Source organism: Mytilus trossulus, chromosome 6 (assembly GCF_036588685.1).
Source record: "Mytilus trossulus isolate FHL-02 chromosome 6, PNRI_Mtr1.1.1.hap1, whole genome shotgun sequence".
NCBI classification, from domain to species: Eukaryota; Metazoa; Mollusca; class Bivalvia; order Mytilida; family Mytilidae; genus Mytilus; species Mytilus trossulus.
In genome coordinates, this window is record NC_086378.1 from 21,204,116 (window position 1) to 21,348,294 (window position 144,179).

At 33.4% G+C, this 144,179-nt stretch overlaps 6 protein-coding genes across 6 annotated transcripts; 4 read left to right on the forward strand and 2 right to left on the reverse strand.

Moving 5' to 3' along the window:
• The first annotated feature begins 30,745 nt into the window (after positions 1 to 30,745).
• On the forward strand, positions 30,746 to 31,633 carry LOC134722413 (uncharacterized). Its single transcript, XM_063586032.1, has one exon. It carries the CDS (start codon positions 30,746 to 30,748, stop codon positions 31,631 to 31,633), a length of 888 nt encoding a protein of 295 aa, XP_063442102.1.
• Positions 31,634 to 32,791, forward strand: LOC134722414 (uncharacterized). The gene has a single exon (XM_063586033.1). It carries the CDS (start codon positions 31,634 to 31,636, stop codon positions 32,789 to 32,791), a length of 1,158 nt encoding a protein of 385 aa, XP_063442103.1.
• A 16,024-nt stretch (positions 32,792 to 48,815) lies between these two features.
• Positions 48,816 to 50,477, forward strand: LOC134722415 (uncharacterized). Its single transcript, XM_063586034.1, has one exon. The coding sequence runs from the start codon at positions 48,816 to 48,818 to the stop codon at positions 50,475 to 50,477; it is 1,662 nt and encodes a 553-aa protein (XP_063442104.1).
• Positions 50,478 to 54,648: 4,171 nt separating this feature from the next.
• Positions 54,649 to 56,052, forward strand: LOC134722416 (uncharacterized). The gene has a single exon (XM_063586036.1). The coding sequence runs from the start codon at positions 54,649 to 54,651 to the stop codon at positions 56,050 to 56,052; it is 1,404 nt and encodes a 467-aa protein (XP_063442106.1).
• A 12,765-nt stretch (positions 56,053 to 68,817) lies between these two features.
• On the reverse strand, positions 68,818 to 73,677 carry LOC134722417 (uncharacterized). Its single transcript, XM_063586037.1, has 8 exons — positions 73,591 to 73,677; positions 73,016 to 73,136; positions 71,829 to 72,086; positions 71,120 to 71,224; positions 70,432 to 70,646; positions 70,023 to 70,182; positions 69,603 to 69,709; positions 68,818 to 69,222 (listed from the first exon to the last, which is right to left on the reverse strand). The coding sequence occupies exons 1-8, from the start codon at positions 73,675 to 73,677 to the stop codon at positions 69,181 to 69,183; spliced, it is 1,095 nt and encodes a 364-aa protein (XP_063442107.1). The 3' UTR covers positions 68,818 to 69,180.
• Positions 71,970 to 77,321, reverse strand: LOC134720921 (uncharacterized). Its single transcript, XM_063583493.1, has 6 exons — positions 77,225 to 77,321; positions 74,290 to 76,324; positions 73,591 to 73,677; positions 73,016 to 73,136; positions 72,404 to 72,529; positions 71,970 to 72,086 (listed from the first exon to the last, which is right to left on the reverse strand). The coding sequence occupies exon 2, from the start codon at positions 76,321 to 76,323 to the stop codon at positions 74,302 to 74,304; it is 2,022 nt and encodes a 673-aa protein (XP_063439563.1). The 5' UTR covers position 76,324; positions 77,225 to 77,321; the 3' UTR covers positions 71,970 to 72,086; positions 72,404 to 72,529; positions 73,016 to 73,136; positions 73,591 to 73,677; positions 74,290 to 74,301.
• Between the last annotated feature and the right edge of the window lie 66,858 nt (positions 77,322 to 144,179).

A 144,179-nucleotide genomic window follows, 5' to 3' on the forward strand; every position in this document is an offset into this window, starting at 1 on the left:
CTATTGCCATTACTAGAAACATCGGTCAACCTTTTCTCTGCTGCTGTTAAAGCGTAAAAAAATGTTTTAATAGCTAGCGAGGCATGTATAGCGAAATACCTCTTAAATTGAATCAATCTGATTCGCCTTGAAAGCGACGTAACATAATTAAGCAAAATTACTTTACAAATTCACCTATATAGCAAAAAAAACCTAAGACACAAAAGGGAAGGCTTACATTCTTCTGTCATTTTCTTGCTACTGGTTATCAGTTAAGAATATTCACTTGTCATAGTTTTTAAATTTTTCTAGAATGAATAAAGATTTTGTACCCGCTAAAATATCATTAGATAATATCTGGAAAACAAAACAAACATATATATGTTATTTAGTTGCTCTTTTCGATTTCGCAGTCAATGCCCAGTGGCGAAACCAGAATTTTGTAAAAGGATGGAGCTACAATAGTTGGTTTTATAAACAGTTTGATTAGGAGGAGCTCCGGACTTTATTTTGCCAAAAATCCCTGTTAATTCAAAAAAGGTAGAAGATAAGAGGTGGGGGGAAAACATCTTCTTCCACGGACAATATGATCAAAATTGGTCAAAATCTAACGTATTGACCTCGCCAAAAGTCTTTAACAAATAAATGCCATTCGCCGCCTTCCAAAACCATATGTAAGAAATTTGTATGCAAGATATGGTGACTTAAAAAATGACCCGGTGGATTGAGATGCAAGAGAACACCAATTTATTTTCCGTTCACATTCTCCGAATAGAATTGCGTTGTCATTTCATTTTTAACGTGAAGCTTTTGTTTTTGTTTCGAATAACTACATAGCTATTAGTTTCAGTCGATATATAAGCCATCTTAAAACAATTAATTGTCACACATAAATTCTGATTGCTTGCTCAATGATATGGCTGATATACAGCAAAAACTATTGGCTTAAATGAGAGAAAAAAATACAGACTTTTCTCTTCTGAGAATAACCAATCGATTGCCTGAAAAATTAAATATGTTTATTTTATTTCCAATCAATTGTTATTAATCCATTACCGTTTTGTTATGCATTTATTACACATCGAAGATGAAAATTGAAATATTTTACAGTTTCACTAGAAAAATCGTATGGCCGAGAAATTAATGTACCATAAACATCTTTCATAACCAGTGAAGCTTGGTTTTCATTTTCAAGAATTCGTGATCTTATGCTGAAGTTATAAAATGGAAGAGGCATACGAAGTTTTCTACGGTAAAAATCATATTGGGTGACCAAAAGTAAAGATGCAAAGTTTTGTTCATCCTGTAAGTATGGTAACGGTGGTGGTGTTTGCATTTTCAAATGCATAAACAACATTATGATCACATAAAATAACCTCCTTTGTCGCAAATTCTAATATGGAACAAACCGGTGCAACTGGCCAGTAGTGTAAGCAGATGTAAAAAAAAGGAACAAAATGCTCCAAAAGGCTGCACAAACCTTAAACAAAGAAGGGGCATTCCACAAACAAAAAAGAAGGATGTCCGATCAAGTTAAAACAAAATGACAGACGAAGGGGTGTGTGGAGGAAATGAGGAGCTGGTTGACCGATTAGAGGAAATAAAGACCAATAACACCAGATATTCACAAACGCATCAACCTGCCGTGAAAAAAAAAACCAATTACCCAAGAAGTTTGGGAAATTAGCAGTTCGATCGAAAGGAATTTAATATAAATATCAATAAAGCTCCGTTTATAACGAAATTGTTAAATCTAGTTCATATTTTATTACTAGACCGTAACACGTTTGCACTGTAAATCAAACACACAGTTATATTTTTGATAACTTGCTCATACAGATTATTGATGTCCAAAGTGAAAATGTTTTAAACTTTCATATCTATGTATTTATCCAGTAAATTTAACTCTTTCCAATATAAACCTTAGCATCTCAACTCCTTTAAATTAATTTCAGATACACTTGAAAGTTGGTGGATGAGTAGATCCTCGTTTACACACCTACATGGAGGAATTATATTGCAGTCCATCAGTTTTCCAAAAGTAACTGGGCTGAGTTCGATACCGTAGCTGCTATCTATGTAATAACTAGTATATAGCTACACGTTCAATAGGTAAAATCTACGTGTCACTTCGTAGCTGCTACGATATTAAACTAAACCCAGGTCTTCACTTTGGAGTTTCAGCGAGAAAACAATGTATTTCGATTCTTCCCAATAATAGCCTTTCAAGTCCATAAGTCATTATTTTGACGCTTGAAATGTGGAATGATTTTGTTTAGTTATATACTCATTGATTTAGTGAGAAAAATAAGTACAAAATAACTTAATTTCCGGCAATTAAATGTTAACTATAATAAAAAAAAAGAACTTTGTCCTAAATTTTCGTTTTTCACATGAAGCCATAACAGTTGGGCAAATGTCACAAAATGTATTTGTCTCAAGAATATTCAAACCAACACTTTCAATATGATGTTTTGTATATTGTCTGATTTGATTTATGCCATCATGTGATACTCAGTAAGTTTAAAAGAACTTTTAATCACTCTGTATGTGTGGTTTGGATTCTCTGGTCCATTTTTTTCTAGGATTATATCCCTTAGTACTCAAAGATTGGACCCTCATCAGTATGAACCTCCTATGAGGTGGTATATTGGATAATAGAAGTCTGTAAACTCATTTATATTCGTATAAATTTCCAATTATAATGGAAAGCATTCTTCTTTCCAATTAATGGATAAAAGACTATATTTTCACAATTTTGTAAAACTGCTCAATTTTAGGGCCTTACTAAACCTACTCCTTTTGGAAAAGACAACCAAATTTAAAATCAAAAATGAATTATATCAATATGGTAAACTTTGATATCGATGCTTTCCCCAAATTTATACCCCTCCAAAACACTTGCAGGACCTCAAATTTTAAAACAGAGTTTTGAATATCGAGTGCACCTTTTTCTTATGTAGCAAAAATTAAATTATTAATGCTTGGAGTATGCTAATAAACAAGTAATATTAATTAAAACTACATGCAGTATCATGCAATTTCTTTCACTTCGACGATTTTATGTTGGGTTAATTCATTAATTTGTATAAACTACCACTCCCGCTTCGTACGATTCGTCAAGTGACGCTTTCGTACGTTCGTTAGTCAATATCCTGGTCATCTCTAATGTAATAGGTATTTGCAAATAACGTAATAGATGTTTGCACATAATGAAACAAGTGTTATACATAACGTAACAGGTGTTTGCACATAACGGTATATACATTGGCACATAACGTTCTAGGTGTTTGCACATAACGTTATATGCATTGTCACATAAAATTCTAGGTGTTTGCACATAACGTAAACGATGTTTGCACAAAATGTATAAGTTGTTTTCCCATAACGTTATAAGTGTTTGCACATAATGTATTGAGTGTTTGAACATAATGTAAAAGGCATTTGCATCTGACGTAATGAATGCTAACATAGAGTATCAATTGTTCGGCAAAAACTATACCATGATGTATTATGTTTTTTACTGAAGATACTATGTTTATACACAACATAAAGCCGTTTGAGTATAAAATCATGAGGTTCCCATAGAACAAAGATGCAACAAAACAAAACATTAAGATTATTCGGCATAACAATCACATTTGTGACAGGACGTAAAAATCAACTGACTAACTTAAAGGGAAATCACACTATTTAAACTACTAATAATAATTCATTGAAAGTTTGCATGCAGACAGATCATACTTTTAACAATATTTTAGGCGAAAAAGAATTTGGGGTCACCGATGTTATTTTCGAGATATGACGTCATCGAAAGGTAAAGAATCGCGTTATTCCGAAATATAGAAATAGCGCTCTAAATTGCTAATTGAAGGCAACATTATTGAAAAATGATGTTGTACTGGTAAAACTATAACAGTCAATTATAACTTTTACCTTGTACACATTTATTTTTCGCAGTTTCCTTATTTTTCAAGGCCTTTGAACATTTCCCGCCGTTTTTAATTTCGATTCATTTATAAGACATTTCCGGCGATTCCTAATAAACGTTTGTATAAACTTATACCACTACTGGACGCAAAAACGTCTGTCCATATTAGTGACAGTCGTTCTAAGACTGATAAAGTTTGTGAAAGTTGTAACAGTTGTTAAATTTCACTGCTGCAGTTATACGCCTACAGGGTTGTCACAGTCGTAATAAAACTGATGCAACCATTTGAAAGTTGTAACAGTTATTTAGCAACTGTCCCAATACGGAAAACGTCGAAACAGTCATAAATAAACTGTATAAACGCAGAAAAAGTTGTAACAGTTAAAATATGATAGCTAGAACCATTCTATAGGCATAGCTAATTTATAAGCGTAGCAACTTCCAAACATTGATCTTTATGTACACTTTAAAGTCACGGATACAAAATGTCTGACAGTCAGAGATATAGGTAAAATTACTTGTAAAAGAATTTCACCGTGTGAAATATAAGGTTGTGACAAAGAGAAACAACTATCACTCCCATGTAATACATTAATTTTAGATAGATATTGATTTAAAAATTAGTATTTTGAAATATTTGCCGCTGAACACATTTTTGTATTCCTCGATTATTTAGTGAATGTGCTGAATTCATATATTTTTTAACACTTTCTCGCCCTTATCTCTTCGAAAAAATAAAATCGGAACCAGCACTAGATACATGCAATTTCACTAGATAAAAGATAACTACATTGTACTAACAGAAAAATCGAAAAACGTTACCCAATATATTTGTAACCAAATGTATCTTTCGGCGTTTTACGTTTCCGCAAATTGGCATTACTTTTCCGGAAAAAAAAGATGACGTTTCCGGAAAAAAAAGTTTACATTTCCGCAAATAAATGTCTTACGTTTCCGGAAAAAAAGTAACTATTCCGGAAAAAATAAATTATTGCTTTTCCGCAAATAATTGAGGAATACCTGTTGATCGAAAGCAAAGCCATGATAAAAAAAACAAATATTAAGTAAGTCAAAGGTCATCATAACAGACAAGTAAATTCATCATTTAAATCTATGAAAACGTATGTCAGTTCTGGCAGTATATTTGTAGCCAACACGCCGTACAAAGTCCACAGTAGTACATTCACCGTTTACAAGTTTGTACAAGACTTGAAGGATTTCGCATTTCTAAACGGGTGCTTTTACAGTTAGAGTTCTCATCTTTATTTAAGATTTTGTTTGCAGTTTCAATAACACATCGATAAAAACAAAAATGTAAGGATAGCTAGCGAAAACCTAACTCGGGCTGAACAATTATTTTTCGGGTAGTGCACACATCAATAAGCCGATCCAACAGTTTCGTGAAACATTCCTCGGATTTAAGTGGAATCAACGCAAATACAAAACAAATGTAGTTACCATTTTTACATCCATGTATCGAATAAACTGAGTTGGTAGAAGAATTTCGGACAGGATTTAAATGTGCCATCTATGAAAAAATCAGTCATTTCATTACATACACATACAAGTTGGTGAAACATGAAAATATAACGATTCCCGAATCAAAATCATTGACTAATTAAAAGTGAAAATAAGTTTCAGTTTTGTTGGTGTTCAAATCTATTTGTCTTAATTTCTCGTGAATTTCTGATCTACATTTACGTAATTTTGGAAACTACTTTCGCCTGTCTCTGTATAAGGATATAGCAATATTTTTCAAGTCAATATATATTCAAATATTTATAATTTACCAGGTAAATTTCCGGAAAAGTAGTATACAAATTGCGGAAACGTATACTTTAAATTTGCAGAAACGTAGCATTGGGACTTTGAAAAAAATAGCGGAAATGCAATACGCCCGTATCTTTATAACTGAATTAACAGTTGACAATTTTTAATATTATCTAAATAACAAATTTAATTACTTTTTATTAAATTAGTTAGGTGTGAAATCATTCATGCATATACGATTGTTTTCAATACCCGTAGTTTTACGAATGATCACATTACTTCATCATAACGCTCAAAATACTTGATATGCTCTAAACCTAGCGGGGAACTCCTAATACACACACTTGTCAAACTTATCCCCATATAAAACTGCTTTATATTTTCTTGAGAACTTAATTCACACACTTATTTCGAGCTTTTATTTGGGGCTACACTTTTTTCTGGTAAAATTATAAATATTGCCGTATTAACCATTTTGATTTATTTACATGTAAAAAAAAATTAATCAAAGCTATCATAGACATTTAACACATCTTTAGCAGCTCTATCAGACATTGTACATGTAATGTTTTTTAGTATATTAAATGATGTAGATGTTTGTAAGTTCTGGTCGACTAGACAATTTATCCTGGTTTCTATGTCATTAAGAATACTTTTTAAAGAATCTAATTGTGTCTGGGCAGCTTTGTTGGACATCTGCTTTAGACCGAGAAGAAAAGGAGTCTTATTCTCATCCGTTGTAATGAAAGAAGAAAATGTTTGTCCAAACTTTTGAGTTTCGTCAGTGTACAATGTCTGATTAGCAGCTGCTGTACAAATTTCTGCAGTCTGTACTAGAGATATTGCTAAACGCCTCATATTACAATTAGAAACATAATCCTTTTTAGGATATCGGCCGTCTTTTGATCTAAATCCGCACATACATAAAAAATTTCTAATTGCTGGTCCAATTTTCTCAAATAAAAGTCCACAGTCAAGAAGGTCCATTATACACTGATCTGTTTTACTGTTAAAAGTGTATTAACCATTTTTGGATTCGGTAGTAAGATCAATTGTACGGTCATTTAAATCTGTAAGATAATCAATCTGTTCTGCTTGCTCTTTTACTATTTTTGAATAATTTTTAATTTCGTCTTCATTAACCTTTATTTTGTTTCTGAGTTCTTGTACTAGTATATGTATTTCTTGAGTGCTGATCGCTGTTATCTTTTCGTGAAGGGTTTTATTGGCAATACCTTCCCAATACTTTTTTTCCATTCAGCCTTTTCTTCTCCATTCTGCATATGGTTTTAACTGTTTTAATATGCATATTTTCAAGGAGCAACCTTTTTTCTAAGGACTTAATATTTGTTTTTAGGACTTGTTTATTCTTTTTCGTGTCTCTCTTAATAGTAGATTCATGGTTAATTTGTTTTGCAGTGGTAGACATTTTGAATTTTTTCTCTAGGTTTTGTATTATCTTTTCAAGGCTGATATTTTCTATCTTTAGTTTTGTATTCTCTGTTTTTGTTACTTTGCTCTGTATTGTAACTTTATTGAAAGCATTTTCTAATTTCGTCAGAGATTCCTTATTTACTATACTATTTTCTGATGATTCGTTGCTACCAACAATTATTTCATTTGGACAGTTACCGTGAGTAAACTTTCTGGGGGAGCTAATTTTTTCTGTTTTGGTAAGTCCCGTTTCTTGTTTTGGACATGTTCAATTTTTCTTTGTATAGTTTACGCAAACCAAAGTTAAGCTTACGAATATTATTATCACAGAGGTCGTCTTTAATTGGCAGAAGCTGAAATTACCATTTTGAGAGATAGCAAAGTGGCGCTCCATGCTGATCTAGTTCAAACAAAACCGCATTTGTAAATAAGTTGATTTCAATTTTGCTAAAAATTATTTCATTCAGTGTTAATGCTTCATATTTTTCAGTATTAAATCCAATGTTCCTAAGCATCCCATATTTTTCTTTCATTTTATTTGGGCTCTCAAAAAATAAATATTTACATATTCATTTAACATACCTTTTCAGTAATCGACAACATGTAGATCTATATATTTTTTTTATAATTTCTTATTTTTCAATGAAGTCTTTCAATTAAAAAAAGTTTCTTGTTTGCTTTTTTGTTTTTATTTGACATGTCTTTTTCTTTTTCTTCGTCTTCATGAAAAAACGGATTTGAATTACCACTGACTAGTACAGTTTTGAAGTAAATATTACATGTTTGCGTAAATATGATTAAAAAACAATTTAATATACTATAATTTCCTTTATTTTATTTATTTCATGATATAAATGTATGAATAAAACTTATTATTTTCGTGTCTATAAATAGTCTTGATCGGGGAAGCAAGATTTATTTTACAATATATCTATAATTGGTTGCTTAGCTATCGTAAACAAATTGATTTACGCAACACTTTGTTTTTGCAGTACTTTGAATTGTATAAAAAGGATGGAGATTATAAATATGAATAAATGTCGTACCTTATAATTAATACTTCACTTTTTTGTCGGATCTATCTCAATTTTAAATCTAGAAGTTTTATTGTTTGTATAATTAATTTTCCGTTTTTGCAATTGAACAATGCTAAGACCAATATTATATGTGTGCAAGCGAAATGTCCGATTACTTGGTATATCAAACAAAAATCGCTTTTATCTTTTAAAATTTTATTACTGTAAAAGACTGGTTTCTAAAGGAAAAACTTTCACACAACCGAATGAACTAGGTATAAGCTACGGAAAGATCAGGGAATATAACATTTCATCCATAATTCTGTAAAAATCGTAAATTTACGGTAGTAAATGGTTGATTTGAAGCTTTAAACCTACCTAAAAATCTTAATGAGCTAAAAGACTTTCAATAAAGCTATCGATGGTGTATTTCTGATAACTTGACTTGAAGCGAGAAACAGACGAAATATATCTAGTGCTGCTCAAAAACGGCCGTCTTTTCCGAACGTCGCGATAAACAATTTTTTTGTGAACGTAAATAAAGGTAAAAAAATATTTTATTCCATGCACATATATTACAGTTTGAAACAAATTACATTCTTTGCTTCCTAAATATATACTTTTTATTTACATTCTCTGTCTCCAAAACATTGATTCGGCAGTTTAAAGATAATTATTATTTTCATTTTTTGTACAGTGGCAGATATAACGTCTTTGACGTCGCAATCCCACAGAATCCCTTCTGTTGATTGTTTACTACTATAGGTGGTAATTGGGATACAGAGGCTTCTGCTTTTAAACACGACAATTAATTAGCTGCAATACTTTTACATCATAACAGTCCGATAGAAAATAATAACGAGTATAAGACATGCATGCGAAAAAATGATAAAATCGTTCATAGAAGACTAAGCTCTTGATATATAAATTCATTAGTTCATGAATTAGATACACATTCATCGATTTTTTCACCAGTCATCCGTTTCATATGACTTTATCTTTCTCAGTTGTGCACCTCGACTTTCCGTAAATCTTCTTTTTTTGTGTGAATGATGTTCTTTCCATTGGAAATTGCTTATACCATATTCATTTTAATGTTAGATTCTTACAATTTTCTACCACAAATTTGTTTTTAAACTGAGTTTAATTAAGACACTTATGTATTTATATATTTCGATATATATATGGATCTTTTGATAATGACATGTCCATGAGGTTATTGTCCTACTCTAAACTAGGTAACAGCCAAAGTTTACCCGCAGACGGTCATGAAAATACCGATTTTTACATATTACTGCTTTTCACATTATATAATAAATGTTGAATGTGAACTCTTACTCAGTTTTTCATATATAATGTAGGTGGATATAGCTAGGTGTATCTAATAGTGATTCATGATTTATTTTTCTTTCTTATTTAAGACTATGTGGTTTCGTCTGTAATGCGACAACCCTATACAGCATAGACCAACGACTCAAACATAAAGGTTTCCCTAATGTCTTCTTCAAACATTCAAAAAGGCCCATGCCGTATAGTGAGATTTAAAAATGCTGTATATGACAAAAATTAAGCAAATTTAACTACAAAACAAACAATCTGATTAATACTGTATCAAAAAACGAAAAACAAATGCGGAAGACGTAAGCCAACGACATCACAAGGATCTTGACTTCCGCTACATCGGCACATAACATGCATAAAGAATGTGGTGAATTGAAACACGTGCTAAAGCGCTCAATTCTTTTGAATAATCAACTTGTCGTCTCTGTAATATGTTCTATGCTGTTCAAACCACGACACCTCGTCAGTAGTTATCGTTTTTCATATCTTTACAAAGTTATGTTTTTGTCAAGGATGTTTTGTTCTTGATTTTGAGAATGTGGTCTTTAATTTATTCTATGTTAAATGTTTTCATTAAATTTATAGACCAATTTAAAATTTGACATGATGTGTATACATAAGCGTATAATCATGATAATTGAAGCACTGTGCGTTTCCCGCTAGTTGTCATTTGGTTGTGGTATTTTTTTCAACGTGTTACCTTTCAACATCATAATTCATTACTCACATTTCAGGTAAATTCTTGCTGGTTTATTCAGTGGATAGTAAAGAATCTCTTCATAACCTGCCAAACATGTTACATTCTGACCATCATAAGATCTGTTTACTGATGATAATGTAAACTGTACAGATTGCTTAGCTTCTGTCACAATAGATTCTAATATCAGTAACTTTACGTCAGGCGCAGGGTAACCACCTACTGCAGAACATCTTATCGTCAGGTTTCGTCCTTCTATGCCATATAATTTCCTGTTCAACCCAACATTTGCTATACTCAAACTTGTTGGTATGCTTGCTGAAACATTAGTTATCTTTAAGTAGTATTTTCAATTTTTACCTGCATGCTTTAAAAAAATAATCGATAAGTAAATGTTATATACATGGATATGAATATTTTGATGACCGCCAACATTGTGAGTCTTTACAAGTTTTTGTCTATGTATCATTTTATGAGCTTTTGTTTGTCTTTTGCAAAACTGTACATACCTTTCAGTCTTAGGTACATGCTCATTTCATCTATTTGTTTTGCTTTGAATCAGCTGTTGGTAACTGCTAGTATTCTCATATATGTATTTGGTGAGTTGTTTTGTGGTTATGACTGAGGGATGGATATTAATTATAAGTACGTCAGTGTCCTAATACGATATACAAAGGGGTCAGTAAATTTCACACGACGGACTCCATAAATATCGTAGTATCTCACTAGCACACTATATAACGAATTTATCTTACCGGCTGTCGTAACATGTGGTATTTAGACTAATAGCCTATCAAAGTGATATGTTAATAACCTAATCCCATTAGTCTATACACAAAAAATGTCAAAAATAACAAATTATTAGATTTAAATGTGTTCTTTGAAAATATTTCATTTGTTCATCTTTAATTTCTTCGTTTATTGAAACCTTTCAGAGTATTTTCAAATCCGAGTTGGTTTTGTAGAGCATTTAGAGGGACATCACTATTACATAACCATGCTTTGAAATAAATTCCCGCTTACTAAAATTATATGAAATATACCTAGTCTCTATGCGGATCCTTTCCCAATCATATTCCTTAAAATGTGTAGGGGGTAACATAAGTACTCTGATACATCCTGTCTGGGCTTTTTGTTTAATGTTTTTCTTTGTACCGATGTAAAAAAGTAAAGGCCTTTTGCCTTTTACAAATGAGTTTTATAGTTTGTGCTTTTACATCACTGTCCCAACATATCTGGAGTTTTGAGCGATTGCAATCATTTTCATCCCCGCCGGATTCTTTATGTGTCTCGCTCTAGACATGAGACTTTAATCTAGTGGTTGTTGATTCATTTTTGTCATTTAACTTTCCATAAATTGTTTTGTTGTTAAGGTGGTACCCAACACTTTAACTAAAACTAATTTGGCTCGTTTAATTTTCTTAAGATTTTGACAAAGTATTTACTTTGACCCTTTGACAAAAACATAAAAAAAATAAAAATTTTGAACCAACCGTTTTATCAGAAAAATTACACTGGTTATATAGCAGTTTGACAAACACTCATTTTGATCTTTGAGAAGCTTAATATCCCTTTAACAACACAACGTAATTAAAACGTTTAGCTGATTTTACAGAGTTATCTCCCTGTAGTGTTAGGTACCACCTTAATTCACGGGTGTCATTCTGTTTATCGAGAGAAATAATCGTGAAAGAATATCTAACGGCGGTCAAGTATTGAGAGAAGATCGTTAAAGTTCTGGTAACGGATCGTGAAAGACATTTAATCGAGAAGACATATGAAAGGCTAATACATATTCTAATTTAATTAATAACATAGACAAATTTACGACCAAATAAAACTGTCTGTCAAAATGGTTCAACATTATGATCAGTATGTGAGAATATCAAGCTTTAAAAAAACATAGTTATTACAAAAGAACCAAAAGCAGATTTCGTCTCGATATTTCAGTGACATAAAAAATGTAAACCAATATTTTCTCACAAATTCGACTAGAAAATTACTTTAATAGGAATACGGGCATTCTGTTTGAATTAATCAAATGGTTCTCATAGTTGTTTTGTATAAACATAATCTGAAACTTGGTAAATAAAGAAATATTTACACAAAAATTGATTTTTTCCGGATCGTGAAAGATCACGTACCGTATTTTTGAAGTTGTGAAAAGGATCGTGAAAGATCTGATGCTACGAAGACGTTTATTTTTTTCTTCAATTATCACGGCTGGTAATCTACACACGCAGAACATTATTTTGGTTCTGCAATGAAAGTCGTGAGAGGATTTTCCGGTTGTGCTTGAGTGGAGCAATTGTCACCGCTTCAAAGGGTATAGACATTTCTAAATCGACATTTTCTTATTCGACTGATCAAAATATTGAAAATCGGAGAATGCTATGCCGTGGCGAAAACTTAAACGATGAGATACATGTATCATTTACTGTTGTACGTGAAGTTGAACTCTTACAAAATTAGTTGCAGCACGAGATGTTGCCTAAAAAAGTGACATTCAAATTTGAAAGGGTTCTAATTACAGACAATAAAGTTCAAATTTACTTTTTATTCGGTCAATGGGTGCGAATGTCGATTTGGGCGGCGTGTAGGCTATCCGGTGTTAATCGACATCTTAGTAAGTCTAAAAACCTCATATCTTTATTACGTCATGCGTGAGGGGATCGGTTCTGATTGAGGACATCGTGAATGCGTGAGGGGACGTGAAATCATAATATTATTTCCAAACTATGAGTCTTTGAAAGTTGCCTAAAAGTGGTTAGATTGTTCATCAAAAAACACATTTGTGTGCATAAACAAAATTAATGAAATAGAATTTTGAAATACATTGTTGGAAGATATGTTTTACGAACAGTAAAGGGAAAAAATATGCCAACGATTTGTTTCTAGCTACAAATAAAAGTTGAAAAATTTCATATCAGCCCATCATAAGACATAAGACACAAGACATTTTATTTCACTAAAGCCCATCCCCTCCCCCTCCCCCCCGCCGCCCCCCCCCCAAATCGGGTATGTTAGTACAACATTTTTTAACAAACAATAAAAGTATGAACATATTTACATATTTACATTAGAACAACATGGTTAACAAAGGTGCAATAATAGTATATATGATTAATACAGATATTTGACAGGAAGTGCAAATTATAGTAACATGATGAAGCACATGTATTAAAAGGTTTTAATAACACTTTTGCAAAATTTCGCTATTCCAGTAAGTGTAAATAAATCTGATGTATTCATCAATTCTTTTAAAACATTTGGGTTTTTACATATATCTAAAGGTAAAAATTTAGCTCTAACATTGTTGAAAAAGATACATTTGAATAAGTAATGAAACTCATCACCAAGTTCATTAGCATTACAAAGATTACAATGTCTTTCAGATCTATCAATATTGAAAAATCTCCCCGTTTTACATAAATACATTCTTAGATCAGATGGTAACACTGATAAATATTTCTCAAAACAAAAATCAGACTTGTATATTCTGTAATTAAGACATTTTGCAGAATTCATAACATTATTACTCCAGTTCAACATAAATTTATCACTTAAACATTTCTTGACATTCTTACTAATATTATCAGATTTAGCAATTATTTGATCATCCCACATCAAATTAAATCCACATTCATATAAAGTATTTTTAATTTCTAACAACCATTTAGAGTGGTAGATACCCCTTTTACTAAACTGATACAATATAGAATACAGTGTATATGAATTTTTTTCTCTTTTACCAAACATGATACGTTGCCAGAAACCAACCATCAGCCCAGTATATATTTTTCACGAAAAGAGTTAAGTCCCCTTATATTGCATATTTAAAAAAAAAATATATTGCTAAAACACAAATTTTGATATTTGTTTGAATATTTTGATTTATACAATTCATCACAAAGTTTTCTGTATATGAATAAACAGTCTAACCAATAAAATGCAAACATGTCTCCAATAAAGGCAACAATAGTAAACCGCTGTTCAAAATTAATAAATTGATTTAGAAAAACAAATTCGGTTTACAAACTAAAACTGAGGAAAAAACATCAAATATAAGAGGAAAACTACGACACAACAGAAACACCAGTTAACATTAAACTTTAACACACGCACTTGGCACATGACATTTTAAGCACATATGGTGGGATGAACCCGGTTTTGTGGCATGCCAAACCTCCCGCTTTTACGGCAATTGTAAGTATATCATTTAACACGCCAATTATAGCTAACAAAAGGTACCAGGTTAAACAAAACTTATACGTCAGACGCGTCTTTCGTCCACACAAGGCTGATATTTACCAGTGACGCTCAGATGAAAAAAGTTTGAAAGCCAAGACAAGTACATTGAGGAACAAAAGTTCCAAAAAGTTGTGCCTAATACGGCTTTGTTTTTTTGAATAATTCATAATTTTGCAACCAGTAAAGTTTTATATAATAGATATACATGATAAAATCGAAGTGGTGACTAACTAAACAATAAAAACGAATACATAAAACAACCTAAACCAGCACAGCAGAGTTAGCCATACCATAAACGCACAAAGTGACGTCACATGAATTTCTTAAACAATATTCCAAAAATAGGATTGACAAAATTCAGGATTAGATTTGCAATACTGATATAACAATAAAAATTACAAAGTTACATTAATTAATATCAAATTGTGGTACTAAACTATACCGATTATTTGCCCAAATCCACGAATTTGGAGACATTTTTGAACATTGGTTAGACTTTTATTCATAAAAAGAAAACGTGGTGATTTATTGTTATTTCAAAATTCTATCTCATAATTTTTATTCATGCACACAAAGAGTAGGTCCAGTAAGACTCCTTTTTGGCCCCAAAATATAGCAGTTTTACAAAATTGTTAAAATGTAAACTTATAGTTATTTATTGGATAGAAGAATGCTTCTGCTACATGAAAAGTGGCTGATTTTGACAATACAATGCACATATATCGGGTAGTAGCACCATTAAGTCATGATAAATTACTAAAATCTCCAGAATTCTAGCATTTTAGTTAAATTTTTGACGGTTTCCGTGTAAAACGAAAGTGGCTGCATTCGTGTTTATCCTTAATATTCAATGTAAGTTGTTTTGATGATAATACATAACATATATAAAAGGTTGTGGATGAACACGGATGCGGTCAGTTTCATTTTTCACAAAAAAAACATCTGAAAAGTGACATTTTTCGGCATATTTGGTAGTTTTTTATATTTGGGCTTGAATCGGATCGTTTCTTATGATTAAATCAGTTAAAATCTTTCACATAAACTAATTGAACCTAATGAAATAGACACTTAAGTGTTTAAAAAGTGGTCAAAATCTTTCAAACGATGAACCTGAAATTTGAGGCCAAAATCGGTCCTTACCGGACCTACTCCTTTGTTTTTTTATTTACTTAGATGTCTATCAACACCGGACATCGTCCACGCCGCCCAGAACGACATGCGTACCCATTTACCGAATAAAAAGTAAATTGAACTTGTAGGTCTGTTAATAAAACCATTTGAAAATCTAAATGTCACTTTTTCCGGCAAATTCTCGTGGGGCAAATGATTTTGTAGGAGTTCAACTCCACTTACAATAGTAAATGATACATGTATCACTTCGTTTAAGTATTCACCACAGCATAGCATTCTCCGATTCTCAATAAATTAATCAGTCGAATAAAAAAATTGCGATTTAGAAATGTCTATACCCTTTGAACGGTGACAATTGCTCCACTCAAGCACAACTGGAAAATCCTCTCACGGTTTTCATTGCAGAACCAAACGTTCTGCATGTGTAGATTACCAGCCGTGATTATATCATAGTTAATATCTGTTATTTATATTGAGAAAAGCTAAATAGGTCAACATCCGCAATAGGTTTAAGCTTTTCGAAGTATTAATATTTTCAGAAAATGAAATGTAAAATAGTTGGATGATTGTGGGATGAAGCTTTGTATTGTCATGTAGTACTCACTTATTACGAGTTATAAGATACCCACATTTTGTATATTGGATCCTATAAAAAGTAAAATCACAAAAATACTGAACTCAGAGGAAAATAAACTACATGTCCATCAGACAGGATTTTAACTTTCGAGTGTTGATAAAAAAAAATAGCTTTAATGATAATCCTTATTAAAATAGTTACACGCTTCAACCAGTTGCAGGTTGATCAAATCTTAAAAAAAATACTGATTTTTGATTACTAGTAATAAGTCTGGTCAAGCATTATCTTTCACGATCAAAATAATGCGTTGCCTACGCTTTCACGATCAAGTTTGATGGATATTCATCAAATTCAAGGTTTTCATATACAAATTAATGCTTTTAAGAGAAGAACATACCTTAATTTTATTGAACTATCAGATACACCAAAGATTAAATTTCAAATATAACCTGATAAACTGAAATATGACTATTATAGGTACAAAAAGCGTGTTCTTTGTAATTAATTTCATAGACTCGCATTGCGGCTTTTGTTTTTTTTTTTCAAAGTACTTCATATTTTCTTTATCTTCTTTCACAGTTATGTTGAGGAAGTTAAACCATTTTGACAGACATATTTTTTTGTTCGGATTTGTTCTGCGTTTTGAAAATTAAGCGATTTTTTTCAAAGATTCTGAACTAGAATGTACATTAAATGTCTTTCACGATCCGTTACCAGAACTTTCACGATCGTCTCTCAATACTTGACCCCCGTTAGATATTCTTTCGCGATCATTTCTCTCCATAAACCGAATGACACCCGTGTAATAAGACTGTTACGTTTTTCAATTGAATGAGTTCATATTTTCAGGGACTATCGTAGTCAACCCTAGATAGGTTTTTCTCATAGGCCGTATAATTTTGATGTGAAAAGACGTTTAGTCTGCTGAAGTTCATTTATATTTAGTCATACCTCAGAATTGGCAGTTCAGGACAATAGGAATTTGCTCAGGTTTTTTTCCATGGGTTTTATGCTCAGTTTTGAAGCAGCAAAGTTGAAATGGTAAGGCAACGTAGGTCACATTTAGTGACACGGGTCTTCCCAAATGCCAGTCACTATGGGTTTAACTTAACTTAACATTTCATACAACGGTCTATATTCATGTTATGTGGCATAAATAAAATAAATATATTTTGCCTTTACAAAAATTGGTGTTAGTTTTACTGGCAGTTTTTATTTTTATTTTACCAAACGTTGGTGTTTATTGTTTGGTAGTGCTGGTTATTAGAGAAACCGGAAGATATTGGTGCAATATAAATTGCCAGAGTTAATATAGCGTAGATGATATTTATATTCATGTTTCGAAAATGTTTAAGGATCGGTCATTGATATGTGATGATAATTTTAACCGGTAGTGTCATATCAGTAGAAAGCTGTGAAATTAGTGCAATATTGAATGAAGAGCCATACATATTAGTGATGTTAGAAGTATACAAGTCAATACATGAAATATTAAATCAGTGAATTAAATTCAATCGGAGAGGTTTTGATGGTCCAAGCAACGTGCTAGATCTTGACCGCAAATAGTTATAGTAGCTGTAATGAGAATATTTATTAATTTTTCATAAATGACTTTTTCGTTATATGTATATATATATTTATATATACGAGTCTAAATTGAAAACTACGTTCAAACCTATGACTGCGTTGGATAAAAACCGCAATTTTTTATACGCGTGCATGTCAAACAAATTTCGTTGTAGAAGGGTCTAAAAACAGCACAAACAACATTTTCCAAAAGACCAAAAGAGTGAAAAAGTATATTTAAACAAAACGCATTTGACTAACAGGTCGAACAACTGATGTTCTTTAACCCTGCTGACTGCCATTGGCGATTGCCAAATAAAATTGATCACAGGTTGTAACAAAATGGATCTTATTATAAATTTAATACGTCACAGAAAAAAAAAATTGTTAACTTGTGGACAGGATGTTGTGCCACAAACATTCGGTGTCAATATTGCTTTAGTACACCATATCCGGATTTCGACAATAAATGTCTCTTCAGTGATGTTAGGGATCGAAACGGTATTTGGAAGGCCATATAAAAAGCACCCTCATTTTTAGAGAAAGTACCCTCATTTTTAGATTAACTCTTGAATTTTAAGAGTCAATATATAGGATGAACGGATCATATAAACCGGAGGGAAAATATGATACATGCCCAAACAAAAAATATAAACGAGTCTAAATTGAAAACTACGTTCAAACCTATGACTGCGTTGGATAAAAACCGCAATTTTTATACGTGTGCATGTCAAACAAATTTCGTTGTAGAAGGGTCTAAAAACAGCACAAACAACATTTTCCAAAAGACCAAAAGAGTGAAAAAGTATATTTAAACAAATCGCATTTGACTAACAGGACGAACAACTGATGTTCTTTAACCCTGCTGACTGCCATTGGCGATTGCCAAATAAAATTGATCACAGGTTGTAACAAAATGGATCTTATTATACATTTAATACGTCACAGAAAAAAAAAATGTTAACTTGTGGACAGGATGTTGTGCCACAAACATTCGGTGTCAATATTTCTTTAGTACACCATATCCGGATTTCGACAATAAATGTCTCTTCAGTGATGTTAGGGATCGAAACGGTATTTGGAAGGCCATATAAAACGCACCCTCATTTTTAGAGAAAGTACCCTCATTTTTAGATTAACTCTTGAATTTTAAGAGTCAATATATAGGATGAACGGATCATATAAACCGGAGGGAAAATATGATACATGCCCAAACAAAAAATATAAACGAGTCTAAATTGAAAACTACGTTCAAACCTATGACTGCGTTGGATAAAAACCGCAATTTTTATACGTGTGCATGTCAAACAAATTTCGTTGTAGAAGGGTCTAAAAACAGCACAAACAACATTTTCCAAAAGACCAAAAGAGTGAAAAAGTATATTTAAACAAAACGCATTTGACTAACAGATCGAACAACTGATGTTCTTTAACCCTGCTGACTGCCATTGGCGATTGCCAAATAAAATTGATCACAGGTTGTAACAAAATGGATCTTATTATAAATTTAATACGTCACAGAAAAAAAAATTGTTAACTTGTGGACAGGATGTTGTGCCACAAACATTCGGTGTCAATATTTCTTTAGTACACCATATCCGGATTTCGACAATAAATGTCTCTTCAGTGATGTTAGGAATCGAAACGGTATTTGGAAGGCCATATAAAAAGCACCCTCATTTTTAGAGAAAGTACCCTCATTTTTAGATTAACTCTTGAATTTTAAGAGTCAATATATAGGATGAACGGATCATATAAACCGGAGGGAAAATATGATACATGCCCAAACAAAAAATATAAACGAGTCTAAATTGAAAACTACGTTCAAACCTATGACTGCGTTGGATAAAAACCGCAATTTTTATACGTGTGCATGTCAAACAAATTTCGTTGTAGAAGGGTCTAAAAACAGCACAAACAACATTTTCCAAAAGACCAAAAGAGTGAAAAAGTATATTTAAACAAATCGCATTTGACTAACAGGTCGAACAACTGATGTTCTTTAACCCTGCTGACTGCCATTGGCGATTGCCAAATAAAATTGATCACAGGTTGAAACAAAATGGATCTTATTATAAATTTAATACGTCACAACAAAAAAAAAATTGTTAACTTGTGGACAGGATGTTGTGCCACAAACATTCGGTGTCAATATTTCTTTAGTACACCATATCCGGATTTCGACAATAAATGTCTCTTCAGTGATGTTAGGGATCGAAACGGTATTTGGAAGGCCATATAAAAAGCACCCTCATTTTTAGAGAAAGTACCCTCATTTTTAGATTAACTCTTGAATTTTAAGAGTCAATATATAGGATGAACGGATCATATAAACCGGAGGGAAAATATGATACATGCCCAAACAAAAAATATAAACGAGTCTAAATTGAAAACTACGTTCAAACCTATGACTGCGTTGGATAAAAACCGCAATTTTTATACGTGTGCATGTCCAACAAATTGCGTTGTAGAAGGGTCTAAAAACAGCACAAACAACATTTTCCAAAAGACCAAAAGAGTGAAAAAGTATATTTAAACAAAACGCATTTGACTAACAGGTCGAACAACTGATGTTCTTTAACCCTGCTGACTGCCATTGGCGATTGCCAAATAAAATTGATCACAGGTTGTAACAAAATGGATCTTATTATACATTTAATACGTCACAGAAAAAAAAATGTTAACTTGTGGACAGGATGTTGTGCCACAAACATTCGGTGTCAATATTTCTTTAGTACACCATATCCGGATTTCGACAATAAATGTCTCTTCAGTGATGTTAGGGATCGAAACGGTATTTGGAAGGCCATATAAAACGCACCCTCATTTTTAGAGAAAGTACCCTCATTTTTAGATTAACTCTTGAATTTTAAGAGTCAATATATAGGATGAACGGATCATATAAACCGGAGGGAAAATATGATACATGCCCAAACAAAAAATATAAACGAGTCTAAATTGAAAACTACGTTCAAACCTATGACTGCGTTGGATAAAAACCGCAATTTTTATACGTGTGCATGTCAAACAAATTTCGTTGTAGAAGGGTCTAAAAACAGCACAAACAACATTTTCCAAAAGACCAAAAGAGTGAAAAAGTATATTTAAACAAAACGCATTTGACTAACAGATCGAACAACTGATGTTCTTTAACCCTGCTGACTGCCATTGGCGATTGCCAAATAAAATTGATCACAGGTTGTAACAAAATGGATCTTATTATAAATTTAATACGTCACAGAAAAAAAAATTGTTAACTTGTGGACAGGATGTTGTGCCACAAACATTCGGTGTCAATATTTCTTTAGTACACCATATCCGGATTTCGACAATAAATGTCTCTTCAGTGATGTTAGGAATCGAAACGGTATTTGGAAGGCCATATAAAAAGCACCCTCATTTTTAGAGAAAGTACCCTCATTTTTAGATTAACTCTTGAATTTTAAGAGTCAATATATAGGATGAACGGATCATATAAACCGGAGGGAAAATATGATACATGCCCAAACAAAAAATATAAACGAGTCTAAATTGAAAACTACGTTCAAACCTATGACTGCGTTGGATAAAAACCGCAATTTTTATACGTGTGCATGTCAAACAAATTTCGTTGTAGAAGGGTCTAAAAACAGCACAAACAACATTTTCCAAAAGACCAAAAGAGTGAAAAAGTATATTTAAACAAAACGCATTTGACTAACAGCTCGAACAACTGATGTTCTTTAACCCTGCTGACTGCCATTGGCGATTGCCAAATAAAATTGATCACAGGTTGTAACAAAATGGATCTTATTATAAATTTAATACGTCACAGAAAGAAAAAAAAATTGTTAACTTGTGGACAGGATGTTGTGCCACAAACATTCGGTGTCAATATTTCTTTAGTACACCATATCCGGATTTCGACAATAAATGTCTCTTCAGTGATGTTAGGGATCGAAACGGTATTTGGAAGGCCATATAAAAAGCACCCTCATTTTTAGAGAAAGTACCCTCATTTTTAGATTAACTCTTGAATTTTAAGAGTCAATATATAGGATGAACGGATCATATAAACCGGAGGGAAAATATGATACATGCCCAAACAAAAAATATAAACGAGTCTAAATTGAAAACTACGTTCAAACCTATGACTGCGTTGGATAAAAACCGCAATTTTTATACGTGTGCATGTCAAACAAATTTCGTTGTAGAAGGGTCTAAAAACAGCACAAACAACATTTTCCAAAAGACCAAAAGAGTGAAAAAGTATATTTAAACAAAACGCATTTGACTAACAGATCGAACAACTGATGTTCTTTAACCCTGCTGACTGCCATTGGCGATTGCCAAATAAAATTGATCACAGGTTGTAACAAAATGGATCTTATTATAAATTTAATACGTCACAGAAAAAAAAATTGTTAACTTGTGGACAGGATGTTGTGCCACAAACATTCGGTGTCAATATTTCTTTAGTACACCATATACGGATTTCGACAATAAATGTCTCTTCAGTGATGTTAGGAATCGAAACGGTATTTGGAAGGCCATATAAAAAGCACCCTCATTTTTAGAGAAAGTACCCTCATTTTTAGATTAACTCTTGAATTTTAAGAGTCAATATATAGGATGAACGGATCATATAAACCGGAGGGAAAATATGATACATGCCCAAACAAAAAATATAAACGAGTCTAAATTGAAAACTACGTTCAAACCTATGACTGCGTTGGATAAAAACCGCAATTTTTATACGTGTGCATGTCAAACAAATTTCGTTGTAGAAGGGTCTAAAAACAGCACAAACAACATTTTCCAAAAGACCAAAAGAGTGAAAAAGTATATTTAAACAAAACGCATTTGACTAACAGCTCGAACAACTGATGTTCTTTAACCCTGCTGACTGCCATTGGCGATTGCCAAATAAAATTGATCACAGGTTGTAACAAAATGGATCTTATTATAAATTTAATACGTCACAGAAAGAAAAAAAAATTGTTAACTTGTGGACAGGATGTTGTGCCACAAACATTCGGTGTCAATATTTCTTTAGTACACCATATCCGGATTTCGACAATAAATGTCTCTTCAGTGATGTTAGGGATCGAAACGGTATTTGGAAGGCCATATAAAAAGCACCCTCATTTTTAGAGAAAGTACCCTCATTTTTAGATTAACTCTTGAATTTTAAGAGTCAATATATAGGATGAACGGATCATATAAACCGGAGGGAAAATATGATACATGCCCAAACAAAAAATATAAACGAGTCTAAATTGAAAACTACGTTCAAACCTATGACTGCGTTGGATAAAAACCGCAATTTTTATACGTGTGCATGTCAAACAAATTTCGTTGTAGAAGGGTCTAAAAACAGCACAAACAACATTTTCCAAAAGACCAAAAGAGTGAAAAAGTATACTTAAACAAAACGCATTTGACTAACAGGTCGAACAACTGATGTTCTTTAACCCTGCTGACTGCCATTGGCGATTGCCAAATAAAATTGATCACAGGTTGTAACAAAATGGATCTTATTATAAATTTAATACGTCACAGAAAAAAAAAATTGTTAACTTGTGGACAGGATGTTGTGCCACAAACATTCGGTGTCAATATTTCTTTAGTACACCATATCCGGATTTCGACAATAAATGTCTCTTCAGTGATGTTAGGGATCGAAACGGTATTTGGAAGGCCATATAAAAAGCACCCTCATTTTTAGAGAAAGTACCCTCATTTTTAGATTAACTCTTGAATTTTAAGAGTCAATATATAGGATGAACGGATCATATAAACCGGAGGGAAAATATGATACATGCCCAAACAAAAAATATAAACGAGTCTAAATTGAAAACTACGTTCAAACCTATGACTGCGTTGGAAAAAAACCGCAATTTTTATACGTGTGCATGTCAAACAAATTTCGTTGTAGAAGGGTCTAAAAACAGCACAAACAACATTTTCCAAAAGACCAAAAGAGTGAAAAAGTATATTTAAACAAAACGCATTTGACTAACAGGTCGAACAACTGATGTTCTTTAACCCTGCTGACTGCCATTGGCGATTGCCAAATAAAATTGATCACAGGTTGTAACAAAATGGATCTTATTATAAATTTAATATATATATATAATGTTTGAATTGTGATTTTTTTTTGTAATCTTTCTTTCATTTGCATGTCAATTTATTTGTGCTTAGTTTCATACATGTTCAAGACCAAACAAGATGTCGATATCAACGATATCGACAATGTCGACACGATATCGGATCGATCTTGACAAACGAAACACCGTGACAAAACACACTGTTGATATCGACAATTTCGGTATGATATCGAATCGATATCGACGAATGAAGATAGCATGAAAACACATACTGTTAATATCGTTGATATCGATTATAACCACACGGTATCGAATCGATATCGAAAATTTTTGAATTAAAAAATGTATGAACAATCAAGGGGTCGATATCGTTTAGAAAATTTTAAACCTCTCCCCGATGATATATTGTATATGGATATACATTAAAGGAGAAAAAAAATCATAATCTTATAAGAAACGTTGACATCCTTGAACTATCTAAGAAGAAGGACAAGCAGAGGACAAAATACAAACCCAGTAACAATATATAAAGTGATTATTTTCTGAATAAAATTATAGGGGCAATTTTGAATGTAGGGTAGAAAAATCTAAACTTTAAACAGATTTGAAAGAATTATAATTATGCAATTCACATGTATCATGTACTGCCAACGATATTTTTTTTTAAATGTTTCATTTGAACAATTTATCACAAGTATAACACATATTTTAGTTATCAAAAGCGAGAAACTTCTTGCAAAACATACCCTAAATCAGTCAAAAGTAAGATAAAACTAATCTTATACGCCCAAGTTTTCGTTTTTGTTTTACACTAGGGTCCTTTTTAAAGACTTTCAAATTTTGCTGAATTCAAAACTAGACAAGCTCTCTGTGTGCATTTTGAGGTTCTAACAATAGTATGGCCTTTTCTATAAACAGGCAAAGATGGTTAAAAAGCTGCAATTTGACAGATTACGGGAAATGAAGACAAATCATGGTAACATTAAAGTTTTGTACCCCAAAATAGTCCGTGCACATTTTCACCACACATTTGTCATTTTAAGATGAAAAATCAAACTGAGAAAGGAAATGGGGAATGCATCAAAGCGACAACAACTCAAATATAGAGCAAACAACAGCCAAAGGCCACCAATTGGTCTTCAATGTAGTGAGAAACTCCCGCACCCGCAGTCGGAAATTAAGCCCTTAGAAACGACCGTTGTTGCTACTTTCTTTAGACAACAATGGAACTGATATTAAAACCCGCCATTCTGAAATTGCATTTATTTCGCAGATTTCTTTTTGGGCGCCAATTTGGAAGTCTATCCTTTTATCAGTTTCCTACTTGCCATTAGGGTCTGAAATAGATTTATTTCGATTTGTTAAGCATGCATTTTATTATCAAAAGTGAAAAAAATTCTTAAACATATCAAATTGGCCGTCTTTTAACGATCCCGTAATGCCTTTGATCGTCGTTTGACATTATTTTCTTTTATTTTTCATAGATTAACAAAGACTACATGTATATGTACTAAAAAATAATAATAGTATACAAACAATTAATAATACTTATTTAGAAATAAAAATAAGCATCAAGTATAACGTTCTATCACCCCTTGGGAAACCCCGTTTGAACTAAATTCCAAAAGAAAGACATTTTTTTGTCATTGTAGTTTTTTGGTCTTACTCATCGATGTCACCTTGCATCTGAACACAGTCAATGTACACATATTTAGTATGTTTGTTTGAAAACGTAGGATGAAATTTAAAAAAAAAGGCAGGACAGGATTTTGAGTTAAAAAAAAGTCAGGATGACAAATGTTGTAAAAAAGTCAGGAAAAGCTTTTTTTTTTTTTTTTTTTTTTTTTATAAAATAATATCTTTATTGCACTTTTCTTTGCTGTTGTTACAAATTACTCGACCTACATCAGTTGGCCGAGTATCCCTGTGAATTAGTCACTGGATAACCAGGGAAATTATTCAGTAAATTCATATTTATAGATAGTTTGTTAGTTTTACAGTTCATGGTTTTTACATACATTTTCAAAATTATATTGTTTCCTGATTACGGAAAGTGTGCAGTTTTTGTCCGGTTTGTTTCTAAAGATTAAAACTTTATGATCATTAACCTTTAACCTTATTGAGGAAAACCGTTGCAGCTGGTTGATCGATTGTCCGGATTAATTGATACGTTTTATTGATACTCACGAACAACTGAAACTTAAGTTAAAAATTATATGTGGTAGGTTTCGTCATTGTAAATGGAAATTCATTTGATTAAGTGATAAAGTATGTATAAATGTGTTTTGAGAAGCTAAAAAAGTAAGATTAGGTAAAATAAGCGACTTAACAACTGTTATTCGACCTATCATTGTTAAATTTCTTTTTTCCCAATCAAGTATTATTTTTTTTGACTGTTTCATTGTTTTTTCAATATTTTCACTATGAATAATTTTGGACAACACTAGCTTTAATCTCTGCGCTAAGGCATAGGCCATAAGCTTAGTATCTACATTTAATAAAGTGATTGGTCGATAATTGTCTAATGATAATGGATCATTTTTTTTTTATATAATAAGGAAATAACACCTATTTTTTGGAGTGTTGTCATTTCTTGTTTTTCATAACATGTATTAAATACTTTTACTGCAGATTCTTTTATGTATGACCAAATGGTACGATAAAATTCTACACTTAAACCATCTAGACCAGGGGATTTATTCAGTTTCATATTAAATATAGCATTTGTACATTCTTCTACTGTTAGGTTGCCCCCCAATAGTTCACTCTCAGTATTGGATAGTGAGTGATCTATCTTTGTTTCACTTATGTAATTTTTTATTTCGGAAGGATCTGGTTCAGTACTTTTATATAAATTTTGGTAATAGTTTTTCCCAAGAATAAGAATATCGGATGCATCTGTAACTATGTTACCTTGATCATTTTTGAGGGCAGATATAGTTTTCTTAGTTTGCCTAGATTTTTCAAGACCCAAAAAATATTTTGTGTTTTTTTCCCCTTCTTCTGCCCATCTAACTCGGGATCTGATTTGTGCACCTCTAGTTTCTTTTATATATAAATTTTGTAAATTGTTTTCTACATTATCTATTTCTATTCTAGAATGTTCAGAATTACTTGATTTTTCGTATAAGATTTTTATCTTATTTTCTAAATGTTAAATTTCATTTTTACTTTCAGCAGCTTTTTGTTTGCAGTATGTAATGGTTGCCGTTCTTACTTCAGTTTTAAGAATGTCCCAAGTAATTCGAGAATCATTATTTTTGGTGAGTATTATTTCTTTATGGGTATCAATTAATTTAATTATTATTTCTTTGTATTTTGTATCATTCAGTATACTGTTATTTATCTTAAAGAATCCTTTGCCTTTATTTTGAGCTTTAAGTCTTATTTGTAAAGAGATTGCTTGATGATCTGTATGAGATATAAGTGCAGGTCTTATGTCTGCAGATATTATGTGAGGTCTTATATCTGGGCTTATGAGAAAATCAATTCTGCTTGCAACACTTTTATTGTTTTTTCTTCTCCATGTAAACTGGCTGGTGTTTGATTTAATTCTCTCTAAATATCAATGAGCTTATATTTTTTTATTAGTTGCCTTAAACTGTTGACAGGTTTATTTTGGTTATTAGAGCTAATACTTTTTCTATCATATAAAGTTTAACTTTCATTCATGTCACCGCCCATTATTAATATTCCTAAGCGGTTATTATTAATGATATTGTTTACTTTTTAAAAAAAAATGAGTTTCTAATTCGACGAATGTTAGGAGCATACACATTTAGTAGTGAAAAATATTACCATCAAGTTCTATATTAATGAGTATTATTCTTCCATCATTATCTCTGATTTCATTTATAGTTTTATGTTTTATGTTCTCTTTAATAAGAATTGATACACCTCTCGATTGTGAATTTCCGAAACTATGGTAGAGTTTGTCTTTTATCTCATTGTTTATAACATTTTCGTTTTTTTTTAATAAAATGTGATTCTTGTATGAATAAAATATTACACTTTTGATTTTTGCACCATAGGTTTAATCTTTCTCTTTTTTCTCTTTGCCCTAAGCCTTGATAGTTTAGGGAACATATATTTAGTTTTTCACTCATAATAGACATAATTCATTTCTATATTTCACATGTCTTCAGAATTATACAATAAGTTGAGCTTAAATAATAGATAAGTTGATGTCATATTGTTAATACACAAACTTATAATTTTTACATACACATATAAATTATTCACATATAAATTATACAAATTGGGGTATATTTTTAAATAACATAGTGTGATGCGTTTAAATCCAACATTAATAACAATCAATAGTATTTTGTATGAGATAGTCATACATGTATACTTTATATTCCAATAATGAAGAAAATTCAATCTTATTATTGTTGCTTTTATTTTTATTTTCAGGTTGAGTCTATTGCATAGAGGAGATTTTTGCAACAATTGCAGTTTGTTTGTTAATATCTTGTGAAAAACAAGGAAGAAGAGCTTAAGAAGCTGAAATGATTGTGCAATGCGTATGTGTGACGTGCATTGGTTGGAATTTGACAGACATAATGGTCTTGGATTTGTGATAGTGTTTGGATTATGTCTGTGTGAAAAAGTGATTTTAGAATTTTCCTGATCTAATCTGAATGTCTTTGCATAAAGAACTGCTGATGTATCATAACATTTTTTTGGCATAAGAAAATTGTTACAGATTTCATTAACAGAACATTTGATAGCTGTGATCCAGTTTTTGATATGACATATAATTGGTGGATGATGTATGGAACTTTGTTTGTCATAAAGTGAATCGTGGATTTTCAAAAAGATATTGCTATTCAGTGACAAAAATAAATTACATCTATATCTATAATTTTGTATTACTCTTTCATGGGAATATGTATAATCTACTATTATACCATATCCGTTTTTTTGTTTATTTTTTATAATATAGATAAAAACAACAAAAAAGACAAAAATGACATATATAAATTTACATACGCACATCATTAATTAAAAGATGTTTATATCAAAATCTGTACTTACCTGTCTGAAAAACATTTGCAATTACCCCTTGGTAACCCCTTGCAATCGCTTACTTTTAAATTATCTCCCTTTCACGATCTCCCGAATAGAAGATCACTTTACCTTCAGCGAAAATGGCTACAGCCTGATCGCATTTGGTTTGAAAAGCAATCGTTATTATATATTAGGAAGGAATAGACATCGAGTGATTTGGATACAATGGAAGACAAGTATAAGAGCTGTGGTAAGTGCAGGGCACGTATGAACGTGTTAGATACGCACGATGAATGTTATAGACAATTGATTTGTCACAAGGCCTTTCCGTGCAATATTTGCCGGGAATGGGATGATGAGAAGCGGTCACTAGTGGATAAAATGTTGGAGAAAGCCAGGTCAAAGCTTTCTTTTTCATCAAGTGCTGTTAACCCTTCTGTGCAGGAGGCAGGCAAGAAACTTGAAACGGCAAAGCTGAGTGAATTGGCGTCGCCGGCAAAGCATGAAAAACTATCGAAAGTTCGAACTGATCATAGTGCAGATGATCGTGAACCTCAAAGTACGGGAGTACATTTTGAAGCAGTTGAATTTAACAAATTTATAGCAGATCAAGTGCAAATGCAATTGAAAAAGTTGTTACAACAGGTACAGACACAAGGCCTTATTGCAAGTGATGCAATGCATGCTTCCATTGACTCGAAATGTGAGATTTCGGAGAGTCAATCTTTGTCTAGGCCAAGGGCCCACTATAGTAAATTTGTGCCATCTGATGATCAGATTTCTGTTGTTTCCCATGAAATCGAGAATGAAATAAGTATGGGTGGTTCAGCTATTTCTGATGAAAATAATAATGATGCCCACTCTCAGTCACATTCTCATGAAAAAGACTTTTCTCTGTTTAGTGAAGGAGCACCAGGTTCTACTGATCCAATTCAATGGAAAACATTTTCTCCATAAATTGACAACTAAATTAAAAATAGATTGTTCAGAGGAAACTGAAACAGAAACAGTCAGAACTTCCTATTTGACTTCAAGACTGAATTCTGGCAATTCAAATAAATCAGCTCATTTGAAATTACCTCTAGAGGGTACCACAGTTAAAGTTTTTAAGAATGTGGAAAAGGAAGCCATGTCTGGAAGACTCAAAAATAGGTCCGTTCGTCTTAGAGATGATAAGGCCTTTATGGTGTCGAAAAAAGATTTCACAGAATTTTGTTCCCCTCCAAAACTTGATGATAACATAGAGGAGGGTTTGTCATCTACTATGGGAAATAAGAAAAAAGGTTTTGTAGACCGTAAAAAGTTTTCACACTCTGTACCTTCCTTCCATAAGGAAATGGATGCTGAATTTAAGAAGGTTGACAACTCAGCTAGAACATTGTTAAGAAGTGTTTCATATGGCTCTTTGATAGCAAGCTATATTGATGTTGCTGATTCAGAGGAAGACAGGGTAGAAGCATTTTCAGCTTTAGTAGCATGTTTCAAATCTATGGCAGATATGACTTCACGAATAGTTGCTAACTCTGTTATAAACAGAAGGAAAATTTTCTTAAAAAATGTTGATTTCACTAGCAAAGCCACATCAGCAAAATTGTTGAGTTTACCTTTGAATGGCGCACAACTTTTTGGTGGTAAATATTTTGATACTTTGCATTCCTCAGCTGAAAATATAAGAGATGATAAAGAAACACAAAACGTTTATCGTTCGTCATTTGTTCCTGGAGGGCAAAAATTTGATGACGGATCTAGGAAAAGAAAATCTCAAGAAACTTCTAATGTATCCTACAACAAACCTGCAAAAACATCAAGATATGATAAGCAGGATTTAAATGACCGTCGTGGCACTGACACTTCGTCTAATTTTCGTGCCTTGCCAGCAAAACAAGGAGGAAAAGGATCTTTTTTATGGAAAAATTCCTCCCAGAAAAATTTCAAGAAATAAACAATTATATGTCTGCGGTAAGTCTCCAGGTAGGAGCACGGTTGTTACATTACCACAGCCAGTGGTTTCAAACAACTCAAGACAAATTAGTACTTCAGATAGTGAAGAACGGATTTATTTTAGATTCCAGCTTTTACAGGAGTAAAAGAGACAGTTGTACCCAGAGTAGGTACAAAAAGATCTTCTATATTAGAAGAGGTAAACTCTTTGTTAGAAAAACATGCTATAGAGCCTGTCCCGACAAGTGCAGAAAATCAGGGTTATTACAGAACAATATTCATGGTACCAAAAAGACAAGGAGGTCTCAGACAAATTCTAAATTTAAAACCACTAAACCAGTTTGTCATACCTCATCACTTCAAAATGGAAACCCTCCGATCGATTCTAAAAAGTCTGAAAATTGGGGACTTGGCAGTAAAACTGGATTTGCAAGATGCTTATTTCCATATTCCCATTCACAAACATTACAGAAAATTTCTACGCTTCAGCATTTTGGGAAAAAGTATCAATACCGAGCTCTACCATTCGGTCTACGATCGGCTCCAATGATTTTCACAAAAGTGATGGCAGTAGTAGGGGCGTTTCTGCGAAAACAAATGATTCACATATTTATGTACCTGGTCGATTGGATGTTAAAAAACAGCAGCAAAGTTAAGCTGACAAAACAATTACAGTACACTCAAGAATTGTTAAAAAATCTGGGTTTGATAATCAATGTGAAAAAATCTTGTTTAGTTCCGACTCAAACAATAGAGTATCTGGGAGCAGTGATTCATTTAAAAGAAGGTCTTGTGTTTCCGTCTCTAGAGAGATTAAAAAATATAAGTCAGATGATTCAAATATTCCTAAATTCACAAACAGTAGAGGCACGTGTAATGTTGAGACTACTTGGTTAAATGGCTTCATGCATAGATTTAGTTCCATGGGCCCGACTGCACATGAGACCACTTCAGCTTTATCTTCTAGCTTGGTGGAGACCAGCTCTACACAGTTTAAATCGTTTGATTCCACTGTATCAACCTCTCCAGGAATATCTATTCTGGTGGCTAAACCGAAGAAATTATTTCAAGGGAGTGCTATTAGAACAAGAATCTGCTCAAGTGACTCTAGTGACAGATGCGTCACAGTCGGGATGGGGAGCTCATATAAACAATTATCAGATAGCAGGTGTTTGGTCGCCTCAGTACAAAGTAAAACATATCAATTGGCTAGAACTCAAAGCTGTGCAGTTAGCACTGCAAACATTTCTGATAAAAGTACAATTCATAAGTGTGCTAGTGAGAACAGACAATGCAACTGTCGTCAGTTATCTGAACAAACAGGGAGGTACACGATCCCCAGACCTTTGTTACTTGGCACGGGATCTTTTGAAATGGTGTATAAATCACAATGTCAAAATCCAAGCTGTTCATATTCCGGGAAAAGAGAATATTATAGCAGTTGCCCTGTCAAGAGGGAAAATGACCATTCGTTTGACAGAATGGGCATTGAATACGACAATGGTGAATTTGCTAATACTTCAGCTAGGAACACCAGTAATAGATCTGTTTGCGACTTCAATGAATAAGAAGCTGCCAGTGTTTTGCTCTCCTTGGCCGGAAGAAACAGCAGTGTCAATAGATGCACTGTCAATGAAATGGACAAATCTATTTGCTTATGCATTCCCGCCACTGATCATTCTAAACAGAGTATTACAAAAAATACAGAAAGAGGACTGTGTAATTTTACTAATAGCGCCAATGTGGCCGAGACAGTCGTGGTACAGTCAACTTATCAACCTGTTAATAAACTTTTCAATACAACTGCTTGTCCAACAAAATCTATTAAGTCAAAATGGAATTTTTCATCCAAATCCAAGTGTTCTAAATCTTGTAGCTTGGAAAGTGTCAAAAGATCTTACACTGCAAAAGGATTTTCACCAAAAATTACTTCAATTATTTCCAATGCACGAAAACAATCAACACAGACAGTTTATAATGCAAGACTCAAGATATTTGACAGCTGGTGTCAAGAACGGAGTATCAATCCCAGTACGGCAACTGTGCCAGAAATAGCTGAATTTCTTATGTTTTTACATACTGTAAAGAATTGTAAGCCAAGCACTTTAGCTGGCTACAAGTCAGCAATAGCTTTAATACATTCATCTAAAAATAGAATTTCTATTAACATTGATTTGCGTAACTTAATTAAAGGATCGTACAACCTTAATCCACCAATAAGGCAGTTGGCGCCAAATTGGGAATTGCCGTTGGTTTTGCAAGTGTTAACAAAGACACCTTTTGAACCACTAGAAGAAGCAGAATTGAAATATTTAACCTTAAGGTGGTACCTAACACTACAACTCTGTAAAATCAACTAAACTTTTTAGTTACGTTGTGTTGTAAAGGGAATATTAAGCTTCTCAATGATCAAAATTGTTGTTTGTCAAACTGCTATATAACCAGTGTAATTTTTCTGACAAAACGGTTGGTTAAAAATTTTAGAATTTTTTATATACTTGTTAAAGGGTCAAAGTAAATACTTTGTCAAAATTTTATGAAAATTAAACGAGCCAAATTAATTTTAGTGAAAGTGTTGGGTACCACCTTAAAGACAGTTTTTCTTATGGCATTAGCTTCTGCTGCAAGAGTCACTGAAATACACAGTTTCACTATTAATGACAAACATTTCAGGAAAGAGCAAAGAGGTATACGGTTGTTGCAAAATATGCAATTTCTTGCTAAAACTCAAACTTTGAATAAACCATGGGAACCAGTATTCATTCCCAAATTTGAAAACTATGCTACAGATCCAAACGATTTACTGCTGTGCCCTTGTAGAGCACTACTAGCTTATATTAAAAGAACTGAAGTTTTGCGCAAATCACAAAGACTCTTTGTAACATATCAAAAGAATCATCGTGTAGAGGCTTCTAAGAATTCCATTGCAAGATGGATTGTGAACACGATTAAATATGCATATGAACATGCAGATACAGACACTCTTCAGTTTGTGAGAGCTCATGATACAAGAAAGCTCTCAACTTCTTGGGCTTTATTCAATGGACTTTCCTCTCAAGAAATTTTAAGAGTAGGTCATTGGTCAAATGAGACAACATTCTCATATTACTTGAAAGATGTACCAGATTTGGAATCTCGCTTTGCAAAAGCTGCAATTTTGCATACAGCTAACAGAAGACAGAAGAAGTATTAAGGTAGATATTTTTTATTTACTAGTTACTTTCTTCCTCTTACCCACCGCCTTTGGGTTTATGCTGCAAATTCTTTGCAAATGTTTTTCAGACAGGTAAGTACATATTTTGATATAAACTATGGTTTTTTAAAGTAAAAACCTTGTTTATGATAAATCTGTACCTGTCTGACCCTACCCACCTCCCCACCTGAGGAAGTTAAGTTTTATATAATGTATATAGTTATTTCCGCCTCAGGTTAAGTGATCTGCTATTCGGTAGATCGTGAAAGGGAGATAATTTAAAAGTTAGCGATGGCAAGGGGTTACCAAGGGGTAATTGCAAATGTTTTTCAGACAGGTAAGTACAGATTTATCATAAACAAGGTTTTTACTTTAAAAAACCATAATTTGGGTGATATTTACACAACATTGGGGGGGGATATACAAACAGTTTATGTTTCTTTGATTTAACTACATGTACATTGCCTGAATTTGTATCGTCGTCAATTGAGTTAATGCCCTTTTGGTTTTTGAATAGGGACAGATCGTTCATGTACTTCATCAGTTGGTGTTGTTGCTGGACGCTTTTCACTACGTGAATCTGATGTACCTGCGCTAAATTGAAACATCGTTGTTTGTATGTTTGACTGTTTACCTTTAGCGTCTCCTGTTTTTTTCCTTTGTTTCGTTGACTTTTTTTATTTTTGGGGTTTTCGACTTCCTCCAAAATATCATGGACTTTATTATCAAAGGAAAAAGTAGATTTGGTTATTTTCTTTGATGCCTTTCCAAGCACACTTGATACCTTTTGTGTATTGGTATTTGTTGATGTTGATCGGGGAGTTGCTACATTTCTGCTTTCTTCTGGTTGATCATCAATTGACTCTGTATTTGATTCATCACTCTCCGTGTCACTTTCGGAAGAGCAGCTGCTTTTTTTATCATTGTCGTGAGGCATGCTGTTACACTCCTCGTTTTGCGCATCAAAACTTGGACAGTCTGCCTGCTTATGAGCTGGAAGCTTGCATTGCTTACAGACCCAATCGTTCTGACAGTCTCGAAATTTGTGAACATTTTGTAAGCATTTGTTACATACTAGAGTGTCATTTGAAGATGGTATTTGGTCTTTGTGAAAGACCATAGCTCTGTATTTTCCTATTTTGATTATTCTTGGTAGGTATTTTTCTAAGGGATCACAAAAAAGAATGCGATCTCCAGTTTGACCGTATGTCAGTAACCCATCTACACGAAGTCGTTCTCTATTTAGTTTATGAACATTACATTTACCTTCCCTTTCAATAGCTCTCAAGATCTGACCGTCGTCAGCGGAGCAAGGCACATCCTTTACTCTGACACGTAGGTATTGGAGTGTTGCGTATTCGCTTGATTTTGGGTTGGCACTATAAACATTAATGAGCTTGTGTCGCACAGTTATGTTATTGGTGATGAGAATTTCTCTGTCTATATCAGTCAGGATAAGCTAAGAAAAAAAAGGCAGGACTGAATAGACTGAAAAATAAAAAGGCAGGACAGTGATTACAACTGAAAAAAAGCAGGACACAACTTTTCATCCTAGCCCCCAACCCCCCATAACAATCAAATGGAAGCTTCCTAAATTTGAACTAAGGCAGCCAACAATCATTTGATTTTCTGGTAGGATAGGGGGTGATGGCTATTGAGAATTGATTGTTTTGAAGAAAAAAGTTTGTTTCCAATTTTTTTAAGAAAAAAATAATTAGTTTTTGACCCTGAGAAAAAAAAATGTTTATTTTACACTCAGCTGCCATTAAATGAAATGCTAAAATTGAAAGAGAAGAATTGTTTTCAACTTTTCAGGAAAAAAATTCCATAGTTCCACCCTCCCTAAAAATAAATGGTTGCTGCCTTCAAATAATCTCTTTCAGAGTATCATTTTAATCAATCTTATTCAAAGCATTATCATACTGACATGAAGTGTGACTTAATTTTGACTAGTGATCTAAAACATAATTGTTGACTGTCACTTAGCCCCCAGAAACTGCTCTGAAACACTTTTATATAAATATAAAAATGCATAGTTTTTAATGTTATTACTATTTTTTTAAATAGAAAAAGACAATTATTACTGAGTCTATTTTAATTTTTTTTATTTCAAGTTCATGATTAGCACCATTTATTTATTGGTTTAGTGTTGTTTTTATAATTTGAGTTCATTCATTAGAACTATAACTTGCGTGATGAAATCAATGAGACAACATTTATTGTTACATATATTTAGTTTGTTCATACAAGGATTACAAACTTATTTTCCTTTTATTTAAAACAATGAAGATTTTATATTCAGAATACTTTCATTATGATCTCTTTTAAGTTTAAATGAAAAAGGTAGGACCAACTTGCAAGTGTCAGTTATGAAAAGGAACTCCTGTTTTTTATCATTTTAATACTGTCTTGATCCATTATTCATGAATATTTAGACTACCCCTTGTATAAATTGAATAGACATTTATTTCTGTGTTAAAATAATTTGGTTGCAGCAGTAAAAATACTTACCAAAACATGAATATTAAATTAACTCTTGGAATATTAAATTAATATTAAATTATTAACCCTATTATGGCACATAGGGACACATCTAGGGCCTATTTCACTGCGACTGATTTCTGAAAAGTAATAAAATGTGTTTCCCTATTTTTTTGGCACATGTTTACAGTATCAAAATGTATATAAGAATCTTATTTTTATTAATATCCACTTGTAAATAACTGTATATATATATATGGTGTTTGATATAACAATAGTTTGTTCATGATAGTGTCAAACAAAGGGACGTTACTCGTGAATTACCGTCGCCCCCGCTTCGTCAGAAATATCGACACATCTAACTAGCACATCAGCGTATCTTAGCATATCAACTGGCACAAATTTGACATATAATAGTCCAAGTTTTTTTTCAAAACATAATTCAAATTCAGCATAGCTTCCCGATAAGTTAAGAAAGAAAATTACGATTTTAATTTTCTGTGACCAATCTTTTTCGTCAACACCTTGACTTTGAAGACACATTTGAGAGAAAAAATGAGTTTAATCCATAAATGAGTTGAGTAATATATTTCTTATATACTCAAGAATGTTCACTTTAAAGGAATATAGTTTTAACTCAAACAAAATACTACAAATTCCAAAAAAAACCTCTTTTTTGGTAAAAATATGCCCATATATGGTAATCACATGACGTCCATTGTTGCTTTAAGAAATGGGGTCAAACTGGGGTCAGCTTTCCGACTGCCCGAAGGAGTCCTTCATCTGGCCCATTAAAACTATGTATAATAGTATAGTGATAACGGACGGCATACTAAACTCCGAATTATACATAAGAAACTTGCCAATTGCTCTGCCACTTTTCAAGTTAATTGGTAAGGAAAAGGTAACAAAAATCTTTTGAAGTCAATTGATAATTTTTTTTTATCAAATTTGAAATTTGTAAGTTTCATGAGTTAATAATTTTGGATTTCACGAGGATATTTAAATATATAATAATAAGTGTGTTTCAAAAACTATTTATTACATTGGTTGCAATGAATTGCATTGATTTCCCAGTTAAGGTAGATGGGGTGTCTTAATTATAATCCATAGAATTTTTTAATAATTTGCCTAAATGTATTTTGTATCCTGCTTGTTTGAAATCATTAATAAAAAGAATGGGTCACCGGAGTTTTTTTCACACTACGAGTTGTGCAAAAATTGTCAGATTTTGTATAGATTATGCATGGAAAACCAAATTTTTGCGCCATAAAACAAAAACTACACCATAGAATTTTGAGAAATTTTTTAGCAGATAGCTCCAGTATTATGCTTCAAGTAAGAAAACGAAAAAATGGGGTCACCGGACTCATTTTCTTGCTACATAGTAAAATTGGTAAATTCCTAACACATTCTATTGTAAAAGTTACTCTATCTGAAATATCTGCCCTTGCATTTAAGTAACCTCCCCTTATTTTGCAAAATTGGAAAAAATCTTATCAGACAAAAGTATTCGGTTTTTTTTAAAATTCAACCATTAATTACACATTAATTACCTACTAATCTCAAAATTTGCACATCATATTAAAGTTCTAGACCTTGTTTTCTGGTTTTTCAAAATCTAAGATGGAGGAAAACACCTAAAATGAAAACCAATAATTTCACATGTGAAATAAACGTGATTATTTCACTTTCTGACGTCATGCAACAATAGGCGTTGTCAAGACGTCGATAACGTCGGATCAAAACAAATTGTGAATGCGTAGGAATACAATATAGTTCCTTACACTTTCTGCACTAATTTCACAAAAAAAGCCATTAGCCAATATCATAAACAGTATAACTAACCGCCGTATTTGAATATAAAAAATAAGACAACTGGTGACCGAACGCCGCTATGGATTAAACTCGTGCTGCGCACTCGTTATATATATAATCATTAAATAAAATATTAAAAAAAGTAAAAAAGTTAACAGTTCCATTCTATCGATTTCTTCCTTCAATTGGGACTCTTCAGGATAACTGATGTAGTGTCGCTATAGGCAACGTCGTTAAGGAGTTTTATGACGTTCCGTCATTGTTCGTTTTAAAAATTCTCTGGATTTAATTTCGATCGGAACATTGTTATGAAATAACGTTCCATCTCTTTTCTATATGCTTCATCCCGTCTACATATAAAAATAGGCATTATTTGAAAATGCTTTTTACCACAAGTGTCAAGATGTGCACTTATTGGCGAGTTTCTGTCTTGTGGGTGTTTTATTTGTTCTTTGTGAACTCGCAACCGTTCACAGAGGCTATTCCCGGTCTGTCCAATATGATTTTCGTGACAACCAAGACATGTGACGCAATAAATAAGATTTGTTGTCTTACAAGTCATATTAGCGTTCACATGAAATTTTTTACCATCTTTAAATGATTTCATTTTACCCGTTTCTAAATATTTGGTATCTTGACCGCAAACACTGCACCTTGAATCTCCGCAAGACTTTATTTCAAAGTCACTAACCTTAGGTTCGAACGGAGCTCTGGTGAGGTGTTTCTATAAGTTTTTATGTTGTTTTCGGCTGTAGATTAAGTTTCCTTCCGGTATCAATTTTTTCATAGTTTCACTGTCGTGTAGGATCGCAAGGTTTGATTAAATTGTTTTAAAAACGTCTGGTAAATACGGGTCATGTGTACTAACAAACGGTATTTTCTTTAAGTTTTCATCCGTGTCTTTCACTTTCTGACAAATAATCCGGATAAAGCAACTAAAAAGAGATTAAAGAAACTGATAAAAGACTACGATCATTGTCTAACCGAGAAGGAAATAGAGCAGTTGTGTGACTTTGATCCGAAAAAGAGTAATTTTTATGGACTTCCAAAAGTACATAAAAGTAAACAAATACAAAATACTGTTCGCGATCAAAACATTATTTATGCTGAAACATTCCGTCCCACCGATTTGAAATTAAGACCAATTATAGCCGGACCAAAATCATTAACTCAAAGACTAAGTCATTTTATCGACCTTATTATCAAACATCTATGTCCGTCAATTCCAAGTTTTATCAAAGATGATATGGAATTTTTAAATCACATTCCTGCCATAGTTCCTGAAGAAACACTATTAACAAGCTTTGATTTTTCAAGTCTATATACAAATATTCCCAATGATCCAGGTCTTACAGCCGTAAAATACTGGATCGAAGAAAAACGGGATGAAATTGACAGTAGATTTGAAACAAACTTCATACTAGAGGCTATCAAAATAGTTCTGGAAGAAAATACTTTTTATTTCGACGGAAACAAATACAGACAAATTAAAGGTACAGCCATGGGATCTAAAGTTGCCCCCACATACGCAAATTTAATGATGAGATATTTAGAGCAACAGATGTATCGACAAATATCTATCCAATTCGATCAAATTTTCTGTTATTATGTCATTCAGTTTTGGAAAAGATATTTAGATGACTGCATAATATTTTTGAGCAGATCAGAAAAAGATTTATATAAATTTAAAGATCTAACAAATTCCTTACATCCGTTGATCAAATTCACCATGGAAACCAGTGACACACAATTACCATTTTTGGATATCCTAATCTTAAAATCAGGCAGTCATATAACAACGGATATTTATTATAAATCTTAATATAATACTTAAATTTTCATTCGTGTCATCCGTCCCATACAAAAAGAAATATACCTCACTGTATGGCCAGGCGGATTTGTGCTATAGTATCTGGCCATCACATTCTAGAAGTATGTTTGAAGGACTTAAAAGGCTATTTGACACAATAGCTATACCCATAGGGTCTAATCGAAAGTGGATATCGAAAATCTAAACTATTGACACTTCAAGAATTACGAACCCTGAAAGTGAAAGACACGGATGAAAACTTAATGAAAATACCGTTTGTTAGTACACATGACCCGTATTTTCCAGACGTTTTTAAAACAATTAAATCAAACCTTCCGATCCTACACGAAAGAAAGTGAAACTATTAAAATATTGATACCGGAAGGAAACTCAATCTACAGCCGAAGACAACCTAAAAACTTAAGAAACACCTCACCAGAGCTCGGTTCGAACCGAATGTTAGTGACTTTCAAATAAAGTCTTGCGGAGATTCAAGATGCGGTGTTTGCGGTCAAGATACCAAATATTTAGAAACGGGTAAAATGAAATCATTTAAAGATGGCAAAAAAAAATCATTTGAACGCTAATATGACTTGTAAGACAACAAATCTTATTTACTACGTCACATGTCCTGGTTGTCACGAAAATCATATTGGACAGACCGGGAATAGCCTCTGTGAACGGGTGCGAGTTCACAAAGAAAAAATAAAACACCCACAATACAGAAATTCGACAATAAGTGCACATCTTGACACTTGTGGTAAAAATCGTTTTCAAATAATGCATATTTTTAAATGTAGACGGGATGAAGCATATAGAAAAGAGATGGAACTTTATTTCATAACAATGTTCCGATCGACATTAAATCCAGAGAGTTTTTAAAACGAACAATGACGGAACGTCATAAAACTCCTTAACGACGTTGCCTATAGCGACACTACATCAGTCATCCCGAAGAGTCCCAATGAAAGGATGAAATCGATAGAATGGAACTGTTAATTTTTTACTTTTTTTACTATTTTATTTAATGAATATATATATCTGCACATGTGAAAATTACTTTTTACGCCTATATATATATATATTTATATACAACTCGTCGAAACATCAACCCAACAATGTTAGACCTGTTAATTTGCTTTCGCAAATTTTTGGTTCTTCCCTCGCCGGGATTCGAACCCATGTTTCTGTGATATCGTGACACCAAATCGCCTGCACTGTAGCCGTCCCGCTAAAGAAATAAAAAATAAAGCTCTCGGTGGACATGTGTTACCTTTCCACGTCAGTTTTAATCTAGCGGCGTACTACAGTACATGATATATAAGGTATTGAGATGTTATTGTTACAGATCAGCTAAATTATCTATAGTAAAGGATCCTACAAATTCATGTAAGATACAGTCACAGAAATAATTATATTCATAAGTACGTCTGAGTCAGTGACAACTCTACAACAGATTTATCCATCGGATCGCCATCAATGATGGTGATATATGGCTGTGTACATAATGTATATACAACTCGTCTAAACATCAACCAAACAATGTTAGATTTGTTAATTTACTTTCGCAAATGTTTGGTTCTTCCTTCGCCGGGATTCGAACCCATGCTTCTGTGATATCGTGACACCAAATCGCCTGCACTGTAGCCGTCCCGCACGACCACACGACCACCTGGGCTTCACAAAAGTGAAGCTTACGATGGGCATGTGTTGCCTTATATATATAGGCGTAAAAAATAAATTTCACATGTGCAGATGTATATATTCATTAAATAAAATAATAAAATAAGTAAAAAGTTAACAGTTCCATGTTACTTATTTTATTATTTTATTTAATGAATATACATAAAATATTCCCATTTTATAAAATGAATATGGGTTGTGACATTACACGAGAAGTCAAGGAAAAACATTTTATTTCAAAATTTAAATCACGATTGAATGCAAACTATGCATTTTCTATTGTGTAATAATGACGCTCCATACTTCTATATATAGACTAAGTGTAATACGATTTATCTCCCTTTATATACTCAACGACAACTATGACGTTACATACCTACCGTTACATAGTTACGTTAATCATGTATAGTTTCACCTGAAGATTGTTATTTAAATATGAAAGTACTAGTGAATTAAAACTATTCATACCGGAAATGTTGGATTTATTAGTAATCTATATATATATATATGCTGCAGTGCAGGCGATTTGGTGTCACGATATCACAGTAGCATGGGTTCGAATCCCGGCGAGGGAAGAACCAAAAATTTGCGAAAGCAAATTTACAGATCTAACATTGTTGGGTTGATGTTTAGACGAGTTGTATATACATTATGTACACAGCCATGTATCACCATCATTGATGGCGATCCGATGGATACATCTGTTGTAGAGTTGTCACTGACTCAGACGTACTTATGAATATAATTATTTTCTGTGACTGTATATTACATTAATTTGTAGGATCCTTTACTATAGATAATTTAGCTGATCTGTAACAATAACATCTTCATGCCTTATATATCATGTACTGTAGTATGCCGCTAGATTAAAACTGACGTGGAAAGGTAACATATGGCCACCGAAAGCTCTTTTATTGAGAGCCCAGGTGGTCGTGTGGTCTAGCGGGACGGCTGCAGTGCAGGCGATTTGGTGTCACGATATCACAGTAGCATGGGTTCGAATCCCGGCGAGGGAAGAACCAAAAATTTGCGAAAGCAAATTTACAGATCTAACATTGTTGGGTTGATGTTTAGACGAGTTGTATATACATTATGTACACAGCCATGTATCACCATCATTGATGGCGATCCGATGGATACATCTGTTGTAGAGTTGTCACTGACTCAGACGTACTTATGAATATAATTATTTTCTGTGACTGTATATTACATTAATTTGTAGGATCCTTTACTATAGATAATTTAGCTGATCTGTAACAATAACATCTTCATGCCTTATATATCATGTACTGTAGTATGCCGCTAGATTAAAACTGACGTGGAAAGGTAACATATGGCCACCGAAAGCTCTTTTATTGAGAGCCCAGGTGGTCGTGTGGTCTAGCGGGACGGCTGCAGTGCAGGCGATTTGGTGTCACGATATCACAGTAGCATGGGTTCGAATCCCGGCGAGGGAAGAACCAAAAATTTGCGAAAGCAAATTTACAGATCTAACATTGTTGGGTTGATGTTTAGACGAGTTGTATATACATTATGTACACAGCCATGTATCACCATCATTGATGGCGATCCGATGGATACATCTGTTGTAGAGTTGTCACTGACTCAGACGTACTTATGAATATAATTATTTTCTGTGACTGTATATTACATTAATTTGTAGGATCCTTTACTATAGATAATTTAGCTGATCTGTAACAATAACATCTTCATGCCTTATATATCATGTACTGTAGTATGCCGCTAGATTAAAACTGACGTGGAAAGGTAACATATGGCCACCGAAAGCTCTTTTATTGAGAGCCCAGGTGGTCGTGTGGTCTAGCGGGACGGCTGCAGTGCAGGCGATTTGGTGTCACGATATCACAGTAGCATGGGTTCGAATCCCGGCGAGGGAAGAACCAAAAATTTGCGAAAGCAAATTTACAGATCTAACATTGTTGGGTTGATGTTTAGACGAGTTGTATATACATTATGTACACAGCCATGTATCACCATCATTGATGGCGATCCGATGGATACATCTGTTGTAGAGTTGTCACTGACTCAGACGTACTTATGAATATAATTATTTTCTGTGACTGTATATTACATTAATTTGTAGGATCCTTTACTATAGATAATTTAGCTGATCTGTAACAATAACATCTTCATGCCTTATATATCATGTACTGTAGTATGCCGCTAGATTAAAACTGACGTGGAAAGGTAACATATGGCCACCGAAAGCTCTTTTATTGAGAGCCCAGGTGGTCGTGTGGTCTAGCGGGACGGCTGCAGTGCAGGCGATTTGGTGTCACGATATCACAGTAGCATGGGTTCGAATCCCGGCGAGGGAAGAACCAAAAATTTGCGAAAGCAAATTTACAGATCTAACATTGTTGGGTTGATGTTTAGACGAGTTGTATATACATTATGTACACAGCCATGTATCACCATCATTGATGGCGATCCGATGGATACATCTGTTGTAGAGTTGTCACTGACTCAGACGTACTTATGAATATAATTATTTTCTGTGACTGTATATTACATTAATTTGTAGGATCCTTTACTATAGATAATTTAGCTGATCTGTAACAATAACATCTTCATGCCTTATATATCATGTACTGTAGTATGCCGCTAGATTAAAACTGACGTGGAAAGGTAACATATGGCCACCGAAAGCTCTTTTATTGAGAGCCCAGGTGGTCGTGTGGTCTAGCGGGACGGCTGCAGTGCAGGCGATTTGGTGTCACGATATCACAGTAGCATGGGTTCGAATCCCGGCGAGGGAAGAACCAAAAATTTGCGAAAGCAAATTTACAGATCTAACATTGTTGGGTTGATGTTTAGACGAGTTATATATATATATATATATATATACAACTCGTCTAAACATCAACCCAACAATGTTAGATCTGTAAATTTGCTTTCGCAAATTTTTGGTTCTTCCCTCGCCGGGATTCGAACCCATGCTACTGTGATATCGTGACACCAAATCGCCTGCACTGCAGCCGTCCCGCTAGACCACACGACCACCTGGGCTCTCAATAAAAGAGCTTTCGGTGGCCATATGTTACCTTTCCACGTCAGTTTTAATCTAGCGGCGTACTGCAGTACATGATATATAAGGCATGAAGATGTTATTGTTACAGATCAGCTAAATTATCTATAGTAAAGGATCCTACAAATTAATGTAAGATACAGTCACAGAAAATAATTATATTCATAAGTACGTCTGAGTCAGTGACAACCCTACAACAGATGTATCCATCGGATCGCCATCAATGATGGTGATACATGGCTGTGTACATAATGTATATACAACTCGTCTAAACATCAACCCAACAATGTTAGATCTGTAAATTTGCTTTCGCAAATTTTTGGTTCTTCCCTCGCCGGGATTCGAACCCATGCTACTGTGATATCGTGACACCAAATCGCCTGCACTGCAGCCGTCCCGCTAGACCACACGACCACCTGGGCTCTCTAAAAAAAAGAGCTTTCGGTGGCCATATGTTACCTTTCCACGTCAGTTTTAATCTAGCGGCGTACTGCAGTACATGATATATAAGGCATGAAGATGTTATTGTTACAGATCAGCTAAATTATCTATAGTAAAGGATCCTACAAATTAATGTAAGATACAGTCACAGAAAATAATTATATTCATAAGTACGTCTGAGTCAGTGACAACCTTACAACAGATGTATCCATCGGATCGCCATCAATGATGGTGATACATGGCTGTGTACATAATGTATATACAACTCGTCTAAACATCAACCCAACAATGTTAGATCTGTAAATTTGCTTTCGCAAATTTTTGGTTCTTCCCTCGCCGGGATTCGAACCCATGCTACTGTGATATCGTGACACCAAATCGCCTGCACTGCAGCCGTCCCGCTAGACAACACGACCACCTGGGCTCTCTAAAAAAAAGAGCTTTCGGTGGCCATATGTTACCTTTCCACGTCAGTTTTAATCTAGCGGCGTACTGCAGTACATGATATATAAGGCATGAAGATGTTATTGTTACAGATCAGCTAAATTATCTATAGTAAAGGATCCTACAAATTAATGTAAGATACAGTCACAGAAAATAATTATATTCATAAGTACGTCTGAGTCAGTGACAACCCTACAACAGATGTATCCATCGGATCGCCATCAATGATGGTGATACATGGCTGTGTACATAATGTATATACAACTCGTCTAAACATCAACCCAACAATGTTAGATCTTTTTCTATATATATATATACACAACTCGTCTAAACATCAACCCAACAATGTTAGATCTGTTCCTTAAGGTTGTTAGAATATTCCTTTATTAGTTTTCTTATTTTCGACATTTCCATTGTCAAACTTTAAAAGAAAAATTAAAAGCAATAAAAAAACATCAGGCTTTAGAAGTTTGTTTTTTCTGATTTTGTTCTACATGCCTATAGTTAAAACTGTTTGTATAATATCAAGCATCGCCACAGGAAATAGGTATTTCGTTGATTTCGGTGAATGATAGAGCTGAGAATATAAATTTATTTGTGAAAAATGCCACTGTGTGAAATTGAGTTCCTACAATTACAGGCAGGCACTGTTTCATTGTCTTGTTTTACTTTTTAGTTGATGATAAAATTGAGAATGGAAATGGGGCATATGTCAAAGAGACAAAAACCCGACCAAATATGTTAAAGGATGGATGCTTAACGCCAAGTGGCAAATACATATGCATATATAAAGGACGAAAACATGCTAATGAATATGAATATTTACTCTGCTTTGTACTAGAACGACGTCGCTTAGTCGGATATGTTACATGCTCGTTCACAAGGTTACTGTCTGCACTACCGGCGCAGGACGACATATATACCACCTTACTCAGACACATTATTCTGACTCCGAGACGACCAGTCTTTGTTCTTACTCCTAAATACCACGTGCTTAGTGGAGAAGTAGTAAATGTCAATTATAAAGTCTTTGGTTTGACACGGTCAGGGTTCAAACCAAGGACCTCCTGCATTCCAGACGAATGCGCTACCACGAGACAATGGAGGTGGTGTTTGAAATGAAATATATAGTCTAAAATATATATTTGATTTCTCTTTTTATTTTGTAAAATTTTAAAAATACTAGTATAACGTGAAAAAGATGGAAAATAAGGGTAAACAGGACAAGTCCTCTCGGCAGTTCTAGAAGTGTGTTATGCATTTCTTGTTTTGCGCCTCCACTTTTTCCATCATGCCCCCCCCCCCCACACACACACACACTAACACACATATATTTCAGTCCTTTGCTACGCCACTGCTCATACCTCCTTTAATTTTTATGCTTATAACAAAAATATGAAATATTAGGAATGAAGGTTTTAAAGTAACGGGAGATAATGCTCCACTTATAGCAATTTTAAATCGATGTAAGTTTCTTAAGGTAATGACATTCAGTCAGTATCCGTATATATTTCTTTACATGCATAAGGTGTTGTAAATACGGCGCGAACACACCGCGGGAACGTCACTTAGGTCTTAAATTGTAACGTCAAGACTTTGTGACGTGTCACTTGTATACTTGGGCATTTTTATAGATAGATTACATTATTAGAACATGCAACGTTTTTATTCCTTAATTCACGTATTCCCGACATTTTGGTGCCGTGCCCAATGGATTTGAATAAGCTGAAATCGATAAGGAAAGCGAACAGAAGTGTAGTTACAAGACATTTGCGGAAAATCGACGATTTGAAAAACGAAGCGGAGTTAGCCAGGGTAGATCTTTTAGCGACATTCGAGAGTGTGGAACAGAAGAAGAAACTTTTAGAAGATTTGAATCAACAAATTATAAGTGCAATCGATGCAGAGGATATTGAAGAAGAAATTCTCAACACAGATGAGTATACTTTAGATTTAGAAACTAAACTAAAACACTTGCGTATATTCATACAGAGTTTAGACAATTCCAACAATCATATAAATCAACAGTCAACTTCATCTTATCAAACATTAAATTATGAAGCGCAACCTTTCATTACAACCTCATGTATTGAAAATCAACAACAGAGCTATATCGCATTATATTATATGATATTAGCAATCAAACACACCATCTTCCGAAATTAACTTTGCCCAATTTCAGTGGAAATATGATTGAATGGCAATCTTTCTGGGATTCTTTCGAATCGGCAGTACATATGAACCCGAGTGTACCAGATATTCAAAAGTTCAACTATTTAAAATCGCAACTCGGAGGTGAAGCTTCACATACAATTGACGGGTTCGCATTGACAAACGCTAATTACAAGGAGGCAATTAATGTATTAAAAGAAAGATACGAACAAGCTAGTAAGATTACGCAAGCGCACATGAAGGCATTGTTAGACATTACACCACCAAATAATGATTTACAAAGTTTACACATATTTTATGATCGCATAGAGGCATCCGTACGCGGATTGGAAGCGTTAGGCCAATCGCAAGACACTTACGGCACATTACTGGTCCCTACAATTTTGAGCAAGCTTCCCGGAGAAGTAAGGCAACATTTAGCGAGAGATCATGGATCTAACACATGGATTTTACACGATTTACGTAAAGCTATTCAGAACGAAATTAGTATTATCGAAGCAGGTCAGGATTACGGTATTCGTCAAAGTTATGCAACGCCTACATGTACGTTTCTCACTGAAACAAAATCTTCTAGTTACGGAAAGGAATCATATACGCAAAGAAGAGCCGATAATGTAAAAAGTAACCAACGTTTACTGACCGCGAGGCCATGCATATTCTGTCAAGAAATTCACGCACCGACGAACTGTACACGAGTTACAGACACACAAGAACGAAAGAATATTGTAAAACGAAGCAATCTTTGCTTTAATTGTCTCGGTACGCACCGTGCCAGTGAATGCAAATCTAAACATGGCCCTTTATAGCTTGTTGTTCGGTGTGAGCCAAGGCTCCGTGTTGAAGGCCGTACTTCAACCTATAATGGTTTAATTTTTAAATTGTTATTTGGATGGAGAGTTGTCTCATTGGCACTCACACCACATCTTCCTATATCTATGCATGCCGTTATTGTAAGAAAAAACATCACACTAGCTTATGTAATGAGTCAATGGTCGATAAAAGAAGTTCGCAAGTTCAAAGTAAAGATCCCATGCATCAAAACACTTTTCGTCACGAAAACGGAAAACACGAAAACTCATCACATTCTACCAAATCATCACAATCAGTAAATGTTAGCATTGTTAATGATAAAGAGGGAAAATCTGAAGAAGACACAAAAGTTCTACATACATCTCATAAAACACATTCAATCGTATTATTGAAGACAGCAGTTGCTCCCGTTTGGTCCGACAGTACAGGTATAGACGCAAACATATTTTTTGATGAAGGTGCACAACGTTCGTTCTTAACAAAAGCTCTTGCTTTAAAATTAAAACTTGAAATCTACAGAACAGAAACAATACAGTTGGCCTGTTTCGGAGACACAGGTAATAGCATTCGACACTTAGGTAAGTGTACTTTATTGGTAGAAACACAGACGAGACAGAAAATACCTATCGAGGTTCTTGTTGTACCGAAAATAGCCGTTCCGTTACAGAATCATGTCCGAAAACTAGACTTGAAAAACAACTACATTTATTTACAAGGCTTGAATTTAGCGCATCCAATTACCGACGAAAGTATGTTTGAAATTACAGTATTGATTGGAGCAGATTATTATTGGCAGTTTATTGAAGACAAAATCATCCGCGGAGATGGCCCTACTGCTGTTAAATCGAAGCTAGGTTATCTTTTATCCGGTCCGTTAAAGGAGTCGGCTACACACTCACTGTCAGTATTAAACATGCTTATTTCGCATAAGACCGAGGAGTTCGACATCGCATCATTCTGGAACTTAGAATCAATGGGAATAAACTCTAAAGAATTAGACCAAGAGAATGAAGATTACTTAAAAACGTATCAGAACACTTGCATTGAATTTCAAGGCGGACAATATATCGCAAAATTACCATGGAAACGAGAACATGATCAACTTCCGACAAATTTTAGTATTGCAAAACGAAGAACTGAATCTGTAATCAGAAGGCTAGACAGGGAACCAGGTATGTTGAAAACGTATGACGATATTATAAAGAACCAAGAGCTTAAAGGTTTCATTGAAAAAATCGAGGATGAAGAATGTGACGACAAGACAGTGCATTATATACCGCACCACCCAGTTAGGAAAGATTCGTTGACCACACCAATTCGCATTGTTTACGATTGTAGTTGTAGACAATCTGATCAGTACCCGAGCTTGAACGACTGTCTAATGAATACACCACCCGTTCTTAATGACTTGACAAAACTATTATTGCGTTTCCGATTAAACGCCATCGCAATTTCAACGGATATCGAAAAGGCATTCTTACACGTAGGTTTACACGAACATGACAGAGATGCGACAAGATTTTTGTGGATGTCTGATGCAGAAAACATAAACAGTAAATTGGTGACATATCGTTTTAAGTCTGTTCTTTTTGGCGCTACATGCTCCCCTTTTATTCTGAGCGCAACACGACTCAAACATGTGCAGACTCAAGAAAAGAATAGTGACACAGCTAAAATGATTGAACAAGACATTTATGTTGATAATATTATATCGAGCGTAAGTAACGAGAACAAAGCCGTACAGTATTACAAAGAAGCTAGGGAATTAATGACAAAATGGATTTTATCTCCGATCGTGGACATCAAACAGTCAGCTTTTACGGACAATAGCATGCGCTGATAAAATACTTGACAAGGACACCAAACCGAAAGTACTAGGAATGCGTTGGGATTTACAAAAAGACGAACTTTATTTCGCACAACCTGAAATTCACTTAACAGCGGAAACAGATATCACTAAACGAGAGATATTGTCATTTATGGAAACTAATTCACCACTTTCTGAGACATTCATTTGTATTTCACCATCAGACATGGAGCTATATTTGTATCTAAAGGAGAACTCTCAAATTATAGAAATTTGACATAAACTGAAACTATCTTATATTCAATTAAAAGACTGCTTTTCTTAGATATGTGATTTTTCATGGTCAAATTTGTTCATTGTTAACGGACATTTTGAGATTTTTAATTGTTAAAAAATGATTTTTTTTTTAAAGAAATCAACTTTCAAAATTTAGCACTTCATGAACATGTACAGAAGCTGGATTATTGCACATCTATGTACTACTTAAAATTGTACTTCGATCTGTTGCGTCCTTAAAATGTTTAAACCGTCTTAAGATTTAATGTACGGAAATGTTTTGGTAAATTAAATTCAAATCCGAATTGAATGTTTATGACACACAAAAAGACAAACCAGAATCTCTTGATGACCAAACGTATGTTCACGTTGAGGCGATTTAGAGCTTCTCAGAAGGAGTGAGATTCTACCATTGTTGAAAGCCTTGTGGAGACCTCTAGATTTTGAAATTCCCTCCGCTTTTCTCATGGATGGAGTGTGGTCTCTTTGTAAATTATCCCATATCTTTCAAGTTTCCTATTTACCGACGTTTCCATGTAAAAATTTCCTTTGGATCATATCTGTTATACTAAATGTACAAAACAGGCTCAAGAAAAATAGAAAATTCTTTTTCAAAACCGAACTAGAAATCGATTTTTTTTCTAATAGAGCATCTTACATTATCGTCAATGAGTTCAAGCATGTGAACAATTATATAATCATACACAAGAAAGAAACCCTAAGTAGGCTTTTAGCAATCATTTTTACCTATTTAATATTGAGTAAATATTAACATGTACATGTATTTGATAAAGTAAAGATATAACAAAGAATCTGCCCGGTATCCGACGTAATAGTACACTTTTTACTGCAAGCGTAGTCGGTGCGTTCAATACGAGGACACTTGTACCTAACTACGCGTGAAGTATGAGTACAGAGTCGTCTCATACACGACAGTTTCTATGTGATCCTAGTATATTATCCGACAGTTGAGAATAGAATCTGAGAAAACATTTCAAAGTTATAATAATTGATTGAATTCAAATCCATCGGACATACGGTACATATTGTAGTCCGAAAAAATAAAGGATTTCATTCCTATCAAACACCTTTTTAATTGTTTACCATATTTCTTTTTTTGGGTAAAATTGTAAAGGAAATAATAGTATCAAGACGTCCTTTCATAAATCTTTTGTTCTGTTCTGACTTTGAAGAAATGACTACTTTTCGCCCAATCGAAATGGTGCATGGACATATTTTGTTTCATATTATTAGAATTATTTTCAATATTATCGGTATTGAACTTGATTATCGACACTTGAAAGCTTGTCAGCATTGTCAATCTTTTTAACGTTAAAATACCAATAGTTCGGTCACTATACTCAATTAAGTTTGTCGATAACGTAGCTAATTTTGACGGTGAAGAAACATCAATTCGGTCACTTCTCTGATACGGGCTGTACTGTTTCTGCATCGGCCAAATCGGCCCTATGGCAGAAAGAAGGTTAATAGATGACGTCGCCATTTACACGTCATTAAACCCAAATGAAACTTACTAACCCCATACGGTTTCATAGGGGGTCACCATGTGACGGCGTTTAACCAATCACAACGTGATAATTCATCTGTGGTCTGATAAATATATATATATATATATATATACAACTCGTCTAAACATCAACCCAACAATGTTAGATCTGTAAATTTGCTTTCGCAAATTTTTGGTTCTTCCCTCGCCGGGATTCGAACCCATGCTACTGTGATATCGTGACACCAAATCGCCTGCACTGCAGCCGTCCCGCTAGACCACACGACCACCTGGGCTCTCAAAATAAGAGCTTTCGGTGACCATATGTTACCTTTCCACGTCAGTTTTAATCTAGCGGCGTACTACAGTACATGATATATAAGGCATGAAGATGTTATTGTTACAGATCAGCTAAATTATCTATAGTAAAGGATCCTACAAATTAATGTAAGATACAGTCACAGAAAATAATTATATTCATAAGTACGTCTGAGTCAGTGACAACCCTACAACAGATGTATCCATCGGATCGCCATCAATGATGGTGATACATGGCTGTGTACATAATGTATATACAACTCGTCTAAACATCAACCCAACAATGTTAGATCTGTAAATTTGCTTTCGCAAATTTTTGGTTCTTCCCTCGCCGGGATTCGAACCCATGCTACTGTGATATCGTGACACCAAATCGCCTGCACTGCAGCCGTCCCGCTAGACCACACGACCACCTGGGCTCTCAAAATAAGAGCTTTCGGTGACCATATGTTACCTTTCCACGTCAGTTTTAATCTAGCGGCGTACTACAGTACATGATATATAAGGCATGAAGATGTTATTGTTACAGATCAGCTAAATTATCTATAGTAAAGGATCCTACAAATTAATGTAAGATACAGTCACAGAAAATAATTATATTCATAAGTACGTCTGAGTCAGTGACAACCCTACAACAGATGTATCCATCGGATCGCCATCAATGATGGTGATACATGGCTGTGTACATAATGTATATACAACTCGTCTAAACATCAACCCAACAATGTTAGATCTGTAAATTTGCTTTCGCAAATTTTTGGTTCTTCCCTCGCCGGGATTCGAACCCATGCTACTGTGATATCGTGACACCAAATCGCCTGCACTGCAGCCGTCCCGCTAGACCACACGACCACCTGGGCTCTCAAAATAAGAGCTTTCGGTGACCATATGTTACCTTTCCACGTCAGTTTTAATCTAGCGGCGTACTACAGTACATGATATATAAGGCATGAAGATGTTATTGTTACAGATCAGCTAAATTATCTATAGTAAAGGATCCTACAAATTAATGTAAGATACAGTCACAGAAAATAATTATATTCATAAGTACGTCTGAGTCAGTGACAACCCTACAACAGATGTATCCATCGGATCGCCATCAATGATGGTGATACATGGCTGTGTACATAATGTATATACAACTCGTCTAAACATCAACCCAACAATGTTAGATCTGTAAATTTGCTTTCGCAAATTTTTGGTTCTTCCCTCGCCGGGATTCGAACCCATGCTACTGTGATATCGTGACACCAAATCGCCTGCACTGCAGCCGTCCCGCTAGACCACACGACCACCTGGGCTCTCAAAATAAGAGCTTTCGGTGACCATATGTTACCTTTCCACGTCAGTTTTAATCTAGCGGCGTACTACAGTACATGATATATAAGGCATGAAGATGTTATTGTTACAGATCAGCTAAATTATCTATAGTAAAGGATCCTACAAATTAATGTAAGATACAGTCACAGAAAATAATTATATTCATAAGTACGTCTGAGTCAGTGACAACCCTACAACAGATGTATCCATCGGATCGCCATCAATGATGGTGATACATGGCTGTGTACATAATGTATATACAACTCGTCTAAACATCAACCCAACAATGTTAGATCTGTAAATTTGCTTTCGCAAATTTTTGGTTCTTCCCTCGCCGGGATTCGAACCCATGCTACTAGGATATCGTGACACCAAATCGCCTGCACTGCAGCCGTCCCGCTAGACCACACGACCACACCATATATATACTGTAGTACGCCGCTAGATTAAAACTGACGTGGAAAGGTAACACATGCCCACCGAAAGCTCTTGTTTTAGAGCCCAGGTGGTCGTGTGGTCTAGCGGGACGGCTGCAGTGCAGGCGATTTGGTGTCACGATATCACAGTAGCATAGGTTCGAATCCCGGCGAGGGAAGAACCAAAAATTTGCGAAAGCAAATTTACAGATCTAACATTCATAAGGCCAATAACCCAGGAAGACCTATAGTTTCAGCGAACGGTCATCCAACGGAAAAAATATCGGAATTTGTTGACTTCCATCTTCGTCAACATGTTGAAGACTTACCATCTCACATCAAAGATACAACCGATTATCTTAGAAAAATGCAGGCCTTAAACCCACTCCCCTCCGACACGACTCTTGTTTCCATGGATGTTACCTCCCTCTACACTAATATTCCACATGCAGATGGCATCGATGCATGCAAAGAAGTTTGGAATTCCAGACCAGTGAAATATCCACCTACTGAATGCCTGGTCAAAATGCTCACGCTGGTACTTAAGAAAAACAACTTCACTTTTGATGGAGATCATTATTTGCAAGTAAATGGAACTGCCATGGGCACCAAAATGGCTCCGTCATATGCCAACATATTTATGGGCAAATTAGAGAAACAACTCCTTGAAACTTCCATCGAAAAACCGCTTTCCTGGTTTAGATTTATAGATGATGTGGATATGAAATGGAATAAAAGCGACGAGGATTTAGACACTTTTATCACTCATGCCAACAACATACATCCAAGTATCAAATTTACTCATGAGAAGTCTAAATCCAAAATCGCCTTCCTCGATACTTCAAGTTCGCTCACAGAGGGCATCATATCTATAGATTTATATTCTAAGCCTACTGACACTCATCAATATTTGTCCCCTAAAAGTTGCCATCCTGCTCATCTTACCAAGAGCATTCCATACAGTCAGGCACTTAGAGTCAAGCGAATATGCTCCAACACAGAAACAACTAAAAGACAACTGCGTAAACTTGAAACTCGCTTGAAGAAAAGGGGCTACAAACACAGAAATATCAAAAAAAGCTTTCAGAAAGCGGAGTCAATTCCGAGGAGTGAACTATTGGAATACAAAGTTAAAAAGAAAAGCAAAAGGACTCCATGTGTTCTAACTTATCACCCATCTCTCAAAAACAGCTTTGGTGTCATTCGTGAGCATTGGAAATCAGTTGAAAAGAATTCCAAACTGTCCAAGATTTTCCCTGAGCCTCCAATGATAGCTTTTAGGCAACCTAGTAGTCTACGGAACCTACTAGTGCGGGCTGAAGTGTCTGATAATAGAAGTACTCCTGGAGAATGTCGTTCGTGTGGAGAAAAACGCTGCAAATGCTGTTTACAGATGCAGCATTCGTCAACATTTCACAGTAAGGCAACCGAAAATAACTATAAGATATTTTGCAATGTTACCTGCAAAAGTATGAATGTTATTTACATACTAGAATGTTCGGTTTGTGGCCTCCAATATGTTGGTGAATCAAAACAGCCTTTCCACAAACGCCTCAATGGCCATAGGAGTGATATATCTAAGAAGCCACTTCTTCCAGCCTCTCAGCACTTCAGACAGTCAGATCACAAACTTGATGACTTTAACCGCATGAAAATTCTAGTGATTGAACAGAACATTCACTGGAGTGATGCACAGCGACAGGTTCGGGAAAGCTTTTGGATAAAGGAACTTAATGTACATCACCCAAACGGCATCAATAAGAAATACTAACAGTTTTGTTTTCACTTATTTTTATTGTTAATATACACAGTCACGTATATTGATTTTTAGTGTTTTGTTTAAATTATGATATTCAGGATTAAAATCAATCGACCAAAACTTACCTGTATTATCACCTGATCTATTTTCACACCTTATACATTATGTATCAGTATTGTTAAAACTTGTGACACAAGAAGAAGGCCATTTGTTGAGCCGAAATATTTGTCAACACGATTTTATAACAACATTTTCGTTTAATAACACCTTATATCAGTACCGTTGTGCAAATCTTTAGACTGATATAATTTTTTCCTTATCTGCATAGTATCGCCTATTCTAGACGATCCGGTACATAGTAAATTTGCTGGTTGGTCCTTTTTTATAGACTTTTATATATATATATATATATATATACACGAGTCTAAATTGAAAACTACGTTCAAACCTATGATTGCGTTGGAAAAAACCGCAATTTTTATACGTGTGCATGTCAAACAAATTTCGTTGTAGAAGGGTCTAAAAACAGCACAAACAACATTTTCCAAAAGACCAAAAAAAATGAAAAAGTATATTTAAACAAAACGCATTTGACTAACAGGTCGAACAACTGATGTTCTTTAACCCTGCTGACTGCCATTGACGATTGCCAAATAAAATTGATCACAAGATGCAACAAAATGGATCTTAATATAAATTTAAAACGTCACAGAAAAAAAAAATGTTAACTTGTGGCTACGATGTTGTGCCACAAACATTCGGTGTCAATATTTCTTTAGTACACCAGATCTAGATTTCGACAATATATGTATCTTCAGTGATGTTAGGGATCGAAACGGTATTTTGGAAGGCCATATAATTTACTCTCAATTTAAGATTGACTCTTGAATTTTAAGAGACAACATAGGATGAACGGATCATATAAACCGGAAGGAAAATATGATACATGCCCAAACAAAAAATATAAACGAGTCTAAATTAAAAACTACGTTCAAACCTATGATTGCGTTGGATAAAAACCGCAATTTTTATACGTGTGCATGTCAAACAAATGCCTTTTATTCCAAAACTGGATAAATAGTAATTTTATCTTTATTAATGACATCATTGATGAAAATGGTAATACAGAAGAAAATTTTATTTTACAAAAGCTTAAAATAAAAAGTAACTGGATGTCAGAATTTTACCAATTTAAGAAATCTATTCCAAGAGAATGGTTAAAGATTTTAAAACAGGAAAACTCAAAGAAAACTAAAGTAAAAACGCCCTATGCAATACATATTATTGATAATTGCAATAAAAAAGAAAAATTAGAAAATATAGATACCAGAAAAATTTATAATATATTAATTGAGAATGAAATTGAAATACCTGTTGGTTTTTATCAATGGAAGACAAAGCTTAACCTTGTATACATTAAGAGTCTTTCATGTAATATGTTAAAGTTTTAATGTTCATTATTTTTAAAAGATAATAAATACAAAGTGTTCCGTTGGAAATTGCTACACTTTATTTTACCTTGTAAAGTTTTATTGAAAAAGTGGAAGATATGCGATATTTCAAATTGTCATTATTGCAACACCACAGAGGATTATGATCACATGTTTCTAACATGTCACTTTCTTGATAATTTCTGGAGAAAAGTAAAAACACTCTAAGAAAAACTGAATATTAGTAATAATATTCTAACATTAAAAAATTTAGTTTGGGGTTATAAAATAAATGATGAACAATACTATGAAATTAATCATTTGATTACAATTATAATGTTTTGTATATACAAGGCAAACTATATGTCTGAACAGAAAACAAAATCTTTAGATGTATATACTGTATTTAAAACAGAATTCATGTACAGCTACAAAATGCAGGCAACTAGTAAACAAACTAAGAATAAATGTCTACTTGATGAAGTTGTCAAATTGTTGTAATAATTTTTATGTTTGCAAATGTATAATCTAGCAAAAAATAAGAATAGAAAAAGATAAATAATTTAAAAAGTCTAGAATCGGAACTGATTTCGAGAAATAATTTCACCTTTCACCGATAAGCGTGGAGATAACGGTATTGCTCTCCACTTTTTTTTATCGTTAAAAAAAAAGGGAAAAAAAATAATTACATTCTATTTTTATCAGAATCGATACACATATATTGTAATATTTGTTTATACATACCTGTGAATTGCTTATATTAATCATAAATCATTATTAAAACTGGTATTTCCAACCAGGAAGAGATATCAATTCAATAATAGGAAACCGATAACGGCAAGTGTGAATTATTTCCGGAAACTTTTTCTTTCTAAACAAACTAGATATACATATTGATAAATTATAATTTCATATATACTTATTTATTTTACGGTTGAAAATGAATTATATACACTTTAGTCTAGATAAATTGTACTTTATCATTGTTACACAGAGAAATAATATTAAATTGCAGGTACTCTTCTCTAGGAGGCTGGACTAGTGGAGTCAATTGTTAACAGCAAGCAATATATTGTTTAATAAAAAAAAAAAAAAAAAAAAAATCGTTGTAGAAGGGTCTAAAAACAGCACAAACAACATTTTCCAAGTATATATATATATATATGTATATACAACTCGTCTAAACATCAACCAAACAATGTTAGATCTGTAAATTTGCTTTCTCAAATTTTTTTATCTTCCCTCGCCGGGATTCGTAATAATATATATAAATACCGTTTCGATCCCTAACATCACTGAAGAGACATATATTGTCGAAATCTAGATCTGGTGTACTAAAGAAATATTGACACCGAATGTTTGTGGTGCAACATCGTGGCCACAAGTTAACAAACATATTTTTCTGTGACGCATTAAATTTATATTAAGATCCAGTTTGTTACATCTTTTGATCAATTTTATTTGGCAGTCGCCAATGGCAGTCAGCAGGGTTAAAGAACATCAGTTGTTCGACCTGTTAGTCAAATGCGTTTTGTTTAAATATACTTTTTCACTTTGTTGGTCTTTTGGAAAATGTTGTTTGTGCTGTTTTTAGACCCTTCTACAACGAAATTTGTTTGACATGCACACGTATAAGAATTGCGGTTTTTATCCAACGCAATCATAGGTTTGAACGTAGTTTTCAATTTAGACTCGTTTATATATATTTTTTGTTTGGGCATGTATCATATTTTCCCTCCGGTTTATATGATCCGTTCATCCTATATTGACTCTTAAATTCAAGAGTCAATCTTAAATTGAGAGTAAATTATATGGCCTTCCAAATACCGTTTCGATCCCTAACATCACTGAAGAGACATATATTGTCGAAATCTAGATCTGGTGTACTAAAGAAATATTGACACCGAATGTTTGTGGTGCAACATCGTGGCCACAAGTTAACAAAAACATTTTTCTGTGACGTATTAAATTTATATTAAGATCCAGTTTGTTACATCTTGTGATCAATTTTATTTGGCAGTCGCCAATGGCAGTCAGCAGGGTTAAAAACATCAGTTGGTCGACCTGTTAGTCAAATGCGTTTTGTTTAAATATACTTTTTCACTTTGTTGGTCTTTTGGAAAATGTTGTTTGTGCTGTTTTTAGACCCTTCTACAACGAAATTTGTTTGACATGCACAGGTATAAAAATTGCGGTTTTTATCCAACGCAATCATAGGTTTGAACGTAGTTTTCAATTAAGACTCATTTATATATACGTGGAAAGGTAACACATGGCCAGCGAAAGCTCTTTTTTTGAGAGCCCAGGTGGTCGTGTGGTCTAGCGGGACGGCTGCAGTGCAGGCGATTTGGTGTCACGATATCACAGTAGCATGGGTTCGAATCCCGGCGAGGGAAGAACCAAAAATTTGCGAAAGCAAATTTACAGATCTAACATTGTTGGGTTGATGTTTAGACGAGTTGTATATACATTATGTACACAGCCATGTTTCACCATCATTGATGGCGATCCGATGGATACATCTGTTGTAGGGTTGTCACTGACTCAGACGTACTTATGCATATAATTATTTTCTGTGACTGTATCTTACATTAATTTGTAGGATCCTTTACTATAGATAATTTAGCTGATCTGTAACAATAACATCTTCATGCCTTATATATCATGTACTGTAGTACGCCGCTAGATTAACACTGACGTGGAAAGGTAACACATGGCCAGCAAAAGCTCTTTTTTTGAGAGCCCAGGTGGTCGTGTGGTCTAGCGGGACGGCTGCAGTGCATGCGATTTGGTGTCACGATATCACAGTAGCATGGGTTCGAATCCCGGCGAGGGAAGAACCAAAAATTTGCGAAAGCAAATTTACAGATCTAACATTGTTGGGTTGATGTTTAGACGAGTTGTATATACATTATGTACACAGCCATGTATCACCATCATTGATGGCGATCCGATGGATACATCTGTTGTAGGGTTGTCACTGACTCAGACGTACTTATGCATATAATTATTTTCTGTGACTGTATCTTACATTAATTTGAAGGATCCTTTACTATAGATAATTTAGCTGATCTGTAACATTAACATCTTCATGCCTTATATATCATTTACTGTAGTACGCCGCTAGATTAACACTGACGTGGAAAGGTAACACATGGCCAGCAAAAGCTCTTTTTTTGAGAGCCCAGGTGGTCGTGTGGTCTAGCGGGACGGCTGCAGTGCAGGCGATTTGGTGTCACGATATCACAGTAGCATAGGTTCGAATCCCGGCGAGGGAAGAACCAAAGATTTGCGAAAGCAATTTACAGATCTAACATTGTTGGGTTGATGTTTAGACGAGTTGTATATACATTATGTACACAGCCATGTATCACCATCATTGATGGCGATCCGATGGATACATCTGTTGTAGGGTTGTCACTGACTCAGACGTACTTATGCATATAATTATTTTCTGTGACTGTATCTTACATTAATTTGTAGGATCCTTTACTATAGATAATTTAGCTGATCTGTAACAATAACATCTTCATGCCTTATATATCATGTACTGTAGTACGCCGCTAGATTAACACTGACGTGGAAAGGTAACACATGGCCAGCGAAAGCTTTTTTTTTGAGAGCCCAGGTGGTCGTGTGGTCTAGCGGGACGGCTGCAGTGCAGGCGATTTGGTGTCACGATATCACAGTAGCATGGGTTCGAATCCCGGCGAGGGAAGAACCAAAAATTTGCGAAAGCAAATTTACAGATCTAACATTGTTGGGTTGATGTTTAGACGAGTTGTATATTAGTCCAGTCAATCAAGCATAAATTTGACCCTAACCTTAAAGTAATTGCGACAGAAGATTTTTAAGTTTTAATCTTTAGTATTATACCCCAAATATACACAGAAAAAAGTCCCATAAAATCTAACTTGAGGAAAACTAAAAAAATCCCCATTTAAAATTCCTATGGAGATTTGCATTGAAAAGGGAAATAACTCTTGCAAAAAAGGCAGAAATATCAATGAAAATTGACACAAAATAATAACTTTACCGCTTCTATTCATCAGAATGTATTGATCCTTGATTTTTTAGCGGTCTTTAGAGTATAATAAACAACTCTAAAGGTGTTTTCATATATTTTATCAAGCTATAATCTAGCTTTCGTAATTTATTAGTTGACCATTTTTTGAATTTTTCAACATGTCAAGGTAAATAATTTCAAATTTAATAAAAATAATTCAACATGTATTTTTCTTTTTGTGGTTTAAAGTTTCTTTAGATAGTAAGTTGCTGAAAAAATATAATATGACAGATATAAGCAATACCAAATTTTTACATTATTTTTTTCAAATTGGTTACAAAGTTTCAAATTTGCAATTTCTTTAATGAAAAATGCACGAAAAAAATAAAACTTCCCATACCACTTCGGTTTTGTACATTTCATGAGTAGAAGATTATATAGTTTAGTCAAATACAAACTTAAAACCCCATCAATGTATCATACTATACATAAATTTCAAGAAAAACAACCAAAAACTGACCAAAAAGGTCTAATTTTTGCAAGAGTTATCTCCCCTTTCAATGTTAATTTCCATAGGAAATTTAAAATGCTGATTTTGAGTTTTCCTCAAATTAGATTTTATGGGACTTTTTTCTGTGTATATAAAGGGCATAATACTATAGATTAGACTTAAAACATTTTCTGTTGCAATTAGTTTGAGGTTAAATCTTAGTTTGACTGGACTATATACATTATGTACACAGCCATGTATCACCATCATTGATGGCGATCCGATGGATACATCTGTTGTAGGGTTGTCACTGACTCAGACGTACTTATGCATATAATTATTTTCTGTGACTGTATCTTACATTAATTTGTAGGATCCTTTACTATAGATAATTTAGCTGATCTGTAACAATAACATCTTCATGCCTTATATATCATGTACTGTAGTACGCCGCTAGATTAACACTGACGTGGAAAGGTAACACATGGCCAGCGAAAGCTCTTTTTTTGAGAGCCCAGGTGGTCGTGTGGTCTAGCGGGACGGCTGCAGTGCAGGCGATTTGGTGTCACGATATCACAGTAGCATGGGTTCGAATCCCGGCGAGGGAAGAACCAAAAATTTGCGAAAGCAAATTTACAGATCTAACATTGTTGGGTTGATGTTTAGACGAGTTATATATATATATATTGTTAAAACTTGTGACACAAGAAGAAGGCCATTTGTTGAGCCGAAATATTTGTCAACACGATTTTATAACAACATTTTCGTTTAATAACACCTTATATCAGTACCGTTGTGCAAATCTTTAGACTGATATAATTTTTTCCTTATCTGCATAGTATCGCCTATTCTAGACGATCCGGTACATAGTAAATTTGCTGGTTGGTCCTTTTTATAGAATTTTATATATATATGTATTCATCAAATAAAATAGTAAAAAAGTAAAAAAGTTAACAGTTCCATTCTATCGATTTCATCCTTCCATTTGGACTCTTCAGGATAACTGATGTAGTGTCGCTATAGGCGGTGATAGAGGTGGGGGCATTACTAAACAGGGTGGAAACAGAAGAGGTCGAGGAAGAGGTGTGCGACAGACTTTTTTAGAGGGAGGCCAAAATTTGCAACCTGCAAACCAACATCCGAACCTCTCACAGAGAACATTAAACGAAAATGAAATCTATGTGTTATCAAAAGGTTTTAAATTTGCTTCCGTTCCATATTCGAATGTTCCGGAATTAAAAGCTGATATGAACAATTTCTCAAGACGCCTCCGTTTAAAAGAAGAATTCCGAAATAAAAAGGACCATGATAAATCTCTCATAAGAAACAAATCAACTTACACCCCAAGACCGGGGAAAGATGATTATCTAGATACTTACAATGAGACAATATCAAAATTTCCCGTCCGTACACGTAAAAGTAAACTAAATTTAACCCGAAATGAACAGGATGCGTTAAAGAGTCTTAAAGATGACGACTCCATGATCATTAAAGAAGCAGATAAAGGATAAGCCATCATCATTATCGATACCGACTTTTATAAAGAAAAAGTTTTGGAACAGCTTAATAATGAGGAATACTACAAACAAGTAACAAATAACCCGGATAAAGCAACTAAAAGAGATTAAAGAAACTGATAAAAGACTACGATCATCGACTAACCGAGAAGGAAATAGCGCACTTGTGTGACTTTGATCCGAAAGAGAGTAAGTTTTATGGACTTCCAAAAGTACATAAAAGTGAACAAATACAATATACTGTTCGCGATCAAAACAATATTTACGTTGAAACACACCGTCCCGCCGATTTGAAATAAAGACCAATTATAGCCGGACCGGAATCATTAACTCAAAGACTTAGTCAGTCTATCGACCTTGTTATCAAACATCTATGTCCGTAAATTCCAAGTTATATCAAAAATGATATGGAATTTTTAAATCACATTCCTGCCATAGTTGAAGAAACACTATTAACAAGCATTGATTTTACAAGTCTATATACAAATATTCCCAATCATCAAGATCTTACAGCCGTAAAATACTGGATCGAAGAAAAACGGGATGAAATTGACAGTAGATTTGAAACAAACTTCATACTAGAGGCTATCACAATAGTTCTGGAAGAAAATACATTTTATTTCGACGGAAACAAATACAGACAAATTAAAGGTACAGCCATGGGAACTAAAGTTACCTCCACATACATGTACGCAAATTTAGTGATGGGATACTTAGAGCAACACATGTATCGACAAATCAAATTGAGCAGATAAAAAAAGATTTATATAAATTAAAAGATTTAATCAACTCCTTACATCCGTCAATCAAATTCACCATGGAAACCAGTAACACGCAACTACCATTTTATGATATCCTTATCTTAAAATCAGGCAGTCATATTACAACGGATATTTATTATAAATCCACAGACATCCAACAATACTTAAATTTTCATTCGTGTCATACGTCCCATACAAAAAGAAACATACCTTACTGTATGGCCAGGCGGATTTGTGCTAAATTATCTGACCATAGCATTCGAGAAGTACGTTTGAAAGAATCAAAAGGCTATTTGACACAACAGTTGTAGCCAGAGGCTCTAATCGAAAGTGGAATTCGAAAATCTAAACTATTGACACTTCGAGAATTACGAACCCCGAAAGTGAAAGACACGGATGAAAACTTAAAGAAAATACCGTTTGTTAGTATAGATAACCCGTCTTTACCAAACGTTTTAAGTACAATTAAATCAAACCTTCCGATCCTACGCGAAAGTGAAACTATGAAAAAAACTGATACCGGAAGGAAACTTAATCTACAGCCGAAGACAACCTAAAAACTTAAAGAAACACTTAACCAGAGCTCGGTTTCGACCGAAGATTAGTGACTTTGAAAAAAAGTCTTGCGGAGATTCAAGATGCGGTGTTTGCGGTCAAGATACAAAATATTTAGACACGAGTAAAATGAAATCATTGAAAGATGGCACAGAATTTCATGTGAACGGCAATATGACATGTAAGACAACATGTCCTGGTTGTCACGAAAATTATATTGGACAGACCGGGAATAGCCTTTGTGAACGGGTGCGAGTTCAAAAAGAACAAATAAAACACCCACAATACAGAAATTCGCCAATTAGTCCCCATCTTGCCACTTGTGGTAAAAAGCATTTTCAAATAATGCCCATTTTTAAAAATGTAGACGGGATGAAGCATATAGAAAAGAGATGGAACGTTATTTCATAACAACGTTCCTATCAAAATTAAATCCATATAGTTTTTAATAACGAACAATGGCGGAACTTCATAAACCTCCTTAACGACGTCGTCTATAGCGACACTTCATCAGTTATCCTGAAGAGTCCCAATGGAAGGATGAAATCGATAGAATGGAACAGTTAACTTTTTTACTTTTTTACTATTTTATTTTATGAATATATTTATCTGCACATGTGAAAAAAAATGTTTACGCCTATATCTCCATACCTTATATATCATGTACTGTAGTACGACGCTAGATCAAAACTGACGAGGAAAGGTAACAGACGGGCACCGAAAGCTTTATTATTTGCAGAGCCCTGGTGGCCGTGTGGTCAAGCGGGACGGCTGCAGTGCAGGCGATTTGGTGTCACGATATCACAGTAGCATGGGTTCGAATCCCGGCGATGAAAGAACTTAAAATTTGCAAAAGCAAATTTACAGATCTTACATTGTTGGGTTGATGTTTAGACGAGTAGTATATACATTATGTACACAGCCATGTATCACCATCATTGATGGCGATCCGATGGATACATCTGTTGTAGAGTTGTCACTGACTCAGACGTACTTATAACTATAATTATTTTCTGTGACTGTCTCTTACATTAATTTGTTGGATCCTTTACTATAGATAATTGAGCTGATCTGTTATAATAACATCTCCATGCCTTATATATCATGTACTGTAGTACGATTCTAGATTAAATCTGCCGAGGAAAGGTAACACACGGCCACCAAAAGCTTTATTATTTGTAGAGTCTAGGTGGTCGTGTTGTCGAGCGGGACGGCTGCAGTGCAGGCGATTTGGTGTCACGATATCACAGTAGCATGGGTTTGAATCCCGGCGAGGGTTAAACCAAACATTTGCGAAAGCAAATTTACAGATCTAACATTGTTGGGTTGATGTTATACATTATATATATACAACTCGTCTTGACATCAACCATATATATATATATACGAGTTTAAATTGAAAAATACGTTCAAACCTATGATTGCGTTTGATAAAAACTGCAATTTTTTTACGTGTGCATGTAAAACAAATTTTGTTGTAGAAGAGTATTAACGATTTTTTCCGAAAGTCCAAATATTATAAGTTATATGGTTCGCTACTGACCCCCTACGGATCCATAGAGGGTAAATAAAATTCATAGGGGGTGAGTCCGGAGGCCGAGTCCCCTATGCATTTTATTCACACTATATAGAACCTAAGGGTTCAGTAGTTAACCGTTTAACGAATTTATCAGACGATATACTTTTATATATATACAACTCGTCTAAACATCAACCCAACAATGTTAGATCTGTAAATTTGCTTTTACCCTCGCCGGGATTCGAACCCATGCTACTGTGATATCGTGACACCAAATCGCCTGCACTGCAGCCGTCCCGCTAGACCACACGACGACCTTGTCTCTCAAAAAAAGAGCTTTCGGTGGGCATGTGTTACCTTTCCACGTCAGTTTTAATCTAGTGGCGTACTACAGTACATGATATATAAGGTATGGAGATGTTATTGTTACAGATCAGCTAAATTATCTATAGTAAAGGATCCTACAAATTAATAAAAGATACAGTCACAGAAAATAATTATATTCATAAGTACGTCTGAGTCAGTGACAACCCTACAACAGATGTATCCATCGGATCGCCATCAATGATGGTGATACATGGCTGTGTACATAATGTATACACAACTCGTCTAAACATCAACCGATCAATGTTAGATCTGTAAATCTGCTTCCGCCTTAATCCACACATGACAACATTCTACAGATAGACCGGCGGACGGACGGACGTAAAGTGAGATGAGACAGATCACAATTGCTCACCTGACCAAAATATTTTTCAAACGAAAATTTCTACTTTTACCAGCAATTTTAAATTGTCCTTTCGGCAACAATTTGTTTTTTACTTTTTTGACTATCGGAGGTCGTGCCACAAACAACTAACATTAGATTTAGATGCATTTACGCAGTTATATTTATTTTCTTGGGATCTCAAGCATACAGTAATACGGTACATAATTCGGCTAAACATGTAGGTTGCAAGTGAGAAGTAAACATAGACAGAAAGATACAAATTAATACACTAATCTTTCGCTTGAAACAGTTTTTCTATCTTTCATTACAGATAGTATAAAAGAATCTCACCTGCCGACTGATTTCTTGACCGTGTCATGATGAAATTGTGAAAGTGTGTAAGGGATGTTTTGGAACTTCGATTATCAAACAAATTACCCACAAAACACAAAAACGTTCAGGAAATGTTCCTGGAACGTTTCTGTTTCGTTGTGACAACGTTATGATTTCACGTTGAGAGAACGTAAAAGTGTGGACTACCAGTTACGTTGTAAGAACGTTATGATATAACGTTATGAAAAACCAACCTGGAACTCTAATAGAACCTTGTGTAACCAATCTGGAACCCTAATAGAACCTTGTGTAACCAACCTAGAACCCTAATAGAACCTTGTGTAACCAATCTGGAACCCTAATAGAACCTTGTGTAACCAACCTGGAACCCTAATAGAACCTTGTGTAACCAATCTGGAACCCTAATAGAACCTTGTATAACCAACCTGGAACCCTAATAGAACCTTGTGTAACCAATCTGGAACCCTAATAGAACCTTGTATAACCAATCTGGAACCCTAATAGTACATGGTGTTACAATCTGGAACCTATAATTAAACCTTGAACTCCTATCTGAAGTTTCATCTGAATCATAACCTAGACTAAGTCTAACCATGTCAATAGATATAGGAAGATGTGGTATGAGTGGTATGAGACAACATTTCCATCCGAGTAACAATTTATGAATGTAAACCATTATAGGTTAAGGTATGGTTTTAAACATGGAGTGTAGGTTAACAAGCAATAGTTCGCAAAGAGAGAAAAAGTTTACCGATATCTTATTCAAATAAATATATCTAAATCAAATCAAATCATATTTATTGTAAAAAAATCACAAGTGTCAATGACAATTTTAAAGAACAATATATATACAAATAAAAAACAATACATTGTTTAAATATTTTCCCAATGACTATAATACAAAAGCCTGCCTTAGTATATGTGTATATAAACATATAAAACAAATTTTATAAATAAAAAAAACACACAACCAAGCTAAAACCTTTTGATATGCATATTTGTAAATTTTGTTTGGTTTTAATTCTGCCTTTTTAAAGGTTTTTTGAATGTATTACCTATATGTGGTTTACGAAGCTTTCAAAATCTCAAAATTGACTCTTGAACAATATAAAGGTTAGAATAATATACATGATGTTAAATACATAGATACCGAATGAAACTGACTTGCAAATGAGTATAACCCATGTGGCATTTACTTAAACATAACAAAATATAGACTTGCCAGTATGGGCCTAGTTTATATATATATGAAACTCCTCCTATTTGTGTGCTCAAGTCCTATACTATATGTCAAATATTTTTTATTCTTCTGAAGCTAAAAAATTACCACCAGAAACCTGCAATAATTCCCTTAACAACAGTACAGAAGGATTTTAATACACTTTAACGTGCAAAATTTTGTTAGAGTATTTCCTATTGAATTAATATTGGCTATAACAAAATCACATGATATACATAAATTATACAATGGCAATACTGAATTATGTAACTTAGATGTTATGTATAACATAATATAGAATCAATCAATTAGTATATTTTTTTACATGAGTTTCAAGGCAGCATTTTAAAAATCAAAACAATATAGAGATGGATTGTAATAGTTATACAATTTTTCTATTATTTGGCCATTACCATTCATATTCATGTAAAATTGTTGCATTAAAGCTGTTATAGAAGACATACAATGAATACAAAAACAATACTCATTTTCTATATAATAATGCTTTAAAAACAATAAACTGAATTGTAAATCTTGCACATTTGAAGCTATCAAGTGATCAGAGTACGAAACAATGTTATTATAATCCCTGATGAACTGGTGTCTGTTGGGGCTGTGACTTCTGAAAGCAAAAAAATTAAACTTATATTAATCACTGAAAATCTAAACAAGATTTTGATGTATCAATCTACAAATGCTTACTATAAATGTGTTGTGTCTTCTTCTAAGCTATTTTTTTTACCTTTTTTTTTTTCAAATAATAAAACATTGGAACTATACTTTACTAAACACATATTTACATGCTTATCTAAATCATAGAGAATTGTGATGACATCACAAAAATTTGATTGATTTATTACTTATCATGAAACAACTGAAACTTTGGTAGGTATAACTATACAAATGAAAAGTTGTAATTTATTGAACAGAATTAAATTTAAAATAAGCAACAATAAATTGAAACAAGGCTATTCACATGAACTAATGGAAAATTTTAAGTACCTTATATTTATTGCCTCCAGGTTGGTGAGGGGCATGCTTAAGGAAGTCAATGATGCTATCATTGACATCTGTCTCTGTTGATTTCAGATGCACCCTTAGAGACGCTTCTGGAATAGAAAAAAAGTAACTGTCACATTATGATTATACTAACCTATAAAATAAAATAAAAAACAATACATTTTTTTTTATATTTTCATGTTAATCTTTGACATATTTAATAGTTGAATAGAATGTGTTTTGTACAATATTAAATTCAATGTTTTCATGGCCTTGCAATTGCTTAGGATGAATAGAATTTATGACTAACATTAAACAGATATGTAATGTAATTTTATACTTGTTATCATTATCTATCATCTTAAGCTATACAAACAAATTTTGCTTTTATTTTAAAAACACTTTTAGCAAGAATTTACTTACTGACAACAACTCTGTAGAGTGCTGTAGTTTGAAAGGCCTCTTTTTCTTTTTTTCCCTTCAAACTATACAGGGACCATAGCGCGTTATTGCCAAGGCGCCTCATCATTTTCCGTACCGTGTCCCCAACAGTGTTTCCACCAAGGATACTTAAGGCGTGCGTCTGAAAATGAACAAAAGTGTGCTTATCATATCAAAGTGAGATAAAAAAAAATCATTACTGACAAGAAAAGTAACTTCTCACATATGTTGTGAAATTTCTTTTTTGTTGTTCCGGTTAATGATGCAAGAATGAGTTGTCTCATTGGCACTTATACCACATCTTCTTATATCTATTAACCTGTATGCTGTATCTAAACAACTGTACATTAGTCTGATAACTGATTTCAGAAGTGTGATGAATAATACATACCATTTGGTTTTTTTTGTTGGCATCCTGGAGCTGTGCAGATATGCTATCCATATCATCTTTTGATTTCATGACTTCTGTTAACAAACTGTCAAGATCAGCAGCATCAACATTGACAGCATTCGACTGCCCAGCCCTGAGCTGTTTCAGTATGGCACTATTCTCCTCTCCCTGTCTCTGCAGTCTAGCTAGTGCTATAAGAACTTTTTTTTCAAAACCTAGAGGGAAAAAAAATTTCAAAACTAAGCAAGCATACAAACTGAGAAAATAACAATAAATACTAAGCACACCAGTTGACAAGCTATTTTGCTTGTCACTGTTTTTAACTACTTTATCATTAATTCATCAAATCATTAATGACCATATGCATACAAAACAAATAGCTCTTTTAATTTTAAATATAAGTAGCTGAACTAAAACCCATAATAATCATTATCCCAATTCAGATGTTTAATGTGAAATAACTCTGTACTAGAGGCACTGGCAGCAATGGAACTGACTTAAGTTAGTGTCTTTCCTATATCCACTAATATTGTATAGCAAATCTGTACAATCCTTTACTTTTTAAGGGATAGAAACAAATATAAATGGATGTTCAGCTATATATCCTTAAACTCTCATCAACAGATATAAAGCAGTTAATAACCATTGAATGATATCTATAAAATTTCTTTTGAACGTTTCTACTTACTTTCATTTATTTCACCTCCTCTTGAACTTCTTGGTGTGTCAAGTTCACAATCTGGTAAATCCGGCAAAATTCTAGGCTCCCTTCTTTCATTGGTCCTAGAATAAACTACAAAAAATAATTCAATATATAATTGATGATTTTGATGCAAACACAAATAAAACATAGACTAACACATAGGAGGGTGGTAAAGGGTTATTTCAGTGCAAATTGTTTTGCCATTTTTATTTCTCATGCAGCCGTGAAAAATCGTCAAAAAGATCAACTTGTAAGAATTTTTAAATCGTTCGTTCATTGTGAAATAGCAATTTTATTTCGTGTTCTTCGTGCAGCTACCCCCCTTTTTACGCCCCTCATATATGCATTGAAATTATTCAGCATTACAATTATTTGGATAGAACTTGCCACAAATTGCATAGATTTCCATCACCAAAAAACCAACTAAAACCCTGAAGACTTGAATTTTTTTATAGAATGTAACGACATGTACATGTAGAAGAGTATATGTGTTTTTTTTTTAAATAAATAGCTTTATTGGATATTTTAAGTGAAGTTCTATTGCATTCTAAGCAAAGTTACTTCTCTAAGTCTCCCTATTTCAAGGTCTACCAGAGTAGACAGAATTAAAAACCATGCTGACTCTAAACTATCATGGACTTGGCTTAGCAAGAACCCTTAAGATAAGAACAAGTGCAACTACAATTAAACTCACAGGGTTGGTAAGGTGGTGGTGTTGGTGGATAGTTGGTCTGAGGTGTTGTCGAACGACTTCTGCTTGACTGAGGTGTTGTCGAACGACTGCTGCTTGCCTGAGGTGTTGTTGAGCTTGCCTGAGGTGTGGTAGAACCACTGCTGCTTGCATGAGGTGTTGTTGAGCTTGCCTGAGGTGTGGTAGAACCACTGCTGTTTGTCTTAGTAGTAGGCCGACAAATTTTTTTCTGGGATGGTTCGCTGTCATGGCTGTTATCTTCTACAATTATAAATCATACCTAGTTCAATCATTCGTTATTCTTTTTTAGTCAATTTTTCCCCTTAATTATTTCCAAGGTAAAATTCATAAAATAAAAACTCACATCAGCAACATTAAATACTGTGCTTAAATTTGTATCAACAAAAAACTGCTTGGATTAATTCCTTAATAAACACTTAATTTTAATACAGATATATAAATAAAAAAAGGCATGTACCAATTTTCAATTTTCTGAAAAACATACAACATGCATATGATTGAGAATATAGCAGATTATAAATACATTAACCATTAATCTATCAACCAAATTTTCATACCGTCCTCCGAACTATTGTATCTGTCTGGCCGTCCCGCTTCTCTTTTATTTTATTCATCTTCATCTGTTTCAACATTCGAGGTATACTCTGCCCTTTTTCTCCTTGATAGAGCTTTTTCATAAGTATCTATATGATAAAAAAAAGGGGGAAAAAATTAACTGATTTAATTCAATATCATTATAGGCATTAGAAGAATTTCCCTTCCAATAAAAATTGATTTCATTCTACCACAGTTTACATTATTTGCAACTAGTAGAATTAACTTTTAGCTATTAAACTATTGATATTATTAAAGGTTACTGTTTTTTTTTTAATTTTGATGTTTCATATGACTTTAAGGAGGCTCAAGGGTACAAAAATTCACACATAAATTTATATACATTTTTTTCATTGAAAATTTGATTTATTATGTAAACCATGTACACTATTTTAAATTTAGTTGTTAATTTATGATATGGTACAAAAATTAATAAAATTATCAATTTGTTTGGACATACAATGATTTAAAGATCTCCATTACATGAAAAAAAGCCATTTTTACATTAAACAGAAAAATCTTTTTTCAATTTTCACAATTGAATACCCCTTACATTGCCTTAACTAGAATATTACCGGTATAAGAAAATATCTTGACTTCATATCTCTTCCAGTTTTCTTTGTCTGGTATTTCCCTCTTCTTTACTTTATGCCTTATCATACTAGAATGGCAATCTGGCCAATAAGCATACATTCCCTGCAAATTATAATTCACAAAATTATACACTTTTATTTTTTAGTGTCTTCTTCAATTTGTAGTCCACTCGTTCATGACTCCATGTACATACTACAAGTGTTATACATGTAAATGTTGTTAAAAAGAATATAAGATAAAAATACATGTTCACGTATGTGAATGAATGTAACAACATGTTTAGTCAATGTCAAACAGATACATATATATCAAAAACATCAAATTATTTTGCATCAATTGTGCTACAAATACAATGTACATGTACATATACATGTATATACATGAATAACTGAAAAAGTTTTGTTCGAGAGTCGTGTGAAATTGATATGCATGAGCCTGTTACATATTCAAAATACATTTCTAAAAAAATGCTATAAATTGAGATGAATATGAAGCGTGTAGCTGTGTATACAGACATGACTTATAAAACTATCATGAAAAAGTTCTGAGCAAGTACCTCTGTGGTGCTCTGTATCCACAATTGAGGCACAATCTCGACAGCCTTCTCCTCGATGAACTCCACCACGACGTATTCATACACCATCTGCAATTTAAATCAACATTAGACATTTAACCAAGCTGCCAGGATTGTTATACATTGTACATGCAGCTTATCAATTAATTATTTTCTTTCTTAAATATCCTATCTCTGATTCATTAAAAAATATCAGGTTTAGTGAACAAGATAGAAAGATTTGTAAAGAGTCCCTCATATGTATCACAGTCTGTACATTGTATATCTAGTGTATGTTATTTGTAAAATTACTTTAATTGAAATGCTGAAGTCCTATTTAGAAAAATAAGAGAATAAAACAGGGAGCTGTATCATTGAAACTGGACAGTAGATACCATAAATAATGTCAAGTTAAAAAAAACATTAATATCTTACTAAATGTAAATGATTGAGCAAAATTACTTATCAAATTTAAATGTATTGCCTAATATTTGTAGTTCATTAATACTTGAAAGAACTTGACCCAATCATTATCACTGACTGATAAATAAATTTATACGCATCTAGTACAAACAATTTTTTCTAACTTCAAATCAAGATCACATACATGTAAGTTTTAACTAGTGTTATGCACAAATGTACATGCAATGCATTTATAACAACTAAATCTTTTAGTTATAAGTACAATGTACTTCTACTTACACATTTAAATGACTAAAATTCATGCAGAACTGCTAGGAAAACGGATTCAAGACCTTTTTCAATCATGATTGCCCTTCTTTCTAGTTGACTTATAGATATTTTCTTCATGACAGTATGCCGACGATGACATTTCATGGCACCTAAAATTCTTGAGTCACAGGGTTCAATAAAGATTGGCTCAGAACGCCTATGAATTCGACATAAAACTAAATCAGTACCGTCAGTATGTTGTTCATTTGTCAATTCAATGACTTCACAGCCATTTTGGTTATCTAATATATAAGAATTGTTCGGCTTCTTATTCACTATTTTTTTTTCTTGATCAACAAAACATTGTGTCTCATTTTTCATTTCAAAAATTCTTTTGATTATTTGAATTAGAGGACATTTTCCAGAATGAACTGCTTTTTTCAGTTTCTGCATATAGTTTTCATATGGAAATGCACTAAATTTGTCAAGATGTCCAAGATTTTTCACATCATCAGCAATATGCATCATACTGTGCACATTGTACACTAGAAATTCAGGGCCATAAATTTCTCTTCCCTGTGCTATAAAGAATTTAAGCAGATTTTCTGCATACATCTGGTGGTTCTTAGATAGTTCTGGAGAAACAATAATTCCTATCCCAACACTTAAAGTCATAAAATGAGAGTATAGTTCTGGTCTTAGGATATCTTTCAACACAATTTTTCCAGTATATAAGAGAAATTGGCGATATTCAGTGGCTTTCCATCGGTCTACATCATCTAGACTTCTTGGTTTTCGGGCAAATACACTGGGTATAGCTTTTCGAAGTTGTAACAACTTAAAACTTATTTGATCTTTATTTTGTGCAGACAATTTAAAGTCTCTTTTACCTCTTAACCAAAGTAACAACAGTCTCTTCATGACCCCTAAACATGTTTGATGCATGTAATCAACTGGAAATGCTTTAGTCATGTCTATTGGCAGATTTGTTAGTGGTGTGTTACCATGATGATGTTCAGGTTGTGATTGACTCCTGAATGATATATCAGTGCGAGGCTGTGCAGTGTCAATTTCCTGATATGTTATTCTACCATTCCATACTCCAGTTTGGGTACATTTATCACATCCATAATAACCTGAATATAATTTAACATTTTTTATCATTGCTTTGGCAGGAGCATCACAAATAAAGCTACATATTTTTATTTGAATAGTTCTTTCTTTAAACTGAAACCCGTTGCCATTCAACCTTTGAAGTTCTTCAATTGCATCATTCATGAAATTCAAATCTTTTGGCTTGCTTTGACCTAAGCATAATGCAACGGGAAATACTGCTACTGGATATTTTTCTAGCGATAACCCGCATAATATCGGCCACAATGATGTTCGAGAACTTTTAAAAAGAGGCAGACCATCTATATTAAAACAAATATCTATTTGTTGGACATTTTCTTGCAATTTTTCTGGATATTTTTTTAAGTTGTCAACAATACCTTCTTCTATCCCAAAGTAAAAATAATCCATTCCTGAGACTTTTTTGGTATCAACGTGACGTTTAGTTTTTAAAAGACTTCTAGCTGTTGATGGTAATTGTTTTAATCCAATAAATTTTAACATCTTAAGCAGCTTATCAGTTGAATTGTGTGAAATATTGTTTTCATTAACCCAGGAAGGTAATAGTTTTGACAATAACTCCTGATTTGGAATTTCTGAATTGTCCTCTGAATCAGATGATATGATGATATGTTGATCAATTGCATTCCATAATTCTGACTCACTTTGCGAAACTTGGTTACTGTCAGAAATTGAATCATTTTCACAAGCTACCAGTTCATCATCACTCAAGATTCCCTGATCTTCATGTATGTTTGACTCATAATTTGATTTTGAAGAAGAAATACTAGAATTTTCTCCTGTGTTAACATGCATGTTACTGTATTGATTTTCATCCTCAGAGTCACTGGAACCAATTTCACGACATCTTTTTCTTTGAACAGAACGTGCCCCATGCATCCATGCTTTCTTGTATCTTTTTCTTCTTTCTTTTGATTCAGAAGCATGCATTCTGAAAAATGAAATGTTAGTTTTTTCTCAGAGAAAAAAAGGTAAAGCTAAACTACTCAAGATTGTTGTTAATTTTAACATGATATCATATGCAAAATCTGATAAAAATTAATCAAATTCAGTTCAAACAAGTCAGAAGACAGATTATTTTTTTATTTAAAATAGGAGAGAACGGAACTTGAGTTCAAACGTGTAGGGTGCGAAAGTGTATTGGACGTGAACAGACCTGATCCTATCCATACATGTACGTAACGCGTGTATGCCATAATTTTTAATATGTAAAAACAAGATCCAAGCATATTTGTTCGCTTTTCAGTATGTCCCCAGCACAGGATAATTATTTTATTTGGGTAGGGATTCAAACCATATTTCCTCATAATTCATATATATGTATGAATCCTATATATGCATTAATCGGTTTGTTTTTTCTAAAAAACTAGTAATTACGATGCGAAATATGTTCTAGTTACCCCCCTTTGGCCGATCATTTGATATTCTCGCATAACTGATTTTGAATTGTGTTCACTCCACCTTTAGTTTTAAAGTGAATTCTTTTTCCTAGTCATTACATTAGAATACGTTAGAGTAATCAGATCGAAATTTATTCAAAAAATTGGCAACAAAAGCCTAAAAGGGGGGTCCTAACCTCTCCCCCCTTTTTTTTTTTATCAGCGACTACATTTTTAATGAGAAAAATTATATGTTAATTTCCATGCACATCACAATAAACTCAGAGATTATAACTAATTGGAGAATCGTACAAACCAGTGAGGAGAAACATTGACGAGTGTTTCCTGCATATTTAACTTCAAATTATCCCGACCAATGAAGTCGTTATACTTCTATGTTTTTTATCTTGCTCGTGCAGAAACATGCAATACGATCACATCTATATAATTACCTTTCTTTTAATCTTTGTCTTATCTTAAATAATAACTGTAAATTCTTGGTGTCGTCTTGTAAATTATAAAATTTGATGATCTGACTGTTGAAGAGAATCCCGCTTTAAAAATCAAAATTTAAGAAGAGCGCGCATGCGTCCAAATTATAGTTTCGTAAATGTTACGCATTTCTATTTTTCATCCATAATAAACATCTATTTCACTATTATATAAAATAAATCATATCATTAATAAATAAGATAGTACCGACGGAAACTTTTATCTATGTAATAACAAAATCAAAGATGCGAAAATAAATACACAGAGATATGATGTATACAATTGCGCATGCGCCATCGCATATAATAGTTCTGTAATATAAAAAAAATGCTATAAGATAATCAACATAATTACATACTTTAAAGAAAATTTCTTTTTTACAGTTTTTTTTTTATTTCTTTTCTTTTTTTTTGGGGGGGGGGGGGGGGGGGGTATTTTTCTTTTTTTTTACAAAAAAGACGTACATTGTTGGAACGTTTTAAGACTGTTAGTTAAGTAACGTTTTAAAAATAACCAATACTCAACGTTTCTACAACGTCTTCTTTGTAACAAAACCAAAACGAAACTTCCACACAACGTTAAAAAAAACGTTCCCTCAACGTTAAATTGTAACGTTTCACATTAACGTACTCACAACGTTGTTTTAACGTTAAAGTCCGAAATTACCTAACAGGAACCAATCCATAACGTTCTTTGAACGTTATGTGTTTAGTGGGTTGATTATAAAAACCGCAAATACAATGTAACATTTGTTTTTACTGTAACTGATAAAAACCTATTATATTTGTCATCAAACACAGCTCCGCGTTTGACACCTTTCTTTGGAATTATTTATAGAACTTTAATAAAGCGTATTTTTAGAACTTTAATAAAGCGTATTTATAGAACTTTAATAAAGCGTATTTATAGAACTTTAATAAAGCGTATTTATAGAACTTTAATAAAGCGTAGAAGGTTAGTTGATTAGTAATCACGTTGATTCTGTTAAACTGACTGTTTTATATACTCATGATACTTTGAATGTTAAAAAGATTGAATGGTCTTTTCTGATTCTTAAATATGTTGAAGTCAACCCATGCTTTGCAAATTTTAGGGGGGGGGGGGGGCGCACGCCCGCCACGCCCCCGCCTAAATCCGCCCCTGAAGTTAATATCTTCTTTATATAGTGGGGTATTTGCGTAAATTTCATAATTCAAAGCATGTTTTGCTTGCATATCAGCTAACTCATTTCCCCAGATACCTACATGGCTAGGAATCCATTCGAGCACGACATTTATACCTGCTTTTAGTAGCGTTGTTATACTATAGTAAATATCATAAATAATTAAGTTATTGACCTTTGATAGAGGTCCCTGTATTGCCTGTAAAGCTGATAATGAATCAACGAATATTACAACATTTAATGGTAGGACATCTTGTATCCAATTGAGTGCAAGGAATATTGCCATAAGTTCACATGTAAATACTGATAAATCGTTATGCAGTCTATACCCTTTTTTATTTTGAATTCTGGTATTACATAAGCACAGCTACTTTTTCCACTATCTGGTTCTTTGGATCCGTCAGTATATATTTTTATATAATTTTTATAATTAGTATCAATGAGGATATCGCCCTCGCTTTTGATAAGATGTGGGAGGTCCTTTTTTGTTATAATATTGTGTAACTGGGTGCTAACATTGGGTTTAAGTAAGTGCCACGGGGGCTGTGGGCATTCACTCTGTTTATATATAACTTTTGTATCAATATTAAATATTTGTATAACATCTTGTGCTATGCAATAGAATGGTTTTTGCTTCGTTTTAATACGGTTTTGATAGTATTGATAGTCAAAATCGTTTTGTAAACTAATTTTAGCTGGATGGAGATCATCATAACTCATAATATTTAAATATGCTTTTGTAATTAAAGATTTTCTTATGTCCTCGTAGGGAGGGTCACCCATTTCGGCCTGTAAACTTGCAAGTGAGGCCCCTTTAATGACACCTGTACAAGTACGCAAGGCCTGCGTTTGTAAACTATCTAGGATCTTTTTTGTCGAGTATGATGCGGTATTATAAATTTGACATCCATAATCTATTTTGGATCTTATTAACGCTACATATATATTTCGTAGTGTGTGACTGTTAGCACCCCATTTGGTTCCAGATATTACCCTCATACAGTTCAACACTTTGGTGCATCTAGTATGTATGTACTGAATGTGTTTATTCCAAGTTAATTTGCAATCAAATATAATCCCTAAAAATTTAACTTCTTTAACTATTTGCAATATATTGTTTCCAAATTTAAATTTGATATCAGGAATATTCTTTTTTCTATTAAATATAATACACACTGTTTTATTGGTGGATAAATTGAATCCCCAAGTGTTACACCATTTATAAATATTATTTAAATCCTGTTGTATTTTTTTCTGTAAAAAAGAAATACATTTTCCCGATAACCAGATAGCTCCGTCATCTGCAAACTGTGACATTTCACAATTTTTAATGCAGTCAGTGAGGTCGTTTACCATAATATTAAAGAGAGTAGGGCTTATGCAGCTACCTTGGGGCGTTCCATTTTGAAGTATATATATTTCTGAGAAAGTGTCATTAATTTTGACTTGTATAGTTCGATTTGTAAGGTAATCACTAACATAAGCAAGCATGTTTCCTTTAATTCCTAGTTTGATCATTTTTTTCAACAAGCCATGTTTCCAGAGCATATCAAATGCTTTCTGGAAGTCGATAAATATACCTATAGTGACTAACTTTTTCAAAAAGCTCTTTTGGATGTCATTGTCTAATCTAATACACTGTTCTAATGTGCTTCTGTTCTTTCTAAACCCACTCTGAGTAGGTGCATACAACTTATTTTTTTCTAAATACCATTTTAAGCGATTATTAACTATTTTCTCCATAATTTTATTGAAATTTGAAATTAAGGAGATTGGTCTATATGACAAAGGGTCGGAGTGGGGTTTACCAGGTTTTATATGTGGGATAATAATTGCATGTTTCCATGTTTTGGGTAGTTCCTGTAAAAACCATATTCTATTAAAAAATAATAATATAATACTTAAGGATTTGTTCGACATGTGTTTAAACATGTTGTAACCAATTTTATCTTTTCCTGGTGCACTGTTATTTGTGTCATTAATTGCATCTTTTAGTTCATTTAGTGTGAACTCTTCGTTATAGCAGTCTGAGTTATCTTTATAGAATTGTACTAAATTAGTATCATTTTTTTCTATATCTGCTTTGTGTTTTTTTAATTCTTCGTTATAGTTATTTGTACTGCTTACAGTGCAAAATTTTTGAGCTAATAAATCTGCCTTTCCCTTTGTTGTTTCATATATATTATTATTATCTATTAAGGTTTCTATTTCCTTTTTCTCAGTTACCTTTCCTAACATTCTTTTTATATTGTACCACACTTTTGATAATTTTGTATCAGTATTCATTGAGTCACAGTATGATTCCCAATATTGTTTCTGTGAATCATTTAGTATATTTCTGCACTTATTTTGTTTCTCTTTATAGTTTTTAAAATCCTGCCCATTACCTGTATGTTGAGCTTTATTTCTGGCTTTATTTCTATCTTTTACTGCTTTAGTGCAATTAGTATTCCACCAGGGTACAGATGGTTTGTTACTTTTGCAATTATTTTTTCTGACTGGAATGGTTATTGTATCAGTTAGTAAAGTACATGTTTCTTGAGTGTTACAAGTCACCATGTCTTCACATAGTATTTGGTCACACTTGCTGGAGAATCCATTCCAGTCAGTTTTAGCGTAGTTCCACTTAAAAACTGATTCATTTTTATAATCCGGTTTTTCATTAAGTGTTAATGAGACCACAAAATGGTCACTTCCATAAGTTGAGCTATGATCTACTGCCCATGTGGCTTTGTGGCTAATATTTGGACTAACAAGTGATATATCTATACATGACGTTTCTAACTTTATTGGATTTAGTCTAGTACCACTTCCATCATTAAGAATGACTATATTGTTATTGACTATGAAATTATATAATTCTCTCCCTTTACTGTTACTACCCCATAGAGTATGATGGGCATTAAAGTCTCCACACATAATTATATCATTTTTAACTTGTTTGAATATGTTTTCATATTCTGCTTCTTTAGTATTATTAGCACTGTCATATATATTTATTATAGTAGTTGTTTTGTTATCTATTTTAATATTAATACTACTATTTTCCAGTTTAGATATTATATTTACTTTTGTGTATCTAATATGATCTCTACAGTAAATTGCTGTACCACCCCCTTTTGTGTTTCTAACTGAAAATGTAGCTAGATTATATCCTTTTATTTTAGTATGCTCTTCTTCATTATTATACCATGTCTCTTGTAGACATATAATATCAGGTAGTTTGCTTGTTTTGCTCAATGACCATAGGTATTCTGGACCATGAGCATTGAAACCTTGACAGTTCCAATGAATTATATTTAATGTATTAGTCAACATTTGACTAAGCAGCATAATTAATTTATTATAAGATACATTTTAGATTCTTTTTGTATAACTGTATATATATACTACTCATACTTTTCTTAACTTACAAGTTCAATAGCTCAGTATAGCTGTGCAATAGCTCATCAGTCTTCAACTTTATATCCAATATTTTATCAAATAATCTGGTCATTAAATCACAACATTCTATTGGGGATTCTAGTGCTTGTAGCCTAGTAAATGCTAGTAGTATTAGCAGTGCAAAATCATTTAGACCTTGTTGCTCTGTTATTTTATGGGTATGTATTTTTGAACCTTTGGATTAAGTTTCTGTTGCAGCCTTAGTGGTTTGACTTGCCCTTTTCTTTTTAACTTCTACAATGGCCTCTTTAATTGTGATTTTATCACTGTAAGCCTTTTTTAATACCTTTTGTTTTTCTGTCCTAGTAGGACAGTCTTTGCTATTTGCTGCATGTGCATCTTTGCAGTTTATACATTGCACGGTTTGGGAGGGACACTCATTAATGTCATGTCCAAGACCACATTTTCTACAGATAACAGCATTTCTGCATTGTTGGTGCATATGACCATATTTTTGACATTTGTAACATTGTATTGGTCTAGGTATAAATGGTTTGACTTTATACCTTGTAAACCCTATATTTATGTTTTCTACTAATTGTGCAGTGTTGAAGAATATCTTCAAGGTTTTTGATGGTTTTCTTGTTTGCGACATAGAGTCATAGTAAGTTAATCTATTGACCTTAGTCACTTTGTAGTCTTTCAACACTCACAAGACTTCTTCTTCTGTCAAGTCTATAGGAGTGTTGTATATGCAACCTATAGATGATTCCTGAGACTTGGGAACAGTACATTTTACTTGCCAATCCCCAAGTCTCTGAGTAGCTAAAATACTTCTAAATTGGTAACTATCATTACATTCTATGATGATACCTCTTCTTGTACCGTTTACCCATTTTGGTGTACCATAATCTAGACTCTGTATAAGTCTTTGTATTTTGATTGGGCTTGCATAATGACTAAGTATTTTTTAGGTTTAGGGGGTGGGGTTTTAGCATGGACCACGGTTTTCGGTTTGCGTTTCACCGTAGACCTTACTGCTTGGCTATATGATATATTAAATGGTAGAGTAGACCCTATCCTCCTTTTTTTGGAAGACTTTTTGAGACAGTATCAAGTGATTCCATATCCGAATCCTGACTAGAAGTCTCTACCATTGAGTCACTTGACTCAATTTCAGAGCTAATCTCTTTACCCTTTTTACGGTCGTAATAAACAACATTATCTATAAAGTCATCAACATCAAAACCTTGACTAAAAGCCATGTTTATCTTTTCTTATTTTATTAAGAAAACAATAGATAAACTTTCAGAGTAGGTATATTTGTTATCAACTAATGTATTTACTAAACAATGGTGGGAACTTTTATATATGAAAAGTACTCACTATATGTGTGTGTACTTGAAAAAATATCCTAATTAGTACAAATATTAGTTATTGGAACCAAATAAAGTATTAATTTCTATCTATTAGTATTACATATTAGATATTAAAGATATTAAAGATGAAAATAAACTATACTTATAACAATAACGTTGTTTGTGAACACTGGTCGGTGATTTCGGAGCTACGAAAAAACACGTCTATTCAACTGGAAACACTTTGCTGTTAACCAAATTCATATAAGAAGAGATTTTATATGAATTTATAGGGTTAAATATACTTACCACAATCCACCACCACCCCTGGAATAAATTCAGTTTTTTGTTCACTTAATTGAAATTATTCAATTAAACGACAAATTAAAACTAAAGCTAGTGTATGTTACACAGGTGAACTATGACGTAGGTGAGTACATCTCATGGATGTAATTTTTAATCACCTAGTTAATTGCGATGAGAACATGTTGTGAAATATGTTTGCTTTCACAACATGTTCTCATCGCAATTAACTAGGTGATTAAAAATTACATCCATGAGATGTACTCACCTACGTCATAGTTCACCTGTGTAACATACACTAGCTTTAGGCCGTGTTCACATTGACCTAAACTCGGTGTTGTTTTAGTGTAACTCACACATAAACTAAACATAATTACGTTCCCATTGATAAAACGCAATGTTTACAAGTAGTTTAAATCAAGTTTTGTCTACATGCAGTCGATAGTCGATGTAGGCCTTGTGTAGGTTCAGTGTACACAAAACTAGACATTCCGAACTGTAATTTTTTCATTTATATGTAAAAAAGATACGATTTTTATATAAAATTGATACTTATAACACTTATTAATTAAGTTCTTTTCAGAAATATTTGATTAACTTGATATATTTATTTGTTATAAAAACACTTTACGTAGCCTTATTAACCCCTGTTAAAAACTCATCCATCATCATTGCCGAAAACTAAGAAAAGGTCTTCCCGAATCGACTGGACGTACACACTGACAGAAATATTTGCCACTGGTCTTTATAATCAAACAACGATTCACTCATAAATGCATTACTGAAAAAGGGTGAGGATAATTGTTGTTTGTGTAGAATCTCAGATCCGTTAAAATACAATTAGAAATAAAAAAAAAATATCACCCTCTCATTTTGCCAAAAAAAAAACTTGTAGAAACTACCATTTGACAACAAACAGAAAAGATAGAAATGTAGTGATCCTTAACATCGCAATTCTTTTTCTTTGTCTATAAGCACTCTGATGCAGCCTACATTTTTAATGAGTAGTCGAGAAATCTTTAAACTACTGCAAATAATCAAAAATGACTTTCTTAAAGGGGCAACCATTTTACTTTAAAAAATCGATGGTACCAATTCAATATTTAACACTATAATGTATAGGGAAACTTTGGATTCAGACTTTTTTTCATTCTAATCATCTGTATAACCCGATTTTTGTTCAACACCCTTTTTTTAAGTAAAATGGTCGTTCCCTTACTGCTAGAAAAGTTGTTCGAAAATTTGAGTTCGGTTCTACGTAATGAACATTTAAATGCATATAGTTTACAAGTGTGAACACATCTTATGAACAGTTAACTAAACAAGGTGTAAAGATGTGGACAAATCTTATGTGAAACTAGTGTAGATTACATTAAACCAAATGTAAACATGTTTACTGCACACGGCGTTTGGTGTGAACACGGCCTTAGTTTTAATTTGTTGTTTAATTTGCAATAAATCCAGTATGGCAGTAAATATAGAATACTCACTAACAATTGTTAGGTTGATTGTAGACACACTTTACTTACTAATAACAGTTAGGGAGATTGAAGTTACAGCACCTACTGTACTAGACAGTGTACACTCATAAGTTCCTTCATCACTCTTCCTGACATCAGATATACTCAAATGGTATTCTCCTTCACTCCGATTACCTGTGACTGCTAATCTGTTTTTTAAATCTGATGGTAAGTTTGGATTTATATTTGTCCCACCAACATATTTCAAATCTGGATATTTTTTAAACCAGTCAATTTGTTTTGTCTCAGAAGTATCTCTGTGTGGACATTTCAACTGTACAGTGGATCCAATAACTCCAGTAACAGCTTCAACTTTAGTAGATCCTGAAAAGACACACATGTGTTTTTATTTTATCACAACATAAAAGTATCTATTTTTATTTTATCACAACATAGAAAAATCAGAAGTTCAACAAAGAAGTCGAATGTGCAATGAGCTGCTATTTTATAATTCATTGTCAAAATCTCGTTAGAAGACGGCAGAAACATGTTGCTTTCTTTCATCAATTTTAAATTGTAATAAAATTCAATGATTTGACTCGCGTTCCCCCCTATTTTTTTTTTATTTGAAATCCCCCTTTTTTTGGCAAAACAAAATACATTAGAAGAAAATTTCTTTTCCATTTTGAAATTTGAATTACCCCCCCCCCCCTCTTTTTTTCATTTCCCCCCAAAAAATTCTTTCCCTGAAGATATGGTCATAATCTAAATTCAAATTTCCAATGGAGTTCACAACTATTATTACCCAATCAAATACAGCATGGAAGTCTTAAAATAAAAAAAAACAAAAAAGGACAATCAAGGGTGCTACAGAGTAGACTAACGTGCCAGGCACTGGTATCCATTATGCATTGACAATTTGCATTAAATTAGTAGATGGCAGAAAAAAAGCTACACACATTATATCCAAAATTTGAGCTTTTGTTTCACTATAAATGTTGCTTTTTTCAAGGAAATATGATCATTGGGAAATCAATGACGTTTTAAATTATATGTAAAGGGTTTCGCGGAACCCTGTGTTCTGCCTGCAATTGTTTTTCAATGTATGAATGTAATGTTGACTTCAAATGTGATTCCGCTTATCAGTTCAATATAGAATTATTTAACAATTCAAATATTTTCTTTAGATACTTTTCTTTGTTCTGGCCAAGTTTCATAACAATCCATTAGGGTGTATGAATTCATCATTCATTCATAATAAATTTAAATCACAGACTATGTGTAAATTACAACTCTAAAAAAATGTATCCATCAGAAAAATATTCAAAATGAATTTGCTACAAACATAATCTATTCATCTTAAAAAAAAACGGCTTCTGCCTTACTTAAAAAAACTTCTTTTGCCGATTTACAAAGTAAATGATGTGTTATAAGCTTTGTTTCATCACAGAATGTATCGAATTGTTAACTTTGAAAAAACCAATAGCATTTATCATGTTTATCCGTAAAATACGTAAAATTAAATTAATATTTTTCAAAAATGGGTCGCGATAGAGCATTAATTTACAAGAAAGTTTGTCTTTTTTTGTTAATTTTGGTCAGATTTTCGGAATTCTCTGGATTACTCCATTTAAATGCCTTAACAAATTTTGCCTGGTACCCCCATGTTTTTATAACTCTTTTACATGTAAAATGATTAACTGTCTTCTAAAGTCTTATAAAATATAATTTTTTTGAGGACTTAAACTAGTCAATGATTAAGTTATGAAAATTCAAGAGAGAATATTTTCCCTCCAAAATTTCAATGGCTTATATCTCGAAAACAAGCACGGTGACCTATACATTTTTTGTTTTGCTCTTTTGTTTGCTTTATTAATCCCCTATCAATATATGCTAGCGTTTTTAAAATTCAATTATTTCGAAACTGAGAAGCCAACTCCCATAAGTCGGATGTGAAAAAAGAACAATAAGAAAACACTATTACTGACAACTGCTCAACTGCAGTTGTTCACAATGATAAGATAAAATTAGCTTACTGGAAATCAATAATCGTGGGTCATTTGATTTGTATAGAAATTTCGTTTAAATTGCAATTTCATATCTATATCAAATGGCATTCCATATTCTATTAGAATCTTTTTTCTAAACTGTATATCATTGACATTTCAACAAACGATATGTATTGCCTACTTTAAAATAATAAGTGAAAGTGACATAATTTTGAACTTTAAAATCATTATTATTATAAAATTCAACTATTAGGATAGCTAGCACAGCTAGTACCCCTTGCCTTATTTCTCAGTGTATTTTATTTATGTTGAAAGTAACTTTTTGAGAAAGAAATCGTGCTTTTCTTCAGATTGCTGTATCAGCTGCTTTACATGTTTATAAACAAAGTATTGTATTAGGCGAGTGTAATATTTGAAAAAGACGTCTAGTTAAGGACTTTAATGCACCCACCTAACACACGGCTAATTTTTTTTTAAATGAAAGAATAATGAATTTACTTTGATTTTTGCACGGTCGTCACAAAATCGTACGGTGCAGTTTTTGTAAAATTGACGTTTATTTCAGAAATTAGTTGAAAATTATAAAATTACGACATATTTTTCAAGCAAAGGAAATTAGTCGTATCTCTTCTTTTAGACAGAATAATTAAGTGAATTAGATTCTTAAAATAATGAATAACTTACAATATTTACAACTGTAAGTCCGCATGATTTTGCATTACTTCTAAATATTTGACATTTTGTACGAAAATTTTCATAATTCTGACCTTTTCGGATCTACAATATTTTTTTTTATTAAATGCTTTTGCACTCTATCCGTTTTAGAACACACCAAATTACTCATCAGTTATCGTTTTTTCATTTAAGATTAAGACTTTATCTCAACATTACTTAAAATCACGAATTTCTGTAATTTTATGTTGTTGGGTAAAATCACTATAGTTTCCGGAAGCCCTTATCTATTTCGTTATCGTTTTTTTTACTGACTATATTAGTCGATTTCCGTGTACTAATAGTGATATTAGAGTACGATAAATCATATTTAAACGGTTCTATTTCTATCTTTAATTTCAGTGTAGCTTAAATAGATATAAAATCGTCCGAAATTAAGATCAAATCAAAGTAAAACATAGTTTTTGAGTTCTGTAGAATTCACCCTTTCTAAATAAGGAATCGTATCGGAAAATTGTAGAAAATCTTCCGAGTCGTGTCAATTTTTCACAATCCAGTTCACAATGAAACCATTCCTATGCTAAAAAGCAAAAACTATCCATTGATTGAAACAGATATGCATAGTCTGTCAAGTATTTACTACATAGAAACTATGTAGTTAAACACTTTAATGAAGATAAAGTTGTGTTGCCGCAGTGGGAAAACGAAAAGATGAAGTTTACAGAAGACTGATCGATGAATATGAAAAAAATGGAAACATCTCACTTGAAAATACAAAATATCATAAGAGTTGCTATAAATATTTCAAAAGTAAGCACAACCTATCATCTTCTGTTTTGTTTGTACAAGTACAACATGTACCAATTTTACCGACCAGTCTCTTCTCATATACCAACGAAGGCAGTAGATCTACTACTCATTCTGATTTGTCTGTTTGTATATTTTGCAAATGTATAAAGCCTATAAGCAAGTTACACAACTTCATAAGGTATCCTCTGAGGAGCAAACTCAAGTCTGTATTGAGTGTTACTACATATACAATGTATCTCCTACAATGATCTGATTTACAAAATAACTCATGATAATTTTACTATTAAATGTTTAGAGTTTACCATCGAGCTTCAACTGCATCGCTAAATATTTGCCATACAAAATTTGAAATCAGCAAGTAAAGAGCTATCTAATTCTGAACATAAAACAGCTTTTACTAACATTTTGAAGATTAAAGATGACGTGCCTGTACACAAGGAAGTATTTTGGTTAACAACTTCAATTATTTGATCAGTAAACCGGGCTTAATTTCTGCCCGAGGATCGCCGCTGAGAAAACTATACAACATATTATCAGCTTCAACAAAAACTTAAAGTATATGGTCAATTTATAGTTACATGTATACAGCACCAACAAGGCCAAGGTACATCCAATATTGTATACAGTAGCTCTATAATTTTGTCTTGTTCCGTAATGACAGAAAATTACTCGTTTAAAAGAGGGACGAAAGATACCAAAGGGACAGTCAAACTCATAAATCTAAAACAAACTGACAACGCCATGGCTAAAAATGAAAAAGACAAACAGAAAAACAATCGTACACATGACACAACATAGAAAACTAAAGAATAAACAACACGAACCCCACCAAAAACTAGGGGTGATCTCAGGTGCTCCGGAAGGGTAAGCAGATCCTGCTCCACATGCGGCACCCGTCGTGTTGCTTATGTGATTACAAATCCGGTAAATAGTATAATTCGGTAGGTCAAATTCATGAAAGGGAAGGGGATTGTAGTAACGACGTGAGGAACATATCCGATATCATTTGTGAAATGGTTATTCCATAACTATTCCATATTCCATTCCATAATTAAAATGACTGTGATATAAAGTCTGTAAAATTTAAGGATCTGAGCAGTGACTGCGAAACTGGTTACAAGCACTTTATGCAGCTACTAGTATTTTACAGAAGCAGATATAGCGTAAAGTTGTAATAAAATCAGATGAATATCCATTATCCAAATTCCTTTCACTGGATTATTCAATTGAAATAATGCCACCTGCTTTAAAACATTTCTGTATTGTCTTTTGGATGATGGCGCATCTGCGGCAGTTAATAAAGCGTACGATATTCCTTTTTACAAAGTTCTTAGATGTATGGCTTTATTAGAAAGTATATTAACTATAAATTTTTATGCCCCACCTACGATAGAAGAGTGGTATAATGTTTTCTGGTCAGTGCCTCCGTCTGTTCGTTCGTTCATCCGTCTGTCCGTCCGTTCGTCAAAGTTTTTGGTCAAGGTAGTTTTTGATGAAGTTGAAGTCCAATCAACTTGAAACTTAGTACACATGTTCCTTATGATATGATCTTTCTAATTTTAATGCCATATTAAAGTTTTGACCCACAAAAACAGTCCACTGAACATAGAAAATGATAGTGCGAAGTCAGGTTAAAGTTTTGGTTAAAGTTTTTTGTCAAGGTAGATTTTTTATGAAGTTGAAGTCACATTTACTTGAAACTTAGTACCGATGTTTCCTATGATATGATCTTTCTAATTTCAATTTCAAATTAAAGTTTGACCCCAATTTCACGGTCCACTGAACATGGAAAATGATAGTGCGAGTGGGGCATCCGTGTACTATGGACACCTTCTTGTTTTTTTACTCTTTTTCATTTAGGTTTATTATTACAAATGCACCGTATTTATGGACACACCTTTGATAACTATTAAAAAGTTTGACTGCTCAGGAGATTAGAAAAATTGAAAATGGGGCATACGTTCTACATGGAATAATTTTTTTCTTGGGATCACAATTTTATCCAAGACCTAACTACAGAAAAATAAAAGTTCTCCGTATGACTTTGGTTGGCTAAAAGGCAACATCGGTCCGGTATGATGTCGTCCAACTTTCTACAAGATTTGATCTGTTCACGCATTGGTATAGGTAAAGGGGGAGGGTTGAAATTTCCAAAAACATGTTTAACCCCGCCGCAATTTTGCGCCTGTCCAAAATCAGAAGCCTTTGTCCTTTCATAGTTATGTATGATTTTTTTATTTTAATTTCTTGAGTATGTATCGAAGCTTAGTATGCATGACGTCCATTATCATTTAAAACTAGTACATTTCTGTTTAGGGGCCAGCTAAAGGACGCCTCCGGGTATTGAAGTTTTTTGCTGCATTGATGACCCATTTAGTGGTCTTCAGTCGTTGCCTGCTTTTTGAACGGGTTGGTTTCTCTTTGACAAATTCCTTAAGTCAATTTCCAATTTTTAATTCAATCTGTATATAGTAGATCTAGTGTCCACTTTGAGCAAAACCTCTTCTGTACTGATATAGCACATGTCAAGGAAGTTGTCTTTGTATGTATATGTTGACCGATAAGAATGATGAGATTGCAAGTTGAAATGAACCTATAATATTCCGATATCGCAATATTCCGACACCGAACTGGTCCAACATCCCATTGGTCCGACGTTTCGATCATTTAGGTTACACGCTAACGGGATATTAACATAAGAAAGTCAAATAAAAGGTTCAATATTAGGATAACCTATCTTGTCCTCCGTTTGAAACGGTAAAACAAGATATAAACAAGTAATACTTAGTGCCAAAGTAGCCGAACGTCATTACTAGCGTAATTTAAAAAAAGTACAAACTACTTTGTCAAGAGTTGCTTGATTAATTATATATCTCAAGATACACGGCGGCCGACTAAAGTAAAATCAAACACAGTTTGACGTACACTGAGTGATCATATTTTCCTTGTGATGTTTTATATTAAAAATTTTAACAATTCTGTTGATATAAATATACTAATAGCACTTTACTCATTTTACTTATGTTAGTTAGTACTCTTATCATATCTGATTTTTTTATGTAAATGAAATTGCGGTATGATCCTGCAGACTCAACATTTTGCACTACAATAATAATTTAAAAAATCTGCCATATGGTTGTCTGATCTTGAAGCGGTTGGCAGGCTTTCAAACTAACAGGAGACCATACGCTTCCTCAATTTTAATGTACAGCTCATCATGGGACTTTTCTAAACAATTAAAAATACGTCATATGTTATATTTCCCCCTTGCTTAAAATATTTTGTTTCGGATTATTTATATCAAATTTGCATATACATGTATATGTTTGAAAATAGGTGCAATCAAATGATATGGAGGTGTTTTAAGATTTAGATAATGCAAGGGCGACTACAGATACATTTGTGTGACTTAATGGTTGATTTTCAAAGTCTCCGAGAGAAAACGTTACGTAACATGTGTTACCGTTAAAACCAACCAAAATTAATTAATATTATGATAGAAATATTTTATCCCAACGGTAATACAGCATTCCTGTATAATTGTTTCGTTTTTGCATTTGTTTTGACTCTATTTTTCTACTGGAAGTATCCGTGAATTTAAATTGCACCCAAGACCTTTGACCTCAATTTAAAAATTTCTTTTGACGACCGCGATATTTAGAAAGTACACATTCTTAGCTTTCCAATGATATATAATATAGCCGTGTGTTAGGTAGGTGCATTAAAAATGTAAATTTGGCTCTCATATCACTCGCCTATATAGTTTACCTGAATAATTCAATATATATCTACGATATGAGATGAAAGTTGTTAGGATAAATCTTTTGCATTTTACTTAAACTTAAAGTCATAAGAAACCTCAAGTCAAAAAAAAATAATGCATATGTTTTTTATAACTCAATGGATAGTTTTCATTATAAAACTTATGTACATATACTTTTTTCTGAAGAAAATTCTTCAATTTATTCATATTTAGAAGAAGTTTACTTATTTGAATTGCTTCCTTCCAGCAAGCAATTCCCCCGACATATTTCCGTATGCAAGGTGACCTCAGTGTGACCCATCTCGTAAAAATCCGGTGACCACAATACGCATGGATGTCCTTAAAATAAACTATAATCTGTATTTACATGTTATACACGTGCTCAATTTCCATGCTTTTTGTTTATTTTTCGTCAATTGTTGACAAACAGGTGACAATCGTTAAACTTCGGCTTTTAAACACGAACTTTAATTACCTGCCATATTTTCACAACAACACTGACCGTTTGAAAAAAAATTGACGATTATACGAAATTTTCACGAAAAAAATGATAAATTCGAGTACAGAAGACTAAGTTTATGATGTTTGTATGCGTTGGTTCAAGAATTGGAAGAACATTATTTTTCACCGGTCACTCGTTTCTTATGACTTTAATGATCAATGGTGATTAAATGTGACAAGAAATTGCCATTTGAATATTTAATTCAATTTTGTAAGAAAACATCTCTATAAATTTACTTCTTGTTTGTCTTGATTAGCTAAATTTTGCTCTTGTAAATGTAAATATAAAAAAAATTGGAAGGGTTCCGCGGAACCCAGTGTCTCACCTATTTTTTCTGTAAATCGCAGGCTCAACAAAAATGAGGCAAAAAATCAATAAAAATATTCCTCTTGATACTGTCCTATGATTGTAAGAAGGTTATGTCCAAGTTTGGTAAAAATCTACGATAGTAAATGAATCTAATAAATGTTTTGAAAACTTTAACTGCAGAATTTATGTAATGTTAACTGGAAGAAAATCTAAGTCAATTTAAAAGTAACATACAGAAAAAATGGAGTTATCTTTTTACAAAATTTACTTCTGGATACTATCTTATGATCATAAATAAGCTTCTGTCAAAGTTTGGTACAAACCCAAGATAGTTTAAGAAAGGTATTTAAATTTTAAAAACTTTTACCACAGAGTGAATGTAATGCTTCCCTGCAGAAAAACTATGTCCATTTAAAAGCAAAATACAGAAAAAATGGATTTATTTTTTTATAAAATTTGCTTCTGGATACTATCTTATGATCATAAACAAGCTTCTGTCCAAGTTTGGTACAAACCAAGGATAGTTTAAGAAAGTTATTAAAATTCTAAAAACTTTAACCACAGAGTGAATGTAATGTTTCCCCGCAGAAAAAACTAAGTCCATTTAAAAGTAAAATACAGAAAAAATGGAATTTTATTTTTACAAAATTTACTTCTGGATACTATCTTATGATCATAAACAAGCTTCTGTCCAAGTTTGGTAGAAATCCAGTATAGTTTAAGAAAGTTATTAAAACTTCAAAAACTTTAACCACAGAGTGAATATTTGTGGACGCCGCCGCCGCCGACGACGACGACGGAATGTAGGATCGCTAAGTCTCGCTTTTTCGACTAAAGTCGAAGGCTCGACAAAAAGAAGATGTGGTGTGATTGCCAATGAGACAACTGTCCACAAGAGACAAAAATGACACGGATATTAACAACTAGAGGTCACCGTACGGCCTTCAACAATGAGCAAAGCACATACCGCAAAGTCAGCTTTAAAAGGCCCCGATATGACAATGCAAAACAATTCAAACGAGAAAACTAATGGCCTTATTTGTATAAAAAAAAAAGAAAAACAAATATGTAACACATAAACAAAAAATAAAATCAAAAAAATATTGAACTTAGAGGAAACTCAATTCGGAAAGTCCATTATCACATTGCAAAATCAAATAACAAAACGCATTACAAACGAATGGATAACAAAGGACAACCAATGAATTACAGGTTCCTGATTTGGGACAGGCACATACATAAACAATGTAGCGGGGTTGAACATGTTATATGGATCACAACCCTTTCCCTTACCTGGGACAGTGGTATAACAGTACAACAAAATAACAACTATAAAAATCAGAAAAAGGCTTAGCTCTTCAGATGGACAAACATACAAGTGGGCCTGGCCGGGTACTTGTACATTCCGACAACAAAAAGACACTAGAATCAGATCTGAGAGTTCTCGCAGGTATCTGACAGCTAGTTCAAGATCACTAACAACTAATAACAAAATCATGCATCTAAGACTGAAATATCAATCCGTACGCATCCAGCATCCAATGGATTTAGTGTAAAGACGTCATAAATAGTCAGATAAAAACATGACCTTGTACAATGCAAAGTTACAAGTATTGAAAGCTTGCAGATCAATGAATGTGTATATGTATATAACATACTAGTAATATTTAGTTTGTTTTTAATTTATTGACAACAAACTCAATATGTATACCAAAGAAAACAATACTCAATGATCTTATTACTGTGTTGAATTGGTAACTTGAATAAATAAATGCTTAAAAAATGATGCAATTATGTAAAAATATTAATCATGAAATAATAAATATATGTATAGACAATAATAGTGCATTGACTTGACATATCAACGATATAAGGACGAGGCTTAGAAACGGGGAAATGCGAGGCTGTGCCGAGCATTTTCCCCGTTTCGGGCCGAATCCTTATATCGTTGATATATCAAGTCAATGCACTATTATTGGCTTTATACTGCAATCTAAAAAACACATTTTCTTTTGTTGTTTAGTGTGTTAATGTTATTTATTTAATATAAATATTGAGAAAAATCCCCCCTTCAAAAAGGCCCCATATCGCACAGGCGGAGAAATATACAACACGATAAAATGTACATTACCTGTTGAAAACCGGAATCAATGGTGAACGAATTCGTATTAAATGACTGAAACAATTAAAATTCTTAATGATATTGTTTCAATATTGCCGAAAACTGAGACTACTATAACTGTTATACATGTAGTAGTCTCAGCCGAAAACAATACTTAACATTGATAATATAAGCAAGTGTGACAAACCAATCAAAAATGTGTTGTTTGGGATTATTCATGGTTGACTAGTTCTATATTAACCAGTGACACGTGTCCTAATATTTAAGAAAAGGGACAGAAAAAGTATGAAACAAAGATAACCTTTTTTTCAAAACTATATTTTCAAAATGCAATGCATAATTTAAACCGCTTTAAAGTGTTTCATTTTATTTTATGTTTGTACATATACGAACAATTGATAGCAAGTTAAACAATGTTCCTGACTTACGAGTATTATATTTCTTGTGAAATTGATAGATGAGCGGTTTTTCATAAATACCGAACAAAAGAATATAGCGACCCAACGAGAAAAATAAAATTTAAGATACATCAAATGTACATGTATAATTAGTTTTGAGTTTGAGAAATCATTCAATGCCATATGATTCTATTCAGATTTGTGCGTTTTTCGATTTACGAATAAGTCAATAAGATAAATTAGTAATTGAAGCAACAACAAAAAAAAAGATACATGAAATAACGAATTAACATAAGTTTATAAATACATACCTAGGTGCATTTAATAAAACAACATTTGAACTTATTAATAGATTTTTAACAATTGTAATTTTATGTTTATGTACCCGATATGAAGTTCTTCAAAAAATAAAAATCACTTGAATGAGTATTTCTGGTGTATATACATGTATCACACGTGCTATCTACATGTACAATATACGGAAATGACACGGCTGGGTATTGTAAAGTTACTGAATGAAGATTACTGTCAGGTGTATATCCCCGAGAGAAGAATTTACTGGTTTGTCAAAACGGTTAGGTGTACTTTGTCATATTGTAAAGGTTTGAATCGCGCTCGTCTCTTCTTTTTTATAATATGAATTGCGCCAATAAATGGAACTTGACACATTCCCCATTTCCATTCTCAATTTTATTAATTGTCATATTTACCTCGAAACGATTAACCTATGTAAACGTACATGTAACATTAGAATACTGACTTCAACTGTTAAATGGCTTTATAATTACTAAAATTATTAAAATTCGAAATTATGTACTTCTCCTTCTGTATGCCATGTTTTTTTATGTCAATTCTATCTTTCCATCAGGTCCCTAGTGCACTTTTTTGTTCTAAGTGCACTAAGGAGGCCCTTTGCGGTATCTGTACCAGTCCTGTAAATACCGGAAAGGACCTCCTTGGTGCACTAAGAACAAACATTTAAAAAACAAGTCTATAATATTTGCGCAATTAAATGATTGTTTTATTGGCGCAAATGAATGCTGCAATTTTTACAAAAAAGTGATGCAAAAAAAAATTGGCGTAATTAAGTTGTGGCGCAAATTAATTCTTTTTTTTTGCGAAAGTGGATATCGGCCTTCAAAACATTGTGTGTACACAAACAAAACAGTTTTCATCTTTTACGCAGTCCAGCCGGAGAATAAAAGTTTTTGCAATTTGTGTAGGATTTTAATTTTAGAATGTAATGAACAAGTAAGAAGATCGTTAGAAACCTTAAGTGAATCGGAAAATAAGCTATGCACGATGAAAGGGAAAAGTTTAATGCGTCGATACAAAAATTCATAGATGCATGTAATAATTGTAAAAGTTCAAGTCTTTAAATAACATCCATTTGTAGAACCTATTATTTCGATTCTTCAAATATGTGTAGAATAATAATAAAAAAAATTATATTATTTAGTCTCTTTCATATAAATACTGTAGATTTGTATTTGATCATCGATTGTAAACATAACGTCCAGTGAGAAATATTACATGTATTCGTACAAAGAACAAATCAACTTCTTTTAGAATACAATTGACTGGTTATTTAAGGTAAATGATTTGCGACAGAATAAGTGAAACTTGGCTAGAAGCTTACCTCTAAAATAAAGAAATATAAAAAAAAGGTAGAGTTATTTTTTAATTATGTATTTTACTCGTACATGGAATTAAGCACTTTTTACAGTAAAACAAAACAGTTTTAACACCGACAGCAGGAATCACAAGCGACGATGGTTCCATAGATATCTTCAACGAATTTTTATATATCCCTGGCAGTTTTCGGTTTATACCAGACTCTGACATTGAGGAAACCACATACCATGGATGTGTTGCCTTTTTTTTTAATACATTTAGATATAAAACATGTACTTCATATCAAGGCTAATTTATAGAACATTCTTTATAATTTATTGTGTCAAGGAAATATTTCGATCAGAGAAATGTTTGGCGGAGGAGAGAGAGAGATATAGAGAGTCTGACTTATATCGCGGTATTTGGTCTCATGTTATTCATGTCAAAATGTGATGGGAGGAAACGTTTCCCGTCCGATTTTTATATATTCCATAAATATATTAGTTGGAGATTTAATCCAATCCAAACTATTAATTGTTTTGTTTTTATCCCGCATCTTTTTATATTGAATTATTTTAACTAAAAACTATAATAATTGAAATAACTTTCTGAAATAAAACCCTAACATACGTGTATATCAGACGCTTAACAAAACGATATACCATACGATTGATGAAAAGCTAAACGATATCACATATCATTCGATAAACGAAACGCTAAACGCTAAACCATACCATAAAGCATACGACAAATAAAACGATTAACGATACCATGAAGCATACGTTATACAAAAACCTCAACGGTGACATTTACCATACGATGAACGAACGATGAACGAACGCTGACCGAACGTTGTACGGACGCTATACGAATGCTGTACGAACGATGACCGAACTATATAAGAACGATAACCGAACGCTGCACGTACGATTCCTGAACAACAAAAGTGTTAACTTTTACGTAACAGTGACTGTAGCAGTATCTTGGAAAAATTCTTGATTATTTAACGCAAAATATCATCAAAATAACGGTAAGTGTTGTTGAATTTATCAATTTAATGCAATTTCGACGGGTCTTTACTTAGTTAAGCCATAAACCGAGATTCGTAACAGTAAAAACAAGTCTGCTATTAAAGAGGTTCAATAAGTGCCCATTGGGAAACCTACAACCTGTCAAAAAACGTTGTTACCGAAATATTATCAAGGAGAAAATTAACAGCTTCAATCATGTGGGGCAATATGCGTAACTGTTTATCCATAGGCGGTAATGGTAACGTTTCTTCTGTTGCTCAGCCCATATCGTAAACTTGTATATGTATGATGGCTTGTTTCGAAGCTGAGACATTTTTACATATGTGGTTTAATTTTCGGGGCATGAAGTGTGATTCATTTTACCGTAAATTAACAAACCCCGAGTATCCTTTTGCGATGTGGCTTCTCATGGTAAAAAAATCCCATTTTTAACACAATAAATTCTTTGAAAATTTAATACTTTGAACACATTTACTGTGGAAGTACTTTTATTCGTGGGGTACCAATTTTCGTGGTTTTCGTGGATGACTTTACCCACGAATTTTAAATGTCCAACGAAATTAAACAACCATTGTCCAAAAGGAAGTTATTTATCTAAAACATCCAAAGAATGTTTTACACTCCAAAAATAGTTTATACCACTATGTTCATTTATTTTATTAAAATAGTTTATGATAAGCTCTTTAATAGTAGTTAATAAACTAGTAAAAAGCACTGACAGATTAGTTGTAGAACACTTACTTGATGCTGAGATTCCAATACTAAACATATGACCCTGACACATATTTTGTTAGCGTTATATGACGTTATGTAAAAAGGAAAACAATGTAACCGTCATTAAGTGTAAGGGGGGGGGGGGGGGGGTCAAAAAGGGTATGTATTACTTTAAAATGGAGGTATCGTATGGACTTATAAAATATATCAACTTTTAATAAAAATTTCATTCATATCTACTATAATAAACTCAGTATTTAAGAGCTCTTTGAAAACAGGTACAATAAAAAGAAGAACTTTACTGTTTGAAGTAACAACGCAGCCTAGACCAGGTACAAATTGACATGACTAGTCACTAATACTGATGTATAACTCTTATATGATTTACATGATGCAGATGAGTAGTGGTTAGCGCTTAGTGGCTGCTCCCATTACAGTGAATTTATTATTGAAATTTGTGTGAATTAACAACGCAAACTAATGAAACTTTTTGCAGTGTTACAATCTATTACTACCTATGAACTTAATTGTGGATTTTGAAAAAACATTGATTGTGATTCAGCTTGATAATTAATCATGACATTGTTAAATACAATAACATCGGTGATCACTCAGCCATTAAGCTGTTTAGGACGAACGTTACTCGCCACATCGTCACGTCGGACCAGACGAGGTACACGGGCAGGAACGCGTGTGATACGACACATTACATCTCTGACAGGCAATAGATATTTCAAGGTAAATAAATATAGTCAAAGTGGCATAAACTTAAATAACATCGTAAATCTAAACAGCTTTGACTCTAATCGTATAATAGTAAGCACACATACTGATACAGAGTCAACAAGTAATATCATGACATGTGTAGGTCTCAGACCTGTTGGGGCATACACAAGAAGAAACTCTGATCGCCCAATAACTCTTGCATCAGTGGATATCATTCCCAATAACAGAACTAATCCTTAAATTAACATGTTGTTTGCCACTCTAAACTGCAGATCTGTCAAAAACAAGGCTCTTGCCATTTGTGATTTTGTGACTTCTCATGATTTAGATATTCTGGCTATCACGGAATCGTGGCTTGGATCTGACGTTGATGAAGGTGTTATTCAAGACCTAGTACCATCTGGGTACAGCATAATTCATCACAGTCGTAGTAATCGTCGAGGCGGTGGAATAGCACTTTTGTTCAAAGGGGGTATAGGCATAAAACGATTGAACGTCCATGAAAAACATTTTACTCACTTTGAGCATATGGAGTTCTCTGTACATTCTGGAGATCTCAATATTCGTCTGTGTGTAATATACAGACCCCCACCATCCAAATCTAATGGTTTTCGCAATACTGTTTTCTTTGAGGAATGGGAATCATACCTTGATCAAAATACTATTCTTGAACCTGCGCATAACGTTCTTTTTACCGGAGATTTCAATTTCCACCTAGATAATCTCAGCGATCCAGACGCATTACGTTTCCATCAGAGCCTTAAGGATCGTAACCTTACACAACATGTCAAAGATGCCACACACGAACGTGGGCATATCTTAGACCTTATTATTACGAACAAAGACAGTCAGATATTAAACGGAGTTCCAAACGTTCAGCGTCCTAACATCAGTGATGCACAAGGTAACCTAGCGTGTGACCATTTTTCTGTTCATGCAATGCTAACATGCCAGAAACCAAAGAGTATGCGCAAGGATATTTCTTTGAGAAAGTGTAAAGAGATCGACATGACGGCATTTAAAAAGGACATTGTAGATTGTTTTTCATGTACTGGAATAGATAGTTCCGTAGAGCAACAAGTGGAACATTATCGCGGTAATTTATCCAATATCTTTGATAAACACGCACCAGTCACGATCAAATCAGTTGTTTTAAGACCTAATACAGAATGGTATTCAGACGATCTTAATAATGCCAAAAGAGATAAGCGAAAAGCGGAGAGAAAATGGCGGGATTCGAAATTGGAAGTCCATCGTCAAATTTTTAAGGAAAAGTGTAGAACTTTTGGTAAACTGTTGTATATCGCCAAGGAAACATATTACTCCTCTAAAATTGAGAATTGTAGAAACGACCACAAACAGTTATTTAAGCTAACAAAACATCTCATAGGTAAACAACAACAAACCCCGTTGCCAAGTTCATCCTCTGATTTAGAACTGTCAAACTCATTTGCTGATTTTTTCGTCAATAAGGTTGTTACAATAAGAGATGGACTAAGAGACCAAAACGTAGTGAATGGTGATAACATTGCATTTCTACAGGCTGATGTTGAATTCACTGGTACACCTTTGTTGTCATTCAAACACACAACCAATGATGAGATACGAACTATCATTCAAAAAGCCCCGAATAAGTCCTGCGAGCTTGATCCTATTCCGTCGAACCTCTTGAAACAGTGTTCCGATGTTGTCGTGCCACTTATTTCAGAAATCGTCAATGCATCATTTGATGAGAACATCGTGCCGTCAGACTTTAAACAGGCTCTTGTGAGACCTCTTCTGAAAAAACCTGGACTTGATTCCGAAATTTACAAAAATTACAGACCAGTGTCCAATTTACCCTTTATTTCAAAAACTCTAGAAAAGTTAGTAGACAAGAGACTAGATGTTCATTTGGACTCGGACTCATTGTGTGATCCACTTCAGTCAGCATACAGACCACGCCATTCAACTGAAACTATATTAGCGAGAGTACATCATGATATCAATGCAGCTTTAGATAAACAGTCATCAGTAGTATTGGTGCTATTGGACCTTTCCGCTGCATTCGATGTTATAGATCCCAGAATTCTTCTAGAGCGTCTGTCATTTTCATATGGCATAACTGGTTGCGCTCTCGAATGGATTAAATCGTATTTGACGAATAGACATCAGCGTGTGGTAATTGGAACAACTACATCGAAGACATGTCATCTAACATTCGGTGTTCCACAAGGTTCCGTGCTAGGCCCGAAACTGTACTGTCTTTTCTCTAAGCCAATAGGTGAAATATGCCGTCGCCATGGCATGACATATCACTGCTATGCGGACGACACACAAGTTTACATGGTCATCAAGCCACTAGACAACTGGGAGAACTATTTTTCGAAACTTGAACTATGTCTTTCCGACATTAGTTCATGGATGTCAACAAATATGTTAAAACTGAATCAAGATAAAACCGAACTTATCATATTCACACCGAAACATCTGAAGGCTAGTGTACCAAATCTCCAACTCAAAGTCGGTAATACTGTTATAAGTAGTGTATCCTGCGTGAAAAACCTAGGTGTATATTTTGATCAACACCTAACGATGGAACGGCAAGTTTCTGCCATAGTAACATCCTGTCATTTTCACATCCGTAATATTGGACGCATTCGCAACTTCATAACAACAACTGCTTGCAAAACACTTGTGAACAGTCTAGTAACATCCAGACTTGATTATGGGAATATTCTGCTGAACGGTATCAACAAGACTACATTGAACAGATTACAAAAAGTACAAAATACAGCAGCTCGTCTTATCACCAGGACAAGAAAACATGAACATATTACACCGGTACTTGCTGATTTACATTGGTTACCCGTCCAATATAGACCACAATACAAAATACTGACTTATGTGTACTACGCTTTGAATGACATTGGCCCTGCTTACATCCGGGAACTAGTCAATCTACACGTGCCAAACCGATCTTTGCGTTCAAGTTCCACAAAACTACTCACCGTTCCAAAAGTGAGAACGAAGACGTACGGTGAAAGACAATTTGATTGGGTAGCGGCATCTCTATGGAACAATCTCCCGAACAGTTTAAGACAATGCAAGTCCCTAGAGTGTTTTAAAATACAGTTAAAAACTCATTTTTATCGTATTGCTTTTAATTAGATTGAATTCTTTTCTTTTTACGGGCTTTTTTTACTCTTTGTATTTCGTTTTAGAGTTTTTGCTTGTTCTGCATGCTTTTATCCTATATTGTTATTTTTTTTTATTCTTTGTTTTAACATGTATTTCGTATTGACCTTTTATTTCATGGTAGGCATTTTTTTATTTCAGTATTTGAATCTGACACGATGTATTCTTTATGTTTCATGTTATTGTCATTGATATGTTTTAATTACCATGTGTATGTACAGCGCCTTAGAGTAATTTTTATTTTTTATATAGGGCGCTTTATAAATTTTCATTATTATTATTATTATTACATATGAAGGAATACGTTCATATGATTGGTCGAGAGGACTTCCAGTAGCTGTTCTTGACGTTGCTTATTTTTCAATAGAAATTTCAGGCGCAGAGTTCATATCCGTTCCATACATGCTTTGCAATACTGCACTTTATATTGAGTGTAGTGTTACAAAGTATTTACATCCTAGCTCCTTTGTTCTAACAGGGGTGATCTGAGCCGACCAGATCTGAGTCAACCAGATCAACCCAGTTTTAGTTTCTGTGTTATGCATGCGTTCTGTAACATTTTGGCGGAAGGTCAAATCCACTATAAAACTTAATAAATTGTACGGAGAAATCTATCTATCAAATTAAATTTCACGTAGAAAAAATCCAGTGTATATGCTGGGATTTGAACTCAAGACCTTTAGCATATCAAGCCACGACACATACCACTACACCAGGAACACTGTATACGAACTAACAGTTATTTAAGATACGTAAAGGAAGCAAAATATTTTTATAAGTGGGGCGAGTTGGCAGACCTTTATTAATTGGGGTTCAAACCTTTTTCGTTAATGAGTGAGTTGTGTCAGACTGATGGTTCAATTTGACTTTACACTTTTTCCAAAAGTGGGGCGAGTCGGTAAACAAGATTGGGGCGATTTTTTGGTACAGTGGCGATATAGTATGGGCCGATTTGCAAGTGGGACGAGTTGACATTGTTTGATATCTACTTATCGTGTTCGGGGGTCATAAAGGGTATACATCGTATAGCAATATATACATGTAAAGTATATTTTGATGGTTGTGTGGCGTTCTGAACTAGATTTTATGAATTGTAAATAGTTAGTTTTTCGTCTCATCTGAAACAGCTGGGATGTAAAATATCCGGCTCCAGCCATTGGTTTCATCTTACACTGACACACCGCGTCCTTGTGGGATAACTATTTAAAATGAACGGAACGGATGTGTGATCTCTGCGCTGGAGATTGTTTTGATAGATGATGCTGACCGAACTTCTTTTCGTAACTATGTACACAAGACGGCGTCTATAATAACAAAATCCGGCTCGACGTAAACAATATTATTTTCACTTCGCGGTAATCATAAAACTATATAATAAACACAAAACATTCATTTGAATGAGTTTTTTTGTATTTTTTTTTTTTTTTTTATCAGATAGCAATTATATAGTTATCAAAAGTACATGATTATAAATTAGTACGCCAGACGCGAGTTTCGTCTACATAAGACTCATCAGTGACGTGCAAATCGAAATATCTATAAAGCCAAACAAGTACAAAGTTAAAGAGCATTGAGGATAAAAAATTCCAAAAAGTTGCGCCAAATACGGCTAAGGTAATATATGCCTGGAATAATAAAATCCTTAGTTTTTGGAAAATTATTTTAAACGAAAACGTTTTATAAACAGGAAATTTATAAAAATGACCACATGATTGATATTCATGTTAAATTTCGTGGGGGTACATATTTTTGCGTTGACCAACAAATATTTTCATGCGCCAGGCCATTCAAATGACACAAATATTTAATTAACGTGTAATAGCGCTTACTACTGTGGGAAAATAAATTCCTTATCTCCAATGTTAAAGAATTATAAGTATTAAACGCCTTTGAAAAGGAAACTATTGGTATATTAAGGGGCCGTGATCACTTATCAATGTTTACCTTGGAGAAGGTGTGTGTTGTGGGGTTGGGGGCTTGTTATTATGAAATGAAACATACAAATTTTTCTTTATCCCCATAATACTTTACCATTTTTTTTATCCCCCCTCTATCAAACATGCCAAAATTTTAATGCACTTATAAAATATTTGATGGGGGTTGAGTCCAAAAACATATTTGAAGTGGAAATTATCTTGAAATAGAGTTTTCCCATTCCAAAAGCTTTTTCTGACTTGTTTTTCTATTTTCCTTTTTTGGGCTATTGAAGAAAACTTGTCTTAATTACTCTGTAAAAAATACACATTAAAAAGCAAACCGGTAAACTTTTGTATTGATAGTTTCAGCTTGAACATTTCAATTACTCATTTGTTGTCCAATGTGCAAAAGTTAACTCAAAATTTTGATTTTTGATTTATTTAAGAATTGAATGCTTCTTTTTGTAAATTTATTGGGTGGTAAAAGCGTTGACCGAAGTACATTTTGTATGAAGCGCGGAAGCGCTTCATTCTAAAAATGTACGCACGGTCAACGCTTTTACAACCCTATAAAGTTTCAAAAAGAAGTATTCAATACTTATAATTACATTTTTTTTAGCTAAAATCATGAAAAGACGATTTTTATCCAGTTTTATTTAATTCACCTGTGCACTTTTTTGTGGGACCTCGTGTCATCATGCATGATAAATGTTATTGTCTGATGCAATTGTTTACGGAATAACATGTTAGCCAATCAGAATAACGTATTATAATGAAACTTACATCTAATGTAATTATTATCCCGAAAAGTACAATTTTTGAGGGAATGAGAGTTATAATGAACTCGAAGGGATCTTATAATGAATACATAAAGATACATAAGGGGTTTGCGTCATCTCAGAATCATCTTTTGTATCAATATTCAACTTTTTGTATGCAAATTACTTAGGAGATAAATATTTGATCACTTATTAGAGAATTTATTGCTCTTTATTATTTCATGATGTGGCGTGATTTGATTTTTTTTACAAAATCATACTCAAATCGCTGTCATAGATTTCATTTAAATTTATACTTAATTATCTCATACTATTATAAAACTGCTGTAATGCTTGAAAATGTTAATGATCTAAGTTAGTTAAATAATGATCACGACTGGATAATTCGAGTTATGAAGCACCAAATTGAATGCATTTTATTTGGGACAATATGGCAGCTTTCTATATCCCATATAGTCATGTTTGGTCTTACTTAATTGTATATGATTGGTGGTAAAATGTATTTCCTCAGTCCTAAGTTTTGGTAATATATAACTGTTATATTTTGCTTTTCACAACTCGTCTAAACATCAACCCAACAATGTTAGATCTGTAAATTTGCTTTCGCAAATTTTTGGTTCTTCCCTCGCCGGGATTCGAACCCATGCTACTGTGATATCGTTACACCAAATCGCCTGCACTGCAGTCGCCCCGCTAGACCACACGACCACCTGATATATATATAGGCGTAAAGAATAAATTTCACATGTGCAGATGTATATATTCATTAAATAAAATAGAAAAATAAGTTAAAAAGTTAACAGTTCCATTCAATCGATTTCATCCTTCCATTGGGACTCTTCAGGATAACTGATATGGCGTCGTTATGGGCGACGTCGTTACGGAGGTTTGTGACGTTCCGTCATTGTTCGTTAGGCTTCATCCCGTCTACATTTAAAAATGGGTATTATTTGAAAACTTTTTTTACCACAAGTGTCTAGATGGGCGCTAATTGGCAAATTTCTGTATTGTAGGTGTTTTATTTGTTCTTTATGAACTCGCACCCGTTCACAGAGGCTATTCCCGGTCTGTCCAATATAATTTTCATGACAACCAGGACATGTGACGCAATAAATAAGGTTTGTTGTCTTACATGTCATATTGGCGTTCACATGAATTTTTTATATATATAAAGAACATCAGTTGTTTAACCTGTTAGTCAAATGCGTTTTGTTTAATTATACTTTTTCACTTTTTTGGTCTTTTGAAAATGTTGTTTGTGCTGTTTTTAGACCCTTCTACAACGAAATTTGTTTTACATGCACACGTATAAAAATTGCAACGCAACCATAGGTTTGAACGTAGTTTTCAATTTAGACTCCTTTATATTTTTTCGTTTGGGCTTATATCATATTTCCCCTCCGGTTTATATGATCCGCTCATCCTATATATGACTGTAAAGAAATAATTGGGGAAGAAAAATCATACGGTGTAGCACTTCTTTTTTTGTTACGGCCCTTTGAAAGTATCCAATGTTGATGATTTTCCAATTTTTCTTCAATTTTATCTATTTTGGTGCTATTATCGTGACAAAAACACAGTTCCACAATTAAACTTTTTTTTACATAATTTCAATAAAGATAAAGTGTACCAATTTGAAAAAATTTAACTTAAAAAACTTTAGGTAGATTTTGATATAATAAGAAAGTTTTATAATTATTGATTCTTATTGTGTCAAATTTTTCATGCTGTCAATTTTGTATTTTTTTTTTTTTCCTCAGTTTTGAGAACTAAATGTATATTATTTCAACTTTTTTGTTAAACATGTATATGATTAAAAAAAATACAAATTTTAAGAAATTTGAAAAGACAAAAATGATATGGGATGTACATGATTCTTGTAAAATCATTATTTGTACCCCTCACCCATTTTCACAAAAAATTTTGCCAAAAAAGACTGACTTGATTGGTCGTAAAATTAAGAAAAAATAGATTCTTCAAAACTATTCATTGTAAATACACAATTTTTTGCACAAACATGAAAGTAACATGTATGTTCGATTATAATATTTTTAAAAATTGATATTTTCCACCTGTATCACATGTTTTGAAAATAATTCTATAACGAGATTTCAACAAGACTGAAACGTCAGTAGAATAAAGCATTAAAGTTTACTAGCGCTCAACACACATATTGATAGAAAACAATATTACCAATATCAATTTATTGTTTGGAGCCACATCTGACTAAGAATAGAAAACAACGGTCATATTCCTAACTTGGTACAGACATTTACTTTAGCGAAGAAAAGTGACAATGATGACAAGGTAAAAAAGACAATGCAGATCGGAAAACACATGGAATTAAACCAGCTGAATTGCAAAACATGACAGATTCATACATGTTTCAGTAAAAAAATTGCATTTCGTATAAGCACAAATACATATGTACCACATACTTGCGCGACGCCTTTAAGTTTTACTGAACTTTGCGCAGGCTATAAAAATGTTTTTACAGGTTGAAAATGTTCTATAATGGTAAACAGCATTTTGTCAGACACTTTTCTTTTCTTCAATTTGATTTGGTTCTTATGTTATGTCAAAAAATTGTATATTTAACAGAAATTAACTTTAAATTTTTTTGGGTTTTTACTCTTAAAGCCTCGGTCACACCTTACCGGATAGCTCGAACAGACGCCTAACGGATAAAAAAAAGTTATCTGTTGAAAAAATATTTATCCGTTGGGAGTCCGTTGGTGTACTAAGGTAGCAATACACAGTTAGGAGTTTAGTTTCGCATTTTGGCCCCTTTGGATTTTTCAAATAGGAAAGTTATTGTGTAATAAAATTCATTTATAGACAGATGAGTGCTAATTTAGCCTTCAAAGATGGTTAATAAGAGCATCAATATTATTTTTTACATGTTTTATGGGCTGTTTTCTGTTTGACAATCCGTATTTTCATAGCTAGACCGGCTATCGGTCCATAAATTAATGTACTGTTTACAAACACTCCTTTTTCTACACGAAGTTTTTGATGCAATTTTACAAAAAAAATGAGATGAAAGACATATGATTTTCATTGAATTTGCTGAATGATATATGTACACAGTTTTAGAAAAGGTATTACTTCAAGCGATTGAAATTCTACTTTTAGCCAAAATTTGGGGAAATATGTGACATCTCCCCCCCCCCCCCCCACATAAATGCAGACTGTTGCCATGGATACACCAAAAAGAAATTATATTTTACCATTTTATTTACTGAAAATAAAATCTATGGATAATTCTGATTACATACATATGCCCATATATGACACAAACAGTAAGCTTGATATTGCAAGAAAGCAATGAAAAGGGGGTGGTAAAATTCATAAGGGCAAATTTTAGTATTTTTTCCTAACTGTTTATTGCTACCTAACGGACATGTAACGAATGACTAACGGACAAACAACAGACATTGAACGTACGTTAAACGAATACGTACCGGCCAGAACGGACGTCGAACGTACATCCGACGGACGAGTACCGGATAAAATGGACACCTAACGAAAGCGTAACGGATAAAACGGATGAACTAAATATTCTGAAAATTAAAGGCAATAAACCATCTAAAAATTAAAAGCAATAAACCATGAGAAATTTCAATTGGCATTTGTCCGTTTTAAATCCGGTAGGCATCCGTTTTATCAGTTATCATTCCGTTAATGTCCGTTTCACATCCGTTTTATCCGTTAGGCGTCCGGTAGACGTCCGTTTGTGAATTGGTCTACCGGATCTCCAACGGATGCATAACGGACACGTAACGGATACAAAATGGACGAGTACCGTACAAAACGGACGACTAAAGGACGCCTAACGGATAAGAACGGACGTCTAACGAACATGAACGGATTGAAAAAATGTGATCCGTTAGGCGTCCGTTCGAGCTATCCGGTAAGGTGTGACCGAGGCTTAATAGACGAACGCGTATAACTGATCCGATTAAAAAACCAACCGCCCATATAGCCGAATACTCAATATATATTAACCGACATATCACTCAGTAAGCCATTTCACGGCTATGAACATGCTTACTAAAAATACAAGACAATTGAACAGACCACCATAGATAGCACTCCACAGTTAGAAAATAAAATTAAAAATGAGCTACAAAATGTTTTATTATCTCCTATTCCTGAATTTCTAATACATTAACCTTACTGTTTGTGTTGTACATGTGCATATGCATATGTATGTAATCAGTATCTTCCATAGAATTGATTTTTCAAAGTTTAAAGGGTGAAAAATAATTCCCTTTATGTGTATCCATGGCAACATTCTGTATTTATTTACAATAAAATATTGCAAAAAGGGGGGTTAACATGTCACATATCCCCCCAACATTTGGATCAAACTAGAATTTCAATGCCTTTTTAGAAACTGTTTGCATAGATCTTCCTAACGATCAAATAAAATATGTGTCTTTCGCCTCATTTTTTTTTCGTAAAATCTAATCACAAAGTTCGTGCTACAAAAAGTTGGAAAAAAACATTACAATAATTGCCGGACCAATGTATGGTATGGGCATGCAAATACGGACTGTCATACAGAAAACAGCCTATATTACATGCATTACATAATCTTAATGTTCATATAAACCCAATACGAAGGCTATTTTAGTACTCAGCTATCCAAAAATGAATTTTATTTCACACGAGCTCTCATTTTTTTAAAATCCACCGAGGCCAAAATGCGAAACTACACACCTAACTGTGGAGTGCTTCCTAACCAAACAAACCAACCATAGATTAAAAAAAAACCTTGACCAACATATCAGGAAGCCTGACTCGCTATACAACACATTTATTAACACTGGTTATTTACAATCAGACGATAAATAATGTATCGTATCAATAATTACATGATATATATACTTACTGTGAAAAGTTAACATCAAAACTAACAAGTAAGAACGAAGTTCCATAACGCTGTACATGTATCAACATATGTGTGTACGACATTTAAACAGGAAAGGTGAATTTCAACTTCCTGGTGGAAAAAAAGTTGTATCTTAACGTACATCTGTGTAAATGAATGAAATGGTGTACACGTTTATAAATCATTAACACGCTTTGATACTGCACTCGTTCTATTTGAGCAGTCAAAATGCGTTGACCGTATATTTCTATGTCATATACAGTCACTTACATGATATCACTTTTCCACATGAATAATCAAATAGAACTTTTTGATTTTTTAATTATAATAAATTATTCATACCGTTACGACCTATTCAACCTGTTCTCGTTTTCAATGTATACAACGACTCAAACTTATTTCTTTTGCAATTTTTATGTATATAAAAAAATATAATCCACTTCTTATTATTTTTTGGTCTGCAAACTTTAAATCATTATGTGTTATGCTTATTGTTGATTTTTAGGTTTATTCTAAAACATCTTCGTTCACCGGTGATTGCGAATTTCAACAGGTAAAATAAATGTACATTTCATCGTGTTTTATATTTCTCCGCCTGCATGATATAAGGACTTTTTCAGAAAGGGGGAAGTTTCCTAATATTAAATCAAATTATAACATAAACACATTAAACAACAATTGAAAATGTTTTTTTTATAGATTGCAGTATAGAGACAATAATAGTGCATTGACTTGACATATCAACGATATAAGGATTCGGCCCGAAACGGGGAAATTGCTCAGCACAGCCTCTCATTTCCCCGTCCAAGCCTCATCCTTATATCGTTGATATGTCAAGTCAATGTACTATTATGGTCTTTTTATTACATATACAATAAAATTCATATTAAACTTTAACTTCCTTTAACACAAGTTTTTTTTTCAGATATTTTCACTGTGTATCATCGGAAATTCCACCGACGGTAGGTATAGCCAAACACTGTTGATATACGGTATATAGGACCGCTATGTTGTATGTTAACCACCGACGGTAGGAAAAAGATCAATACTATTCATAGACGGTATATAGGAGGACTGTATTGTATGTAAACCACCGACGGTAGGTATAGACAAATACTGTTGATAGACGGTATATAGTAGGACTGTATTGTATGTTAACCACCGACGGTAGATATAGACAAATACGGTTGATAGACGGTATATAGGAGGACTATATTGTATGTTAACCACCGATGGTACAATGAAGGTAAAGCCAAATACTGTTGATAGACGGTATATAGGAGGACTGTATTGTATGTTAACCACTGACGGTAGGTATAGCCAAATAATGTTGATATACGGTATAAAGGAGCACTATTGTGTATGTTAACCACCGACGGTAGATATAGACCAATACTGTTGGTAATATTAAAAAGAAGATGTGGTTTGATTGCTAATGAGACAACTATCCACAAAAGACCAAAATAACACAAACATCAACAACTATAGGTCACCGCACGGCCTTCAGCAACGAGTAAAGCCCATACCGCATGGTCAACTATATATAATAAAAGGCCCCGATAAGACAATGTAAAACAATTCAAACGAGAAAACTAACGGCCCTATTTATGTAACAAACGAACGAAACAAATATGTAACACATAAACAAACGACAACCACTGAATTACAGGCTCCTGACTTGGGACAGGCACAAACATAAATAATGTGGCGGGGTTAAACATATAAGCGGGATCCCAACCCTCCTCCTAACCTAGGACAGTGATATAATAGTACAACATAAGAACGAACTATAAAAATCAGTTGAAGAAAGCTTAACTCATCATATAGACAAATGATAAAGGTATATGTATATAGGAGGACTGTATTGTATGTTAACCATCGACGGTAGGTCGGGCGGTAGGTATAGACAAATACTGTTGATAGATTGTAATATAGGAGCATAATAGTGTATGTTAACCACCGACGGTAGATGTAGACAAATATTGTTGATAGACGGTATATGGGAGGACTGTATTGTATGTTAACTTTCGACGGTATGTATAGCCAAATACAGTTGCTAGACGGTATACAGTAGGACTGTATTGTATTTTAACCACCGACGGTATGTATAGACCAATAATGTTAATAGACGGAATAAAGGAGGACTGTATTGTACGTTAACCACCGTCGGTAGGTATAGACAAATACTGTTGATATACGGTATATAAGAGGACTGTATTGTATGTTAACCACCTACGGTAGATATTGACAAATACAGTTGATATACGGTATATAGGAGGACTGTATTGTATGTTAACCACCGATGGTACAATGAAGGTAAAGCCAAATACTGTTGATAGACAGTATATAGGAGGACTGTATTGTATGCTAACCACCGACGGTATGTATAGCCAAATAATGTTGATATACGCTATAAAGGAGCACTATTGTGTATGCTAACTGCCGACGGTAGGTATAGACCAATACTGTTGATAATATTAAAAAGAAGATGTGGTTTGATTGCCAATGAGACAACTATCCACAAAAGACCAAAATGACACAAATATCAACAGCTATAGGTCACCGCACGGCTTTCAACAACGAGTAAAGCCAATACCGCATAGTCATCTATATATAATGAAAGGCCCCTTTAAGACAATGTGAAACAATTCAAACGAGAAAACTAACGGCCCCAATTATATAAAAAAAAACGAACGGAACAAATATGTAACACATAAACAAACGACAACCACTGAATTACAGGCTCCTGACTTGGGACAGGCACATACATAAATTTAAGGTGGAGTTAAACATATAAGCGAGATCCCAACCCTCCTCCTAACCTGGGACAGTGGTATACCAGTACAACATAAGAACGAACTATAAAAACCAGTTGAAAAAGGCTTAACTAATCATATAGACAAATAATAACGGTATATAGAAGGACTGTATTGTATGTTAATCATCGACGGTAGGTATAGACAAATACTGTTGATAGATTGTAGCATAATTGTGTTTGTTAACCACCGACGGTAGATATAGACAAATACTGTTGATATACGGTATATAGGAGGACTGTATTGTATGTTAACCACCGACGGTAGGTATAGACAAATACTGTTAATAGACGGAATAAAGGAGGACTGTATGGTATGTTAACCACCGTCGGTAGGTATATAGACAAATACTGTGATGACGGTATATAGGAGGACTGTATTGTATGTTAACCACCGACGGTAGGTATAGACCAATAATGTTAATAGACGGAATAAAGGAGGACTGTATGGTATGTTAACCACCGTCGGTAGGTATATAGACAAATACTGTGATGACGGTATATAGGAGGACTGTATTGTATGTTAACCACCGACGGTATGTATAGACCAATACTGTTAATAGACGGAATAAAGGAGGACTGTATGGTATGTTAACCACCGTCGGTAGGTATATAGACAAATACTGTGATGACGGTATATAGGAGGACTGTATTGTATGTTAACCACCGACGGTAGGTATATAGACAAATACTGTGATGACGGTATATAGGAGGACTGTATTGTATGTTAACCACCGACGGTATGTATAGCCAAATACTGTTGATAGACATTATATATAGGAGGACTGTATTGTATGTTAACCACCGACGGTATGTATAGCCAAATACTGTTGATAGACGGTATAAAGGTGGACTATATTGTATGTATTCCACCGACGGTAGCTATAGACCAATACTGTTGATAGACGGTACATAGGAGGACTATATTGTATGTTAACCACCGACGGTAGGTATAGTCAAATACTGTTGATAGACGGTATATAGGAGCGCTATATTGTATGTTAACCACCGACGGTAGGTATAGACAAATACTGTTGTTAGACGGTGTATAGGAGGATTGTATTGTATGTTAACCACCGACGGTAGGTATAGCCAAATACTGTTGATAGACGGTATACAGTAGGACTGTATTGTATTTTAACCACCGACGGTATGTATAGACCAATAATGTTAATAGACGGAATAAAGGAGGACTGTATTGTACGTTAACCACCGTCGGTAGGTATAGACAAATACTGTTGATATACGGTATATAAGAGGACTGTATTGTATGTTAACCACCTACGGTAGATATTGACAAATACAGTTGATATACGGTATATAGGAGGACTGTATTGTATGTTAACCACCGATGGTACAATGAAGGTAAAGCCAAATACTGTTGATAGACAGTATATAGGAGGACTGTATTGTATGCTAACCACCGACGGTATGTATAGCCAAATAATGTTGATATACGCTATAAAGGAGCACTATTGTGTATGCTAACTGCCGACGGTAGGTATAGACCAATACTGTTGATAATATTAAAAAGAAGATGTGGTTTGATTGCCAATGAGACAACTATCCACAAAAGACCAAAATGACACAAATATCAACAGCTATAGGTCACCGCACGGCTTTCAACAACGAGTAAAGCCAATACCGCATAGTCATCTATATATAATGAAAGGCCCCTTTCAGACAATGTGAAACAACTCAAACGAGAAAACTAACGGCCCCAATTATATAAAAAAAAACGAACGGAACAAATATGTAACACATCAACAAACGACAACCACTGAATTACAGGCTCCTGACTTGGGACAGGCACATACATAAATTTAAGGTGGAGTTAAACATATAAGCGAGATCCCAACCCTCCTCCTAACCTGGGACAGTGGTATACCAGTACAACATAAGAACGAACTATAAAAACCAGTTGAAAAAGGCTTAACTAATCATATAGACAAATAATAACGGTATATAGAAGGACTGTATTGTATGTTAATCATCGACGGTAGGTATAGACAAATACTGTTGATAGATTGTAGCATAATTGTGTTTGTTAACCACCGACGGTAGATATAGACAAATACTGTTGATATACGGTATATAGGAGGACTGTATTGTATGTTAACCACCGACGGTAGGTATAGACAAATACTGTTAATAGACGGAATAAAGGAGGACTGTATGGTATGTTAACCACCGTCGGTAGGTATATAGACAAATACTGTGATGACGGTATATAGGAGGACTGTATTGTATGTTAACCACCGACGGTAGGTATAGACCAATAATGTTAATAGACGGAATAAAGGAGGACTGTATGGTATGTTAACCACCGTCGGTAGGTATATAGACAAATACTGTGATGACGGTATATAGGAGGACTGTATTGTATGTTAACCACCGACGGTATGTATAGACCAATACTGTTAATAGACGGAATAAAGGAGGACTGTATGGTATGTTAACCACCGTCGGTAGGTATATAGACAAATACTGTGATGACGGTATATAGGAGGACTGTATTGTATGTTAACCACCGACGGTAGGTATATAGACAAATACTGTGATGACGGTATATAGGAGGACTGTATTGTATGTTAACCACCGACGGTATGTATAGCCAAATACTGTTGATAGACATTATATATAGGAGGACTGTATTGTATGTTAACCACCGACGGTATGTATAGCCAAATACTGTTGATAGACGGTATAAAGGTGGACTATATTGTATGTATTCCACCGACGGTAGCTATAGACCAATACTGTTGATAGACGGTACATAGGAGGACTATATTGTATGTTAACCACCGACGGTAGGTATAGTCAAATACTGTTGATAGACGGTATATAGGAGCGCTATATTGTATGTTAACCACCGACGGTAGGTATAGACAAATACTGTTGTTAGACGGTGTATAGGAGGATTGTATTGTATGTTAACCACCGACGGTAGGTATAGCCAAATACTGTTGATAGACGGTATATAGGAGGATTGTATTTTGTTTAGCACCGTCGGTAGGTATAGCAAAATACTGTTGATATGCGGCATATTTGAGCACTATATTGTATGTTGACCACCTACGGTAGGTATAGACAAATACTGTTGATAGATTGTATATAGGAGGACTGTATGATTTGTTAACCACCGACGGTAGGTATAGACAAAAACGATTGATAGACGGTATATAGGAGGACTGTATTGTTTGTTAATCAACGACAGTAGGTATAGACAAATACTGTTGATAGGCATTATATATAGGAGGACTGTATTGTATGTTAACCACCGACGGTAGGTATAGACAAATACTGTTGATAGACGGTATATAGTAGGACTGTATTGTATGTTAACCACCGACGGTAGATATAGACAAATACGGTTGATAGACGGTATATAGGAGGACTATATTGTATGTTAACCACCGATGGTACAATGAAGGTAAAGCCAAATACTGTTGATAGACGGTATATAGGAGGACTGTTTTGTATGTTAACCACCGACGGTAGGTATAGACAAATACTGTTGATAGACGGTATATAGTAGGACTGTATTGTATGTTAACCACCGACGGTAGATATAGACAAATACTGTTGATATACGGTATATAGGAGGACTGTATTGACGGTACGCACAGTATTGGTGAACCCTACTAGTTCCGCGTTTTTTCTTCCTTATTTGAGCATGTCTTTTAGAATAAAGGAAAACTGGTATGATATGTATTGTCTAAAAGACTATAGTTTTATAGTAATATCTTTGAAATAATAAATTTATAACATAGAATTAAATCAAATAACCCTAAAGGGAAAAAAACGTCAAAAAATATGAGCGTAACTTGTAACATGGAAATTGAGGTTTTTTAGTAATTTGAATCAGAATATCTTATTTTTGCACGCAAATTAGTGGTTAGTGCTATGTGAAATTTTAGCACAATTCGCATCCGACGTTTTGTGCATTTTTTTTCAAATATGCGAGTAAGAAGATGCATTGAAATGATTAAAAAAATCATGTAAAAAGACATATGAAATAGGGGATCAAAATTACAATGGATTCTACGGTAAGAAATTTTATAGAATGCCATTATATGTAAACGAAAAAAAAACATATATTCTTAATGTGCTTTTAATACCATTTACAAATAGTACAAAAATATGGTTTGGAAGTGGAATTTTCTAATCGAATTTTAACTTTTTGCTTGTCTAGTCCATTTTGTTACCGTGTGCTAATTGCACAAATTATGTACGTTTCCGTAAAGATGTTGTACATTCGAACTTAAATTTAAATCAATTTTGTATCTTATTCTTTAATTATGGCACCCTCAACGGAGTTGGGGTGGCATATTGTTATTCTACGTTTCTTTTTTTTCTTATTATTATTTTTCTTGCAACAAATTTTGTCCAGGCGATTTCTCGAAATCCAATGGACGAATGTTGATGGAACTCTTCTATAGTAAGGACCCCCATGTGCAGAGTTGCAGTAAGCATGGAATGGTTCAAGATGGCTACCGTTTCCATGGAAACAGAACAAATGTGAAAAAATCCAGTTTTTTGTTTTGGTGAACTATTTGGATGCTATTTAATTCAGAATCATTATATTTTAATACAATGTAGGTGCCCACTATATACAGGTGTTGGATGATTTTGGCACTCATTGGAACTACTATGTTGCCATGGAAACTACTCCAAAAAATTCAAAAATCTCAAAATGTTCCAAACTTAATGAAACTTCACAGTAACGATGAGCAACATTGGAAGATGTTGAATTTGGCGTTGGAATTTCTAAAATCGCTGTTGTTACCATGGAAACAATGCAAAAAGGTCAAAACTTTGAATTTTCACAGAACATTCTAGAACATCAATGTTTGAAATATTCTAGAGACATTAAATGGTATATGAATGTGGAGGGAAAAAATTGCAGCGGGGGTTTGACTTTGGAATATTCAAAATGGCCGCCGTTCACCTGGCAATAGGGGAAGGGTGCTATCCGCTATTGCTTGCAATCGCAAATCTAGTTTATGTATTGTTTTCGTAATGTGTTTTTAGAAGTCTTTCTTATATAAAAAGAATTTTGAATAAATAATGAAAGACAAAAAAATAATAAGAAAATCGAAATGTCTAGTCTGATTTGTTACCGTGCAATCTTGTAACGTTTTTCCGTGATTTTCAACGTAACGTTTATTTTGTCATCTTAATTTTTTTTTCTCATAAACTACGTTCTTGTAGGCCAAAACAAATTTAACCACCACTGAAAGAATAAGACTATATAAAGAAAGAAAGGAAAAAAGAAGAAGAGAACAAAAAGCGGGATGCTAAGATTTAGATGCAAACGTTAACACAGGCTTCAATAACGTTCTTTCAACGTTCCGTCGATGAACATTTCTGACGTTACAAACGTAGCACCAATACTGTGCGTAACGTCATTGTATGTTAACCACCGACGGTAGGGATAGACAAATACTGTTGATAGACATTATATATAGGAGGACTGTATTGTATGTTAACCACCGACGGTATGTATAGCCAAATACTGTTGATAGACGGTATAAAGGTGGACTATATTGTATGTATTCCACCGACGGTAGCTATAGACCAATACTGTTGATAGACGGTATATAGGAGGACTATATTGTATGTTAACCGCCGACGGTAGGTATAGTCAAATACTGTTGATAGACGGTATATAGGAGCGCTATATTTAAGAAATAATTCATGGGAGCTTGAATATATCGTTATTTTACCACGGGTTGGCCCTTTATGACAACTATTTTACCCTGAGCGATAGCGAGGGGTAAAATATCGGCAAAAAGGGACAACCCGTTGTGAAATCTAGATATATTCAAGCCCCCATGAATTATTTCGATTCTAATAGGACAAATACGGCAATTGTTTTGAATCGAAGTGCTCTAGGTGGAGGCCATTATTTGCCGTTCTCATAAATTAACGCACTTTTAGATTGGCGTAAAAGAACGGAGCAAACAGAAAAAGTGGCATGCTGAAACTATTCACAAAACTTATTTAGATAGATTTGGATGAATTTTAATGATAATTATCCTATATGTCTTTTATGTATAGAAAAATGAGCTTATACCACATTTTAGCATCGTTTGTTGACGTTTCCTTGTTGTGATGATTTTCGGTATCAGAAGCGTGTATTTTCCCGTAAAATGCTTAAATTATAACGTCATCATTCTATGACGTCGGGTACATGTGTACTTCATTCATAAAAAAAAAGCATGACGTTGGAGTACGATCGGAACAGCCAATGCAATATATTCATATTTTACCACGGGTGTGTACTCAAAGCGTTTAAAGGACGTCATGTTATAATGTATGTTAACCACCGACGGTAGGTATAGACAAATACTGTTGTTAGACGGTGTATAGGAGGATTGTATTGTATGTTAACCACCGACGGTAGGTATAGCCAAATACTGTTGATAGACGGTATATAGGAGGACTGTATTTTGTTTAGCACCGTCGGTAGGTATAGCAAAATACTGTTGATATGCGGCATATTTGAGCACTATATTGTATGTTGACCACCTACGGTAGGTATAGACAAATACTGTTAATAGATTGTATATAGGAGGACTGTATGATTTGTTAACCACCGACGGTAGGTATAGACCAAAACGATTGATAGACGGTATATAGGAGGACTGTATTGTTTGTTAATCAACGACATTAGGTATAGACAAATACTGTTGTTAGACATTATATATAGGAGGACTGTATTGTATGTTAACCACCGACGGTAGGTATAGACAAATACTGTTGATAGACAGTATATAGTAGGACTGTATTGTATGTTAACCACCGACGGTAGATATAGACAAATACGGTTGATAGACGGTCTATAGGAGGACTATATTGTATGTTAACCACCGATGGTACAATGAAGGTAAAGCCAAATACTGTTGATAGACGGTATATAGGAGGACTGTATTGTATGTTAACCACCGACGGTAGGTATAGACAAATACTGTTGATAGACGGTATATAGTAGGACTGTATTGTATGTTAACCACCGACGGTAGATATAGACAAATACTGTTGATATACGGTATATAGGAGGACTGTATTGTATGTTAACCACCGACGGTAGGCATAGACAAATACTGTGATGACGGTATATAGGAGGACTGTATTTTATGTTAACCACCGACGGTATGTATAGACCAATAATGTTAATAGACGGAATAAAGGAGGACTGTATTGTATGTTAACCACCGTCGGTAGGTATATAGACAAATACTGTGATGACGGTATATAGGAGGACTGTATTGTATGTTAACCACCGACGGTATGTATAGCCAAATACTGTTGATAGACATTATATATAGGAGGACTGTATTGTATGTTAACCACCGACGGTATGTATAGCCAAATACTGTTGATAGACGGTATAAAGATGGACTATATTGTATGTATTCCACCGACGGTAGCTATAGACCAATACTGTTGATAGACGGTATATAGGAGGACTATATTGTATGTTAACCGCCGACGGTAGGTATAGTCAAATACTGTTGATAGACGGTATATAGGAGCGCTATATTGTATGTTAACCACCGACGGTAGGTATAGACAAATACTGTTGTTAGACGGTGTATAGGAGGATTGTATTGTATGTTGACCACCTACGGTAGGTATAGACAAATACTGTTGATAGATTGTATATAGGAGGACTGTATGATTTGTTAACCACCGACGGTAGGTATAGACCAAAACGATTGATAGACGGTATATAGGAGGACTGTATTGTTTGTTAATCAACGACAGTAGGTATAGACAAATACTGTTGATAGACATTATATATAGGAGGACTGTGTTGTATGTTAACCACCAACGGTAGGTATAGACAAATACTGTTGATAGACGGTATATAGTAGGACTGTATTGTATGTTAACCACCGACGGTAGATATAGACAAATACGGTTGATAGACGGTATATAGGAGGACTATATTGTATGTTAACCACCGATGGTACAATGAAGGTAAAGCCAAATACTGTTGATAGACGGTATATAGGAGGACTGTATTGTATGTTAACCACCGACGGTAGGTATAGACAAATACTGTTGATAGACGGTATATAGTAGGACTGTATTGTATGTTAACCACCGACGGTAGATATAGACAAATACGGTTGATAGACGGTATATAGGAGGACTATATTGTATGTTAACCACCGATGGTACAATGAAGGTAAAGCCAAATTCTGTTGATAGACGGTATATAGGAGGACTGTATTGTATGTTAATCAACGACAGTAGGTATAGACAAATACTGTTGATAGACGGTATATAGGAGGACTGTATGGCATGATATCATCTCTTCCCTATCGCTATATCAGCTTCCTCAACATATCTGTAAAACTCGTATCCAGTTAGCACGTGCAAGTGAGGAGACATAATCAAGTGAACAGGAATTATCAACAAATTCTCTCAATATATTGCCTTGTATTGTATTGGTGATAAGTCACCAAATATATTCTTTTAATAAAACAAATTACACTTGCAGTACCTATTTTACAATTGACTATTTCTTTTTTCCTAAAATTACTTTACATTCTGAAACGAGATTTTGATGAAAACAGTCTTGATAAGTTCTGCCGGGACTACATTTTTCAGAACTGAACTATTTGAACTGATTTGAACTATTTATCTGACCTGTATCGAGAGCAATCTATCGATACAAATGTCAACAATGCGGGGTGGCAGATTTAATTATTAAAAAAACGTAAAGTGAATATCAAAATCACAGTAAAATTAATAATAAAAATTGATTAATTAAATGCACACATTATGTACACTCTACATTGAACGTTTCATTTTAAATTTTAAAAAAATTTGGCAAAAACAAATCTACAGCAACACAACAACCCCCTTTCTAACACAGGAACTCGGTTAGCAGATTAAAATTTTTTGTAAATCAATGTTTTTAATTTATTTTTTATTATTTCCTGTCTATTTGCATTACTATTTTAACGTATGTAACATTGCCATCACTATTTCTTTGTTTTCTGGCAATGTGCAGTTTACTATCCATATCCATATACTGCCAAAACCTAAAGGGATCTAAGTCGCCAACTTGAATTGCCTTCCCTACTTTAGATGAAACAATAATTAAAAATATTAATGAATTACTATATACCTTACAACAGCCATCATTTTGTTCCGAAATTATTCTTCTTTCACATGCATATTTTGATTTGTGGACTAACAGAACCCTTTCGCAGCTATAGTTGCATTCGTGTCAGAATATTCAAATTTCCCGGCGAAAGCAACGTATCATTCGGAAACTTCCGGGTTGATGCGTTTACCACAACGATAAATACTTATAAACAGACGAGTGCTGTCCCCTGATTTATTATTACATATCGAGCGCAAAATTATTAACCATGTTAACGAATAGAATCTTTCTTCAAACGGGATACATAAATCATTAACTTTTTCGTAGACACATCGATAAAATGAAAAAGTTACTTTAAAAATTGACACGTTCAATGGGATTTATTAGGTTTACTAACAGTACCAGGATATAAAAAAGGGGGAGGGCCGGTTGGTACGTCAACTTGGAGTAATGTTTTGAAAAAGTACATTAACTTATCATACATGAATGTATGAAGTTCAATTAGTAGGTCCCTTTTCTACATACATACATACTCACCCGATTATATAAGTGTTGTACTGCATAAAATAAATCCATGATTTGAAAAATATCAGGACGATGTCAGAAAATTATACAACCAGATAGTTTGCGTTTGGGACATTCATTTGATATTTTCAATGGGCGGAAGAATAGGTGGGTAATCTCCTATTGAAACAACAAATGCACTAACTGTTCAAAGCCATTTTTGTTTGATATTAATTTATATAAAGGATATCTTGGTGTGGCGTAGGTATGAAGTTAGGGGACAGCACTCGTCTGTTTATAAGGATTTATCGTTGTGGTAAGCGCATCAACCTGGAAGTTTCCGAATGATACGTTGATTTCGCCGGGAAATTTGAATATTCGGACACGAATGCCTTTGAAGCTGCGTAAGGGTTCTGTTAATCCACAAATCAAAATATGCATGTGATAGAAGAATAATTTCGGAAGAAAATGAGGGCTGTTGTAAGGTATATAGTAAGTAAGTAAGTAAGTAAATTGTTTATTATAGTGACATGTGTAAATTATAAATATATAAATTTGTACAAAATATAATTACATATATGATACACCGAGCCCAATAGACCAATAAGTCACCTTTTAATTTTAATTCAGTATAAATGTTCTTATATCACGTGTATATAGTAATTTATTCTAAAGTAGGGAAGGCAATTCAAGATGGCGACTTAGATCCCTTTAGGTTTTTTCAGTATATGGATATGGATAGTAAACTGCACATTGCCAGAAAACAAAGGAATAGTGATGGCAATGTTAAATACGTTAATATAGTAATGCAAATAGACAGGAAATAATAAAAAAAAACATTAAAAACATTGATTTACAAAATTTCAATCTGCTAACCGAGTTCCTTTGCTTTCTAACAAGTCTAAAGTCTAACATTTGTATTTTCGTCTGCTAAAACAAAACAAACATACAAAATGGCTACTGACAAAGATGATGCTTTTGAAGACCAATCAAACAGACATTTTTACATCAATTTGGGGGAAATTCAGCACATGAAAGTCAAAGTCAAAGTGATGATGATGCAATATGGGAATCAGAAGAAGTCACAAATGAACTCTTAAGTGAAATGGATAGCCCATGTTGTAATTATTGGGACTTTTCAAAACCTAGATCAGTTGAGCGGTTTACAATCTCCCTGTAAACATCCAATCCAATCAAATGACACAAAAACAACAAGATGATAATGTACACTCAGAAAAAGAAATTGAAGATATCGCAGCAAAAAATTTAAACAAAAAACAAGCAAACACTACATCAACAGACCATCAAAGATTCAGAGATGTGACGGACGCTGAATTAAAATCATTCAGAAAAGAACAAGAAAGCAAAAATACCTACAGAAAAACCAAATCTGATCTCAACATCTTTCAATCATATTTGAAAACTAAACATAATGATACCAGAAAAATTGATGAAATCCCTCCACATGAATTGGCCCGTTTTTTTAAGTTTTTTTTTATGAGTGCCACAAAAGAAAGACAAACCAATGGCACTACGGAATATGAACCAACATCGTTGAAATCCATCCAACAAAGTATCAGTCGGTATCTAAAAGACAGCAACTACCAATGTAACATCATTACGGATGATGAATTTTATAAAAGCAGACAAACATTGAGTACTAAATTAAAAAAAATTGAAGTTTCTTGGATTGGGAAATAAACCAAATGCTGCTGACCAATTAACAGACGATGACATTGAAAAATTCTACTCTAAAAATGTAATGGGTGCAACAAGTCCGCGCTCTGAAATTGTTCAAAGGACAGGACATAAAAATGTGAACAGCCTCTTATCATATTCAAAAACTAGCTTAAAGCAGCAGAAATAAACTTCATTAATGTTATCAACAAATAGTCCAAAAATATCAAATAGTAAAACACATACTATTACTAAACCTGTAGAAACAATAACACAGTCTCAGTCGGCAAAAAATATTAGTAACAGTAACAGTAATCAGTCGACCTATCATGGGAATTTTAATTTTCCTAACGTGCATCCTGCAATGAGTGGTCTTTTTACAAATGCAACCTTTCATGGTGGACATTTTAACTTTACTTTTAACAATGGAACATCACCCGACCATGCAGCAACCCTCTAATAAGAACAACTTGATCAAACAAAAACGAACTTGTATTATTGACAGTGATAGTGATAGCGATATCTTAAACCGAAATCATTCATAAACATTTGATTTTACTATTTTTTATTTTTCATTTATGCATCAGTATAAAAACTGATAATTTAAAATATTTTGTTTAATCTAAAATTAAAGTGATATCAATACATTAATTTAATGTTCACCTTACTTTGTTTTTCTTGATAATCAATTACACTTCTAAGTTGTCAGGTTTTCTTTTGATACATGTATAAAATATCAGGTCAAGTTACGATGTGAAAACTAATATAAATCATAATTATATTGGTTTTGTATACATGTTCATTGCTCATTCACATGAGATAGACACAAGTAGGCAAAATAAAAGTTGATGAATTTAGGTTCAACACGTTTAGATTCCATTTATAGTATTTAATTGTTTCAGTGTAACCAAGTTAGAATTTGAACCAAGACCTTCTCATAGAGATGCTCTGACCCCTGAGCTACCTAGTTGAATACACTGAAAGCATATTATACATTTGTTATACTAAACAATTATTACAAAAGGGTTTACGATATCACAGACTAGTAAAAGCAATCACTAAACTTTATCATCGGTACAAAGACATCATTCGTAAATATCATTCAAGATGCAGATATCATTTACGTTCATGTATTTCACATCCAATTTTTATGGTAATATTCTTTACAAAGCACAAAAATGTCGTCAGTAACCTCAAAGGCTAACAGATTATTTAAACAGACTTATTAAGAAGGAAAATAGTTTCATTACTGTTGCCAGGTCATTGAAGATTGCATATTTTGGCCCCAAAATTGATTCACTTATCATGTTTATTGCATCGGAAATAAACACATTTAGACTATTTACCGGATTTATGTTATCATATAAGCAACACGACGGGTGTCACATGTTGAGCAGGATCTGCTTACCCTACCGGAGCTCCTGGGATCACCCCTAGTTTTTGGTGGGGTTCGTTTATTCTTTAGTTTTCTTTGTTGTGTCATGTGTAATATTGTTTGTTTTTTTGTCTTTTTTCATTTTTAGCCATGGCGTTGTCAGTTCGTTTTAAATTGATGAGTTTGACTGTCCCTTTGGTATCTTTCGTCCCTCTTTTATTCTAAAACCAGTTGTTTGCATGATACAGGTTATGTTTTTCTCATATATTTTAAGATGATTTAATACTGAATACTCTAACGGGAGGGATAGACTTGATATTCATAAGATGAAGACATACAATTTAAATCAGTTTAATATCAATAAATGCTAGTAGTCCTTAAATAATTTATGTAGCATTGTCATTTTTTGTTTAGTTTCTTTTGTTGCCTATTTTGACATCAGACTCGGACTTCTTTCGAACTGAGTTTTATTGTGCGTATTGTTGTGTTTGTTTTTCTACATTGGCTAGAGGTATAGGGGGAGGGTTAAGATATCAAAAAACATGTTTAACCCCGCCACAATTTTGCGCCTGTCCCAAATCAGGAGCCTCTAGCCTTTGTTAGTCTTGTATGATTTATAATTTTAGTTTCCTGTGTATACTTCGGAGCTATCTATGACGTTCATAACCACTGAACCAGTATACATTTTTGTTTAGGGCCAAGCTGGGTGCGGGAGTTTCTCCCTGTATTGCAAACCCTTTGGTTGACTTCGGCTGTTGTCTGCTCTTTGGTTCGGTTATTGTGTCTTTGACACAATCCTCATTTCCATTCTCAGTTTTAAGTATGTCAATGAGTAATACAATATATGCTATGTCCTGTTTTGTTAATGCATTTACACTATCGATATCAGATTCGGATGTCGTCAGTTGAATATTACAAATTACCGAATTTCGACTGGTCCAATTTTATGCTTGCGAAACATATTTCAAACAGTTGCTTGCTTTAAGGGATCCTCAGATTTTGAATACATGTAATACCTCTACGGTTATTCTAACCAATTAACGTAAGAGCGAATGATTTCAATTTGAATGCCTACTGTGTAAGAACTTGTTTTTAGAACATGCATTTGGACGTCCATAGATTTCTCAAAATTCGTTGAGCTATTTTTATGATAGTTCTCTCACTAAATTGTAAAAATAATTGTCAATTTAACACAATTTTACAGTTTGTAACTGCATGATCTAAGAAAACAAATCTAAAATCATGTTCTCATCTTATTTCGGTTTGCGACGTACTACTCAAATTTCAAGCTGAAATGGGTAAATAGAGATTTTACATAAGAAATGAAGCACTAAAACGCATTTTTTTTTATGACACAATTCTGAATTGAATATTGATGGTGTTTATGCGAAAGACATTACATACACTGACAGTCAGTAAAACTGTATAAATTGAAATATCTCCGAAGATATTTTCAATTGTCAACACAAACGTGATTGTATTTGTAAATAATTGGCGTTGATTGAATAGATTACCTTAGCCGTATTTTGGCACAATTTTTTTGAAATTTTCAGTCCTCACTGCTTTTCAACTTTGTATTTGATTGTCTCTATAACTATTTTGATCTGTGCGTCACTGATGTGTCTTATGTAGACGAAACGCGCGTCTGGCGTATTTAATTATAATCCTGGTACCTTTGATAACTATTTATACCACTAGGTCGATGCTACTGCTGATGGACGTTTCGTTCCTGAGGGAATCACCCGCCCAGTAGTCCGGACTTCGATGTTGACATGAATATCAATTATATGGTCATTTTTATAAATTCCTGTTATAAAACTTTTTTGGCACATCTTTATGAAATTTTAGGTCTCAATGCTCCAAGACTTTACATTTGTTTGGCTTTATAACTATCTTTATCTGAGCGTCACGGATGAGTCTTATGTAGGCGAAACACGCGTCTGGCGTACTAAATTAAAATCCTGGTACTTTTGATAACTTTCTGAATAGGTAATGCTATAGTAGGTAATGGCAATAACTAAACCAACTAGCAAAGGAATTTGTTTTAGTCCCGGCCGATAAAGCTGCTAATAATATTATCATTGTTTGACGTACATTTTACATCGATGTTATGAAAAAGGAAATCACCATTTCACCAACATTCAAACTGACTCCATTTTCGGAACGACATCTGTAAAAAACATAAACTGTTAGCTACAGCTTTACAAGCAGAACGAAATACAATGACAGTCCCCACTATGTATTGGCTGCAGAAGCTACACAAAACACCTTTCAAATATAGATTTATTTCGTCTTCAAGCCTTTGATCCACTACTAAATTTTCTATTCTTCTTACCAGTACACCTGGTACAATCAAAAACCTGATAATAAATTGTTCAAAAAGGCCTTCGAAAATAGTGGAATAAATAACTTTTGGAGTGTCAAGAACTCGTTGGAAGTACTTGATAAATTGCATGCTTATATTGGTGGTTTTGAATCTATTCAAAGTTTTGATTTTTCTACCCTGTATACCACATTGCCTCACATTCTCATTAAAAAAAAATTCACACACCTGATTAAATGGGCATTAAAAAAGTCAGAATGTAAATATATATATGATCAAACTCTTTTAGGTCATTTTTTAGTAGGAATAAACCAAAAAATATATCAATTGGACATGCTTTAATACTATATCTGCCCTTGATTTTTTACAAGATAAAACTTTTGTTCGCTTTGGAGATTCCGTACGTATATTGTCAGGTTATCGGAATTCCAATGGGGACTAACTGTGCACCACTTATTGCGGACCTGTTTTTGTATTGCTATGATTTACAATTTATGACTAAAATCAGCAAAGACCAATCGAAACAACATCTGATAAACAAATTTTATAATACTTTTAGATATTTGGATGATATTTTGGCTCTCAATAATGACGACTTCAGCTTGTATACTAAAGAACTTTATCCTTTTGAACCTTCTTTAAATAAAGCTAATATTAACAATGATCACTGCCTCTTCCTCTTAAAACCTAAATACAAAAATTTATGATAAAAGAGGTGATTTTTCATTTCCTATCGTTAATTATCCATTTTTAGATTGTGTCGTTCTCTTGTCACCATCTTACGGTGTTAATATATATCAACTTGTACGATTCGCTCGTGTATGTAACAATATTTTAGATTTTAACGAGAGATATTTATGTATTACTGGAAAAATTATTACGCCAGGGTTTTCAATATCACAAACTAGTCAAAACATTTACTAAATTTTATCATCGGTGTCAGGACATTATTTGTAAATATAGCTCAACATGCAGTCTTCATATACGTTCAGGTATTTCACATCCAATTTTTATTGAAACTAACAAAACCTTTAAATAGACCTATTAAGAAGGGATATTGTTACTGTTCTGTTGTCAAGTCATTAAAGATTGCATATTTTGGCGTTAATATTGATTCAATTACATGGTCTTTACCTTAGAACAAGTAGTTGACATGACACGGGTTATGTTCTTCTCATGTGTGTTATGATGGTATGATACTAAACCCCCAACGGGAAGGATTGTGTCTGAAATTCATATGATATAATCATAATCTTTCAATCAGTTTAATTGAAATCTGAAGCTGGCATGTCAGTAAACTGCTAGTAGTCTGTTGTTTTTTATGTATTATTGTCATTTTGTTTATTTTCTTTGGTTACATCTTCTGACACCAGGCTTGGACTTATCCTCAACTGAATTTTAATGTAAGTATTGTTATGCGTTTACGTTTCTACATTGGCTAGATGTATTAGGGGAGGTTGAGATCTCATAAACATGTTTAACCCCGCCGCATTTTTGCGCCTGTCCCAAGTCAAGAGCCTCTGGCCTTTGTTAGTCTTGAATTATTTTAATTTTAGTTTCTTGTGTACTATTTGAAAATTAGTATGACGTTCATTATCACTGAACTAGTATATATTTGTTTATGGGGCCAGCTGAAAGACAACGGGTGCTACATTGAAGACCTGTTGGTGACCATCTGCTATTTTTTTTTCTATGGTCGGGTTGTTGTCTTTTTGACACATTCCCCATTTCCATTCTCAATTTTTTTTAATGATCTTTGATACCTGTAGGCATTATTTCTCAATAAATAGCTTTCAATTGTTCTATTGTGTTGTAAAGAGTTACAGTACCGATAATTTCGTTATCATATTAAACTATAAATCAATTTTAAGGATCCCTCATTTTGATAAATTTGATTTAGAAGATGAGTCTTTTGTTATAAAGGAACGATGGTCACATTTTTCAAAAAGAATTATTGCCTTCGCGATATTATTCCCCAACATAACCTGGGATACAACTGTTTTCAACAAAGCGATTGTAGTTACCTGAGAGGCTAATGTGTTCAACATTGAAGTTACTGGTTTTATTAATATTGAATTGTAGTGCAGTTGTATATTTCTTGCAAAGTATTGTGTGATATAAAAATAAGATGTGGTTTATTGCCATTGAGACAACGTATGTATGTTTGCTTCATATACAGTGGTATTTAAAGCGACAATCTTATACTTTGCGTGTAAAACAGGTAAACACAATGTATTCTTTTGAATGATGTCCCTTCTCCTATCATATTATTTGACATATGGACAGTCACTCACTACTTAAACCTGAACATGACATTGTTACAATATTCCACTTAGTGATATTAGTTAAGCGAAGTGATTCATATAATGAAGGCGGAACATGTGGTTACGCTTTTTGTTTCTTCAATGTGCGACCCTATGTACTGCATACTGGAATTCAGTTTCTAGGTTCAAATTTTTCGACTGCTTTTAATTCAACCAATTATATGACCCTTAAATAGAAATGTTTACTAGTTCAGTTCAAATGAACGTCAAATTTCACAAAAAAAAATAACTAAAATTTAAAAGACACACAAGACTAACAAATGCTAGAGGTTCATGTCTTGGGACATGCTCCAAAATGCGGCGGGGATACACATTTTTGTTGTAATCTTAATCCTCCCAATATACCTTTAGTCAATATAGAATAAAGAAATACATAACACTACGCCCAGTCAGACCCAGTTCAAAAAGTGGTCCGAGTGAGATGTTAGAACAGGAAACGAAGGATACTAAACAAAATGACAATGATATTCAAATTTACAAAGGAATACTAGCAGTAGCTGACATGCCAGCTCAATCCCTCAACTAAACTGATTGAAAGAATATGTCATCATATGAAAATCAAGGACAATCTCTTCCGTTTCGGGTTTAGTATCACACCAACATAAAGTATATGAGAAGTACACTACTCGAATCATGCAAACTATTTTTAGAATAAATGTGTTGATTTACGATGCAAACACCATATGAGTGAATCAAAATCAATACTTAACTACACATTTTTACAATCCTAAATGACCTGACAACAGTATCGTAACTATACCTTTCTGATTACTTTTGTTTAAATGTTATAAGGTTTGATTAGCTTTTAAGGTTAATATAACCATATAAGATCGGATGTGAAATACCTGAATGGATATGATGTCTGCATGTCAATTTATATCTACGAATGATGTCCTTGTACCGATGATTAAATGTAGTAAATGCTTTGTCTGTGTACTACAAAGATTTATTCGTTAAAATCAAATACGTTAGAGCGAATCGAACAAGTTGATATTTAATCAGAGGACTTAAACTTCAAAAGTCTGCTGGACCAGATACAATTATAAATGACATAATTAAAACCTCAAATCAAGTAATAATTAAGTTAATTGTTAAAATATTTAATTTCATTCTAAAAACGGGTATATACCCAAAATTTTGGAAGGACTCATATATAATCGCACTTCATAAGAAGGGAGATAAATCTGATCCCAATAATTACAGAGATATATCTTTAATCAGTAATCTTCTAAAAATATTCAATACTGTACTTAATAATAGACTAATCACAGTTGTGGATAAACAGCTGAATAACTGTCCATTTGGCTTCAGAGAAAACAGAACTGCTGACAGTATTTTCATATTAAAATCTTTAATTAATAAATATATACACAAAAATAACAAAAAAATATATGCATGCTTTATTAACTTAAAGTCATATGAAACAAGTGAGTGGTGAAAAATAATGTTTGTCCAATTCTTGAACCAATGCATGTATGCATCATAAAATTAGTCCTCTGGGCACGATTTTATCATTATTTTCGCAAAAATATCATAGAATCGTCAATTTTTTTTCTCTCTGTTTGTTATGATTTAACAAATATAGCTGCTCATTAAATGCCGTGTTTTGAAGCCGAGTTTTACTGATTGTCACCTAATAGTAAACAAATCACAAAAAGCATGGGTGTTCAACACGTGTTTAACATGTATAATCAGATTTTTTTTTATTTCAATGACAGATCCATGCGTATTGTGGTCACCGGATTTTTACTAGAAGGGTTACGCTTGGGTCACTCTGCATACGGAAAATATGTCGGTGGAGCAATTAAAAATAAGTAAAGTCTTCTAAATGTGGACAAATTAAAGAATTTTCCTCCGAAAAAATGTACATAAGATGTATTATGAAAACTATCCATTTAGTAATAAAAAACCTATGCATATTTTTTTTTAAATTTGAGGTTTCTTATGACTTTAAGAAAGGTATTTGACTCTGTATGGAGGACAGCCCTTCTATATAAATTATGCAAAATGGGAGTAGGAAAGTCTTTTTACAGAGTAATAAAACAACAATATTTAAATACAAAATCCTCTATAAAATATAAAGATCACATTTCTGACTATTTTGCCACTACTAGAGGTGTGAAACAAGGGGACTCATTAATTCCTACTTTGTTCAATAGTTTTATAAATGATATCACTAAAGGTTTGGAAGATGAAAACTCAAGTCCATTGGAGCTTATAAATAGTAAACTAGGCTCCCTCCTGTTTGCTGATGATCTGCTTTTACTATCAGAATCTAAGGAGGGTCTCCAAAAATAGTATAAATAAAGTTTGCATGTTTTGTGAAAACTGGCAGCTTTCTCTAAACATAAATAATTAAAAGCCTGAAACTTCTATACTTGTATATAAAAACCAAAAAATAGAAAATGTTTCAGAATATCCTTACTTGGGTCTGCTGATTAAATCAAATGGTAATCTCAGTCATTGCACAGCTGAATTAACAAAAAAGGCAAAACAGATTTTGTTTTCTATTAAAACATATACTAATTCTCTTGGCAGCCTTCCTATCAAATAACTTATTTGACACCTTAGTGATACCTATATTGACTTTTAATTCTGAAATAACATATTTGGACTCATATATAACATATTTCAAAGCTTAAAAAAGGCTTTGGTTTCTGGAAAAATTGTGGACCCATTTAATTTTATTGACAAGACTCCAATAGAAAACTTGCATCTTGGTTATTGCAAGTTTACCCTTGGCACTAACAAGAGTGCCTCGAATTTTGGTACAAGGAACGAATTGTGAATGCTGCCTATTGAATGTCATATAAAAACTTAAACTATCATGTATTTAGCAAGGCTTTTCACCTCAAATTTGAATCCCTTATTACATGTATCTTTTCAATTAACTAGAACTTTGGATTCTAGTGGCACCTATTCATGGTTCACTTTTGCAAAAGATATTCTTTCTGAATCTAACATTGATATAGATAGACTAAAAACCTGTGATAATTCAAAACAATTAGAAATTTTAAAAGCTATATCAAACCCCAAATAAACTCATACTACAACAACCTGTTGATGGATAAGTTGAAATATATTGATGATAAAAGTAAATTAAATGTTTATAAAGGACTTGAGCCAAATCTATCGACCAAATTTTACCTCTCTAACCCAAACTTTGAATTTAGAAAATTAATTACAAAACTTACAATCAGTGACCATTCATTATTAATAAAAAAAGGGAGGCATTTTAAAATTCCCCTCGAAGAGAGACTTTGCAAAAAATGCAAAGTATTAGATAATGAGAAACATTTCTTAATAAATTGTTCTCATAATTCAAATATTAGATTAACATATTTCAATTGCATTAACAGAGAAAGTAATTCATTTGATAATCTCACTGAGAATGTCAAAGTTATATATATATACCAACATATAGGAAGATGTGGTGTGAGTGCCAATGAGACAACTCTCCATCCAAATAACAATTTAAAAAGTAAACCATTATAGGTTAAAGTACGGCCTTCAAAACGGAGCCTTGGCTCACACCGAACAACAAGCTATAAAGGGCCCCAAAATTAATAGTGTAAAACCATTCAAACGGGAAAACCAACGGTCTAATCTATATAAACAAAACGAGAAACGAGAAACACGTATATATAACATAAACAAACGACAACTACTGTACATCCGATTCCTGACTTAGGACAGGTGCAAACATTTGCAGCGGGATTAAACGTTTTAATGGATCCAAACCTTCTCCCTTTTTCTGAAACAATAGCATAACATCACAACATAGAAAAACATACGATAAAATATCAATTGGCAGACTTAACTCAATCAAAAAACGTGTGCATAAACACCTACACAAGTGAATAAAATAGGATCCTTTATAAATAAAGTCAATGGACTGAGGACAGGGGACCCTTTAATATTTACCTGAATTTGTGTATATATATTGGGTTACTTAGTTATTGTCTTTATTTGATTTTGTTGTTGTTATATGTCACAAACTGTAACGTTTATATGGCAATAAAACTTTGAATTTGAATTTGAATTTGATATTTAACAACACCATAAGAAAATGACAACGGAACGTGATCTTCTTAAAATAGATAATTAACAATAGGAAATGAAAGATCATCTCTGTTTTTATATCTTTGCTAAAGAAATGACCTAAAAGAGTTTGAACATGCATATTTGCCTCGGACTAAGTATTCAAATGTCAATACATGAAGTTTGTGAAGTTGTTATACCCCATTTATAGGCATTATGTTTTCAGGTCTGTGCGTCTGTTCGTCTGTAGGACCATTCGTTCGTCCGTCTGTCTCGCTTCGTGTTAAAGTTTTGTCATAAGATTATTAAGAGGCAAAGTGGTTTATAGGGTAGAAAAATTAAAAGAAATTCGAAATGTATTACCTGGTTTTTATGTTGTGCCAAGTGTAATAGTAAATAGAATAGATACGTTAGTAGTGGATCAATGTCTTGAAGACGATATACATCTATGTTTGGAAGAAGTTTTGTTCAGCTTCGTTAGCCAGTACATAGTACAAACTTTTATTGTTTTTGGTACTGCTTGGAAAGGGGTAGGAAAATGTTTATGGTTTATTACTGATGTTATTTTCTCAAAATGGAGTCAGTTGGATTGTTGATGAATTCGTGGTGTCCTTGACAAGTTTTTTTTGCTTATGTTTGATACGAGAAATATGGCTATTTTTTGGTAAAATGTTCCTCAAAATGTTTATACGTATATCATTACTGAATGAAATAAAAATCTACGGATGTTTTGGTCAGCTTTTTTTCCTTTTATTATTTTAGAGCAGTAAGTACAAAGTGTGTCGATGATAAATGTACGACACTCATCCCAATTATAATTTGACTGGTGACAATATTTAGGAGAACAGATTAAAAGTGACACTCCGTAAATTTTATGGACACCATCACGAATTGGTGGATCCATATGATGTCTCTTTAACCAAACTAGCTAAGGACATTTTTACCACATGGTAGATTGTGGTTTGTCATTATGTCGTCTAAGCTTTTAATTACCAGACGTGACTTATTCCCGATTGTGACTGTTTTGCTGAATGTGAATTTGCATTACTATAAGACGTGTTCCTGTACTTGTTTATCCCAAATTCATGTATTTAGTTTACATGTTTAATGTTTAATGTTATATTTGTAATTCTCATCAGATTTTGTCAAATGTGTTGACGTCTTCTTATTATATATTTAGGTGTGACGGATAGAAAAATTAATCACCTTCTCTTTATTAATTATGTTAAATTTTATACGATTATTTACGTTTGAAGTTGGATTCATAACAAACTGGACATATATATATTACAGTTAATTGCTATTAATAAGTATTGCAATATGCATTTTGTTTAAATGAATTATCAGTATTTAGTTCTAAATTAATCCTATTCTATCTCATTTTTGAATGATAGTTTTTCATATGTGACGTCATGCTGTTTCTAGATTTCATAAATTCAAATGTGGCATAAAGTTTCTGCCTTTTCGCCATCGTATGTGACGTCACATTTTTTTAATTACGTTGACGCCTGGACTGATTCGGATGTGTGTCTATTTTGTGATAAACTCGGGTTTAGTTTTCTGTAATTAGTTAATACTTCAGTTTTATTATGTATATCTCTTTCATATTCATTTGTTAAAATTTACTGTTTGCAATAGCATTAAGTGTTCTATATAATAAAGATGTTCGTATCCCGTGCATAAAAACAATGCCGTATTTGTCAAAACCTTTTCAACTTTCGATCTTCAGTGCTGTACAACTTTGTACCTTTTTCACGTTCGATCTTTTATATCTAGGCGATATGTATTCAGGTTTAGTTTTCTGTAATTAGTTGATACTTTAGTTTCTTTGTGTATATCTCTTTCATATTCATTTGATAAAATGTACTGTTTGCAATAGCATGAATTGTTCTATATAATAAGAATGTTCTTATCCCGGGCGTAAACACAATGCCGTATTTGGCGAAACCTTTTCAACTTTTGATCTTCAGTGATGTACAACTTTGTACTTTTTTCACTTTCGATCTTTTATATCTGGGCGTCACTGGTGAGTCTTGTGTGGACAAGGCGCGTTTTTGGCGTATTGAATTTTAAACCTGATGCTTTTTGTTAATCTATTAATCATGTTTTTCTTTGTCTAATATGTTCTCCTATGTATTTGTATTGTAATCCTGTAATATTATGTTGTCATTTCAATGTTATATTTAACTTTGCCATTAAAGTGCGAGATTTTGCATGCCATAAAACCAGGTTCAACCCACCACTTTTATTCACCTTTAAAAGTGTCCTGTACCAAGTCAGGAAGATGGTCATTGTTATATTATTGTTCGTTTCTCTGTGTGTTGCATTTTAACGTTGAGTCGTTTGTGTTTCCTCTTATTTTTGAGATATTGAGATAAGACGTAGCACGGTACTTGTCTATCCCAAATTCATGTATTTGGTTTTCATGTTATATTTGTTATTCTCGTGGTGTTTTGTCTGATGCTTGGTCCGTTTCTGTTTGTGTTGCGTTTCGGTGTTGTGTCGTTGTTCTCCTCTTATATTTAATGCGTTTCGCTCGGTTTTGGTTTGTTACCCCGATTTTGTTTTTTGTCCATGGATTTATGAGTTTTGAACAGCGGTATACTACTGTTGCCTTTATTTAGGTCCTTTACTGAAGAATGATTTAAACTCCCAGTCAGGGACAATTTTAAGGTCTGCTGTTAAAACATGTGAACTGGGGCAATAGATGAATTCGGAATAACTGCAATTTCATGACGTAGGTGTATTGTTACTGATATTTACATCTTTACACACTTTGCTTTAATTAAACACATATTTCAGGGTAGATTTTGTATAAACAGTTCAAATGATATGGAGTTAAGTTTTATATAAAAAAGAAATTTATTCTTTAACAGAATGATTATAAAATATAAAATATCTGAATGTTATTTGTTATATTCAGGGAGAGTTGTTTTGGGAAATGTTAAAATAACAATATGCAATTAAATTTAAAACGATTTTATACTTAGGACTGCAATATGGTATCGAGGTGCAATCCTCTTGAATTTGATGTAATTTATCAAAGCTTGTTTAATAGTTAATTTCAACTGTTGTTTTTCTCTAAATAAAAAATAGTTCCAAAATGTTTGTGTTGTTGGTTCAAAATTTTCTTTGATTGCGAGTAATTCTACGCATAAGAGAACGTTTAACACGAATTATTTTAGAAACTATATCCAAAATGTTACCAGAATTAGTTCTAGGTATATAATCAATTTCTATGATATTATTATTAAGAGAGGATAGACTGCCTGTAACTTTTTAATTTATTTTTAATTATTGACCATGATCATTGAACTTTGAATGAGATTCTCCAAGTTGCTTATTTACTACTGCTAAAATATTGAACTGTTAAATATTACATAGGTTAATTGTGCTACAAAATGTACTTAAGGTGTTGGATAATGATTGATACTTATTTGTGGTATTCCATGTTTCAAGTTATATATATGCGGTACATTTATACAGTGCACAGTTTCGAGCTTTTTCATAGCAACAAAAATATGATTGCCTTCATATTGCTTTCGTTTTGATTTAGACCAAATCGAATTGAACTTTAAGTGGTTGCAACAGTTAAAAATATGAAAAGACATAAGAGAATGCCTGCACTGAGTAAAAAATTTGACAGTTGTTATCCATTCGTTTAATGTGTACGAGCTTTTGATTCTACCATTCGATTAGGTACTTTCCTTTTAGAATTTTCCTTGGAGTTCAGTATTTCTTATGATTTTTCTTTTTATTGACAAATTGAAAGAAAATCAGTTGAAAGTAATTTTGTAAATACAACGTAAAACCTATACCTAGTCAAAAATATGATAGTTGTTTTTAACGTCTGATATTGACAGTTTTATAGATTTACCCTTTTGAACAAACCTTGCCAGTTGGAGTTTAGACTAAACAATGATAAAAGAGGGACAAAAGATACCAAAGGGACAGTCGATGTTAAATGATAAACTGATATCAATGCTGTTCAACTTCGTACCTTATTTGGTCTTTTCAATCTTTTTTGATTTGAGCGTCACTGATGAGTCTTTTGTAGACGAAACGCGCGTCTGGCGTATATACTAAATTTAGTCCTAGTATCTATGATGAGTTTATATGTATGTGATTATGTATTTTTGTTTTTCCAGATTTCAAATTATATATATGTATGTATTGTAAATTCAAATAGCAAGTAAATGAAATACAAAACAAATATGCGTTTCTATAGTAGAAAATAATAGTGTACATGTAGTAATTAATAGTGTTAAAACAAATTATAATGAGGTACACAAAATAAAGACGACGAATTTGATACGTAAGTTATGAATGAATTCATGAATTGGACTTATAGCTAGCATTTTTGTAAATACAGACAATGTAGCTTCCCATAAGAACCCCTTTTTCGGCTTAAACTGTACCACTTTCACTATTAAGTTTCGTTAAATAACATATCATAGAATTAAAAGTTTATATGCAGTACTATTTTTGCAAAGGTCAAAACGCAGGGTTGTGCAGCATATTTTTAACCTTTATATGCTATAAACTTCTAGGAGTTTTTTAAACTTGTACGGGGATACTGTACGACCACTCCCTTTAATTTGAGTTTGCCTGAGAATTCAATTTGCCCGTTATCCAAACAGCATTTGTATTGGTAAAATTCTCAAGGTGTGAATCAGAAGGTTGACAAAACCAAACATCAATGAATATTATTTTTTTACCTTTCTATACATTTCTTGGAATATGTTTGGTTAAAAACAACCATTAGTTCATTCATACGGAACCCAATTTTTTGCGTCTTCCCTCTGCTGTATCGTACGTGGTAAAGAAAGAATGATGACGTCACAGTTATCAAGGTTAAAATAATTAACGTGACTCATAATACATAACAAGTTCCACCACGTGTGCAAAGCGGGACAACTCCCAAAACGTAAGCCCACTTTCCTCCGATAACCGGATTTATTCTTCATAGGAATAAATCTTATTATCTGAGACAACGTGGGGCCAAATGACATACACATATAAAGTAAGAAATATTTTATTTGGCAAAAGTACAAAATTGTACGGCCACGGCTTGACCAAGAATGGGACTGCCGAGAAACATAATTGGCAAGTCCCTAGTATATATAATTAAACCTTATAGTCCATTCCTTATTCCTTATTTCCACATGATTGTCCATTCCTTATTTCCACATTATTCTTATTCCTTATTTCCACCTTATTGTTATTACTTATAATGTCATTTCCTTATATATCAATATAATATCCTTATTAACATTATTGCTTCCAAAATATATCGGATGCTGGCCCTGGGAAACAGAAGCTCAGCGGATACATAATTCCATTATAAGAAGCATAATATATTTGTAGATGTTGTGTCGCTATTTTCGCCACATGGTCGAATTCAGTGGCTATACCAAGAGTTATTGGACACTTAGTTCGACCACTGCCACCAATGCGGTAGCGACACAACACACCCGCCGTGACCGTACTTTTAAATGACCACACATATATTTATATCTAAATTACCCTGTAATGAAATAAGAAAAACAATTGCCCACATGAGATAAAGTAACGCCGTCAGATGTGAATATACCGGGCGTATTATATATTTTAGGCTATTTTATGTAACAACCTCCCAATTGTATACATAGCTAAGCGGCAAAGGTGTACATTCTTGTGGCTGCTTAATTCGTGCTTATTAGTTTTTACCATATCTTTGATTCAAATTGAAACTGAATCCATTATTCCTACATGTATTCAAACCTTTAAAACTTAGAACACATGAACACTGGTACTTGTCACCAAAGACAGAGAATAAGGGAACTTTAACCTTTGGTCTTTGCATTTCATACTTTTAACAATATTTTTGTTTAGTTTCTGTTATTTCTATACATGTACCATGGCAACATTGATCCGTTTTTGAGAATGAGATAACAATATTAGCAAAATTTTGCAACATGATCTTTCTTTACGGATAACAGTTAGCTGTCCTATAAACCCTTTTAATTTGTTTCAAGTGATATATAAGCAATAAATATAGTTACATGCAATAAAAGTGTCTTAAGTGTTTCTAAAAGTGGTGGCCAAATGATATCATAATTATACAATTTACGGAACGCTTCGAAAGCCACTAGACCTGTACACTATGTATCTGATGTATCTACTTGAAACAAATCAAAAATACTAAAAAGGAACAATTTACTGTGTCCTATCGATGTATCTACTTGATACAAATCGAAATATATTTAATTAAAAAGACACAATTTACAGACACTATGTCCCATCAATGTATCACTTGATACAAACTAAATTATCCTTAAAAGACACAATTTACAGACACTGTGTCCTATCAATGTATCTACTTGATACAAACTAAATTATCCTTAAAAGACACAATTTACAGACACTGTGTCCTATCAACATATCTACTTGATACAAACTAAATTATCCTTAAAATACACAATTTACAGACGCTTGTCATATCAATGTATCTACTTGATACAAACTAAATTATCCTTAAAAGACACAATTTGCAGACACTGTGTCCTATCAATGTATCTACTTGATACAAACTAAATTATCCTTAAAAGACACTGTGTCATATCAATGTATCTACTTGATACAAACTAAATTATCCTTAAAAGACACAATTTACAGACACTGTGTCCTATCAATGTAACTACTTGATACAAACTAAATTATCCTTAAAAGACATAATTTACAGACGCTGTGTCATATCAATGTATCTACTTGATACAAACAAAATTATCCTTAAAAGACACAATTTACAAACGCTGTGTCATATCAATGTATCTACTAGTACTTGATACAAACAAAATTATCCTTAAAATACACAATTTACAGACACTGAGTCCTATCAATGTATCTACTTGATACAAACTAAATTATCCTGAAAAGACACAATTTACAGACACTGTGTCCTATCAATGTATCTACTTGATAAAAACTAAATTATCCTTAAAAGACACAATTTACAGACACTGTGTCATATCAATGTATCTACTTGATACTAACTAAATTATCCTTAAAAGACACAATTTACAGACACTGTGTCCTATCAACATATCTACTTGATACAAACTAAATTATCCTTAAAAGACACAATTTACAAACGCTGTGTCATATCAATGTATCTACTTGATACAAACAAAATTATCCTTAAAATACACAATTTACAGACACTGAGTCCTATCAATGTATCTACCTGATACAAACTAAATTATCCTTAAAAGACACAATTTGCAGACACTGTGTCCTATCAATGTATCTACTTGATACAAACTAAATTATCCTTAAAAGACACAATTACAGGCACTGTGTCCTATCAATGTATCTACTTGATACAAACTAAATTATCCTTAAAAGACACAATTTACAGACGCTGTGTCATATCAATGTATCTACTTGATACAAACTGAACTATCCTTGAAATACACAATTTACAGACACTGTGTCCTATCAACATATCTACATGATACAAACTAAATTATCCTATTAAAAAAGACACAATTTACAGACACTGAGTCATTACATTGTATCTACTCGATACAAACTAAATTATCCTAAAATGACACAATTTACAGACACTGTGTAAATATTCGTCCTGATAGATATGCCTGAAATATTTGCCACTGGACGTTAATCAACCAACAATCAATCAATCCTATTAAAATATCTACTTGGTACAGAGAAAATTTATGGTCTAATAAATTATCTGAATTAATGAAATATTGGAATACCTATAACAAGCATTGTAATAGTAATTTCAAACAGAAACTAGAAGATTTCTACAAAAATAAAATTAAATCTGAACTATCTAAGATAAAAGATGGAAACTGTGGTTAACTTTTTATTTCATCACTAAATTAAGAATAAGTGCACATTCATTAGCAATAGAAAATAATAGTATGCAAGACCGACAATACCCTCTAATGAGAGATTTTGTAAATTTTGCACAGTAAAAATTGAAAATGAGATTCATTTCTTGAGTGAATGTCCGCAATATAAGAAATTTAGGTCTAAATATAAAATTAATGATATTAATTCAAATAATTTGGATGAAAATTTTTCCAAAATGTTAAATCCTATGTCTGAAAAGGATAAAAATATATTTGTATGTATATTGAAGAAGCTCTTCATATGAGAGACCACCGTACCGTTTCATCAAAGAATATTTTTTTACAGTAATTCGTGCATATACACATAATTCTTAAATCTTATATAGGTGATTGTGTATTTTAAGTAAATTTATGAAAATTTTAGTAACAAATTAATGATGTACAAGTTTATGGTATCAATATCAGTTTATAATGTAATGTCTTTCCTACTGTTATGAAAGATTGTATCAGAGTTGAGCCGTCCTTCGATAATGCATGCTGTTAAATTGTATAGTATACACCATTGTTTGCAATACGAGCAGTCGAGCCAACTGCATAACTTGTGTCAAGTTTGACGACTGTTTATTTTAAATAGCAACCAAAGAACAGTTATCTATGTGAAACATAACGTGTTTGTCCCGCAATTTGAACTTAAATAATATAACTATGGCCAGTATTGGAACAAGTTCTAAGAACAAACAAAAATATCATATCTTTCATAAATTACCCATTCGTGAACCAGCCTCATATTGAGGGACCCTACAATTTATGGCAGGATGGGGACCAATGCATCTCAAACATTTATGAATGTATCGACATTGTGGTAACATACATGCACCTATGTTATTGAACTCGTAGAACATTTTCTGTTACTGTTAACCATATTAACCCCATAACTAGGTGCATTTGGCTGCACTGTATGAATATATAACATCCAAAGTTCTTGGTCAACAGTAGCCCATGACATATCTGAATTTCTATATAGCTTTCTTTAAACGAAACTGTTGATTATGGTCCTTCGAACCTGGCCCAATATTGAACGACTTGCACCCAACTTAACCGAATACATACATGTTAAAATATCTTGTGTATCTTCTAAATGTACACCAACATAAATACTTATGTAAATAAGGAAAGCATCTATCCATATGTAAAAAATCAGTAATCTTTTCACTTGGTTTAGTTTGGATAATCAGCTGTTCATTTGTATCTACATGCTCTGTGCCTGAATTTGTATTAAAGCAATATACCTAAACCTACATATTCACCCTTAAATATTTTGTTCTGAGTTTTTGTGAAACATTTAAACATAGATTATCATTTACACTAGTTATTGGCAAAATATTAGAACTTTGTGTTATACCTGTATCATACAGTACTCAGTAGCTGGAGAGTGAATAAGGGCATTGGCAATCTGAACAACTTCATTTTTTAAGTTCTGGAGTCATCATACATGTAGCTGAAACTTGCGTGGAAGTATGCTGTCCAACGACAGTGCTAGATCTGTTTCTCAACGTTGTCGGTTACGTTCCTCTTTTGTCCCTTTGGCTGCATTTATAACTTTTAGAGGGCCTTTGTGACATACGTACTGTTTTCCCCATTTCCATAAGATCTTTGGTTTTTAAAACTGAAAAATTACTACAATAATATCAGTGAAACGACCGTTGAAAAGTTATAATAGATATACAACTCGTCTAAACATCAACCCAACAATGTTAGATCTGT

Excerpts from the sequence above, each read along its gene's own strand:
- LOC134722416 (XM_063586036.1), top strand. The coding sequence starts at position 54,649 with ATGCAGGCCTTAAACCCACTCCCCTCCGACACGACTCTTGTTTCCATG.
- LOC134720921 (XM_063583493.1), bottom strand. The coding sequence starts at position 76,323 with ATGCATGCTTCTGAATCAAAAGAAAGAAGAAAAAGATACAAGAAAGCA.
- LOC134722414 (XM_063586033.1), top strand. The coding sequence starts at position 31,634 with ATGGCTTCATGCATAGATTTAGTTCCATGGGCCCGACTGCACATGAGA.
- LOC134722413 (XM_063586032.1), top strand. The coding sequence starts at position 30,746 with ATGTCTGCGGTAAGTCTCCAGGTAGGAGCACGGTTGTTACATTACCAC.
- LOC134722417 (XM_063586037.1), bottom strand. The coding sequence starts at position 73,677 with ATGGTGTATGAATACGTCGTGGTGGAGTTCATCGAGGAGAAGGCTGTC. Across the intron at positions 71,225-71,828 it reads ACCACCACCTTACCAACCCT|TTTATTCTAGGACCAATGAA; the intron begins GTGAGTTTAATT and ends TATTTTTTGTAG. Across the intron at positions 69,223-69,602 it reads CTGGAGGCAATAAATATAAG|AAGTCACAGCCCCAACAGAC; the intron begins GTACTTAAAATT and ends TTTTGCTTTCAG.
- LOC134722415 (XM_063586034.1), top strand. The coding sequence starts at position 48,816 with ATGGTCGATAAAAGAAGTTCGCAAGTTCAAAGTAAAGATCCCATGCAT.